The sequence below is a fragment of the Medicago truncatula genome, chromosome 5 (genome assembly GCF_003473485.1).
Source record: "Medicago truncatula cultivar Jemalong A17 chromosome 5, MtrunA17r5.0-ANR, whole genome shotgun sequence".
Lineage (NCBI taxonomy): Eukaryota > Viridiplantae > Streptophyta > Magnoliopsida > Fabales > Fabaceae > Medicago > Medicago truncatula.
Window position 1 is genome coordinate 33,653,855 of NC_053046.1, and position 114,804 is coordinate 33,768,658.

General features: G+C 32.2%; 10 protein-coding genes, 2 long non-coding RNA genes and 2 other non-coding genes across 27 annotated transcripts; 5 read left to right on the forward strand and 9 right to left on the reverse strand.

Moving 5' to 3' along the window:
- Nucleotides 1-1,739: 1,739 nt before the first annotated feature.
- TRNAF-GAA (transfer RNA phenylalanine (anticodon GAA)) lies at nt 1,740-1,812 on the reverse strand. The gene has a single exon. It is a non-coding gene; the product is annotated as a tRNA-Phe (tRNA).
- Nucleotides 1,813-8,938: 7,126 nt separating this feature from the next.
- LOC11436413 (pentatricopeptide repeat-containing protein At2g30780) lies at nt 8,939-14,663 on the reverse strand. 5 transcript variants are annotated; one of them, XM_024784599.2, is made up of 6 exons: nt 14,495-14,663; nt 13,631-13,897; nt 13,010-13,540; nt 11,463-12,274; nt 10,377-11,385; nt 8,939-9,510 (listed from the first exon to the last, which is right to left on the reverse strand). In XM_024784599.2, the coding sequence occupies exons 2-5, from the start codon at nt 13,886-13,888 to the stop codon at nt 11,352-11,354; spliced, it is 1,635 nt and encodes a 544-aa protein (XP_024640367.1). In that variant the 5' UTR covers nt 13,889-13,897; nt 14,495-14,663; the 3' UTR covers nt 8,939-9,510; nt 10,377-11,351. The 5 variants fall into 5 exon arrangements, with proteins under 5 accessions (XP_024640367.1, XP_039690355.1, XP_024640365.1 ...); XM_039834421.1 differs by having other exon boundaries at nt 8,939-9,338; nt 10,442-12,274; XM_024784597.2 differs by having other exon boundaries at nt 10,442-12,274.
- Nucleotides 14,664-18,971: 4,308 nt separating this feature from the next.
- TRNAF-GAA (transfer RNA phenylalanine (anticodon GAA)) lies at nt 18,972-19,044 on the reverse strand. The gene has a single exon. It is a non-coding gene; the product is annotated as a tRNA-Phe (tRNA).
- Nucleotides 19,045-32,329: 13,285 nt separating this feature from the next.
- LOC11435331 (uncharacterized) lies at nt 32,330-32,878 on the forward strand. The gene is made up of 2 exons (XR_003011940.2): nt 32,330-32,558; nt 32,672-32,878. It is a non-coding gene; the product is annotated as an uncharacterized lncRNA (long non-coding RNA).
- Nucleotides 32,879-34,417: 1,539 nt separating this feature from the next.
- On the reverse strand, nt 34,418-37,761 carry LOC11432079 (calcium uniporter protein 5, mitochondrial). The gene is made up of 2 exons (XM_003616045.4): nt 36,884-37,761; nt 34,418-35,123 (listed from the first exon to the last, which is right to left on the reverse strand). Exons 1-2 carry the CDS (start codon nt 37,397-37,399, stop codon nt 34,638-34,640), a joined length of 1,002 nt encoding a protein of 333 aa, XP_003616093.1. The 5' UTR covers nt 37,400-37,761; the 3' UTR covers nt 34,418-34,637.
- Nucleotides 37,762-42,316: 4,555 nt separating this feature from the next.
- On the forward strand, nt 42,317-44,598 carry LOC11431608 (protein FAR1-RELATED SEQUENCE 5). Its single transcript, XM_039834617.1, has 3 exons — nt 42,317-42,465; nt 42,958-43,046; nt 43,139-44,598. Exon 3 carries the CDS (start codon nt 43,355-43,357, stop codon nt 44,006-44,008), a length of 654 nt encoding a protein of 217 aa, XP_039690551.1. The 5' UTR covers nt 42,317-42,465; nt 42,958-43,046; nt 43,139-43,354; the 3' UTR covers nt 44,009-44,598.
- A 3,383-nt stretch (nt 44,599-47,981) lies between these two features.
- On the reverse strand, nt 47,982-51,324 carry LOC11423443 (CBS domain-containing protein CBSX3, mitochondrial). 4 transcript variants are annotated; one of them, XM_024784400.2, is made up of 6 exons: nt 51,172-51,324; nt 49,663-49,929; nt 49,491-49,572; nt 49,091-49,164; nt 48,760-48,820; nt 47,982-48,392 (listed from the first exon to the last, which is right to left on the reverse strand). In XM_024784400.2, the coding sequence occupies exons 2-6, from the start codon at nt 49,918-49,920 to the stop codon at nt 48,250-48,252; spliced, it is 618 nt and encodes a 205-aa protein (XP_024640168.1). In that variant the 5' UTR covers nt 49,921-49,929; nt 51,172-51,324; the 3' UTR covers nt 47,982-48,249. The 4 variants fall into 4 exon arrangements, with proteins under 4 accessions (XP_024640168.1, XP_039690335.1, XP_024640170.1 ...); XM_039834401.1 differs by having other exon boundaries at nt 49,663-49,930; nt 51,183-51,255; XM_024784402.2 differs by lacking the exon at nt 51,172-51,324 and adding an exon at nt 51,006-51,142.
- A 7,338-nt stretch (nt 51,325-58,662) lies between these two features.
- On the reverse strand, nt 58,663-59,269 carry LOC112422227 (uncharacterized). The gene is made up of 2 exons (XR_003012565.2): nt 58,981-59,269; nt 58,663-58,881 (listed from the first exon to the last, which is right to left on the reverse strand). It is a non-coding gene; the product is annotated as an uncharacterized lncRNA (long non-coding RNA).
- A 5,963-nt stretch (nt 59,270-65,232) lies between these two features.
- On the forward strand, nt 65,233-68,242 carry LOC11430060 (uncharacterized protein At1g65710). Its single transcript, XM_003616054.4, has 2 exons — nt 65,233-66,645; nt 67,287-68,242. Exons 1-2 carry the CDS (start codon nt 65,413-65,415, stop codon nt 68,007-68,009), a joined length of 1,956 nt encoding a protein of 651 aa, XP_003616102.1. The 5' UTR covers nt 65,233-65,412; the 3' UTR covers nt 68,010-68,242.
- An 8,393-nt stretch (nt 68,243-76,635) lies between these two features.
- On the forward strand, nt 76,636-77,743 carry LOC11426665 (NDR1/HIN1-like protein 6). Its single transcript, XM_003616057.4, has one exon. The coding sequence runs from the start codon at nt 76,740-76,742 to the stop codon at nt 77,529-77,531; it is 792 nt and encodes a 263-aa protein (XP_003616105.1). The 5' UTR covers nt 76,636-76,739; the 3' UTR covers nt 77,532-77,743.
- A 918-nt stretch (nt 77,744-78,661) lies between these two features.
- On the reverse strand, nt 78,662-88,776 carry LOC11436414 (nijmegen breakage syndrome 1 protein). Of its 7 annotated transcripts, none has more exons than XR_003012526.2 (15): nt 87,760-87,921; nt 87,614-87,667; nt 86,273-86,537; nt 86,047-86,129; nt 85,235-85,365; nt 84,255-84,301; nt 84,026-84,137; nt 83,714-83,800; nt 83,183-83,357; nt 81,430-81,941; nt 81,153-81,214; nt 80,930-81,032; nt 80,768-80,820; nt 79,076-79,162; nt 78,662-78,947 (listed from the first exon to the last, which is right to left on the reverse strand). XR_003012526.2 is itself a non-coding variant. In XM_039834489.1 (15 exons), exons 2-14 carry the CDS (start codon nt 87,794-87,796, stop codon nt 80,770-80,772), a joined length of 1,719 nt encoding a protein of 572 aa, XP_039690423.1. In that variant the 5' UTR covers nt 87,797-87,824; nt 88,049-88,776; the 3' UTR covers nt 78,662-79,162; nt 80,768-80,769. The 7 variants fall into 7 exon arrangements, 4 of the variants coding, with proteins under 4 accessions (XP_039690423.1, XP_003616106.1, XP_024640888.1 ...); XR_003012522.2 differs by adding an exon at nt 79,302-79,464 and having other exon boundaries at nt 78,662-79,162; XR_003012523.2 differs by adding an exon at nt 79,302-79,467 and having other exon boundaries at nt 78,662-79,162.
- Nucleotides 88,777-95,536: 6,760 nt separating this feature from the next.
- On the reverse strand, nt 95,537-97,403 carry LOC11436415 (probable acyl-activating enzyme 6). Its single transcript, XM_003616060.3, has one exon. It carries the CDS (start codon nt 97,317-97,319, stop codon nt 95,628-95,630), a length of 1,692 nt encoding a protein of 563 aa, XP_003616108.1. The 5' UTR covers nt 97,320-97,403; the 3' UTR covers nt 95,537-95,627.
- Nucleotides 97,404-103,462: 6,059 nt separating this feature from the next.
- Nucleotides 103,463-105,655, forward strand: LOC11435332 (probable acyl-activating enzyme 6). The gene has a single exon (XM_003616062.3). The coding sequence runs from the start codon at nt 103,633-103,635 to the stop codon at nt 105,322-105,324; it is 1,692 nt and encodes a 563-aa protein (XP_003616110.1). The 5' UTR covers nt 103,463-103,632; the 3' UTR covers nt 105,325-105,655.
- A 5,547-nt stretch (nt 105,656-111,202) lies between these two features.
- On the reverse strand, nt 111,203-113,167 carry LOC11431609 (probable acyl-activating enzyme 5, peroxisomal). Its single transcript, XM_003616063.4, has one exon. It carries the CDS (start codon nt 113,049-113,051, stop codon nt 111,363-111,365), a length of 1,689 nt encoding a protein of 562 aa, XP_003616111.1. The 5' UTR covers nt 113,052-113,167; the 3' UTR covers nt 111,203-111,362.
- Between the last annotated feature and the right edge of the window lie 1,637 nt (nt 113,168-114,804).

Below are 114,804 nucleotides of genomic sequence, written 5' to 3' on the forward strand. Positions count from 1 at the left end.
TTTAAACCAAATTATTTTGAAGTAAATTTTTATTTGACAGAAATTGATATATGATTATAAACATAGTTTTGTCACCTTCAACCGTTCTTCTTTTCTAATTCTTCGACACTCATCTTCTTGATCACCATGATTTTTTTTCTATCTAGGGTGGCCCATACAAAAGGTAATCAAGTTTTTAAGACTTGCCCAATTTTTGGTAAAACTTCTTCCTCCTCAAAAATTGATCTAAATCATCAATTATAACTTTCTTTAGATGACGTTCCAAAGCAAGTGAGTCAAACAATGCAGAGTGTGTTAAATCGGATTATTTCTATACCAACAATGTTGCAACGGTAGATTTTCAAAGAAAATTAAGTATTGACGCGAAAATCAAATCAATATAGAGATAAATAAAGTAAATACATAATATGAATATGAGAGAGAAAATTATGGCAAAAGTTATCATAGAATGGTTGTATAAATATCATTTGTCAATAATTATTGCATGTTTTGCAAGAAAGGCTATAACTATATTGTCATGCTTGGATAATTTCTTAACTTTGAGGATTTGTAAGTGTTGGATATTTCAGTAGAGATATACTCTTTGATTGAAGTTACAAGATAAACTGTGACATTGTTAAACATGCTTGGTTCTGGCGTACCAAAGTTACCAAAGCAATGTGCAGTAAATTTGGGAGCCTAGTTTTCACAAGATAACTATTTCAACATCCAACTATTCATGTCAACGTTATCAGTGGTATGTGTTGGGTTTAGCAATCTTAGCAATGTTTGATCTAAGATGATACCTTTTTGCACCCTTTTTTTTGAATGGCAAAATATATATATATATATATATATATATATATATATATATAAATGAACAATAGTACAAGATACACTAATGTAGCTCCAACAGCCACCACCCTAGTATGAATGATGTTTCGGGCTAGCCCTCCAAATTGACCTATTGTTTCAAAATAGCAATTATATACATGACTCTCGATAAAATCTCAAAGAAAAAAACTATTATGTACAAAACAAGTTAATAAGGAGATTGAATTGTCATACTTTGATAAATTGTCGCTAAATTACACCAGAAGTCCTTTAAATTTGAAGTTTGTAATAGATTGATCATTTAAGTTATTTTGGTCACACATAAGTTATTTAAGTTTGAAGTTTGTAACAAATTAGTCCCTTAAGTTATTTTGGTCATACATAAGTTATTTAAAGTTGAAAATGTTTTCAATTTAATCTAACAATATGATGTTGCATAATGACTAAATTGAAAACTATTTTTTATAACTATTTTTTTAAAGTGATAATCTGAAAGATAATGTAAAAATTGATGGGAATGAAAATGAGTAGTTTCTCTTTTTGATAACTATTTCTTTTCTTTTCTTTCAAAAAAGTGATTTTTGTTTTAATAAACAAACACAAAACACTTGAACAAAACAACTTCTTTTTCTTCCCTTAAATTATAATCATTTTTTATTCTATAACAAAAGGCCTTTTATATAATATATTGATTGTTTCTTATTCATCTTTGCCTTATAATTCACAAAAAATATTAAGTTATAAAATAAGAAATTTTATAACATTAATCAACTATTTTTGTAAGAGGAATCAACTATTAAAAACCAAACTTGTAGAGTGTGCTCATTTATTAGTACAATTTATGATGATAATTCTTGAATATCTCACATAAGGAGAAGCTTCGAATGAAAAATGAAAAATGAAAAATGAAAAGAAAAACCAAAAAATGCGGTGAGCGTGGATCGAACACGCGACCTTCAGATCTTCAGTCTGACGCTCTCCCAACTGAGCTATCCCCGCTATTTGATTAGTTTTGTATGCTAATAATTTAATTACTCTGCACAGACTAACCAAACTCAACCACGAGGCCTATATATAATGATGATTAAATCACATCCATGACATAATTACAGTGAATTCAATCCTTTAATAAGAGCTGCTATACTTTCGAAAATTAAAAATAAAAGTTACTCTAAATGTACTTTTTTTTTTTGTCATAGTCCTTACACTGTATAAAATCGTCAAATTAATATGTATCGATATAAATTTATGAGATATCACGGACGTGACATATTTCATATAACTTATGGACCAACTTGACGATTTTTTACCATTAAAAATTATGTATTATTTTTATATAGTTTAAGAATGATAATTTGTTCTTATGATTATAATGTTTAGGTGTGCTAATGGCTATTTTCATTTTTCAAAAATGGATGTTGAAGGAGAAAAATTAGTAGTGGTAAATAAATTATCGGATAAAATTAAATTAAATCATAAAATCTATTATTAATTTATTTTAGAAACTTGTATCAAACTTATGGGTCGATTAATGTCGGAAATCACTCACGCCGTACACCAATGAGTGTTTGATAGAAGTGAAAATCTATCCCAACTCAAAAATTGTTAGCATCAAGAGAATTCGAACCTCGGATATAGACCCATGCCTATGTCGTTAAACTCCAACTCAAAAGTTGTTAGCATCAAGAGGATTTGAACCTCATATCTAGACCATGCCTATATCGTTAAACTAACTCCGAATGAATCTATTATTAAATTAATGTAATTGCTGTTTAACCAGGAAAAAAAAGGTCAACTCAATTTCACTATTATATTATACAAGCTTAACTTCAACAATAGGTTGTTTCAATAGACCATCTACAATGGCTTATTGAATGTCATTTTCAACCTGTTGAAATCATTGGAGAGGGTTATTGAAAATGAGAGAAGAGGAGAGAGGTGGTGAAAGGTTTAAACATGTTGAAAGTCTGACCGCAGGGTCACGCGTCGCATTTTCATTTGTCAAGCTGGGCGCGTGTGAGACACGCGCCGACAACGCGCGTCGCTTGCAGGAAAACGAGAGAAAGAATGAGTTGTGGATAAAGCAGTGACACTTGTTGCTTCACGATTGGCTACTTGGATTTTTATCTTCTTAATAATTTGGACTCAATTATTTCATTGCAAATAATTTTTTTTTTTTTTTTTATCAAAATTCGTGATTTTTTTTCTCTACAAATAGAGACTTGGATCATTTGATTTGGACACAGAAAAAAAAAACCAAGTTTTTCACTCTCTTAATCTTATTAAAAGCATTTCTTTTGAAGTTTTAGTCTTTGTTTAGTGAAATGGATCCCAATAATAATCAATTCAACACCTAAAATTCTTCTGATTACCCATTTAGCTACCAAAATCCCAACAATTATCAACACCTAAATCAATTTACCGACCAACATCTTCAAAACCCAAATCAATTTTCCAACCAACATCCTCAAAATCCAAATCAATTTTAAGAATAAATTTTGTGGAGTGTATCCTCAAAATCCAAATCAATTATCAATTTTAAATAAATTTTGTTTTTACAAAAGAAAAAATGTTAAGTGTATCTTTATTTTAATTTAATTATAATTAATAATTGTAATTTTATATAATTATAAAAACAAAATTATAAAATTAAATAAGAATAAGAAATAAAAGGTGGTGGTGTAGAGTGTTGAACGAAAAAACTATTAGAGAGGTAAAAATTAAATGGGTGTTGAATTAAAAGAGAGAAAATAATGTGGAGTGTTGAAAATTAAAAAAGTGGGTGTTGAAGGTTATTAAAAATTTTCAACCATTGTAAATGGTCGAAAATACATTCCTTATAATGATATTCTCAGTAATAATATGTCAGGAATATCATTCCCATTAGTCCTACTTTCTTGTTGTTGAAGGCTACTTCCAAAACAACAAGAGATCACTGAAAAATAAGTGTTAAAGGCTACTTCCAAATTTCTAGCATCTCTCACAAGTCATGTGTTTATGTTGGAGTTTTAAACCAATGAGGATGTTAACACTCATTGATCGACTTAAATGATGGTTTCATCATAAAGGGTACACTTCCTCCAAATAAGCTTTGCGAGTTTTTGAAACATAAGTAATACTTTTTAAGGCTATTCATCTTAATTAATAGTTAGATTTAAAATATATGTAAGCCAACTATTAAAAGAAGTAATCTAGAACTTATACATTTGAAATCAATTTTCCTAGAATATATTTAAAATGATAAATGTTTTCAAGTTTATTGAAAAAACACCACCACATATATTCGTTTTAAAATCACTTTCCTCTAAACAATTTCAAAGAGGAGTATTCCTTGTAGAGTCACTTCTACTATAGGGTAAATAATCTTTAGATTTTACTACGTACGGTACCTTTTTATCAATCTAAACTTACATCATTACTAATTCTTCCCTTAAAAACAAAAAATTGGTAGAATCATAAGCTCGACTACATTATAAACAGTTCATGACTCAATCAATTGGTAGAATCATCAGTCCTACTACTAAAGTGATTGGTCCAACCAATTTTTATGTTGATTTTCGATCAACTAGGTTTGAACTATAACCAAGCTGAATCAACTTTTAAACGTCAATATTTTATATATCTCGCTTGACATTATACATGTAATGACCGTTAATGCGTAGCCACTTATTTAACTTTGGCGTGAAAATAAATTAATAAAACCCAACATATGTGAGGATCTATTCTTGAGAATTGGCACACACATTAATAAAGTACCATTATCTTTGGTCTCTTAAATGCGCAACCTTTACAAAAAAATAATCCAGACACAATTTTAATGAATAGAGTTGTGTGTGACTATTATCTATGAAAGACAATCATATGCTTAATGTGTTTTACTGTGTCTTTTTTAGATTCAAACTGCCGTTTATAGTAGTGATAGATAGAATGAGATCGGATAATCAGATATAGTAGATGAAATGAAAGCGGAAGATTTTTAATAGGAAGAACATTTGAAAAGAGGATTTTTTATAAAACAATAACAACATCAAAGTGAATTGTTTGACAAAAAAAAAAAAAAAAAAAGTGAATTGAGCAACTAAAATTTGTGAAATCACTCACAAAAGGATGAATTGATATAACAAATTCAAAAGTAGTTGATGAAGACATACATACCCATGTGAAGCAGGCAAGATCAGCAAGCTGGATAAACAAGTGAACAAGAAAATGTCAAAGTTCGAAGGAGATTTTGAGAGACCAAAGTTCGAAGTAGATTTTGTAGAGGAATTAAAAATAAAAGTTGATATATTTAGAGGGACCAAAAACACATTTAACCTTAACCTTAATATGAAGTAGGTTAAGTGTGTTTTTAGTCCCTCTAAATATATCAACTTTTATTTTTGCAAATTAATATTGTTCGTTTGATTTTATGGATAGCATTGTTTATTTTAAACACTTAGAGACTCCATATTTATAAGGATGGTCTTACGGTGCATATGTGAGATACATGTACGTACTCTCATGCACAAGTTTGTTTTTACTATTTTATCAATAAGTCGTTAAATTTTAACAAATAATATATATGATGAAACATATCAATTCAATGATAGAAGAAAGAAAAAAAAAACCTGTGCACGGTAGATCAATATTATTTTATTTGTGCATGTATATGTATCATTTATATTTCTCACCATTCTCATTAATATTGATTTGTAAAATACTTTCAACTGAATCTTCATCTCTTTGAATGATGTGTAGTTTGATGTGTATCTACTGTGCTGCAACGTTATGTATGCTAATGACAAAGACTCAAGACCTTAGCAAGTGGTATGACCAAATTAATATCAAGCCATATATTTTGAGAATTTTAGTTTTACTTATAAGCTTCAATTAAAATAATGTATACTATTTTGTACAACATAATTTCTAACAGGCTGAAGCTATACAAAGTGTTGCAATAAGGGTTTTTGAAGATATAAGTGTTGATGGCTTTCAACGTTTTCATTTGGAATCTTTACCCACAGATGCACCATTAGCAGCTTCAAGTACAATACCTCAAGTTGAACCATCAAACATCCTAGGCCATGCAAGGTTTCGTCGCATTCTTTCTCCAGGTAAATAATCAATGTCTTATATTTGCTAAATTCTAAAAAAATATTATAGATAAAAACCAAAATTCATGGAACATGAAACTTGTCTCTAATTCTTTCTCACAATTTGAAAACTCAAAATTGGAGATCAAATTCATTTGTTTTGTCTATAAATTTTATCGATAATTAAATATTTTCTAGTAATGATGATTGAAATGATAGAACATTATGACGTCATTTGATCCATGTGGCCAACCCCATGTAGTGGGATAAGGCTTGGTTGTTGTTGTTGATGATTGAAATGATTTTTTGTAAGTACTATTATTTTTTTCCATTATTCCTTAATACAGAAAACAGCAATGTCACTCCTAGCACAGAACTCGAAAGTGCAACAACAAACATCATTCGAGATGTTCCAAAATCGAGGATCACTCCTCAAGTACTTGGACGATCTCTAGCAGAAGCAGCCACAAAACTTGATAATGAACAATGTTTGATACTTTGTTTGGGCGATTCATCATCATACGCCTCTAACAATGTTTCCGACACTCAACCTAATGCACAAGCATCAGGAAGTTTTCTTCCTACACAAGAAAACTTGACTCATGTTACTTCACTTTTAAGCTACCAAGACAACAGAGAAAGTAACACAAACGGTAATATTCCAAATCCTAAGTCCTAACTTATATGAAACCATAAACACTTGGAGGGACAGTCCCTCCAAATGTGATATTGTTTCATCAAATGTTAAGTTGTCTTTTCTGCAATGGCCTTTTGAACCTGAAAAATGTGTCTTGCAATTAGGTGGTAGGAGACAACACAACACCTCGGCTTTGATACCGATATTTGTGGACAAAAATGTGGCTTCAAGTTCAAAGGATGTAGTTGGTGATGGTGCAGGTTCAAGTCAAATAGGAATTTTTCCATTACAAGATGCAAACTATGCAAGAAAGGCTAATCCAAACACCTCTTTCACCTCTCCAACAAATCAACATGGAATATTTCAAGGATTTACGAGTCCATCAATAGTTTCCTTCAATCAAACTAATGAGAAGGGAGTATTCCAAGCCCAGCAACACTTTAGCACTTTTCCTATAAATGGTTATAGTGACTTGCAAATGAAGCTTGGTCAAGTGAATCCTATGGGACCATTTCCTATGTTGAAACATTCCATGTCATCAGAATCTGGTCCTATTCCTCAAGAGTTTTTTCCTTCAAGCAGCAGTGTAATGAGAGGAAATATGAATCAATAAGAAGAGAAAGCGAAAGGGAAAGGAAAAGAGAAAGATGGAGGGAGTACAAGTAGACAATATGGTGACTTTGAAGAGCATGATTTAGAACTTAAGATCTAGGTAGGTTTGCTATGGTTTTATTGAATTATGAAAAACTTAAAAGTCTTTTGCACTTATTTACTTGAACTTTTGGTTTACATTTCTCTATTTTAGAGTCTCAAATTTGGCTGCTTGTGTTTAAGCCAAATTTGAGATTATTTTCGTTGGATCTGTTCTTGTTTGACCGGCTAAAAATCATGAAGTTTGTTATGTCTTCTTTTTTAATCGTACCTTTTAATTAGTAGGTTGTTTGTTGGATGGCCATTAAGATGTACTCTTTGGTGTTATTTTTATTTTTTTGTTAACCATGAGATTGATATGAAGTTTTCACCGCTGCTTAGCAGTGAGTAATCTTTGTAATCGAACTTCTGACCACATGTTTAAGTCCCTTATCATTAGGACCAATCCATTGTTGGAATGATGTTGCATAAAAAATGTAATTATAACTTTGACAAATGTTTGACTTGTGTTTCCAAGACATTTTTTTTCTTTTATGTATTTTTTAAATAATGCATAAGGTCATTCGTTAAAAATAAAAAAACTAGAGGCTCTCTTCAAAGGACATTCTCTCAAATTTTGTTGTCTCATGTTTTCTCAATTGAAGAGATTTCCACCCTTAAATCCGTTTATCCTCATTTTCAATTTCAATTTCTCTAACTTTTATATTCTCTCTCCTGCTGAATCAATGGCTGGAACTGCTCATGACTCTCATGAGATGATCTTTTTCCATTATAAGTACCAACTATTTGCATTTCTCAATAGCTTAGATTCATGTAAAACTATGGTAATTTAAAAAAAAAAATTAGTGACTGGATTATCGAGTTCAACCCGACCTAATACCTACTCAATCTTGTTATAAATACCGAGTTATGCGACTGAGTCATCCGAATTTATGCAGTTTAACTAGTGATCCTACGAATCAACCAATAAATCCTTGACCCCATAACCTTGTCGGGTCGATGATCGGTCCAATTTTTAAAACTAAGGTTATATATAGTAATATCAAAAGATAATCTTAAAAAACTAAGTTTTTCTTTTGTTGATAAAACAAAAAAATTAAAGTAAGATACTCGTAATAATTATATACACCACAAAATATAAAAATCGTAACAATTATATATGTTCCCAGAATAATATAATTGGAGTAACATCGTCATTTAATGTATATTTATTTTATTAAGTTATAAAGGATATAAATGGATTTTAGATTAAAAAAAAAAACAAGGGTAAATAAGGTATAAGCTCAAACACTTTGAAATAGTGTCTGAAAATAAGTTATAAGAAATAAGCTCGTTCTGAAAAGACTGTTACCAAACGTTTTTATTTTTTAGCTACACGAGCTTATAAGCTATAACCTCGTTTCTTGACCTTGCCAAATAGACCCTATAAGAGACTAGATTCATGAATGTGAATAACTTTTTGTCTCCTTTTCTGTATTTTTATATAATCTAATTTTTACATCAACATTCATAAGAATCAATTCTACTGAAATGTGTTTTTCATAAGAATCACTTCTTTATGAGTAAAGAGAACAATCCATCTTTTTCTGGAATAAGATAATTGAATTATACCGCTCTACAATAATGTAAAAAATCAGCTGCAAAATAAGCAGTATACCTGTTACTGGTCAGTCTAGCACTCCGTATACAAGGAAGCACTTCTTGTTCCTTAAAGAACATAGAAACAGTACAAATTAAAAAAAAAAAAAAAAAAAAAAAAAAGGAATGAATAATCTATGCTGTTTTTATTATTTGTCTAGATAATCACATAAAAATTTGACATCATTAAGTAATTAACATTCTCATCTTAAGCTGAGCTATTCCAGAACTGTATGTAATTAAGTTGTAAAATGGATTAGAACCCATGAAAAACTGAAGAGCTAAATAAAATATGCTGCAATTGAGAAACACTTGAAGAAAAAATGTAGTATAGCCATAAACATTCCTAAAGAAGAGTATTATCTTTGCCTGATACTTGAAGAAGAAAAAATGTAGTATGGCTGTAAATATGCTTTTCTCTTGAATTGTCTGAGCCTTCAAGTCCGAATCTTTGCCTCCTCTTTGAAAGGCAAATTTTGGTAGAACTCTAGCATACTGAGCAGCAGGATCGATTACATTGCCTAGTCCTGTTGATAAATCATTGTCATTTTTCTAGCCAGAGAAGGATTCATTTTTGAGTAACATCACAAGTTTTTCATTTGTCATCACATCCCATAAACAATCACCGGCTAGAATATGGCACCTTTCATTTACTGACTTTGGGTAGTGGAATTATCCATGGTTTCAAGTATCTATCTCCTGATGGTGGACAAGAAACCAAGTTACACTTCAACAAAGATTAACAAGAAACTTAATATGGATGATAAGCATTACGTAAACGCACTAAGCTTGGGTTAGTAAAGGAGGGAATAAGATAGGGGACATTGAAAAATTTATGGGATGCTCCACATTAATCCCGACTTATTTAACAAACAAATTTGGCTAAGATTTGTATCAAGTATAATTCATCCAAAATATCATTCTTAATAGGCATATAAGTAAATAAGAAAACTGTAACATCTTTATATATACATTAAAATATATAGACTAATTACTATGCACCGACAATATAAAAAAAATTGCAACAGAAATTTTTAACCTCTGCAATTTGCAGAGTTGAAGCGTATGGAAGATATAGTGTTTGAGACCAAGGGGCAGAACATGTTTAATTTAACGAAAGATGAGGATCTCTATCTGGGAGGTCTATGACGTTTTTGTTTTGGGTATTTTATCTAAACATTGTTCTGATAATTGTGTTGTTATTTAATGAGTTTACTTTTTCCAAAATACACACACACACAGACATTTGTATGGGTGTGTACTTTAGTAACATGTTTATGATTATCTGACCTTTATATTAATCTGAATTCAGCACAAAAACCAGGACAAACTATAACAGAAACATTATCAAAGGAAAAAAATTAACCAAACTGATTTGTCAACAAAAGATAACGTTAATGAAAACATTATATCAAGGAATAATGTTTATATCAAGACACAATTTATAGAGTCACTGCATCATTATAATGTATATATTAGATTTGATTTGATTAGAAAAATTTTATGCTTATCAAAATCTAAAGATTCAGAATGGATAATTCAAAAAAAAATCAATAAAGGCATACCTACGGACTTTGACATTAAAAACAATCTCAAGAGCATGAGTTTCTTCAGCACTCTTGACCATTACCTGCATGAACTCCTCCAATCTCATTTTCCAATTTTCAAAAGCAACTGGTACAGCCAGTTGTCTTTTCCACATTCTTTTCAGACAAACTTGATTCTGCAGCTTCCATCACCTCAATCAAAATTGAATGATGTCTCTAGCAGTGGCAGTCATTGACAACATATGAAGCCATCACACTCTAAGAAGATGGAATGAATAAATTTGTTGTACATGTTTGCTTCTCTGACATCTCATGAACTGCAGCTAACAAATGGTTTTGGATCAGGACTGTCTAATTTACCTCCATTTTCACAATCACATTCCATCACAACAGAGGCCATGTTCTCATTCAATCTTAATGGTATTTGGTGAGTGGTGCGTTCATTTCAGAAAAATTAGACCTCAAAACTGTAAATTCACCCTTACAAGGATTGCTTTTAGTACCAGCAGCAAATTGATGCATACCTACATATTATTTGAGATGGTAACCCCCCATTGAAGAAATCCATTTGGCAAGAAAAATATCTAATAGAAAGATCGTGTATAACCATGTTTACAGAAATTCCTTTGAATGCAATCCAATCCAATAATCAAATATATTCAACGAGTTGCATGCCATTTTTCCTAAAACTGTAGACAAATTCAGGAACATCTTCGTGTTTATCTACAGAACATGTTTATAGCTACGGTAACGACATATGCGATGCACCTCAGCAATATAAATTATGATGGAAATGCATCAATGGGAACTTCATGACCATGCTTGAACATTTGTCCCAATATTTTCAAAACCAAGGATCTCTGACCACAACTCCAGTAAGCTTTGTACATTATCCACAGTGTTTTCTTGGTGCGTTGCATGTTGACGCTATCCATTTCCTCAAGGACATTTTGCATTTCTCTAAGGTTCTTTTGTGAACCATACATGACCAGCTTAGAATGATATAAGGAGTAGCACATTCTCCACCCTGCAAGTACAGAACGTATGGTGAATTTTTCAAGGCTTTCTATCGCATTGTTCCGAAAATAAGCTGTAATTATGCACCTCATAATACCCATGGTCGTTACAACGGTTCTGCGCTTAAATGCCTCATTTATTGCATTATCCATTTCCTCCAAACAGTTTTCCTCGGCATAAAGCTTAATCAACAACACATTTAACCATGGCCTGTATTCTTTTTCAGGGATCAACTTTAACAACGCCTTTACTTTATTCATTTTATCTGCATCAGAACTTTTACAATAGGCACATATCATAACCCTGATAATTGGTATGTCGTTTACATTATCCTTTACCAGCGAATATATCTTTTCCATCTTCTCCAGATTACCCAAGTGTGCATAACCACGAATCATTAACAGGTAAGTTTTCACATTAGGCTCAACAGGGCCTGAATTTAACACTTGAAAAACTCTCTCCATATCACCCCACATCCAAGTGGAGATATATCCACCAATTAAATAATTATAAGTGGATATATTAGGTGCAAGGGGTAACTCGTTCATCTCCTTAAATGTTGCTTCCATGTGATCAGTGAGCATCAAGCGACCAAAAACAGATATAACAATATTGTACGTAGCAACAGAAGGATAGCAAGTTGGATCCTTTTTCATGTCGAGAAACAAAGAGTAGCATTTATCAGAAAGACCATTGAACATATAAGCACCCATTAGTGCATTGTAAGTGCTGGTTATCTTCAAACCCTTAAATTCTGCCTCCTTAAATAGCTCCACAGCAAGATCAATATTCCTAGATCTTCCTGCCGCTTTAATGCCCTTTGAATACTCATGTGCATGCATGGAATTCCTGCAAGCATCAGAAAAAGATAGCTTTCGCTTCCTTCTCCAATTAATCACCTGAAAGTTGATTTTTTTTAACAACACAAAGCGTAAGTAACATTTATTTACTTTAATTCAATGTTGTTAAATAGAAGCTATAGGGCTATTTTACCAGAATTTAAACAAATCGCTATCGGTTCCTATTCAGGGCATGTTTGGATAAACAACTTATTTGCAGCTTATAGCACAAGCACTTATCATGATAAGCCCTTATGTATACACTTACATAAACTATTATTATAGCACCTGATAAAATAAAGTTGAATTGTTTTTGTATATGCTATAAGCTGTTTTCACAAGTTATCTTGGAGAACATATAAAAAATAAGCTGAAAAATGTAATTAGTTGTTTTAAAAAGTTCTTCCAAACAGTCTCACAAAACTTATGCCAGTAGATAAGGCCAAATAAGCCAATACATACAAGCCCTTAGTATTAAAACCCAGTTTGAATAAATGGCTTATTTGGCAGCTTATAGCATAAGCCCTTATCATGTTCAGCCCTTATGGTTTCAATAACAAAATATAAAACTAAATTATTTTGGTATAAGCAATAAACTGTTTTAATAACCTAACTTGGAGATCCAATGAAAATAAGCTGAAAACAGCTTATGAACATAATCAGACAATCCAAACGGTCTAAAATAAGTTAATCAAACAGGCCTAAGTATTGCAATGTATAATAATGGAATTAGAACAAACTACAATTGCATTGCTTTGAAACTAAGAATCTAATAAATTGGAATGACGATGATACCTCAAGTAAAAGGGAAGGTTTTGAATTCAATTGATTCAAAAGTTGAATATAAACAGGGTGAGATCCAATCAAATATTCAGAATTCTGATCCAAAATAGATGAAACCCTAACAGAATCAGAAGCTACACAAATCAAATCTTTCGTCAAAATTGCGACTTTGTCCTCTTGATTTGGAGGTTTGAACAATGAAACAAGGTCTAAGACGTGGTTTGGTATTTGTTCGGTGGATTCTGGATTTGGAATGGATGTTGAAGGTTTGAGAAATGAAACTAGGTCTAAGACCTTGTTTGGATTTTGCGGCGTATTCGAATTCGAATATTGTTTGATGAATGTGGGATTTGAAAGGGTATGCAATTCGTTGAATTTGGAAGATTTTGATGCTTTCAAAGTGAATCTCCAAAAATGTTTCATTGTTGATGGTGAAGGATAACTGTGTGAACATTTGGTACCTCTTTCTGTAATAATTCCAGCAATTGATTTCTCCTCCCCTGGTTTCACGACCACCAAAGCTCCAGCATTGTTTTGTGTCATCTGCAACAATGTCATTTTTAGTGAGCTACATCAATTTCACGTAAACACTTATAAATTAATTGCAAAAACAGTTCCAACAAAATGCATTACCGATTTCACAGCATCATAAACAGTGTCATCTGTGGTGCACCAAAGCCGGGAACCATCAGCGCCTTTACCTTTTCCTTGCAAGATGTCTGAAATTGTGGTGCTCTCGAAACCATGCTCCTCAATACGAGCAGGTGTAGCAGACTCAAACCGTGAAAAGGCAACTGGCTGCAACAGGGGATTCACCATGCAGACTCGTTGCAAAACAGCATTTTTAATGACATTCCTGTCTGACAAAAATGATCGCAATCCTCCTTGCATTTTGGCTGTCTAATAATCAAATAGTGGCTCTTAGAATTTCAATGTAGTAATTTATAATGCACATATTCATGTAAGAAAAGGTGACGAGTTTTGAGGATAACCAATACATACATATAAGCCAATCCTCTAGAATATGAAATTTATAAGTGATTCTGGAATCACGGAATCTATTACTAAAATTCGAGACAGATACAGTAAATTCACCCTTCATGCCAACAATATTGTCAAACAGACATCGAATATACATATTTTTGTATCAAGTTTGTCAAATTTACCAAACATGACTAACAACACATTGTAACTTTGCGACAAATGCACGAGGTAAGGATGCCATCTTGAAGTCATTCCCTTACCCAATTCATATGAAATAACACTAGAGTAGATTTATCAAATAATCACTTACAAGAACATTTATCAAACAGTTTGTGTTCATCCAGCAACAAATTAAAGAAATGAATGTAAACCAGAGTCTATAATGTGAATTTATTGATATTCTCTTTCTGAAGCCATGAATTGCATGTTGCAAAATTCTCGAAATCCACAACACAGGTTACAGAACGCAAAATCACGAAATCAAATAAGAAGAGGAAGAGGAAATTTACTCACTAATGGGAATGAGAATAGAAAAACCAGAGAAGGTTGAAGCAGGAAGGTTGTAGATGGTGGTCGCGGCAAGGCTCGACGTGGCGGTGGCGGTGGCGGTGGCGGCGACGGCTGAGAAGGGCGTTATGACTTATGAGATGGAAGATAGAGTTTAGTGTGTGTTTTTTTTTTTGGACAAATTAGTGCATTTTGTTTAAATAGTTTTTAATTTATTAAAAACAATTTTTAAGTTAGGTGGAGTGGTGGACCAATTTAAAAAATTTCTTTTTTTTTTTGAAGAAAAAAATAATTCTTTGTTAAATTAAGTGGAATTTTCGTTTTGAGACTAAAAATGATTTTTTTTTTAAATCTGAAACAAACAGTACAAAAATAAAAAATATATTTTTTTTTGGAAAAAAATCCCAAACAAACGAACCCTATTTATTAGGGATGGGCAAAATTTGGTTTATAACCAAAACTGTGTTCACCAAAAAAAAAAAAAAAAACCAAAAATGTGTGTTTATCAAACTGAACCATTTTTTCAGTTTATTTGAACGAAACTGAATTAGTTATTCGAACCAATTCTTTAACCAATAACTAATCTGAACTTTTTTCAATATGTTATTCACATCTCACCATCTGTATGGATCTTCTTCCTTTTCTTCTCTTCTCTGTAAATCCAAATATCATTCATTCAATTTTTTATTTCACTTTTCATTCTTCAATCTTCTTCTTCTATTTCGAAAATTCAGAACACTTTCTAAATTAGGGTTCTTACTCTTATTTCTTTTTCCCCCAATTTCTAACCTAGTAAACTGATTTTTTATTTTGAATTTTGTATTTTCAATTGCCTTCAACACCTTCGTTCTTTTTCCCCCAATTTCTAACCTGGTAAATTGAATTTGATTTTCAATTGCCTTCAACACCTTCTTCATTCACAATTCGGCGTTGTTGGTGGTGGTAAACGTTTTTTTTTTAATCAATTGATCCTTTAGAAGCGATTTCGCGTTCTACTTATAATTCTAGCCACACGTTTTCCATAAGCAATTTTAGCTCTCCCTGGAAGGGATAAACATGTTCCCTATTAAATTTCAGTTCAATTTTTTTTTAAATTATTCGGTTAATAACCAATCCTTTTCATATGGTTCAGTTCTGAACTCTTACAAATTGGTTTGGTTCAATAACAGTTTGGTTCCGTGCGGTTCAGTAGTTCGGTTCAATGTTTTGGTTTTTTTAAACACCCTTACTATTTATCATCGTTGATATATTAATCGACGTTGTTTGTGTAACTTTCTCCTTGAAGGAAGGTCGATTGTGGATAACGCTCTTATTGCTACGGAAATTATTAATGTTATGAAAAGGAAGACGAAGGGTTGGAGGGGTGAGCTCGCTCTAAAGATTAATATCAGTAAAGCATGTGATCGTGTTGATTGGGGCTTCATTAAAGGTGTTCTGATATAGATGGGATTTGATGATAAATGGATTCGTTGGATGATGATGTGTGTGAGTTCGGCGACCTATTCTATATTGATGAATTTTAACAGGGTTGGACCTATTATTACTGGTCGGGGTCTTCGGCAAGGAGATCCTTTATCATCGTATTTGTTTAGTATGGTAGCGGAAGGTTTATGTGCTCTCATACATTAGGCGGTTGGGAGACGAGACCTTCATGATATCTGTGTTTGTCGTGGAGCTCCAGTGGTTTCTCATCTTCTCTTTGCATATGACAGTTTCTTGTTCTGTAGAGAAAATGTGACCGAGGTTAATAATTTGATTCATATTTTGCACACGTACATAGAGGCGTCAAGTCAATAAATTAATTTAACTAAATTTGAGGTGTATTTCACCCGAAATATGAGTCATGTGGCCCAAGAGGATCTGGCGCGCATCTTGGGGGTTCGGTTAGTGTTGGGAACTGGCAAATATTTGGGGTTGACGTCGATGATTGGGAGGAGTAAAACAACTACCTTTGCGTATATTAAAGATCGAATTTGGCAGAAAATCAACTCTTGGAGAGGGCGCGCATTGTCGAAAGCCGGTAAGGAAGTAATGATTAAATTTGTGTTACAATCCATCCCCTCATACATTATGAGTATTTATGTGCTTCCAAGAACGGTTATTAATGACATTGAGATGATGTTGAATTCTTTCTGGTGGGGTGGCGGTGGTGGTAATGGTGGTATCAAATGGATGGCATGAGAGAGGTTAGCATGTCCTAAAGCTCTTGGTGGTATGGATTTTTGCAATTTTCAAGCTTTTAATTTGGCAATGGTCACATAGCAAGGATGGAATTTCTTAACGAACCCGCCATCATTGATCTCTCAAATATTCAAAGCAAGGTATTTCCCTATAACATCTTTTCTTGATGCTAAGTTTGGTTTTAATCCAAGTTATGCTTGGCGAATTATATGGATGTCGCGACAAATTCTTTCACGTGGATGTAGGTGGAGTATAGGTGATGGATCACACATCCGAGTTATGGGAGATCCTTGGTTGTGTAGTGGCTCCCAGCTCCTCAAAACCAAGGAGTGTATGATTTATTTTTGTCAGATTTACTGATTGAGGGAGTGGATGATTGGGATGTTGATAAGGTTACTGAATTGTTTTCTTCTGAAGGGGCACATGTTGTTATTCAGACATCGTTGTTTCCATCAGTGCAAGAGGACAAAGTTGTGTGGCAAGAGGAGAGTAATGGGTTGTATTCAGTAAGATCTGGGTATCACATTGTTGTTCGGGAAGTTGTGCCGTCGACACATTACCGTGTACATGAAGAGTGGAATGCCCTTTGGAAACTCCATGCCCTCACAAAGTGTGAAACCTGTTGTGGCAGATTTGCAGGGTTGTATCCCAACTCGTGTCAATCTGAACCAACGTCATGTGTCATGCACCAATATCTGTCTGTGGTGTGACTACGAGGAGGAAACATATTGGCATGCTTTTGTTGAATGTGAAGTAGCTAGGGAGAGTTGGTTTTCTACCGGTCTTTCGGTTGTGCTGCTACCGAGGGTTAATTTATTTCAGTCCCTGTCGGAGCTTATTTTTTATATTTGTTGTACGGAGAGTGCTGATGCGGGTGGTTGCATTGCGGTTATGCTATGGCAGTTATGGGCAGCACATAATAATGTTGTGTGGAACTCTAGTCGTGACACACCATTGAAAATTGGGAGGTTAGCTTTGAGCAATTGGCAGCAACGAAAACTTGCCCAAGAGGTGAGCAGTTCAGGTCGGCATGTAAATACCCCCTTGCCCGTGCAGGTTCGTTGGGAAAAGCTTACTCACAGATGGATGAAGTGCAATGTTGGTGTTGCATTCCATAGCTCCATATGAATTTCGACGACAGGTTGTTGATTTAGTAATGCAGAAAGCGTGTTTGTTGCTGGTCATTCGACAAAGATGTCTGCACATATCTCAGTCCTTGAAGGGGAAGCTCTGGTATTGCAAGAAGCAATTCAAGTCGCTATTGCAAAAGGTTGGGATAAGGTCGTTTTTGAGACGGATTCTCGTACTCTTGTGGATCGCGTTTCTTCCCAAAGTAGTGGTGCTTCAGAGTTTAATGTTATAATATCTACCATTAAGTCTATGTTAGCTTTATTTTTCAACTTTGAGGTGAAGTTTGTTAGAATCAAGCGAACATGGCTGCTCATACGATTGCTATGACGGCATGTTCTTGGCCTAGTCGCCATGTTTTTGAGATTTTTCCTCCCTGTATTGACACTATTTTAATTACTGATATCAGTTAAGTTTGCTTTGGTAAAAAAAAAAAAAAAAACTTTCAAACAAACATACAAAGGCCCTCGTGAGCTAAACTCAATTGGTATGGACAATGCATTGTATATGTGCAAGGTTCGGGGTTCAAATCCCAGCCACTACCAAAACAAACATACAAGGGATATGTTGTCACTAGGGTTCAAACCCCGACCGCTACCAAAACAAACATACAAAGGGTACGTTTCAAGATAAAAGAGTTAAATCTTACAATCTTTAACATATATCATATTCAATATCACATGACATGCATTCAAAAGTCATATTTAATTTGTGAAGAATGAACAAGATGTGTATTTTTTACATTATATATTTGTGGTTTGAGTATGTAGTTGGTGGTGTTGATTCTGATTAAAATGAATGACTTCGACGGTCATGTTAATTTCTTAGAATGAAAGAAAATCAATTGAGTGTGATTTAAGTAAAATTTTAAAAATAAGATTTTAAGTAAGATTTTATTTATGGTTTACATTATACTATTTTTAACTAAGATTTTATTTAAATCAGTTTTAAAAATACAAAGTAAAGATAATTTTTTTTATTTATAACAGATGGAATCATTATCTTATAAAAAACACTTTTCATTTTTTATTTTGAATAAAAAAAACACTTTTCATTTAAAAACCAAACTTGTAGAGTGTGCTCATTTATTAGTACAATTTATGATGATAATTCTTGAATATCATAAGGAGAAGCTTCGACTGAAAAATGAAAAGAAAAACCAAAAAATAAAAAATGCGGTGAGCGTGGATCGAACACGCGACCTTCAGATCTTCAGTCTGACGCTCTCCCAACTGAGCTATCCCCGCTATTTGAAAGTTTTGTATGCTAATAAATTAATTACTCGAAACAGACTACCAAATTCAACCACGAGGCCTATAAAATGATTAAATCACATCCATGACAGAATTACAGTGAATTCAATCCTTTAATAAGGGCTGCTATACTTTCGAAAATTAAAAATAAAAGTTATTCTAAATATCACTTTTTTTTGTCATAACCTTACCAGTGACGGAGCTAGAAAAAATATCGAGGGTGGGCTAACAAATTATTTATAATATATAAACTTTATCAATATAACATAACTAAAGTAAACAAAATCTTAATTCAGAGCTATACATATTTGGGAAACAAGTTTACATAGAACTGTAACATGCACTCTCATTCCAAAGAGGGAGAAGAAGTTGTGTCTAACGTGTAAAAAGGTTGGAAATGCTTAGTGGTCCATTTTAGAAAAATAAATCAAGCTGGGGTATTTTTGTAGTTTCCCTATAGAGAATTTTATTTTTTTAATTTTTTTTTTGGGTGGGTCGTGGCCCACCTCAGCCCATATAAGCCTCCGCCACTGGTCCTTACAATGTATAAAATCCGTCAAATTAATATGTATCGATATAAATTTATGAGATATTACCGAAGTGACATATTTCATATAACCTATGCATTAACTTGACGATTTTTTCACGGCTAAGAATTATGTATTATGTTTATATAGTTTAAGAAAGAGCAATGATATTTGTACATCTATTTCATGACAACTTTGTTTTTTTCTCTTTTTATTGTATCGGTTAAAAACAATGGAGAGAGAAAAAGGAAGAGAGAGGATAACAACATCATGTGAGTATGAGAGAGAAAGTTGTTCAAAAGTTGTCATAAACTAGTTGTACAAATACCATTTCTCTTTAAGAAAATAGGAGAAAGAGTGACACTTAAAGAATGATAATTTGTTCTTATGATTAGGTGTGCTAATGGCTATTTTAATTTTTCAAAAATGGATGTTGAAGGAGAAAAATTACTAATAAATGAAATTTTTGATAAAATAAAAATAAATCATATAAATTTATTTTGGAGACTCGGTATCAAATTTAAGGGCTGATTATTGTCGGAAATCAATCCCACCTTACATTGGTGGGGGTTCAATTGAAGTAAAAACAAAATCTTGTATATAGACCATTTTAACTAAAAAATTGTTAGTGTTTGAGGATTCGAACCTCAGATCTAGACCAAGCTTATATTACTAAACTAATTCCGAAGAACTCTATTATTAAATTAACATAATTATTGTTTAATCAAGAAAAAACAGATCAACTTTGTTTCATTATTTAAGAAAAATGTTAACCAGTGCTTCCGGGACGCTGGTTAAGGGTCAAATATAGTAGTATTTTGTATTGAAAATTATGTTGTCATTACATTAAAAGCTAAAAAAGTGTTCTTTTTGACTTAAAATTTCCACTTTTAGCTTCCTTAAGTGCATGACCCTTATATTATACAAGCTTAATTTCAATAATGGGTTGTTTCAAATTAAAAAATTACATTCTTTGGAATGATTTTTTCGGTAATAATATGTCAGGAATAACATTCTCATTGGTTCTATCCCCGTAAGTTTAGTTCAGTTGATAAGGATATCACATTTTATATGCAGGAGCTGGGGTTCGAATCCCGGACACTCCACTTCTCCGCAATTAAATTATGTGAACTCTAGCCACTAGACTATTTGCCAAAAAAGAAAAACATTCTCATTGGTCCTACTTTCTTGCCGTTGAAGGCTACTTCCAAAACAATAAGAGATCACTAGAAAATATGTGTTGAAGGCTACTTCAAAATTTCTAGCATCTCTCACAACTCATGAGTTTGTTTATGTCGGAGTTTTAAACTAACGAGGATGTTAACATTAACACTCATTGATCGACTTAGGTTCTGTTTGGTAAAAATAGCGGATAGCTGATAGCTTTTAGCTGATAAGCTAGCTGATAGCTTTTAGCTGATAAGCTAACTGAAGTGTTTGGTAAAAATAGCGGTTCAACTAGCTGATAAATGTAAAATGACATAAAGGGTATTATTAATTCATAATAAAAATTATATCATTAATTTAAGTATTTGTAATTTTGTAAACTAATTTTTCTTTAAAAAAATACTTTAAATTTATTAATTTAATATATCCTATGTATTATAAATTAAATTAACTTTTATTAACTAAAATTTTATCTTATATTTATTATCATTTAAGTGTTTCCACTTTATAAAAAAAATAACATTTACCTCAAAAATAAAAAAAAAGGTAGCACTAATAGAGTAATACTAATAACAGAGAATAAAGAAAATAACACTTACCTCAAAAAAAAAAAAAGTAACACTAATAGAATAATATTATTTTGTTTCGTAAAAAAAAAACGAAGGTATATATTTTTTCAAAAAAAAAAAAAAAAACCAGCTGATATATATACAAAAATTGGAATAAAGGGATAGTAGTCTTTATTACGTAGCTTATTATAAAAATTATAATGGATAAAAATACAATTTAAATGAAATAATAAGGGTAAAATTGGAAGAAAAAGTGAGAAGCTATAAGCTATAAGCTCAAACGCTACTTGGAATAGCTTCTGAAAAATAGCTTATAAGCTCGTGAAATAAGCTATAAGCTCATGGTGAAAAAGTGTTACCAAACATAGTTTTTTTTGTCAAACAAGCTTATAAGCTATAAGCTAAAAGCTAAAAGCTCTTTTTTGGGGTCAACCAAACATACCCTTAAATGATGGTGTCATCATGAAGGGTACACTTCCTTCTAGTAAGCTTTGCTAGTTATTAAAACATAGGTAATGTTCTCTATGTTTCATATTAAGTGATATGGTTGACTCTGTCATACATATCAATGTATGTTTTTTTATTTTTAATATCTTTAATTCTCAATTAGAAAAACTTATGAAAATTTAATATTTTTAAAATATTCATCGAGACGAATACAACAATATCTTATATTATATTATTCATCTTTGTATATTAGTAAAAAAAATATGATCAAAATAGGTTAGATCAACAATCCACATTATCAAACAAGTTATCTATTATAGAACGGAGGGAATACTATTTAAGATTGTTCATCTTAATTAAAAGTTAGATTTAAAACATATGTAAGCCAACTATTAAAATAAGTGAACTAAAACTTTATACATTAGAAATAAATTTTCCTATAATATATTTAAAATGATAAATGTTTTCAAGTTTATTGAAAAAACACCACCACATATACGCATAGTTTTAAAATCCGGCTCGGACCGGCTGGTTGAACCGGTCCGATCGGAAATCGGATGGTGTTTCGGTTCGATTCAAATATCAAATCGGCTGTGTAATTAAATCGGTACAAACCGGTAAAATTCGCTAAAAACCGATGATTCGGCCGGTTTAATTAATAATTTATGTTTAATGTCATTTAATAAATCCATTTAACACATTCTTTTCACAGAAATTCCATTTAACACGTATTAATGTATCATTACTCTGGTTTAATGTTGGTTAGTACTAATTTTCTATGCTTTAGCTACTTTGACTTTTGGTTTAATATTAATTAATACTAATTCTATATGCCAATTTGTAGAAAAAATCCGAATTGGAAAAATTTGAAGGTGGTGGGAACTGAACCATGAACGTGAGAGTGAATCACAGTAGCTTAACCACTGCAGCAACTATTTGTTTGTGTTAAGAAATATAATACTATATGGGTCTGTTTGGTTAACCCCAAAAAAGAGCTTTTAGCTTTTAGCTTATAGCTTATAAGCTCGTTTGATAAAAAAAGTTCTGTTTGGTAACACTTTTTCACCATGAGCTTATAGCTTATTTCACGAGCTTATAAGCTATTTTTCAGAAGCTATTCCAAGTAGCGTTTGAGCTTATAGCTTATAGCTTCTCACTTTTTCTTCCAATTTTACCCTTATTATTTCATTTAAATTGTATTTTTATCCATTATAATTTTTATAATAAGCTACGTAATAAAGACTACTATCCCATTATTCCAATTTTTGTATATATATCAGTTGACCTTTTTTTTTTTTTTGAAAAAATATATACCTTCGTTTTTTTTTTTACGAAACAAAATACTATTATTCTATTAGTGTTACTTTTTTTTTTTTTTAGGTAAGTGTTTTTTTTTTATTCTCTGTTATTAGTATTACTCTATTAGTGCTACCTTTTTTTTTTGTTTTTGAGGTAAATGTTATTTTTTTTATAAAGTGGAAACACTTAAATGATAATAAATATAAGATAAAATTTTAGTGAATAAAATTTAATTTAATTTATAATACATAGGATATATTAAATTAATAAATTTAAAGTATTTTTTTAAAGAAAAATTAGTTTACAAAATTACAAATGATATAATTTTTATTATGAATTAAGAATACCCTTTATGTCATTTTACATTTATCAGCTAGTTGAACCGCTATTTTTACCAAACACTTCAGTTAGCTTATCAGCTAAAAGCTATCAACTAGTTTATCAGCTAAAAACTATCAGCTAACTTATCAGCTATCCGCTATTTTTACCAAACAGAGCCTATATATGTAACTATATTACATATTCATTTTTTCCAAAAAGAACACATAAAATAAATAATACACAACATATGTTTTTTTAGAAGATCTACATATATATAAATATTAATATACACATTACATGTCAGTTTTTTAGTTTTTAAATGACCGAGTCATCGGTTCAATCTGATTTAATCTGATTAAATACCTATAAAAATTTAATCTTGAGACCGGGTCATCTTACCGAGTTATTCGGTTTAATCCAATTCAGTCATGCGGTTCAACCAATGACACAGTGGTTCAATCATTAACCTAGTGACCCAGTATCCCTATCGAGTCGATGACCGAGCCGAGTTTTAAAACTATGCATATACGTTTGAAAATCATTTCCCTTTAAACAATTTCAAAGAGGAGTATTTTACTTAGAATCTAGCACTAGTGTGGTTTTCCTTGTAGTCACTTCTACCGTAGGGTAAAAGAATCTTTAGATTTTAGGAGAAACTCTTGAGTGGACACAAGGATTTGGACCTTCTATTTGGTCACAGTCACACACACAAAAAGGAAAAAGATAAAAGAAATAATAATTAAATATCATTAATTTTCAAATGATTATATCATGTTCACTTTTGTGTGTATGTAACCAAATAGAGGGTCCAAATCTTTTATGTCCACTCAAGAATTATTCTTTACTACGTACCTTTCTATCAATATTAAAGGGACAAACACAAAACAACATATACTTAAGATACATTTGATAACTATTTTAATTTTATGAAAGGTTTTTATGCACTGTAAAGAGATAAAATTATTTTCATTTTTTTATATGCCAAGAGGTAAATCATGACCGAAATTTCTAAGCTTGTTTATATTTCAGTTAAGGTATTTTAAGAATTAATTTTTTTGAATTGTTTGTACGAAAGTGCAAAGGGAAATTCAGTTTGTCATATATTTGACGTGAATGAGAATGTAGAGAAAAAAAAATCATGCAATTACAAAATTAAATACACATTCATTTTTATCGAACAATTTCATTATAAAAATAAATAGTGAAAATTACAATAGGTTCTACTTGTGCATAGATAAATTTACCATGGTCCAGAAATATGATCTTTCCCTTTACTAGCATGAGAGGTTAAAAAGTGATGAAAAGTTAGTAAAAACATAATGAATTCTTATGATTAGACCGTTGGTAATGTTGCTTCTAAGTGTGCTAATGTGACAAACACAACACACGAATATAAACTTAAGATATAATTTTGTGAAGGGTTTTTACAACTTCATAAATGCTAAAAACTATTTAACTATTTATAGGAGAGTGTGGACTTTATTCATTATAAAGATATCAAATCATATTAAGTTTTTCTGCATGCAAAGAGGAAAAAAAATATGGCTGAAATTATCAAATTTATTTGTTTAACGATTTTATTTCTTTCCTTATTCCTTGTCGCAGCAGAAGAAGACATTGGAGGTAAGCCATCTTTTTATCCTTCTCAAATTTTCTTCTTTACTTCATAGTTCGTACGCACTCCTTTATCGTGTTTTCAGTAACATTATTTTACTCTCTTTTTTCATTATAGGACATCTTGAATGTGTAGAAGACGAAGATTGTATGGAAGAATCTTGTCCGATTTTTTCTGTTCACAAGTGCAAAAATTCCGGATGTGAATGTGATGAAATGTTTCGTTGATTCTATGTGTACGACTCGAGAGAGTACAAAATGATCAGTAGAGAAGAACGAGTTATTGTGCTAGCAAAAGTACTGATCAATATACCTTAAGTTGAAATATTCCAAGAGATGTCATTTAGTTATTGTGCTAGCATCCAAAAATTGTATTTTTTTTCTTCCTAATATCATATTCCTTGCAATTATAGTTTCTTACTCGAAAACGATGATGATGAAATGAAATAGTTCAACAAAGAGTATCGTTTATATTATCTTCTTCTCTCTGCACTTTAGAGGTATCACCATGGCCTCAAATTCAAGCATATGACACATTCTTTCTAATCCCATCACCATAAGAATAACTTTAATAGTTAAGTTGGAAAATAATTTTTATCTTGCTTGTAAGTCTATAATTTTATTCAAATTCTCGTATTATAGAGAATCTTGATTTGTAAATGTTACTGATATGTTGAAAAAATTGTAAATTAAATCGAGATTAAATTTATGTTCATTTTTAAAAACGCAAATTTGTAAAAAAAAAAATATTATGATGAAAAATTTGTCTGAAGAGGCACAACTGAACCTCGAGTCTGCTAAGGAGTATTTTAAGATTTCTTATATTTTTTAATATACTATAGATCAAACAATTAGTTCTTCTCTTTTGATTGCATGGAGTAGATTTTTAACAACCTTAATAAAAAAGGGATTGGAGATAATCCTGCTACTTGGCAGACTACTTTCATGACAACATGTTGGTATTTGTGGAATTGGCGAAACAAATCTATTTTTGAAATAGGATTTCAAAGACCAAGCAATCCAACACTGGTAATTCAAAAGTTTACTAGAGAGATAGAAGACAATACGAAGTTGGTGCATAAAAGTCCGCATCAAAAGGAAACTATATACATCGGTTGGATGCGACCTCCGATTGGTTGGGTTAAGCTTAATTGTGATGGTGCTTGGATGGGATCTGGTACTCTTGCAGGGTGTGGAGGGCTTCTTCGAGACTCTGATGGAAGATGGATCAAAGGCTACTTCAAGAAGATTGGAATGTGTGATGCTTTTCATGCTGAAATGTGGGGCATGTACCTAGGTTTGGACATGGCATGGAGGGAGAATAACACTCATCTTATACTGGAGAGTGACTCAAAGATCTTGGTCGACATGATTACTGAAAATTGCAATTTTAGTGGAACGACTCCTACTTTGGTCAGGCGTATTCGACAACTTTTGAGTTTGAGTTGGACTGTCAAAATTACCCATACTTGGCGTGAAGGCAACATAAGTGCTGATTGACTTGCTAATTTCAGCATTTCGATGGATTTTCTAGATTTTCATATTCTGGAGACTCCCCCTAGTGAGCTTCAGAGTCTTTTGTTTGATGATATTTCCGGGACTTGTATGCCTAGAAACGCCCGTTTAATTTCTTAATTTTTTTTTTCTTTGGACTTTGCCCTCTTTTGTAACCAAAAAAATCAAACAATTAGTTCACTTATTAGAAAATTTAGGCGGTGTAACACATAAAATTCATTTTGGATTTTTAGTTAGCATTGAAAAGCTTAGATCGATGATAGGAACTCGAAAGCATGTGGTAAATATTTTGAAACTTGTCTAAAACGTGATAATTCTCTTGATCTCGATGGTGAAATTTTATTGGAAAAATTAAAAAAAATTATAGATGTTTTAACTATCATGTTATATGATATTTAGTATTTAAAAGACTTTTAATTGTTTTCCTAATGCATGCATAATAATACTAAATATTTTCATATGTTGAAAGAAAGATTTCTAAATTGAAATTGTTAAAATCTTATTTGAGATCTACGATGTTACAATATAAATTATATATTGTAAATAATTTTTTAAAGAATCTCGATTATGAACGAATTATTAATGATTTTAAAAAAAATTCAAAGAGACTGATATTTAAACAATTTTAAAAGCTGTCACTTTTTTTAAGGGTATCATTCTCTTAATTCACCCAAGACATCTAAATTCAAACTACAACCCTTATCACATTCAAGCATAGGCAGTATTGCTAACCATGGAAAAAACTGTTCTAAGATCTCCAACATAGACTCTATAACCAAGAAAATCTTAGAGATCAAGCCTATACATAACAACATGGAAAACCAATCAAAACACCAAACAATATAACCTGAAATTTTTTGTGGATTATATTTCTCAAACACCGGTTATCATTGATACTTTAAGTAAACCCCAAAGTATATACACTCTTATCAAATTCAATTCCGAGACGTATATATATACAATGCACTCAATCTGTTAACAAGAGGTATGTTGATTTGTTTATCGTCTTTGTGCGGCGTTGTTTGCCTTTCTTGTTTTATTCAGGTATTTGTTCGATTCAATTGTCAGACCAGCTTCGATCTAGTGCAGATCCAATCAATGATTTTGACATCGTTCACGTTGCAGATCCGGAGACATAGGTGTTCCAGATACTTGAATATAGTCATATGTGTAGGCTTTTGTACCTTGTCGTTTTATGTTATTAATATGGATGTTGTGAGTTTGTTCGCAAATTTATCTTTTTTGTTGTTAACGAATTTGCAGTGTATCGATGTACTCTATTAATTTGAATGAATGAATATTATTTATTTTTGTAAAAAAAAAACTACTATACTTTCTCTTTCAGAAAAAAAGAGAGCTACTATACTTTCGAAATTAAAAATAAAAGTTACTCTAAATATTACTTTTTTTGTCATAGTCCTTACACCGTATAAAATCCGTCAAATTAATATGTAACGATATAAATTTATTACGGAAGCGATATATTTCATATAACTTATGGAGGAGAAAGAGTGACCCTTAAAGACTAAAAGACAATTTGCTCTTATGATTATAATGTTTAAGCGGCTATTTTCCTTTTCAAAAATGGATGTTGAAGGAGAAAAATCAGTAGTAATAAATAAATTATCTGATAAAATAAAATTAAATCATACAATCTATTATTAAATTATTTTGAAAACTCGGTATCAAACTTAATTGTCCCGATTAATGTCGGAAACCAATCCCACCGTATACCGTTGGGGTTCAATAAAGTGAAAACAAAATCTTGCATGGACTATCTCAACTAAAAAATTGTTAACATTAAGAGGATTTGAACCTCAGATCTAGACCACGCCTATTAATATGTCTAGGAATATCATTCATATTAGTCCTACTTAATATGTCTAGGAATATCATTCCCATTAGTCCTACTTTCTTGTTGTTGAAGGCTACTTCCAAAACAACAAGAGATCGCTGAAAAATAAAGTGTTAAAGGTTACTTCCAAATTTCTAGCATCTCTCACAAGTCATATGTTTATGTTGGAGTTTTAAACTAATGAGGATGTTGACACTCATTGATCGACTTAAATGATGGTGTCATCATGTTGGGTACACTTTCTCCAAGTAAGCTATGCGAGTTTTTAAAATATAGGTAATACTTCATCCATTTCATATTAAATGACACCGTTAACTCTGTCATACAATGGTTATAGACTTTCTATAACCTATGGGTCACACAGTCATGTAAAAAATATCACTTCTAATGCACAATGTAATGTAGTTAACTTACACTTTCTCAATTGACCTATAGAAATGTCAACAACAATTTAGGATTAATTACAAAACTATAATGTTTAGCGGCTAAGTATTACTCATCCGTTCCTTTTTAATTGTCATTTTTGAAGATTTTTTTTTCTTTCTTATTTAACTGTCACTTTCAAAGTTCAATGCAACATTAAATGTTGTTTTACCAATATTACCCTTAGATATTTATTGCGGAGAAAGAAACATATGAAATGAAATATTAAATTAATAAGGCCATTATAGTAAAAGTAAAAATAATTGTATCAAAAGTAGTAACACTTATTGATTGTCTTGGTTTATGTAAAATGTTAAAAAGTGACAATTAAATTAAAAAGAAATGGAGATAGTATTTTGTATAAACCAATAAAAAGTATGAAATGAGAATTAGCTAAGATTATAATATATACTAATCGAAAAGCAACATGATTTTTTTTAGGGGACATTAAAAAAAATCGTGAGAGTATTTTAAGAAATAAAAATTTCTAGTTTTTCGTATGGATGTGCCATGGTAAATTTAGATTTTTCACTGGACCACTCCTTTTTTTTTAAGGAACTAGACCCACTTCTTTTATGCACGAGTGTTGTGAAGTATCTACATTTAATGTATTTTTATTACTCTTGGTGGTGATTGTAAATATATATAGGAAAAGGTCGTGTCATTCTTATGATTAGCAAATTTTTCAAGTTAATTTTTATTTTTGTCAAGTAGTTTAGTGACTAAAGTTCACACAATTAAATGAGGAGAAGTGGGGTGTCTGGAATTTGAACTCCGACTCCTACATATAATATGCAATATCTCTACCAACTGAGCTAAACTTATGGGAATATTTTTCAAGTTACTTAATAAGTGTGTCAAAGGGACAAACACAACAACAATATACTTTTGTCATAAAAACAACGATAGATACATTTGATAACTATTTTGATTTTATGAAAGGTTTTTACAACTCTATAAGTGCTAAAAACTACTAAATTATTTTTAGGAGGACAAGGAATTTATGCACTATAAAGAGATACAATTATTTTCAATTTTTTATATGCCAAGAGGTAAAACATGACCGAAATTTCTAAGTTTGTTTATATTTCAGTTAAAGTGTGTTTGGATGAGGGAATGTTTTGAAGGAATGTAATATTTTGAGGGAATTCAACTACTCTAAGGTGAATTCTATTATTTGAATTCACCTCAAAGTAGTTGAATTCCCTCAAAACATTACATTCCCTCAAAAAATTCTCTAATCCAAACACACTCTTAGAGTATTTTAAAAAGAATTTTTTCTTTTGAATTGTTTGTACGAATGTGCAAAGGGAAATTCAGTTTGTCACTAGACCATTCATATATGGTGTTTTCAAGTGCTGGCATTTGATGTATTTTTTATTACGCCTAACGACACTTAAAAATAAACGTCGTCTGATTTTTTTAATCAAAGTAACATTTTTTTTGACAAAAATAAATTATATTCATTCATTTATATTGATATAGTAGATCGATAGTCGATATAATGCAAATTCACTAAAAATAAAAAGGATGAATCTGCGAACAAACTCACAGTATCCATGTTAATAGCATAAAACGACAAAGTACAAAAACCTACACATATAGTTGTATTCAAGTCTCCAGAACTGCAATGTGGACGACGACAAAATCATTAATTAGATCTACACTAGATTGAAGCTAATCTGATAATTTGAACCGAACAAATACCCGAATGAAACAAGAAAGACAAACAACGCCGCACAAAGACAACAAACGAACCAACGTCGCACTAATATGACGAAATCACAAAATAAAAAACGAAATAGATGTGAAAATCACTTATTTCAATAAAAAGGAAAGAGAAAAACGAGTTAGATATACACCCAAAACCACCTCTCTTTGATGGATGAAGGAGAAGAAACAACCACAAATTGAGGGTGAGGGCAATAGGGTCAGCTGACCCCTCTTGCCTATCATGTTTTTTAACCAACATTTTGATATTTATGCAATTTGGCCCCACTTATATATTATTATTGTCTTCATATAATTCATTTATAACATTATAACAAATTACAAGACTAATAAAGATGATAATGAGTGTTGTAAGGGTATTAATTTAGTAAACAAAAAGTTATTTTACATAAAAAAAAAGTGTTGTAATTATTAAACTGATTAAAATAATTTGTATTTTTTAGATAAAATTTTCTTTTATGAAATCCTTATTCAATGTTCTTACGACATTTGTTAGCAAGACCCTAAAACTACTATTATACTATAAACTACTCTTTATATTTGTTGAAAAATGACTTATGATTGACGACGTTCATTGGTTGGAAAAATAATTAATCAATGTTATATTTTTTAATAAGTTAGAAATGAAAAAAGATCAACATTTAAGAGCAATTATAAATATAACTTATATAAATATTTATCATTTACATATTTATATATTTTTATATAAATTTTAATGATATGACATTGATCCCACCTACTCAAATTTCCGAATCCATCTTTGAGAATAAACTAAGGTTTTGGTGACGGCTCACAAAAGAGAAAGAGATAGAATGTCTCTAATCATCAAGTTAAAAGGTTCTATTTTTTAATCAAAGTAACATGTGTAGTTTTTTTTTTTTTTTTTTGTAAATTCAATTGAAAATTAACTCTTCTTAAAACATGGTTTGATAGTGTATATTAATCATTTCAAGAAGAGAATTTTAGTTTACATTCAATATAACATTATTTTGTAAATAAATATGAATCGTATATTTGATGCAAATGAGAATGTAGGTAAAAAAAATCATGCAATTACAAAAGTAAATGCACATTCTTTTTCTATAGAACAATTTCATCATAAAAATAAATAAGCTTAATAGCAGTTTTCGCCCCTTAACTTTCACGAAGTTGTGATTTTGGCCCCTTAAGAAAAAAACTACAAAATCACCCCCTAAGTTTTGCAACTGTAGCAGTTTTGGCCCCCCAAGGCCAATTTTTGGTAGAAAAAAATAACATGTGGCACCTCACTTAGGGTGCCACGTCAGCGTAGACCGAGTCAAAATTGGTCTTGGATGTCAAAACTGTCACACATGCAAAACTTAAGGGGCGGTTTTGTAGTTTTTTTTCTTAGGGGGCTAAAATCGCAACTTTGAAAAAGTTAGGGAGTTAAAACAGCTATTAAGCCAAATAAATAAAGTGAAAATTACAAAAGGTTCTTTTTTGGATCAAGTAGTCTGGTGACTAGAGCTCCCATATTTTAAATATGAAGAAGTAGGGTGTCCGAAGTTCAAACTCTGATCCCTACGTATAATATGCAATATCCCTACCAACTAAGCTAAGTTCACGAGAATATTTATGCATAAGTAGGTTCCTTAAACATCGGTGCATTATCCCTATAAATAAATTTACCATGGTCCAACATTATAATCTTTCTCTTGACTAACATGAGAGGTCAAAAAAGTGCTGAAAAGTTAGTTAAAAAAAGAATATTTATGATGGGACAGTTGGTTATGTTCCATACTAAGTGTGCTAATGCGACAAACACAATACGCAAATATAGTTAAGATACATTTAATAGTTATTATAATTTTATGAAGGGTTCTTACAACTTCGTAAATGCTAAAAACTACTTAATTATTTATAGAAGAGTGTGGACTTTATACATTATAAAGAGATCAAATCATATCCTGTTTGTCTGCATGTAAAGAGGAAAAAAAGATATGGCAGAAATTATCAAATTTGTTTATGTTATGATTTTATTTCTTTTCTTATTTCTTGTTGCAGCAGAAGACATCGGAGGTAAGCAATCTTTTTATCCTTCTCAAATTATCTTCTTTACTTCATAGTTCGTACACACTCTTTTATCATATTTTTAGTAACATTATTTTGTTCTTTTTTTTTTTTCATTATAGGAAATTGTGAATGTATAAGAGATGAAGATTGTTTCAAACAAAAAAGAGATGAAGATTGTCACAAAGAATATTGTATGATTTTTTATGTTCATAAGTGCGAAAATTACAAATGTGTATGTGCTGGAATGTTTAATTGATTATATGCGTACTAAGCCAAAGTACCGTTCAATATGTCTTAAATTGAAATATTTCAAGAGATGTTGCTTAGTTATTGTGTTAGCGTCCAAAAGTTGTATTTTTTTTGTCCTAATATCATATTCCTTGCAATTATAGTTTCTTACTCTAAGATGATGGTGAAGAAATGAAATAAGTCAACTAAACGTATGTTTGGTTGTGCGGTGACGAAAATTAATTTTGACCCAAACATATAAAATAATACTAAATATTCTAAATTGAAATTGTTAAAATCTTATTTGAGATCTACAATATTACAATATAAATTATATAGTCTTGCTTTGATTTCAATTGAAAATAATTTTTTAAAGAACCTCGATTATGAACGAGTTATTAATGATTTTAGAACAAAAAATTCAAAGAGATATTTAAACAATTTTAAAAGCTGTCACTTTTTTTAAGGGCACCATTCTCTAGATTCACCTAAGATATCGAAATTCAAATGAGGACTCTGATCACATTCAAAACATAAGATGTGTACAAATGGGAGAATAAAATGTACAATTACAAGTTAGCACAAGCATTGTTGCTAACCAAGGAAAAAAAAATGCTCTGAGATCTCCAACACAAGACTCTATAAAACCAAGAAAATCTTAGAGATCAAGCCTACACATAACAACATGAAAAGTCTATCAAAGCACCAAACAATACAATTTATTGTGGGATTATATTTGTCAAACACCAGTTATCATTGATACTTTAATCAAACCAGTTCAACCAAAACACTTGACTAGCATTATGATATGATGATGATTTTACCGTGATTCATATCATAATTGATTTTACTTTCTATCAAACATGATTTTACATGCACTTACAGATCGCCTATTAAAGAGGTTCTCATGTTGGTAGCGAGAGTTTACATATATAACAATTAAGTTGTTGTACACAACAAAGTTTATTTTACATTCACTTAAGCCACACATAAATTTTACCTTCTGCCATTTGTGTTGAAAAATTTACATGCTTTTTTACCTCACTTAAGCCACACAAAATTAAAAATAGTAATTGATATGGCTAGACATAAATCATGTGTATATCCATAAAATAACTACTAACATTATGGCAATAAAAAAATAATTCATAATTTATGATAAAATATTATATGTTTGTTCTATGTAACCCGACCTATCTAATAAGATAAGGGTTGCTTCTTGTAGTTATCCCTCATCTCAAACCTGATGTCAGAATATAAAAAAAATATCCTTAACTTCAAAGTTCAAACTCAATTAACAAAAAACAGTAAAACACAAACTAAAAAGGAAAAGAGGTGCAACAAAAAACTAAAAATCTCTGAGGCTCCCATCAACCAATCGTACCATCTTATAATTTGGGTTGGACAAACGCCTACATAACCGACTCGTAAGTTTTTTTTTTTTGAACAAAACCAACTTGTAAGTTAATGATTGTTTACGGTACAAACACATGTCCGAACTATATTTCACCTAATGCAGGATTCTAAACATATAAACATAGCCTAAAAGTAACCAAATTAATCATGGACCAAATCTTACAAGGTCTGATACACCATTGGTTATGTGACATGTAAAATAACAATGTGCTATCAACAAATGGAAGAATATGTAATCATCTTTTGTATTTAATTTAATAAGTACATACAACAGTTAAAGAAGGAAAAAAAAAAATGGTGGCTCACAAATTACAAGCCAGAACAGAAGTTAGAATAAGCTTCTCCCCACCAATGGGAAAATAGAGGGAGATCAAAATTAACTCAATAAGAAAAAAAGAGAGTGATTTTTTTAATAAACATTATAAAACCACCTGAAAATTGTTAATCCTTGTGTAAAGCATCATCGAGATCGCAATCAACTCCTATTCGATTTTTCAAAATGGTTTTGGCATCTAAAGGTGTTTTACACATGTATTGAAGCTCCTTGCATCTCACAACATCAAAGTTATACCTCTTGTAAAGCTTCCTTTGCCTTGAAAGAAAGAGTCTCTTCATGAAATCTTGGTAAGTAGGGTCTCTTGATGTGTATAAAAAGTAGGCATAACCTATTACTAAGCCAGTTGCTGTTGTGAAAAAAGTAATCGGCTCCATTACATCCCATGAGAATTCCCAAAATGTTAGCCTGAAGAAGAGACTAACAGTAACTACACCGAAACCTAGTCCGGACCATAGGATGCGGCGCATCTGCCTATGCGCCAACACGTCAATTTCTTCTTTCTTATCGAGCAGCTTCTTTAACTCTTCCCTCAGTGGATCATTGTCTGCAGTCAGTGCTAATGGAACTGCTCTTCTAACCAGATCAACCACCTGTAAACATGTGACGTGTTGACCAAGCAACAAAAGAGGAATCAGCATGTTTGATCCAACATGCATTCATGTTATAAACTGAATTTAATGTAACGAATATCGAGGCGTAACTCATCCATACAAAACCGGCTTGTACAGTGAGGAGTGCCTCCTCTTTATAAACTCTTCTCAAGATTCCTATCTATCCGATGTGGGACTAAATCCCACCCGAGAGTTGGCCGCTAACATTTAATGTTACTTATTCAAACTCTAAAATGCATAACTTTTTCTAAGGATCTTGGAACAAACAAGGAATGAAAAGAATTCACTGAAAAGTGCAAACATTTGATGCATTGTTATGTTACAAAGAGAGAAATAGAAAATATATACAAAAAGCACATAAAAGATTAAATTACCCTTAGTACAACTCTATAATAATATTTAGTAACTCTTATAACAACATCAAACAAGTCTATAACATTATATAACAAAAGTTCTGAAAGTTGAAGCACGGCTGACAATTTTCAGTTCCCATACAACAAAGCATAACTGTGGCTTTAGCCTTTCTTTTTTGAGACAATGTGGCCAGTTCAATAAATATAAAGCATGCTCTTGAGAGATAGAAATGAATAACATCAAAGAATTAACAAAGACAGTTACGAAATTTCTAGTATCTATTATTAGTTTATGTTGGAGCTTTAAACCAGTAATGATGTTAACACTGAACACTCGTTATCATACATTATGGTGTTAACATGCACAAACCAAAATACTGATGGAGGGTACACTTCCTCTTCTTTTTATCTGACCTTAAACATGAATGTATTTGATTGTTGTTTGCTTAATACTTACATCATGGTATTAAGAATTTTGATTTTGGCAGCAGAGTTCCAAAGAAGCATTCAGATATTGAAACAATTAAACACTTGATTCTAACTTGACAATGGGATAACCCTCTTCACCACCACAAAGGGTCTAAGCTCTTAACTTTTAATAGCTTCCACACAAATCTAACCAAATGCCGGGGGACCATGAAAAGTGGATATAGGTAATAGACCTTGACTTTATCATGCCTTAGGCGAGCCCCGCAAAATCAATTTCAGCATATAAGCCAATCAAACAGAAACAAAGAGGGGAAAATAGGGGTGTGCTTGGTTTTACAAATTGATTTTACTTTCTACAAATATAATTTTACATGTATTTGATTGTTGTATGGCAAAATTTGTTTTGCCTCCAAGCCTTACTTTAATATGATAGAAAATTTCAGGATTAGCAATTTATATGGCCACCTTCAAGCCTAAGTTTGATTAGAAATGGTACAACTGCCTTGAAAAATTTACTTGCTTTTTTACCCCACCTATTAATTATTGGCAAAACTATTAAAACATATAAGATCAATGGTTTGGCTATAGACATTATTATGTGTATATTTGGTTTCACTTTCGCACGAGGCAAATTTTTCGGAGGTGTATAATTGATTCTACCTCGTGAATTGATTCTAACTCAAGAAGCTAAAATTTATAACTTTTGCTTCTATAAATGATTTTCACCCTCGAATTCATTGTTCAATTCATTTTTACATGAATCTATCCTAATATAAACCACTACAAAATCAAATTTTGTCCCGACAAACTCAATTCACCAGCTTCATCAAGATATATACTAACTTATTGAAGTTATGTATCCAGATATATTATACCTAACTTCAAAACTCAATTCACCAAACAATAAAACACAAACCAAAAAGGGAAAAGAGATGCAACAAAAAGTTAAATGCAAACCTTATCAGGATGAAGATAGACCTTATCCCTGAAGAGAAGAATAACACCAGCTTCATCAAGAACCTTAGCATATGCAGCAGCCTCTTCAGAATTCCTAGCAACACCCATACTCTCACAAGCTTCAATAAGTTCATTATAAGAAATAACTTCTTTTCCATCCATACCAAGTTTCATCTTTAGAGATTCCACATTCACCAATCTCATAAGCTTCTTAGCTTCAGAGAAAGATATAGTCTCATCTTTCCCTTTACCATTGCTTTGCACACCCCCATTCTCTGATGAATCATTGTTGCTACTATCAGAAGATGAAGAACACATACCCCTTTTCATTTGGTTCATCACAACAACTGAAAAATATCCAACCCCTTTTCTCTTTTCACCATATTCCAATCTAAAATCCCTCATATTCATCAAAAATGGATCAAAAGATTGAATTTTTCCACCATAACTATGATTTCCATTGAAAATTGAATACGCCCTTTTTCTCAACAACCCATTGCTCCATCTACTCCACATTTTTAAAACCAAGAAATAAAAATCAAAATTTTATATTCAAAACACACAAATCGAAGAAAATAAACACAACCCAGTATTTTTATGAGCATGAAAAACTAATGTAACAACAACCCAGTTTTTTTTCATTTGAAAAAATGAAACTTGTTTAAGAAATGAAAAGAAAAGAGGAAAGTGACTAATTTGGGAAAGAAAAACGTGTGCAATGGCTTAAGGTAAGGAACATGTTTGACAAAGTTTGATATAGTTTACAACCACAAGTCATACATTGCGTTGAAATAGCTAACATTCTTTGTCGTTGGTAGTTAACGGTTTTTGACGGAGGATGGAACATTTGTGTTTGCGTAGGAACTAGGAAGACTTGACACGACATGGACTTGGTTTTGGATATAGTTGTCGGGTAGGATCCGAGTCATGTCAGTTCTTTTAAGGAAAATGTAGTATTTTTCTAAAGAGATTTAAGGAATGGAAAATGTTTGTGTACACTTTGTATCATTATTATAAACAAAAATTAATATTTTAGATTCATTTATTGAAAGATGTATGTGGTTTATAATAAAGATTATATGTATCATTTTTTAAAAAAAAAAAAATTATATACATCATTAATTGAATGAATTTAAAATATAGATTTTTGTTTATAATAGTGATCGAAGAGGGTGCATACATTTGTTTTTCTCTTTAAATAGTCTTTAAATAGAGTGATAAATATTACACGAAACTGTGTCCCGCAAGTGTAACTCGGTTTGTAGTTATCAGGGATATTATGTGCAGGAGTCGGGGTTCGAACAACGTATTCCCCACTTCTCCACACATAATGTATGTGAATCTAGTCGCTATACTACCTGACAAAATTTTTTTTACACAAAACTCATACCTTTAAATAGGAGATATCGAGTTTGAATTCAAAACATAGTTAATATTTAACATAACAATTTCGACATTTATTAGCTTAATTAAAACTTGCAAAGTGTACATATTTTGAAAGATATCAAGAGTAATACGATAAAAGTGATGCGACTTAAAGAGAGATAGAGATAAACTCAAACATTGGATTTTTTTTTTTTAGAAGACTAAATAAAACAGCAAAAGGAAAAAGAAAAGCGTAAGGAAGACAAACACAAACTACTCTTTAGAAAATAAAGTTTCTGTTGCGTCCATCTTCAGAATATACAAGAGATCATATGAAGGTGTGACATGATAAATAAGATCATTATCCGAGGAGGTTTCAAGTTTGATTAAAAATATCCGCATTGATTTTTCTTTTTGTGATTGTGAAGAATGTAATGTTACCTTGCCCTATCAAATCCTTCACGTTTTGAATTAAAATACCATAAACATGAAACTCAATCGTTGGATTGATGTTGAGAAATATGAAGCATTCAAATACCGTTGTTGTTTTATTAATGAATGAACTTTGAGACAATTATACACTTCAAAAATTTTACATATTAGGATAGTTTTTTTTTTTTTGGTTACAAGGATAGTTTTTTTTTAAAAAAATACTAACAGTTAGTTGATAAATTAATATTTACTCCTTTTAAATCCACGATCTCCAACTTTTTATATCCTAACTTAAACCATTTGAACTATTTAACTTCCCTTGTATCTTAAGATGGTAAAATGTATAGTGAAGTACTTAAAAATAATAATTAGAAGAACGGTGTAGACCAAGAAAAAATGTATAATGAAAATTAATAATTTTATTTTAATAAGTTTACGATTTATTATGATCTACTATAATATTTGTTGAGAAAATATACTTATAAATACTTAAAGTTTGATTTGCTTTTTCAGCCATAAAGCACTTTGATTTTCCGGTTTTCGATAGATCTCTTTGGTTGAAAGATTATTCTTCAAACCTGTTGTGGCGGCACTCAATTCGAATCTTGACACAAAGAGTAAAACACTTTGATTTGTTTTATGTAAATAAATTTATATTATTTTTTTAGATAATTAAAAATATAATTTTATTTTAGAAACTGTCATAAATGAGGAGTATCATAAGACAATCACAATTTGTATCCAACTCCTAAATCTAAAATATCATTTACTTTTTCTTAAAGCTACAGCAACACTTTTTTTCATCACGAGAAGATGTAATGTTTACTGAATAAATTTGTTGACAGTAAATTTGTTAAAAGAATTAGTTAATGTGTAAGGATGATTCTCATTGTAAGTAAAAACGGGCGTAAAGATCATCTTTACAGAAGAATCTCATTAAAGAACGATTCTTTTAAGAATCCTATTCTATTCTATATACGGTTCACTTTAAAAAAAAATATTAATACCATAAATATTAGTTTTACAATAACTATATAAAAATGACTTTTATAGTACTGGAAATTTTGAGTCTGTTTGTTATAATTTTGTTGTAACAAACTTAGATGATTTGAGCATGTAAAAAAAAAAACCTACAAAATATATAATAAAAAGAATAAATTAGATGAATGATAGTTACATCACTAAAAAGGGAATCCTTAAAAAACTATATGACAAACTAATAGAAAAGATACATAAATTATTAAGCTAGATCAAAGTATGGTTAATGATACAAACATTGTGACATACTTTGGTCTTCTTGTTTTAACTTCCCAAAACAATCAAAATTTTAGCTATCATGATCTTCACAATATATTTTTACCTTTGCAAATAGTTCTTACAGCATTTTTCCCAATACATAAAAATTCTTCAAAAATCAAAACAATATTGCAACTTGTTAAAAAGCTGAATTTCAACTACTTGATGATTACCAGTACTTCTATATAACTTGCAGCATAAAATAGACCCATTGCAAAGATTTTTCATTTTTTTCTAAAAAGTTATGGAAATTAATTTTTGAAAATTACAAAAAATAAATTCAAAATTAAATTTTTGAAAATTAAAATTTTGGAAATATTAGTTTGACTGTGTTTTTTAACTAATATATAAATACAAATATTAGCATGTAAGATGTTGTTTAATTTGTCTCAATAAATATTTTTTTATTTTTATTTTGGGTTAAATATGTTTTTGGTCCCTATAAATAAACCAACTTTTCGTTTTAGTCCCTCTAAAATTTTCCTTCAACTTTTAGTCCCTATAAAATTTTCAACCTTTACTTTTGGTCCCTCGTTTAAAGTAAACTCATATGTAGAATTCATATTTTTAAATAAAATTTTGCAGAAAAATGTATAATATTACAAGGATCTCTCCCAAAAAAAATTAGAATTTTTTACCAAAACATGAATTAAATATGAATTTTTATATTTTTGACGGTAAAAAATTCATATTTAATTCATGTTTTGTTAAAAAAATCTATTTTTTTTTTAGTGATATTTACAATATTTCATACATTTCTGCACAATTTCATTAAAAAATACAAAAATTTACTTAAAAATAGGGACCAAAAGTAGCGATTGAAAATTTTATAGGGACTAAAAGTTGAAGGAAAATTTTAGAGGGACTAAAACGAAAAGTTGGTATATTTATAGGGACCAAAAACATATTTAACTCTTTAATTTTTTACTTTAGATAATTGAATATATTATTGATCAAAGTTATGCATTGACATGTATGAAGTGGTTGATTGCGACATATATTTTAAAACGGATGGAGTATAATTGAGCTTTTGATTATTTGACACAAGAGGAATGCAAATAACACTCTATTTTCAACACTCTCTCAAACACTTACTCTCTTATTGAGTGAAATTAATGTATATTCCACCACTTTATGTGGGTTCCATTTTAAAAACGTAGGATCCACATTAATTTAAGTCAACTAAAGAGTGAGTATTAGAGAGAGTGTTCAAAAGAAGGTGTTGCTAGCACTACTATTTCATACATACTCCCTACGTCCCTATATCAAACCCCCATTTGACTTTATTTTTGTCCCTAAATGCAAACTCTTTTCAAATTACTAGAAACATTTATTATTATTTTCCTAAGCACACTCCTAATTAATACTACCAACTTGTCTTAAAATATGAAAAATCAAATTTAATACACATACAAACAAAAGACATTTTGGTAATTATTTTTTTGACGTTAAAAACAGTTTCATTAACGAAAGTCTGGCAATAAATCAAATGCCAAGACTGCAGAAATACAAGGCGGAGTTTCTTCGATCCATATGCAATCTAAATTCTTAAGAGCATATTTAGCTAAATAATGAGCAGCTTGGTTGGCTTCATGCCTAACATGCAAAAAATTTAAACTACGAAAACTACCCTTAAAATTAATACAATCTCGAATAATAGAGCCAACATAGTTGGGAGATTGTTGGTGAGCATTCAACGCTACAACAACATTAAAAGCATCTCATTCAACTATAAGATAAAGACATGTCTTTTGCAAATTCCAAACCCTTTCGCATAGTTAAGGCTTCTACAACCTCTGAATCTGGTAATGAAAAGACTTGCCAAGAACTAACACTAAGGACAACACCTTCATTATCTCTCACCACAACACCAATACCCCACTTATCACCCTCAATCGGACCTGCTGCGTCAACATTAAGCTTATAGAAACTACTAAAAGGAGGTGCCAATGAACATCATATATTGACGAAATTGGACCTTCATTTAACGTCTCCACCAACACCTTACTGACACTCTTAAAATTCACAATTTGGTAATATCAACACGCAACACAGACACATTAATTAAACTGACAACTTTTTTTTAGAAATGTCAAAAATACAAAAGGGAACTTACATAGAGGGGTGCCATTTAGAGTGGGTAGGAGGAAGACTTTCCCACCATGGGAAAGTCCACTTGTAGTGTACAGGTGGCAGTTTAGCAGATCATTACTAAGAAAATAATAAAATCAATTAGCTTATTTTAATACATTGCTTTTACACCTCCCATTTGCTTTTTGTTCCTGTTATGCACCCGCATTTACTTGGACATTCAATTGACCCTTATACCCTTTTTTTGTCTCGTTTTTCTTTTTAAGTTATCGACTGTGTGTATTTCTTTTGTGGATGTATATGCTTGACAAACTTATTTTCTGTTCTTCGATCTTAACAAATTTTGTCGATTTCTTCTTCAAAATCGCCAATTTACAAACGAGGCCATAAACTGAAAGGTTTGTATCTCCTCCCCATTTATCTTTTGTTCTTCCAACCTTTACAAATTCTGGATTTCTTCAAAATCTCTGCTTAGTAGGATGAGATATGTTTAGATGTACTTGATATTAAGTTGTAATTAATTTTTTTTCTTTTGGCTTTCTGGTTCCGATTCTGGCATATTGGGTTTTTTTTTTTAGTTCAGACAGAAAAGAAAGTAGTGATTAATTTTATTTTTCGAAACAAGTAGTGACTACATATAAAATTGATTTTATGATGTTTATGAGTTTGATTTGTTAGTTCTTCATCTGTGTTTTTATTGGTAGTTTTGCCCAATTTGACATGAGGCTCTCGAAACTAGGCTAAGTACTTTGGTGTATATATTACTACTTTGGTGTCTATATACTTGTATGTCTAATCTTTTTCTTTGGCATATCTTATGCCGTTATTAAATTGGGTTAAACATGAATGAATTATTGTTACTGATGGTATATTGATGTATACAAATGTAGGTGTTACCCATTGGAACATGGATATACAAGAAATTATCAATATATTTAATGCAAAAAATGTATCCCAAGTCAATGAGGATTGTTCTGAGGTATGTTGAATTTTGTATGTTAATTTTGGGATAAGTTTGGAATGAGTTTGTATAATTAATCAGTGATTATGTTTTGTATAAATGATATATAGGGTTTGGGAGGTAATAATCAGTCGGAGAGCGATGATTGTTCATCCGATGAAAACGAAGGTAACACTGAAGCAGAAACTAACAATGAAGGGTATGGATGCAACTTTGATTCTGAAAATGGTATAGAATGTGCTGCTGACATAGAGAAAATTAATTTTAAGGAGACATGTTTGGAAGAAATAATGAGTTAACATTTTCCGAATCGTGAAGTTGCATTCATGTTTTATAACTGGTATGGTTGTTCACATGGATTTGCCGGTAGAAAGAGCCGGGTTGTTAGGAATGTTAAAGGTGAAATTGTGCAACAAACATTTCTTTGCCATAGAGAGGGTAATAGGAGTGAGAGGAATAGAAATCCTGATGTTCAGAAAAGAGAGCTTAAACCTATTAGTCGGTGTGGTTGCGAAGCAAAAATTCAAGTACATATTGATTTCGATAGCGGGCGTTGGTACATAAAATTTTTCGATGATGTTCACAATCATAGTTTTTTGGCTGACAAGTATGAGTGGATGCTGCCTGCACACATGAAGATGACCAAATATGAAAAATATCAAATGAATACAATGAGGAAATATGGCATTCCAACGTCATGGATTTATGGTTATTTTGCTACACAGGCTGGTGGTTTTGAAAATGTAGGCTATACAAGGAGAGACATGTACAATGAGCAATTGAAGGGGACAGGAAGCAATAGTTCTAATGCTGATTGTGCAATTGAATTCTTGAAGGCAATGTGTGCTAGGGATGATATGATGTACTGGAGGCACACTGTCAATCAGGATGGAACCCTTCGACACTTGTTTTGGTGTGATGGAATTAGTCGTATGGACTACTCGGTGTTTGGTGATATTTTGGCCTTTCAAACAAAATAAACATATATCCTCCACTTGTGAATTCTCACTCTGACCATGGCTTCATCAGGTGCTAGTGGATCCAACAACAACCGTGGTCGACCTTGTAGTATATGATACAATAAGGTGCGTTGTTTCTGTAGAAGGATTGCAGAACTGAAAATTTCAGAAACTACCCAGAATCCAAACAAGCTTTATTATCAATGTCGAGAAGGTGACTGTAGTTTGTGGACTTGGGCACATCCTATGAACTATTGTGTTCTTCATCAACCATATGGAAATTGTACATTGAGAGTCACACCCAACGAAAATGGAATGTTTGAACAATCACAAATCCTATCCATTCTACATGAACTGAGAGAAACCAAACAGGAAGTTCATGACATGAAGATCACACTAAGATTTTTCAAGGCAATGACATTTTTTATGGCTCTGTTAATTTCATTAACTCTTTTTGTAGTTATAATGAAGTAACCAATATGGTATTAGTGTTAGCATAATTTCGTTTGGGTTTGTATTAATCATTTAAGAATGAGATTTAATGTATCATGTTGTTGCTCTTGCTGTTATTTGAGACAATTTGTCACAACTCCATGTTGTTGTCCAATCCATTTAGTTTCTCCATCTTAATGTTGTTGCTTAATCGATTATTATTTTTTGTTGAATCTTATTTTTTTTTCGTTGTTTTTTCTGGATTCGTAATATCCAGGCTTTCATGGTGTTCATCAAGTTCATCCATGTTGTTCATCTTCTTCTAATTTACTTTTTAATTTTTTATACAAACATTAAAATATATATTTTAATAATTATAGAAAAAATTATTAAAGACTTTTCAGACAATTGTTCCATCAATAGCAGAACAACAGTAATAGAACAAGCTAAAAAGTACTGCACTTTATTTTTTCAAAGACTTTTCAGAACTTTTGACTGTCAAATATCAAACCACTACCACGTTTCGAAAGCACACTAGTAGAAGAAGACAAGTGGATCATAGAAAACAAACTAGTTCTACTCTGGTTCGAAACCAAACTAGTGCCAATTTTCAAGCAGTGCAGCATTTTAAACTAGTGTCAAATTTCAAATAATTGAGTGAGATACTTGATTAAAATGATTAATTGTTTCCTCTTTGCATTTTAAAATGAGTATCCCTTTAATAAAAGAATTATTTAAAAAATAATGTCATTTTCAGTTTTCAATATAAGTTTTTTTCCCTAAATGTATCTTTCAATTAATACTACACTCACTGTTTCTAAAGTATACCTTTTTATTAGTGAAGTAGCAATTCTCTTTCTTTTACTAATTGCATTTCTTAATATATATACATAAATATCTTAAATGACATTCATTTTAAACAAACCAATGAGTATTATATACTAATATTAAAAAATGATAAATAATTGATGTGCATGCGTGGAAATCAATTAAATACCAAAAAATAGATGTCTCTATTGTGAATGTTCTTGCTAAACAAAAATAATATTTTTTTTCAATTTTATCAATCATTATTAGTTTAAAAAATGTAATTAACGATGTTTTCAATTATACCAAAAAATAATTGATGTTTGCATTCACAACCTTAACTTTGAAAAAATGGATCTCAACTATTAACACTGCTTAACAATGTTTGCATTTTAAGACTATAAAGAGCTTAACCATTTTAAATGAGCCTTTTAATTAACGAAATAAATTTGATTAAGGTTGGTTGGTTGAAAATTATTTATGTAGCCCATTATTAGCAAAAAAATATTTATGGCCCAAAATCAAACACATAAAGCCCATGTTAAGCCCAATTGAATTATAATAAAAAAGTATTATTTGTGGGGTCTTTATTTTTGTTAAAGGTACCGTTCCAAAAAGTTGTCAACAAGTTGTAGGTAATAATATTGAGTGGATCTGAACCATTCATTTAAAATAATAATATATCAACGGTAGAAAATAGAACTTTGTCATGGTCGGAAAGTCTTCCTCTTACCCACCTAAATGCCACTAGAGGGTGTCTTAACAAGTCAATGGTAAGAAGCGCGGGTGAATTGATGGGGTTTTTCTTCTTCTCCCATTTTTCTCTGAACCTCGTTATTCTCTTGACACTCTTCGCTTTTTCACTCGCTGACAATGAATAATTCCCTCTCATAATTTTATACCGCTAATTCATTTTTCCTAGGGTTTCTAACAAATTTTGTAATCTGTGTAATGTAGTAACATGATCACATTGCATATGGTTGATTCCATTCGATTATTCAATTTGTTAATGTCATGTCTGAGTTTAGTGCAGTGTAAACCTGGTACAGTTGTTACTGGTCCTGTTCTCTTGCATAAATTATAGTTGTGTTTACTGGGGCTACCTTTGTTTTGCTGGTGTTCATTTTTTAATATTGCTGATATAACTAGTCCTTTCATATGTGTGACAGGTATTGTTAGGTCACTTGGATCATAATCTAATAAACTGTAGATCACAAGTATTTTGAAAATGTAAATTAGTAAAAATAGTTATCTTTTTTAAAGAACCATATATTGTTAATTGTAACTATTCTGAAAGTTGCATAGCTTGGTAATAATTTTGATGAAGTTGCACAGTGTGGTCCAAATCATTTTGTTTATTTATTTGATTGTATTATGAAGTTGCCCCTATTTATCTGACTTTTTTGCTTTTCTATCAGAGCACTCTTGATACACCTCTTGCAATTGGAGCTTTGGTCTCTTGTGGAGCTGTTTGCAAACTTATTTCTTTGATAAAATTGCTTCATGGATGGTAAATATGACTTATCTTTAAGCTTTATTAATACTTCAATTTAAGCAGTGGAATTTGCTTAGTTATTTGTCCAAGGGCAAAATCTTCAGAAGTCACTAATCGTTGAGCACACAGATTGGATAAAACTGCTTCCAAACGAGAGTTTGGACGAGACAATGGGGAAATGGATTTCAGCTTTTTAGTTGAGAGAGTTGAGTATGAATAAAAATGTACTCACCAGAAGAAATTGATTTTTTCTTTCTTCATAGGGTTACAGAACAGTAACAATAGTGTAATTTAGGTGGAATTTACGTTCTCTTATTCTAACCAACATGTAGATGGTTTTATTACGTTGCCTGAATTTTCCAAACTGCAAGCCTCAATAATCATGTCAAATTCATTGTTCATTGGATCATTTTTTGTCCTTTTTGTGTACTACTTTGTCAATTTGTAGTAGTTTTTAATTCTTCATGCACTAGTATGATGTTTTTCAATTTATATATATACACACACACACCAAACTAACGATAATCCTATGATGTGGATTTAAAGCCCTTAGGTTAACTTGCACACACCAAAAGTAACACTTCCAATTTATATACTCTAATTTTTTTTCATAGTACCGCTCAGGTTAATGGAAAAAATTCCTTAACAAAAAAGTTAACGGAAAGATTTATCGGACAGCTGTAAGATAGATATTGTATAAAATAAAATGTTGACCAAGAATTAAATGAACGCAATTGAGATGAAGATGTTGTGTTAGATGTCTGGTGGGGATGTAGTAAGACTAGATGAGATATAATTTGAAATGACAATATTAGAGAGTTATGGTAGCACCTAAAGTAAAATAGTGGAAAATAGACTTACATGGTTTGAAAATGTAAAGAGAAAACCTACAAAATATGTAGTAAGAAGAGTAAATCGGTTGGAGGATAGTTACATCACTAGAAGTAGAGGAATCCTTGAAAAACTATACGACAAACTAGTAGAAAAAATATAGAAATTATTAAGCTAGACCGAGATATGGTTAATGATAGAACATTCTGACTTAGTTTGGCCTTCTTGTTGTAACTTTCAAAAACAATCAAAATTTTATCTGTCATGATCTTCACAATATATTTTTACCTTCGGCAAATAGTTCTTACAGCATTTTTCCCAATACATAAAATTTCTTCAAAAATCAAAACAATATTGCAACTTTTTTAAAAGCTAAATTTTCAACTACTTATTGATTACTAGTACTACTGTATAACTTGCAGCATAAAATAGACCAACTGCAAACAGCAGAAGTTAAAGATGAATACATCTTTACTAGTTAAGCAACAGAAACAAGATGCATCCAGTAGTTATTATTAACATGCTACTCCATGGATTAATGTTAATCCATGGAACTGAAATCCGAAATTACAGGGAAAAAAACAGACAAGATGGCTCTCTGACCAAAACATATTTACAAACTCTCAAGCTTATTACATGATTCAAGTTAGCTTGAGTGCCCTCATGGGATTTTCATCATCATCTAATAGACTAAAGATTAATATCCCCCTTGTATGTAAGCATTCAAGCGGTCAAGCTCTTGACGATGCTCTCCCACGACAGCACGGACAACATCTCCAATGGACACCATGCCGAGCATTCCCTTGTCATTTATGACAGGGATGTGTCTGATCCTGTTGTCTGGAAGAAAAAGGAATGGAAAAGAGACTAGAATAAGAACCTGTTTTGATTGGTTTGTTTAAGTCTATTTACTACCATAAGCACTTGCAATACTGATTGGAAGAGCTTATGACATGTCCGTAAGTTGGTTTCTGCTTATTTCCATAAGCTCTTCAGGATAGCTTATGAAAATAGTTTATAGCTTATATGAAAATAATTTGTCTAATGCTACAAGTGTTAAATTAAGTTATTCATCCAAACAGGGCCTATAGTGAAACAGGCTACAAGCTTATTTAAGATATCGAGTTGTATGATATATGATTTAATGAAAATTTATACAATAATGTTTAATATTTCTATCCAAATGACTGAAAAAAGATATCAATACCAGTCATCAGCTGCATTGCTCGTAGAACTTTGGTATCAGGGGTGACTGTGATAAGTTTGTTCTGCAGCAAGCGCGTAACAATGTTAGATATCATGAATGGCGGAAATAACAATTTGAAAATGTGTGCAAGAATCCTATGTTGCACTCATTACTGGTACCCTTCTCAATAGGCAATATCAACCACTGCTGACTTTTGCAAATAAGTTTTTCAACACACAAATAATACTGCCAATTATGCAAGGGTACCACAAACTAGAGCAATAGTTTAATTCTCTAAAATCAGTATAGCACAAAATGTAGGTATCACACAAATAAGTACAATGGTTTGTACCTCTTCAGTCATAATATCTCCAACCTTGGTGGACTTGGATGATCTTCCCTGAACAATGATCTTCCTCAGGTAATCTGGATAACAGAATAACAAAAAAGCACATAAATGCCAACATAATTTGAAGTGACATAAATAATTTCATTCAACCGCATCCAAGAATATATTGACAAAAGCGTGCAATTTTCCTCCACCACATTATGCCATATCAGTTAATGGATCTCAGGTTATTTAGCCGGTGTTTCTTCTCCAATATAAATCATATTGTTCTTTACATTTACAGCACATGACACATTCAAATTTAGCCAGTTTGATGTAGGCCAATACTTTGTTAAGATAACCAAGTTATCCATTACACAACAGATAACATGCCCAAAAAAATAACTGCATGAACATTTGGTACCTCTTTCTGTTATAATTCCAGCAATTGATTTCTCCTCCCCTGGTTTCACGACCACCAAAGCTCCAACATTGTTTTGTGTCATCTGCAACGATGTCATTTTTAGTGAGCTACATCAATTTCACGTAAACACTTAAAAATTAATTGCAAAACCAGTTCCAACAAAATGCATTACCGATTTGACAGCATCATAAACAGTGTCATCTGTGGTGCACCAAAGCCAGGAACCATCAGCACCTTTACCTTTTCCTTTCAAGATGTCTGAAATTGTGGTGCTCTCGAAACCATGCTCCTCAATACGAGCAGGTGTGGCAGACTCAAACCGTGAAAAGGCAACTGGCTGCAACAGGGGATTCACCATGCGGACTCGTTGCAAAACAGCATTTTTAATGACATTCCCGTTTGACAAAAATGATCGCAATCCTCCTTGCATTTTGGCTGTCTAATAATCAAATAGTGCCTCTTAAAAATTTAGCGTAGTAATCTATAATGCACATATTCATGGAAGAAAAGGTGACGAGTTTTAAGCTCTACAAAGAAACTCATGCAGTGCACGATAACAAAGTACATGCATATAAGCCAGTCCTCTAGAAAATGAAAATTAGAAGTGATTTTGGAGTCATAGAATCCATTACAATTTTTTTTACAGATACAGTAAATTCACCCTTCATGCCAAAAATATTGTACTAATGAAAACATCAAACAGACATCGATAGCTCCAAACTTTTCAATCAAAACTCAGACTCCACCAAATCCAATACAGAAATAGATTTTACCAAATGTTCTTCGCCACAACCAGTTATCTAATATACATATTTTTGCATCAAGTTCTGTTTAACCGTGGATATAAACAAGAAAAGATAAAATGAAACAAAAAAAGTAAGTAAAAGCATCCACAAGATCATACAGAACTACCAATGATAAATCAATCCATGGAATATGAGAAATGACTCAAAAATACCATAACATCATAAAGAATCTCATTGAAAACATTTCCAAGTGCAAAAAGAAATCAAAATAATTCTGAACATAGATTTAGCTCAAATATAAGAAATCATTTTATTTACTTCATTTAGAATGGAAAAAAAAATAATATCACATGCAACAAACATCAATCAGAAGCTGAAAAATGTCCAGAAGTAGAAAAATAAATTAAAACAGAAAAAACAAAAACAAATTCAGATGCAGAAACTCCAGAATCCAATCCCCAAATCATTAGGGAAAAAAAATTATATCACAAATTCAACAGCCCTTTTTATTCAAAGCATTTTCCTTTGATTTCAGCTCAAATTAACAACATGGTCCCAGAAAACCAAATCCATCAAATTAGTCCTTCACCACACATCACAAACCCCACATGTCAGATACATCATTATCAAATCAACACCAATAAACTCAATCAAATCCATGAAAAAAAAAACCTTCATTTAATTTCAAAGCCCTGATTTTTACATCTAAAAATTTATTAAATTCAAACAAGTATGAAATAGACCCATATACTTAATTATTATTATCAACCTGATTTAGCACTCAAATTTTTCTGGGTCAGAGCTCAAAAACAATAAAGATCTATACTTTATCAAAAAGGGTGTGCAAAGATCATGAAAAAACAAAAAATGGTTGATGCAAAAGCAAGAAAAATAGTTATGGAAAATGAAGAAATAGATAGGGAGAGAAATGATACCAGATAGAGAGAGAGAGAGTGAGAGAGAGTGGCTTTCGGGTCGAATGGAATGGTTGAGGTGGTGAGTGAGGCTGACAAGAACACTTGACTTGTTCCTCAAATCTTACAAAAAATGTGAAGTGGGCCTTGTCTATAGTTCATTTTGGATCATGACATTATCCAAACTATTATTTATTATTATTTTTAGATTATTATTATTGCAACTTGTAAGTAGGTAAGTGATTGATAATGACAACCTCATTATCTTATTTATTTGTTGGTACTATCATAATATGACTGTATATGTATGTTCAATTTTTATTTTAAGGTAGGGAATCTTCATCTTTCTTTAAGCCTTATCTTGTGTCTTATATGATCTTAGTATGACTATCATTTTTATTGGATTATTTTTTTGGAAAAATTGATATAGAGAAGAAAATAATAAGAAGGGAAAATATTAAAAAAATAAGTTTAAGTAACTTTTTTTTTTTGAAGGAGCTTTTTTATTTATTTTAAAAAAATGTATTTTATTTTCTAAATTTAAACCGTTAAAAAGGGAGATTATATATGACACCAATGTGGATTGAGTTTGGTGGTTTGATAAAGTTTTTATTAAGATTACATCAACAGAAGAGAACATCTAAGAGAAAAAGAAAAGAAGAAAAAAAGCAATACATTAGGGCAAATGGGAAAAGGAAGACGAAAGAAATAAAAACAAGGCTTAATACATGTTTTGGTCCCTTAACTTATTTTTGGATTTCAATTTGGTCCCTTAACTTTAAATTGTCTCAAATTGGTCCCTTAAGTATCTCTCCGTTTACGAAACTGGTCCCGTCCATTAGTTTTTTTCAAAAAACGTTAAGTTTGTCATTGTTGGCATCACACGTGGGCCTATCATTTGATGAGATGGAAAACCCTGTCAGCAGTATAAAAGGGTAAAGAAAAGAGAAAATTAGGGTTTTGTTTTTCCTTCCTCACTCAATCTTCTCTTCCATCGTGACATCCTTCCTTCATCCTTCTCCCACCATTCTTTTTCTTCTTCTTTGTCCAGATTCCAGCTAAAAATGTCGAACCACACTACAAAAACTCAATGGGTTCATGATTCATCATATGGATCTGGTTCGGTTGGGTCTAGTTTGAGAAGAAGGTCAGTACCAAATTGTAGGTGTGGAGAAAATGTTGTGGTGAGAACTGTAACTGATGCATTGAATCCAAATTGTGGGAAGAAATTTTGGGGTTGTAGAAACTATAAAAATTCAAGTGACAAAGGATGTAGTTACTTTAGGTTAGTTGATGAAGATGATGTTGTGGATGAAAGGGATTTGAAGATTGAAAAACAGAAGTTGAAGATTGAAAAGCAGAAGAAAAAGAAAAACAAGTTAAAGAGTGATTTAGCAAGAACAAGGAAATGGTTGATAATGGCTTTAATTTTTGGATTTGTATGCTTTGGGATTGTGTTGGTCTTAGGAACAGTGTTAGTTTGCAAAACCACATCCATGATGAGTGGAATTTATTTGAAATAGGGACACAAATGTATTTTAGTTTTGTTATGAATGAATGTTTAGGTTGATTATGAATGTAATGTTATGATGAATGAATGTAATGTGTAGTGTTTGATGAATGAATGAATGCAATATTTTGGATGAATTGTGTTTTATTGATGTTCTGTTTAAGCAAGCACATAATGTTGATAAGAACCTTTTAAGATGATATAATACTGTAACAGAAATTGGTATAAAATGCTACAATTATAGGCTACTATAATGGCTATAACAAAAACTATATTATAGGCTGCTATAAGGCATTAAAAAGTGCTTAATAGCACATCATTCCATATATTAATAAGTGCATTACAACAATGTTACAACACTAAGTGCTTAACAGTTACAAAGTGCATAGACATTGCTAACCAAAAATAAAGTCAGATGTGCTTAAATATCAGTCAATAGCACATATTACATCAATTACTACTTAATAGGCACCACTTAATACCAGTTAACCAAAAAGACATTCAAAAGTGCTTAATAGCACAAATTACATTCCAAAAAGACATTCACAGTGCTTAATCTAAGGCTGAGATGCAGACCCTACCCCTGTCTTCTTTGACAACCTCTTTCCTTTCTTTTGTACATGTGTTGGTTGAGTTGCAGCAACTTGGTCCACATTCTTTCTCTTTCTAGGTGATCTGATTTTCTTTTGGGTTGGTGCCTGAGATGGTTGTGTCTGTGACTGAGCAGCTTGTGTCTCACCTGGTTGGGCTTGATTCACATTCTTTCTCTTCCTAGGTGATCTCATTTTCTTCTGAATTCGTGGTTGAGATGATTGTGCTTGTTGATGAGAATGTTGTGTTGCTGGTGCTGGTTGTGCCTGAGCAGATGATGCACAGGCTGGTTGTGCCTGAGCAGATGATGCATGTGCTGGTGGTGGAGGTAGTGTGCATGTTGATTTGTTGTGTTCAGTTTGCTTGCACCTGCTACACTTAATTCCATAACTGGCTCTCTTCATCTGTTTGTCATCTCTCATCAGCTCACTTGCATCCAATCTTCTCTTCTTTTTAGGTCTACCTGGTTGCCTTTTCACAGGTGGTGGTTGAAGATCAGTGCATTCTGTGGTCTCCCAAAGATCTTGACCATTTATTGGGAAAATGATGCTGGAGTAACATTCTGCATATTGCTCTTTCTTGAATATTGATGGCACATAGTCAGCTATGTTGTAATTTTTGTACTTCATGCAAGCAATGTCATGACAGCATGACAGTCCTGTCAACAACCATTTCCTGCAATCACAAACTTTGTTCATCAAGTTTACAGCAAACTTCTCAGTTTCATTCACATCACAGTTGGGACCATTTACACCACTATCAGCATTTTCAGCATTTTTAACTTCAGTAGTGGGACCTACACTAGCGGGTATCTCCTCAGTTTTATCATTAACATTTGTTGGGACATGTGGGGCCATACAAGGATATTCTAACAATGGGTCAAGGGCTACAATATCAGGTTGTGACATAAGGTGGACAGCATACAAATGAACCCTATCATATTCATAGGCAATACTCTGCATCCTTCTACACCCAACATCACTATTAAGAGGAATCATCCCATCTTCCAAACTAGGATCAAAGTACCACAGAGAATTAAGACTAACATAACCTAATCTTTTTAAGGTTGCTAACAAAGCAAAGTATGAGAAAACATCTAGGTCACAGTCTAGTGTTTCTACTGGTCCTACATAGGTAGGGTCCATGAAGCAACTAAATTCCCCAGCATGATGTACAACACACTCAAAAATTTGGTCCATCTGTTGTTACCATTAAAATAAGAAAGGGAAATAAAATATAATCAGTTTTATGCACAAAATACAAAAAGGCAGGACCACTATATACACAACAGTACAAAACCCTAATTTAACATATACAAATTCAACACAACAGACAAAAATCGACTTTTGAGAAGGAATAAACAATACATAAACCAAATCCATGCATATCCATGCGTACAGGACCTTAAAAGGGAACAAATTCATTGAAATTTTTGAAAACCCTAAACAAATTTTCGCAACCCAAATCAGGCAAATAAACATGTTTTAACCTGAGAATCGCAAGGAAGAATAGGAAATTAGCCTTAATCAGAACAAAATTCACTGAAATTTCAAAACCCTAGAGAGTTTCGAAACCCTATTCAGATTTTTTTTTCTTCCTAAACCCATGAGATTCGCGAACAAGATGATGAAACTAACCTCGAATGTCAATTTGGTTCCTGAATCTTCTTCGTTTCCAGCTTTTTCTTCTTCGTTTTGCAGATTTTCTTCACCCAATCGATCTGGCTTTTCGTTCTCCTTCTCTCTCTAAGTTTTCTTCATTCTCTCTCTAACTTCTCAGAAAGGTAACATTATGATTACGTGGAAGCTTACCTGGACAAACTTAACGTTTCTTGAAAAAAACTAACGGACGGGACCAGTTTCGTAAACGGAGAGATACTTAAGGGACCAATTTGAGACAATTTAAAGTTAAGGGACCAAATTAAAATCCAAAAATAAGTTAAGGGACCAAAGTATGTATTAAGCCTAAAAACTATAAAGTTATTCAAACACTGATTTGGGATACAAAAATTCGATAATTTTTTTAAGCAAATGTTAATACGTGATTTTAAAGAAACTTCAACGGATGTATTTTAGCCTGCGTACGCCAGTGTGCAACATGAAAATGTAAGTATTTTGCAAACATTGTCTTTGGAGTCCGGCAACGTGTAATTGTCGTACCCTTGAATGTCTTTTTAGAATTATTTCAAATTTACAATAAGGTACATTCATGCGATGACTGAAGGGAGAAAATGTCGTGACCAGCTTTACTAACTTTAGGAGATACTTTCATGTATTTTGGACAAGAGTGTGGTTGAGAGTGTGAACTATCTTCTCTAAGTTTGTCCCACTTGCATGAAAGTAGTAAGTTAGTCAAGTCTGTAAATGAGACGATGCGATGATATGAGCAACCTCTTCGAAAAGGTATGTTTTTCCTAGAAAATATGCAAAGTTTAAAATTTATTCTCTTTCGTTACTTGAGAACAAACAACGGTTTAAGTTTAGGGTTGTGATGACATGTCATCTTACATTATTCTTAGCATATTTTTCAGTAATTTTTATTCAGCTTTTATCCAAGTTACAGGAGTTTTAGAACAATTTCCTATGGTTTTTGGGACATTTTGTAATGTTTTCATTTCAAGTCATGTAATTCTAGTTTTCTCAAAACGAAACAATTTTAGGGTGTTTTTGATGTAATTCAAGGCAAAATCATGCAAATCGGCAAAACAAAACATTTTGTGAAGATTTGGGAAGACAATGAATTAAGATTCAAGAGGTCTCTTAAGACATTACAAAGATAATTTCTATTTCAAGCTCCAATACAAGATACATGTAAAATAACACTCAAAGGACGAAGAAACATGTGATTATGCGGAAAAAAGGCACTTGTGTGCCCTTGGGTGTGAACCATGCGCCCCTGTGTGCACAAAAAAGCACTTGTGCGCCCCCGAGGTGTGACCTATGCGCGCCCGCGTGTTGTTTTTCGGGAAATAATTGATTTTTGCTACTTTTTTTTTGTAGAAAAAACCCAATTTTAAGGCCCAAACCCAAGTGGAAACTTAGCCTAAAAATACAACTTCTCTCATTCATAATTTTTTATTCATAACAAAGCGGTTCAAGAGGAAGACAAATATTAGGAGTTTCAAGGGATGGGTCTCTCTTCACTCTGAGTTTGTAAGGTATGTTTTTTCTCTTTTGTAATTTGTCTTTAGTTACTATGAGTAGCTAAACCCTATTAGGTATGGTTCTAAAATGAACCTCTATTTTATTTATTTGATCTATTTAATTTAAGTCTTTTTATTTAGTTATTTTATGAATCATGTTTAATTATATTTTATTTTGCAAATTCTTAATGATTTCACCTGAAGTGAGGCAACTCTGAGATAACGGTAATTAGGGAAGTGACATAGCTAATGTTCGGTGAAAACCTACCCAAATTAGGAAGTAACTATGATATCGAAGTTAACCACCCGAATTAGGAAAAGTGTAATAACAACAGTAAATGTACTTAGGAACTAGCATAATATACTCTTCTTACATCATTGGTAAGGTAGACAAGATATAGTTGTTCGTTTGTAGAATTATCGAGAGGGAGAATATGTTGATATACTTCTAAGATTCATAGATGAGGAGTTTAGGACCATTGAGAATTTAGGAACTCTAATTTAAATATATGCTTCAATTACCTCTGATGGGTAAGAACCCCACGTGTAAATGCAGGAAGGTGCACCCCCTATAAGATTGACAACCCTAAGCATTGACGCTCGTAGAAACTTTTGTGTAATGGTTGCAACTCGACAACTGAAGGGGAATAAAACCCCACGAACTCATCACTTAAATGAAAAACATTTAACTAATCCCTAAATAACTTGACTGTTACTTAATTCCAACAAGTAAATAGAGGGGATTCGAAGAATCCTAACCACCACTAACATTCTGAAATAAAAAATAGGTTACTTCTAAACTCACGCTCTAGGCAAAAAGATAAAACTGCACAAACTCCCCCATTCACTTTTATTTTATTTGTTTTATGTTTTAAATAAGTAACAGAAATTGCCTAGGTGAAACGTAAATCCATGTCGATATAATACTCTACTTACACTTTATTACTTGATAAACGATTTGGTACACTTACCTAAATTCGACCATCAAAAGGTATCAACTCAGAGAGGCACCAAAGTAAGCTAAATTATTGGTCTTATTAGTTTTGATTGATTTCAGATTATATAATTTGAAATTTAATTAGAACGCATTCGATTATACGATATAAACATGGGAAATGGGGAAAATGAACGGAGTGTGAGAGGCTTGGAGGGTGGGTAAAGAGATTCTCAAAATTTATAGGTGACTAAATGGGTCTATGTTTATGTAAAGTTATATGGGCCTACTCTTTATTTTTCAATTGATAAAGATAATTTCTTTTTAGACCGCTTATTGCTAAGAGGCCCTCCAAAATACAGAAAATATCTTATTTTTAACAACAAAAATGTTCAACGTTGCCAGAAGCTATCTTATGATACTATATTTAATAGGTTTCACGTGTATTAATATTCCTCATGTTTTATACTCATTTAAAGTTAATTTCTAATCATTATTTATCCTTTTTAAAGCCATCGAAAGATACATTCTAATATCACCAGGGGGTACTTTCAAATGCAAACCTGCATCAATTTTGAATTTTTTTCAACCAACCATAACATAAAATTACATGAAACATATTTTTTCACTCAAATAGAAGAAATATTAAACTCAATAATGCCGCTAGCTATTCCTCTAATGTATCGTCTTAAGAGGTTTCTCGATTATATACTTGTATTGTTTCAACTATACATTCACTTGTAACTCATCATATGTTTTTGTGTCTGGTAAACGATGCAAAATCCATTATATCTATTAACTTTTGATGCCTCAGTCAATTAACTAATACAATGTGTTCTGGACCGGTGAGAAGACCAATCGCACGTTGACACGTGACATAACTTACACCGCCTTAAGGCTTTGTGTATGAGGAAACACGTCAACTTGAGTGCATCGCGTCATACAGGAAGGCGCCCCCGCGCGAGGATCACCCTACACGTGTCCCCTAACCATCCCTAATCACACGCCGCATAACCCGGAGACAGTTAAGCTTAACGCACGTCTATACAAGGGTGAACTTGCTTCATCCTCAAGGTATGATTCACTCTTCACAACACTCTCTACACACTCTTTCTCTGTTCCATCAGTGACTTGAGCGTCAGAGTGTTGACGTGCCTGCAGGCTCCTTTCGTTCCATTATAAGGATTCCTCGCCACCGTACTGAAAGCCTTTACCATCACACCGTAGCATTTTCCGCCACCGTTGCCATTCATCCATCCTCACCGGACATATCAGTAAACATATGTGAAACAACATGAATAATATAATTTATATGCTTTAAAGACCCTCAAAATATTTGGAATATCAAAACAATATAAATTGAAATGTGAATGTATCATAAGTTTTACACTGTCATAATGTTTAAGTTGAGATTATAGGCTTATATGTAACTGGAATTACAAGCTTAATGTAATCATCTTTTGCAATAACATGTTTTATAAACACAATAACCTTTGAGAGGAATGGGACAATCTTTATCACACTGTTCATCATAATGACAATAATATGTTCGTCCTGTGATGTAAAACATAATGATTGGAGTGTCAACGAAATAAGATAAACAAAAGGTGTAACAAAGAAAATTATTTGAAAAGGATGAGAGAAGGGTCTTACTGGAGGTAATGCAATTTAAACAACAAAACATGGAAATAAAGAAGATCACAACATAAACAACCTTGAGAATTCCAGACATATTGTTTCTCATTTTCATTTGACAAACATTAAATTTTTGTATCAATTTATAAAAAAAAAAATTATAGCACTTAAAGAGATGCAAGATCTCCTTTATAAAATTAACGTCTTTATAAAAGGTCTTTTACATATAACCATGTGTTGTGTTTGTCCCTCGAGATCACTAAATGAAAGATCTGACATGAATAATATTTACCAACCTTTTATTATACTTTATTTCTTTCATAACCTTTCTTGATATGTAGGGGAAACCCCAACACAAAAAATAATATTGTCAAATTATAAAGTTTATTTTTATAATAAAAATGGAATGATAACAAAGTACGGTAATGAACCAATGAGATGATAATACATTAATTTATGCCTAAATCAAAAACATTGTAAAATCAAAGTTAACGCGAACCAAATTGTTTTTTTAAACATTTAATGTATATCAAATATGACAATTGAAGGTACAAGACATATGTCTTCAAATTGTTGTCATATTTCCAATTTTAAAATCTTTGCAACCCTTTACTCAAAGATGTAAGAAAAACATGAAAAGTGCAGGGGGTTTGAATTGTGTTTTGTCAAACTTTACAATTTGGAAGTTTTTGTGAGCAATAAATAGGCTGGGAGACACAAAATCACACAACTTAATTTAGATTAGTTCAAAAACTCAAACTAGTTGCTACCTTTAGTTCTCTCTTAAAGAGAGATTTCTCTTCGTTCACTCAAACGACTTAATTTATTATTTTACAATAGCAATGAGTATTGTTCTTTGACCTCAAGTTGCAATCATTAGAAGTACAAAGTCTAGTCTTCTAAATAATCTGACTAAGTACTCTCCATGCCTCTTCAAGAAATTCAATAGAAGTAGAGTATATAGTGTTCTAAAAAATTTGGCTTAGTACAATTGAACACTTTGATGAACAAGTAATCTTTATCCCCCTCTAGAAAGTTTACCATTGAATCTCGACCTAAGAGTTTAAAATAACAATTGGTAGATATTAGCAAGTGTACTAAATATGTTATTTTACATTAAGATTCAACAATGTATGTGACTGTAAACCTATCCCTACATCTAGAAACTAGAATCTACGTATGAATTTATTCCAAATCTTTCAGATAGAAAGTTTATGTCTAACACTTTTTAAATAAAATAATAAATTTTAGATTGCACGCCAGAAAAACATTAAGCATGGGAATAAACCATCAATATAGTGAAACAAAGACTATACATATAACGAGTCAGATTAAGTGTTTACATCAGTATCATAGAGAAATCAACTTAATCCCAAAACAGAAATCAACTCATGGTAACTAATATAGAGGAGTATATATATGACATAGTAACATAAACCACTTAATAACAAGTTTCAATGCGCACCAATAGTGAAAAACACCTTAAGAACTTTTCTTTCTAAGTCTCTCTCTCTCTCTCTCTCTCTCTCTCTCTCTCTCTCCCTCCCTCCCTCCCTCCCTCCCCCTCTCTCTAAGAACAAGAATGTTTTAAAAAATGAAATATGAGACCCTAGTTATAGAGTTGAGAAAAGTGGAATTTCGCTAAGTGAATGCATACTCGCTTAGTGAATTGAGGTTTCTTCAAGTAGAGGGAAATGTAAACTCATAATTTTTTTGTCACCAAACCACCATAAGTTTCTATGCAAAATGAGACTCGTTTAACGAATCATACTCTTTCATTTTCCTTGATCTTTCATTTTCCATTCGCTTTGATATCACTACTACTCTCCTAGTGAATTGGTTTTCTCTGAATCTTCCAACCTTTTGACTTGGCTCACTTTGGTCTCGCTTTCAGATCGCTTAGCAAATTGGTTTGTTTTACTTACTCATATTATATTGGATTTTTTTTTTTAATTTTTGCAGTGGCGGGCAAATTTAAAATGTGTAAACAATGGGAAGAAGATAGCCGCGATACATGATGATCAAAACAAGGCTATCATGACAGCACAGTGGTGGCGTGATGGACTGAGAGCCACCAGTCTTCAGTGGCTGCAAGATATCAACTACAACCATATTGACCACGTGTTGTGTTCTGCCTTTACGGAGAGGTGGCACGAGGAGACATCGAGCTTCCATCTTCCTTCATGGAGGACGAGTTTACTGCCGTAGGCGTGATGTTGAGGGTGGCAGGGGTGGTAGGGGCATGGATTGATTTTGTATGTTATGTTGTTGTAATATCTAGATAATTTCTATTTTGAATTTTATGTTTGAACAATTGGTTTGTAACCTTTGGATACTTTTTATTTTTAATCTAATGTTTGAAATTTAAGTTATGTTGTTAATTTCTGTTTTCTATTGAATTTTATGTTTGATCATCTTCTCAAATCGCTTAGAACCAATTTAAAGCGCCAAATGCATGTGTTAGCCAAAACAGACCTTGTTTGTCTGTGTGCTGATACACTTCAGATTGTATAATCCGAAATGATTTTTACACATTTCAGATTATATAATTCGAAACACCACATTTTCCCTCAAATTGTTGACTTTCCATCGAGTGTTTGACTCGTTTTAGATTATATAATCCAAACTGGCTTACAAGTTTTCAGATTATATAATCCGAACATATCTTATGCAGTTCAGCTTCAAGGTGCTCCAAGTTACAAAAGGGTCGTAAATTTTTGGATTATATAATCCAAACCTAGTTCAGATTATATAATTCGAACAAAGGGTATTTTGGAAGAAATAAAATAGGGCGCGCAAGAATATCATAAGGTGAAAAAAGTAATAGTCAAATTTAAATGTGAGTTGAATGAAAAGTGATTTATGTTTGGATGTATTTATGTAAAAGTGAATTTATCAATGAATTTAAGGCTAAAATCAATTGTAGAAGCCAAATGCTACAAATTGTAGCTTCAAGGAGAATCAATTCTACAAGTAAAATTAATTTTACTTTAAATCATCCAAACAAACATAAATCAATTCTACAACATCTACAACATCTAGAATCACTTTTGGCCCTCTAGAATTGAAACCAAACACATGAAAGTCCAGACCTTTGTTACCATCTAATTGAGCCTCAAATCATTGATCATGACCTAGCTCTTTGTTCTCTTTATTTTCTTGTTTTTTTATTGCTCTTAACCATGCTCACAACAACGGGTGATTGTAAACAGTATCTTTAGGTTCAACATATTGAAATCATGCGTAAAAAAACGTTGAAAATAATAATTGATTTTAATTGTTAAGGCCCCTTAGTGATTTTAATTGAGTGATCATCATAACATCATTAAATAATTAATTAGGTGAAACAATACAAATATGAAAAAAAATCATTTTCTACAATTACCACAACTTTCAAAAGCATGATCATGTTCAACTGCCCACATTGACGGATTACTAGAGTTATTGCTTTATGCCCTAATTATTTTTAAATACTATATCTCCTTGTAGAGGTATTTACAAATTGAATTGAATTTTAAGAAGAAACATCACTAGAACTTGATAAGATCTCTTTGATTTTGTTATATGATCATTCAATCAGTTTGATTTTAAAATCAAATATGATTCAACCAAATCCAATTAATTTTAGATGAGATTTGAATGGTTTTCCATTTTGATTATTGTATATTTTTGGTAATCATGCTATTAGTATATTATATTGTCTTGTTGATGACTAATTTTTATCGAAAAACCTATGACCATAAAAACGATACATTATGAATATGTAACTTGGTTAATAATAAATACTAAACCTCAAATTAACAAAGTTTAATAACAAATCATTCAGTACGACAATTATACCTACTTGACGTGTTTACATGCACAACAAACACAAGTGTTAATGCTATCCATCAACATAAATAAAATTTAAGTGCCAATGATGACTTATGATGCACGGTTGTGCATTAATGTCTTTCTGGCTTATGGGCCTCTACTAAACGAGGATCTCTCAATCAAGAGCATTTTGATGAAGCGATTGAAGTCTTTGCATAACCACATGTTTTTAGGTTTGAATTCAACATTGGGAATACAACAATGTTACATATCTTAAAGTGGAGTTTTTCTATCTATTATGATGTTATCTAAGTTGATGAATTAGTCTTTACAATTGTACATAGAGGATTTTCGATTTACACAAAAAAAATTATGATCTCTTTTAAAATAGTACGACACAAGTGGTAAATATTTGAAACACTTAACTATTTTGTTTAGAGTTTGATCCCTGATCAGAATATGGAAAAGCATTTGTTAACACATGTTAACCTCCTAAATTTATTCTTAGTTACCTCGAATGATTAATCTCTACCATTAGGCGCATATGATATCTTAGTTTAACAAACAAATCAACGAGGATCTCTATATATAATTCTTTTAGATTGGTTTTAGAGTGCGAACAACTTTTTCTGAGTCTTTTCTTTAAACAAACTTTTTTGAGTGTTAATTTAATTGGTGATAAATACTCATTTTGTCATCCCCGTGAGCTTAACTCAGTTGTTAGGGATATTGTATATTATATGCAGGGGCTGGGGTTCAAACCCCAGACACTCCACTTCTCCACAATTTAATTGTGTGAGTTCTAGCCACTAGACTACTTGACCAAAAAAAAAAATACTCATTTTGTCACCATCATAGGATTTTTTTCTTCCAAGTTTGATAACTATTACCAATAAAACCGACTACTTTCTTGACCCAAAAAAAAAAAAACCGACTACTTTAAACTATTTAACGTTATTTTTATTGTTTTACAAGATGTTTTTTTTTAAAGATACAAGATGTTATTATTCCTAAATATTATTTATTTAATTTTTTTTAAAAAAAAAACTAAATCAGCCAACCTAAATTAAAATCGAAGAGAATCGTACATAAAATTTTGACGATGTGTTCACTCACAAATTCCAAATCAAAACCACCAAACTAATCCAAACGAGTTTAATTTAAAATATTTAACGTGGACGGTGAATGTGTTTTTTTTATTAAATATATGCAAAATACAATTTAATAAATTTGACTTATAACAAGTTAGTCCCGCCGTGGTCCTTTTAAGTTATGCATTTATATCTACACTAGCACTTGTTTTGTCCGTTAAATATGATTACTTACAGATATTTTCTTCTTGTTTTCAATTGAAGACTAATTTTACATATAAATATTTCCTCAACAATATTATAAATTAAATAATGGATCAATTTTGTTTCAAACTAAAATCGAATAACACACTTATGAACCCTAATTTTGAGAGTGTTGAATTAGACGTTCCAAATTAACATTAAATGTTCAAATAAAGACTTGTAAATAGAATTTGATGAAAAAAAGATAATGAGACATATATTTTATTATTTAAAGAATCAATTTGTGATAAAAAAAACTTAAAGACCGCATATAATATTTGACAAAAACTAATTGCATTTTTCTTAATCGTGAAAATGGTTTTTCTTAACCATAAACCTCATTGATTTATGTAGCTGGGTGTCTATTCCTTGGAGGGCATGGTCATATAAGGTGTTGAAGATGATCTAGGGATATAGTTGGTCTGCTAGATCTTAGAATCTAGACTTTCAGAAGGACATGCCTAACCAAAAATCAATGTAACACAAATGTAAATTCTTGTTCAAATGCTAAATTCTCTTGGAAAACAAACAAGAACCCAAACTTCTAAACGCATATAGCCGTTGCTCATCTTTTTTAACCTCAAAAAATGCTGTTAACTTTTCTACTCACTTTTTTGTTAACCCAATCAATCCAATTTAGCCGTTGTACAATTTGAATCTAGCCACAATTATCAAAACGACAAACACAAAATGTTACTAAGATCCAAATTGTATTCCACATACAATACAATAATAACATTAATAATTACATGAGAAATGATATTTGTATACCCATTTTCTAATAATTTTTTAACAACTTTCTCTTTCATACTCACATTATCTTCTTATTTTTTCTCTTTCTTTTTTTTCTCTCTATTATTTTTGACCAATCAAAAGATAGAAAATTAAAGTTGTCATGAAAGTTGTACCAAATAGTTGTACATATGTCACTACTAATTATATTTTGTCAATAAAAAAACATTAATAATTATATTATATAGTACTATTTTCTTTTGACAGATATTATAGTAAATAAACTTTATGGAATAAAAGGTAGGTAGTGACATAGTGGGGTCCACTTGGTCAGACACACATGACATGATCTTGAACTACCTCCAACTCCAACGGATCTCAAACTCAAAAATTGAATCTTTTCTCAAAATTTGAATTTCTTAACTCTCTTTCTCTCTCTCTTCCTCAATTAATAAATCTGAAAGTTACAATTTTTATGCATTGAACACAGTTCCCACTACCTCATATGAAATTCAAATTTCCTTAAACCCCATTTCACCATTTCGATTGTTAGGTCACAAACACAAACTAAATGGGTGCATGTTTGAGCAAGAAGAAAGCTTCATCTTCTACTTCCTCCTCACACCCCCTTTCTTCCACCAAATCACTTTCCACACCCCCAACTCAACAAAAACATTCTGATAACAACAATGTTACAGAAACAGAAACTACCCTTAAGAACAACAACGTAGTACAAGAGAAACAACAAGACCCAGAAGTTGTAGAAGAACCAAAAAAAGAGATTTTTATCATCAAACATAGAAAAAGCCATGATGAAAAAAGAGAGAAAAACTCCATCAAAATCACACCTTTCACTGTTCAACACAATGTTCCATCACAACAAAATGATGGGTTGGTTTCATCTAGTGAAACAGAATCATTGAACAGCAACAATAAGGTTGGTAGTGTTGTTGGTGTGAGAACTTCAAGCTGTACTAAAGAAGAAGTTGATGCAATTCTAATTCAATGTGGAAGATTAAGCAGAAGCTCTTCTGGAAAAGCTGCTACTTCTTCTTCAGCTAGAAAATATTCTGGTTCAAAAAGAAGTTTTGATTTTGATCATTGTGATAACAATGATTCAATTTCAGCTGAAGATGAACAAAAGAGAGTTCATGCTCATGGGAGTGATAACAGTGAGGAATATGATGGTGTTGCTCGGCATAACCACCGTCCGCGTCACCGGAATTCACCAAAGAAAGCTTCTTCTTCTTCTAATGGAAGGAGAAGGACACCAAGTAGAGAAAGAGATCAACGTTCGAGTAGTAGAGAGCGAAGAGTGAGTAGATCTCCTGGAAGAAGATCATCTGAAAATGGAAGCAACAACAACAACAATAACAATAACAGTAATGGTTCTGGTTCAGGTTGTACTAGGCCAGGGAAAATGGTGACTGTTCCTGCTACTGTTACATCATTGGTTATGGATAAAAGTAACAATGGTGGAGGAGAAGGTGTTAAGAGGGTTAATGTGAAGAGAAATGTTGCATCACCACGTTCAATGTCACCTGCTAGAGGAAATGTGAATGGTTTGAATCAGCAACGTTCAATGTCACCTGCAAGAGGAAATGGGAATGTAGTGAATCAGAATCAGCAACCTTCTCTTAGCAGGAATAACTCTGCAAGGAAAACTGAAGTTTCACCTTATAGAAGAAACCCTCTTAGTGAAGTTGATCCTAATTCACTTGCTTATCCACAATCAAATGCTAATAATGGTGGAAGCAAAGTTCAGAACAAAGGCAAAAAGGAGATTGAAGTGGAGACAATTCAGGTAAATCACTTGTATGATGTTGATTTTTCTGTGTTATTGAATGTTGATGTGATAAGATGATGAGAGTATAGATAATGATGTGGTCCAAGCTGTGATGCACGGACACTCCTCGGATAAGGCGTATCCCCGTGTTAGACACCGACACAAATAATTACAATGAATTATGTGATTTTCTAAAAAATTTAGCCGTGTCGGTGCGTCCGGTGTCCGTGTCCGTATCCATGCTTCATAGGGTCCAAGTGAGTTTTGTTTCATAATGAATCAATTTGTAGTAATAATTGATAGTAGTATATTAGAAGATAACCAATGATTGTTTTATAATGTCATAGAAATGGTGTTAGTGAGAGAAATATGATCAGTTTATGAGATGATAACTTAAAATTTTTAAGCAAGTGTTTGAACTCCAATGGTTAATGAGCTTTGATGAAGGTTGAATAGTTTCGGAGAATTTGAGTTCAAATCCTTAGCTCGAACAATTTTTAGCTAGACTTTACTCATATTGTAAGGAAGGGTGTATAAATGTCTCCAATAATTTCATTTCATAACAAAGTTAATGGTTATTAGAACTTTTTGGACTAAAACCTATGAGCACCATCATTTTATGTACATTCTTAGATGACATTTTGCCATATCCACTGCAGAAACCAACTGTTGAAATGAGGGACAACACAAGAAACAGGACAAACAACAGAGTTGGTATGGAAAAGGGTGTGAATTGCCACACAAAGGAACAGCAACAGGAAGAGATCAAGGTAATGTCTGATAATACTATTGTGAAGAATGTGGTGATGCCATCAGGGATTACAAGAAGCAGATCATCTAGAAGATCAAGAGACTTCGACACAGCCAATCCCGAACCTCTAACCAATCCACCACAAACCTCCTACACTTCATTACTCCTTGAAGACATTCAAAACTTCCATCAAAAGAACACAACACAACCTTCTGTTTCTCTTCCAGCTTGTCTCAACAAAGCTTGTTCTATCCTTGAAGCTGTTGCTGATCTTAACTCCACAACAAGTTCAACTTTCTCTAGAAATGAGTACAACAATGTTGCTGTTCCTGAATCATCATTTGTAGAATCTGAGCTTGTTGTGAGTGATGATGTGATGGAACCAAGTTTACACAAGTATGTTACTGTTAAAAGAGGTGGTTCACTCTGTGAGGATCAAGAGAGTTCAGGAAGTAATAGCTTCACTGTGAGTAGTGGTCAACAACAATGGAACATTTGTTCTTCTGGTGATTCATCGGATTGTTGGAGTTCGAGATTGAATTCAAAAGAGGAGAGTTTGAAAAGAAGAGAGTGTGATCATCAGCATAGTGGTGGTATTGGACGTGGAAGACTTGCTACTGCATCAACATAGTTGTGATGAAGATTAAGACATTTGGATTCTCATTTTCATGTTGTAATAACTTGAATGATTGTTATTGAGTTTGATATTTCTTCTGTTTGGTGGAGTTGCATGCTTGCAACAACCTCTATTATGTGTTTTTCATTATGGCAAAATTGAAGATTATATTTCATCTTTGCAAATTTCACTGTTCTGCTTATCAACAATTGTTGTTTTTCTTATTGCAACTATGTTGCATTATGTTATGTTATTCCTGTCTTCAAACTAAATTTGGTTAAGCTGGGTTCAGTGGAAACACATATCTCTTCACTTCAATAATGAGAGAAAAAGAATGCATAGTCAAAAGATGTATCATTCAAATCTTAGACTATTTTTCTCACAATTCATCTCATGTGTTTTTCCCAAGTGCTCACATATCCTATTCTGATTTCCAAATATGATGTTACTAACATTTTAGCAGGCAACTCTGTAGATAGTCCAAGTTGTGAACTTAACACCCCTTGATGTGATTATTCAAACAACATATATATTTTGTTTCATGTTACAGAACCACTTGGAACAACAAATAGTCGATTCCAATTCCATCATTTATATATTTATCAAAAGAAGTTGCTAGCACATATTGACAGAATCAAAAGTTCAATTTCAGTATCTCACAAACACAACAACTGCCATGCTACACTGGATATGTAGCCACAACAACAGAAGATATATAACCAAGCATATGAAGGTTGAAATGTCAGGGGGCATGTACACTCCTCAGATTAGCCGTGTCTACGTGTTCGACACATGTCGTGTCAGACACCGACACGACAACGACCCATTTAACTACATTTTTTTTTGAATGTCCATTTAACTACATTGAATTATGTCACTTTCTCAAATTATTATCAGTGTCACCATGTCAGTGTCCGTGTCATGTTTGGTATCAGTATCTGTGCTTTATAGGTCAGGGGAATGAAGAAAACTAACGATAGAGTTTTTATCTACATGAATTTGAATATCATAACTCTTAATGGCAACATATTCTAGCAACAATCACAATAAAACAACTCAGACAACAAATAGGATTTCAAACAATTCTCACATTCAATTCAATTGATAAAAAAAAAAACAAAACCGTTATTGAGCCACAATTGGTAGTCCACCCTAGATTTCCTCCATGCTAAAGACCAACAAACTATCAAATTCAATGGTTGCATATAATAAACTAGTAAAAAACAATGATATCTAGTTACTAAATAAATTAAAACGAAAGTTTACATCCCGGAGACATCCTTGGACAAGAGGACAACTCTTCTATAACTTGATAATTTTGGATAAAAAAGTTGATCTCCATCACTTCTAAAAGCTTCGCATTCTGCAAAATATATGTTGCGAATTGAAGATCGTCATTAGATCCTTCAAAGTGGAAAATAGTACATGACCTGAGGTGACGAAACGCATTCAAGAGTTGAAATTGGGCAGTTCCATTCCTTGGATAAGCTGGTATTCCACTGCCAAAGAGATACAAAAATAACATTTAATAAAATATATATGAAGAAAATAGCAAGCAACCAAAAAAAAAAAAAAAGTAACTACTTCACAAACCTTTCTTATGAAAAAAATTTGAAGCTTGGGACAATGTCGGAGCAATTCTACTATGCCATCCCAACCACGAAAAACACTAAAAAACCATAGTTCAATACAAATTAAGTTTTGAAACACCGGAATGTCTTTGAAAGAAGCCTCTTCAATTTTGATCTCGAAAGAATGCTCTTCAATATTCATCCCGTAAGAACGTTCTTCTTCGTCCTGGATTATGCATAAATACTCGACATTATTAATAGCATCAAACGGAACATCCATGGAATGAATATAGGCTCTGACCAGTTTCGACAAGAACAAGGATTTAAATTCTTGTACTTCATTATTGTCTTTACGTTTCATAATCCTAAGCCTAGGATAATAGGTATGCAAATCTTCTAGAATAGGACAAGCATTAAGAAGTTTCACGAAGTCATTCTTCTGATTTTTAAAATATTCACGTTCCAAAACTAGGGTTTTGAGCGATGGAAGATCAAAACACAAATTATCAGCTACAATTTTTAAGTTCTGAAGTTTGAGAATAACAAGGGTTCTGGAGGTGAAAATGATGGGCGTCAAGATGTGGCCATACATGCCGAGATGAAATTCCTGACACGACGCAGTAGAGCTGCTTCGACCCATGCATTGACGATGGGTTGATCAGAATCAACTACTACATTACGAAAATTGAGGCTAAACGTTTTGATGGGTTGGTTTAGCGAACGAAGAGAGAGCATGAGTGTGTCCACAAAAAGACAAAAGCTATGGAAGGCCTCGTCCAGTTCTGGCACGACATCAAAGCGGACAACGGATGGTGTATAGGAGAGTGGGGTCCACCTCTTCGAGAGAAGCATGGTAGTGAAGGCAAGTTTGGTCGGAAGAAAAGAGAGAATGTGACGCAATAACTCATTAGGTAAGCCGCTGATTCTATCGAAAGCTGCTACTGCTAGGCCTTTCGACATTTTTTATATAGAAAATATTGGAAACTTGTTATTGAAGAAACCACTTGTCAAAAAAAATAAAAAATAGAATCCAAGAATATAAAGAAGAGGAAGAATATTATATTATATTATATTATTCTCTTGAGTTCAGTGTATCAAACCAAATAAAATAAAATCTTTTTTTTTTGAAGGAAAATAAAATAAAATCTCTTGAAGTGTTATAAAAAAAATCTCTTAAAATGTATATTTATGTCACAACTCACAAATAAGCTATATTTATAGAGAAATACTATTCATATGATGATATGTGTTTGACCCAATAACCCAACAATTAAATCGAGATTCACTTATAATATTCATACCAATTTTCAATTTGTCTTTCAATTTAAATTTGCTTAGGGTGGTCGCTTTGTGATTTGAACCATTTTTTAGGTAAAAATTCATCTGATTTAAAGATAAAATTACACGTGGTTCAATTCTACTTTGGATGGTTCATCTAATCGGGTCAATTTAATGCAATTTAATTTGGATCAATTATTTTAGATATCAAAATTACAATCGTAATTCTTTTATAAATGCTAATATTGATATTATGAAGACAAATAAATGCTAATATTGATATTATGAAGACAAGGTAAAATAATAATTTTGACGTAAAATATAGCACGTAATATATTTAAAATTAATATCATAGAATGACAATGATCGACTATACTTGAAACATGTCAAATAGAAAATAAAATAGATTTAATTAATCTAATAAGTTGTATTAAAAAATTAAAATCAACTAATAATAGAATTATATATCACACAAATAATAAAAACTAACTGTCTTGATAAAAATAAAATAAAATAAAAAAGTAGCTGTAAAAAAAATCAGTCCAAAATATAACCGTGATAAAAGTATTAAAAAGACATCAATCCAAAATATGAGCTAATTCAAGCGGTTTATATAAAAAGACATCCACCCACATCTAAGAATCTCAATTTTGTACAATTATTTTATTTTTTTAAATCGATCAACGTTTTTAACTAATTTTGATCGATTTTGAACACCCGTAATTTTTTTTGTATAATATGAGAGTTTGGATATGATATAGTTTCCATTTAGTCCATTTATACTGTTTGCTACACCGATGAGCGACAAGTGGCCACACAAAATTTCAACGGTCAGGATTAAAAATTTAATAAATTAATTTTTTTTTATAAGCAAATGAAATTTTTTATTAAAAAAGAAACAAAAGAAAAAATATGAAGGAGTATGTCCATAATATTGTAAAAAAATTATTATACAAAAGCCTACACATATGTAGGATCTAGGGGTTTGGCTTAGAAGCATAATAAATTGCTGATCTGATCGTAGTTGCACTTGTAATCGTGATTTTAAATTGCGATTGCAGTTGCACTTGTGGTCACACTGTGAACCTATACATTGTGGAAAAATGTGGCCGATGGCGACAACAAGTTAAAACTATATATATGACTCCTAGACTAATTGTTGTTTCATGCTGGATGAATTCATTTTTGTGTTTGTAGGATGGTTTGGCAGAAGATTATGAAGAAGCTGTTAGTGTAGAGTGGATTGAAAAGTGTTTAAGCCTTATTTTTAGGTGTCCATGTGGCAAGGGGTATGAGGTTCTAATATGTGCAAACAATTGTTACTACAAGTTGGTGTAGAAGAATCAGTATAGTGTAATTCATTCCATTTCATTTTGTCTATAATCAATGAAAATTATTTTTACATCTTTATATAAAACTTATTTCAAGGATAACATAAGAAACTATGTTATAAACTACTTATGTTTTAGTTTTTTTAATATAAGTGTGAAATTATTATTCTTTTTGGCTTATAATTTGTATGGGAGAGATGCAGTTTGTATTTGGAATTACTTTTGTGGATAAACTCCAATTTACTCTGAAATTTAAGGTTCCTATATATTTTTATCCAATTTAATATGTAATTTTTAGTTGAAGGATCTAATTACGTAAATTGTTGACAAAATTTAATACTTTTTTTTTGTCTAAAAAACTATAGTTCAGAGACTTCAAAAGTAATTAAATACTTTATATTTAAGGTTGAGTTAGGAAACTCTTTTACCATTGTTAATTTATTTATTTATTCATTTATTTAACTCTTGTTTTATAGGTCCACCTCTTGTTTATTTTTATCTAAATACGTTAAGAAGGGGAAAAGTGCAAAAGCAATCAAGGGTAGAATCATAAAATGTGTACACATTATTTACGTAAAGTTCATTAATTCTATCAAATGAAGCTCATTCAAAAAAAAAAATCATATGAAAATGCAATTTAATCTAATGATGTTTAATTATTTTATTATTATTTCTAACATTCCTACTACAATTTTCAAAGAAAACAAAGACAAAAAGTGCCAAGTGCACAAAAGATGATAGCACCCATGAGATCACTAGACATCCTTTTTAGTTTCAAAAAAGTCTTCGACTTTAGGATTTGGTAAGTCAAAACACTATTAATTAAATTACAAACCTGTCCTTTAATTTATTTATGTTTTTGGTAGATCGTGTCCTTTACTTTAAAATGGATTTCATTAGAACTTTGAAGGCAGTAGTCCTACACGGTCTAGACAAATAAGGATTTAATATGATGATATTGAGGGCTTTGGATTGGTCAAGGGACACGTCTTATGGCGTAAAGAAAAAGTATAAAAGACGCAAGGAAACTTCTAAACTATAACATGCTTGTGCATGTGTGTGAATGGAGAGATGGTGATGTATATTGTGTTTGTGACTTGAAACTTCAAAAGGGAGCTTCAGATTTTCGTTGAAAATTAAGGGAAATGTATCGATTGTTAGGATAAAATGTTGCTCTAAACTCAATAGTATAATATTATTTGAACAATTATATTGTATATAAAAAAAGTTTTATCACATTGGAATACGAACCTACTACTCGTGGGAAAACCTACTCCCTCCGTCACAAAATATAAGCAAAAAAACTCATATTCTTTGTCTCAAAATATAAGCAAAAAAGACAAATTTTTATACTATTATTATGATAGGAGAAATTCTTAGGTGAACTCTAACCCAACACATCATTCTTACACCTATCTAATTAACATATGACACATGTTATTAACCTTAAAAAAATGATTTAATTTAAGATTTTTTTTTTTTGTAGAAACGCACTTAACACTTGTCATTTACAAACAACGAATAAGAGTGTAACACGTAATTAAAACAGGCACATCATTAAAAATTGAAAAAGTAATTGTTTAGTAAAAAATGAAAAACCGTTCCTTCTCTCTCCCATCATCCATTTTTTCAGGCATATATGGTTCCCCAACAATATTGCTATTTAAGGAACAATGGTGAAAGAGATGTATTTTTGGGTTGGATTTAAGGATAGTCTTAATAGGAAGAAGATGAAGATTTTTTCTTAGTCTCTTCATTGATAGCAGCAATGATCTTGAGCCGAAAACAATGGTTGAAGAGAGAGAAACAGCAGTGGAAGAAAGAGAAAAGAGGACTCTAATTTTTAGTAAATTTATTTTACAATTTTTTAAAGTTAATTATGTGTCACACTCTAATTCGTTATTTGTAAATGACAAGTGTTAGATACGTTTTTACACAATTTCATCATGTTTATAAATTCCAGAAAAATGGAAAATTTATCAGGAAAAATTGGAACGGTGGTGCTGTTCGGTTTAAGAAAGTGGAGAGAGATGATCAAAACTAATGAGAAAATATCTGATTTTTAAGTTTTTATTACTATTTTAATGACGTGTTGTGTTTTAATTGAATGAGTGTAAGAATGATGTGTTAGGTTAGAGCTCATCTAAAAATTATAATAATAATAATAATAATAATATAATAATAACTATACTAGTGTTAGTCTTCGAACTTTTTTTTAAACTTGATGAGCCTCGAAACCCTCAATTTTTTATTTATAGAAAAATGCATGCGCAATTGCACATCCAATGTAATTAATTTTACAAATGCATTCAATCAAATTATGTGAAGTATATTTTAGTGTTATCTAGAAAAAAACTTGTGACATCATGTATTATTTAATTGAATGACGAGTTTACAGAATATAAATTAAATCCTTTTTACACATAGACACAACCACAAATAAAATATATTTGGACACACATGCATAAAAAATAGTTATCTTTTAATTATTTGAAATAGTATATTATTTAAGTGTTTTCCTCTTACCTTTTTTTCAATTTATGTGTGTGTCCAACTGAAACTATTTGTGTTTGTGACCACCCAAGTGTTACTCTTTTGCTTTCTCTTGTAATGTTCATATTCAAATGAGTTTGCTAACCTAACACAATGATACTGATAGCTAACTTTTATGGGTATATTTTAACATGGAGATGAAGGAGAGTTCTTTGTAAATCATGACATGCTCCCCCACCTTCTTTTTAAACAATTGATGATCAAATGTATTTTAAAATCAAGAATAATGGACAAAATAATATTTTATTTTTTACAATATTCAATATTTTGAGAAAATATGCAGGATAAAACTATAAAAAAAATGTAACAATGAAGTTATTACACATAGACTTGTCAACAAAACAAAATGTATTTAGATGACATTGTAATAGATATTAATAGAAAAGTAAGAACTAAGAAATCATATTGTCAAAATTTCAATTGATTGTTTGAAAATTTATTTATTCTTGACAAGATCGTTTGAGAATGTCTTAATTCTCAGATAAACGAGTGATCCCTATAGTATAATATAATAAACTTGTGCATTTATTAAAACAATAATTATTATTATCACTAAAATTATTATTAAAAGGGTTTGAGTTCACCACAATAGATTGATATAAGTGGTAAGAAATTTGAATCCTTTAAGCAAGCTCTTAGGGTTTGATCTTTGACTTCTAACTCTTGTATATGGAGAAAATTATATTGAAAAGATAAAACCATCTTGCAAGTTGTACCAGAAAAAATGATTTGAGTTCAATTTATTCTTAAAATGATTTTTTACAAGATAATAATAAATTTTTGAAAGTTATCATTCACACTCATTTCATGTATACCTCTCCTATACCATTGCTTAGAAATCTCCTTCTCTCTGTATCCTTTTTTTTAAGAAAGAAGTGTGTACGAAAGAAACACAGATAGATGCATTATTTCATGAATATACAATTGCTTGTTTATCTCCCACACCAGAAAGTAGATTAACCACATTTCTTATTGTTTTTAAAAGAATAAAGTATATTCTATTTCATTAAAATTGAGATAACAAACAATATCAATATCTTATTCATGCGGTTGAGTAATTAATTGAACAAAGAAAAAAAGAACATAACTATACGTCATGTAATGTTCACAGAAGAAGACCATACACGGAATGGAATGAATGGAAAAGCAAGAAATTAAAGAAAGAAGCTTCGGCGGCTTTTAATCACATATTTCAATCTAAGACACAAACTTTGAATTGAATATTTCATAGTTTATGATTATAGGTATACTTGGTACCTGCATCATAAGACATGTGATTCTTCATAACAAAACTTATTAAATTACCCTTATTAGCCGTTAACCAAAGTCAAAAATGTATCTTATCAACAAAAAAAAAGTCAAAAATGTATAGTAAAGTATAATTTATCTTTTCAATTTACTCAAAGTTTAATTTATCTTAAAAAGAATAGTTTACGTAGTATTACCTCATATATTATGTCACATTTGCATAAATAATTCTAAAAAGTATTTTCAATTTTTAATGTATTTTTACTGATTCTTTTAGTATTTAAATAACACTACTCGCATCACTCCCAAATTATTGTTTGAATATGTTAAATAAAACACTTATTGTAGAACACAGTGAGTATTAATTTAACAGTGAAATGATAATAAAATTAATAATTAATATTTTTTACGAGTAGATATCGATAGAGTGTACACCAACCATTTGCGCTAAACTCTGATGATTATAATACTATTACATTAAAAATGTAAAGCTATACTAATTTTAATTTATTTTTCTTTTCCTAATGAAAAACTCAATATAAAATAGAAGAAATAGTTTAAGCTTTACTTTAGCTTTCCATTCACAAGTCAACAATAGGAAGCTTCAAAACTTCAACATTTCAACAACTTTTTCCATATATAAACACAACAACAAACCATAAGAAAGAAAAACAAACCAAACAGTTCATACAACATCTCTCATTTCATTTGCAGCAACAAATATCATTACCATTTCTTCACGTACCAAAAGAAGAAGAAGAAACATGGCAGATAATCAGAGAATTCATCCACTTCATGATGTTCCACTTCATGATGTTGAAGCACCTCAACAACAACCTTCAGCACCTTTAGTACCAAGAAACATGTCAAAATCTGATGATCCTGAACAACAACACCCTCCTCCACCTTTTCCTAGTACACAACAAACTTTGCCTATTCCTATTAATCAATCAAAACCACCAAAGAAAAGAAGAAGCTGTTGCTGCAAATTCTTCTGTTGGATTTTCAGCATATTAATAATATTGATCATAGCACTTGGCATAACAATTGGAATACTCTTCCTTGTTTTTAGACCAAAGATTCCAAAATACTCGGTCGATGAACTACGAGTCACGCAATTCGATCTTTCAAACAACAACAGTTTGGCAGTCACATTCAACTTAACAATCACTGCAAGAAATCCAAACAAGAAAATTGGAATTGACTATAGAGGTGGAAGTCGCATAAGTGCTTGGTATATAGACACAAAATTATGTGAAGGGTCATTACCTAAATTCTATCAAGGTCACAAAAATGTTACTGTTCTTAGTATACCTTTGACAGGACAAACACAGAATGCAACAGGTTTGAGCTCTTCATTGCAGCAACAATTTCAATCAGAGGGTAGTGTTCCTCTTAAATTGAACGTGAAACAACCTGTGAGGATCAAGCTTGGGAAATTGAAGCTTCCCAAAATTAATTTCAGGGTCAGGTGTACAATTGTGGTGGATAGTCTTAGTGCTAATAATTCTATTAGAATTAGGAGCAGTAGTTGTAAATTTAGGTTTAGGCTTTGAATTCTTTAGTGCATATATATATATAGTAGAATATGCATATTGATATTTATTTATTTTTCTTTTGCTATTGTTTCATTTCTTTTATGGTTTTTTATATTGAGATATCTCAATGTGATGGATTTTGCTTTCCATCAGCATTTGGAGATTGAGTTACAATTCTTGTAATTTTGATTATTTACATATTCATATATAGCATACATATGTTTATTCTATATATTTATTTAATAAAATAAATATTGTTGAGATTTTCACTTTATCTTCACTCTCAAATGTGATTTCTAACAGTTTCTTGTATAATTTTTTGTTTGATGATATGAAAATATTGCAATGATGATTTGTTGTGTAATAAACTAGAATCAACTTTTGGGGAAGAGTAATATAGTTTTTTTTTTTTTTTAACAAGGAGCAGTAAGTATAGATGATTTTACTATACACGTAACTTTTTTTAACTCATGTTCCTAGAGGAAATAAACTTATCAATCCGGAGTTCAATTGATAACTATATAAAGTGTGATTAAGAATTATTTCACCCAATAATCAAATTTAGCTTTTCCCATACGATTTATCTTCAAGTGAAGTTTTTGACGGTTGATTTTTTTGGCGTTTTTTTGGGTTTGGTTTCCCGTCTATATGCAGGACCTTTGTTTGTAATTTTGTTGTTTTTACAGCGGTGGTTGCTTCTTGCATTTCTTCCGACGAGAATAATATTAGCCATTTCAAAAAAAAAAGGAAAAAAAGTGAAGTTTATCAACACATGTTCAATCACTTGGCCTAGATGAAGTTTACGTTGAAGAAAAATGTTTTATGTTTGCACGAAAAGAGGACAATGGTTGGATACTTGGACTAGCCAAAAGAATTTGGCAGCTACCACCTCCTCCCTATGATTCTTAAAAAACACTTCAGGCACCACTTATCTTAAGAAATCATTCAGGATGTATGTAAGAGTAGCTCTCAAGGAAAATTGATTGGGTTGAATAAAAGACTAGTAACTTTATGGTATGTCCTAGTACAAGAAAATGTCAATGCCATTTATGGTTTGAAAAAGATAAAATTATCATTAATTTTGGGGTCCCATGTGATGTTGGTAATCTTGACCATAAGGTGTCACGAGGATTCAGATAGCAATGCAATAGAAAAATGTTGCAGTTGCTTCCAATTCGAGGGACCCGAATGGGCTGTTGAATAAACACGCAGTTTGGCATCTCGACCTTTAATTAGATAGAGATTGAACGGTGTAGATTACACATTAAAAAAAAAGTCAAATATACACGATAACGACCATCAATTTTAGATCAGATGGCTAACTCGTGTAACAAATTTAATTTGTACAAATGCATTTATATAACACTCCAGTGCCAAAAACCTTCACATGTCAGCCAACCTGAAACATGAGTTCTATTTGTTTACTCCGTACGCCTACAATGGAAACAAGAGGATCCTTCAAGCTCCCACTCAAAGAAACAGGAGTGTGTCACCACAGAGGGCCAACGACTTCTTTCTGTTCTCGTTCTCGATCAAAACACAAACAGGGGGACTCGACTAACCTGCAGTGGGGACACACATGTGTGTAGCATGTTCAAAGTTAGTGTCCAAGCAGAAAGCCCTCTGCTACAGTATGCCAACATGTCCACCTTTTCACAGGAAAAAAAAACTGCAAAATATTAAATACTATGGCATAAAGTATTTATCATTAAACCATTATTACATCAAACATTTGGAAAAGTTTGAAAGACCAAATGAAATATGAAAGAAGAAATAAAGTTGACATACTTCCACACATGATCAATAATTTCTTGTTTTGTACACATTTTTGGAGTGTATGTGTGACCATATTCACATTCTATATCTTGTATAGGGCCTCAACAATGTTGTCAAATTGTTGCCACGGCATATGCATGGAGGATTCTGTCCCAGTCACCATAGGTCACACTACCTACTAATATTATAGCCACTATGTTTACCATAGGTCACAGAATAGAAGCAACACAGTATATTAAACCAAGATAAACAAATGGCATAACTAGAATTGCGACAAAACTTACTAACTTGGCAATGAAAAAGATCTCATTTTCCTCGGCATAATGACAATAGATTATACTCTTCGGCATAATGATTAATGACAATAGGTTATACTCCTTCCATCTCAAAATAATTCTCTTTAACATTTTTTCAGTCTCAAAATAATTGTCATTTATTCATTTTAGAATACCAATACAACATTTATTGTTTTTTTTCCACTATTATATCCCTATTTATTGAATTTCATCCAACTTAACTACTAACTCCGTTCCTTTTCACTTTTTGACATTTTACACAAACCAAGACACTCAATAAATGTTACTTTTTCTTATACAATAATTAGTACTTTTATTATAATAGCCTTAGTCATTTAATATCTTATTTCATGTATTTCTCTCTCTGCAATAAATAACTAAAGGTAATGTTGGTAAAACAACATTTATTGTTGCATTGAACTTTGAAAGTGACAGTTAAATAGGAACAAAAATTTTCTCCTAAAGTGACACTTAAAAAGGAACAGAGGGAGTACTTTACTAAGTACAATTAATAAGGGTATTTTAGTAAATGATATTAATTTTATCATTGAAATTAACACAATTAATCATTTCTTTAAAAATCATGCACAAACCTTTAACGACTATTATTTTGAGACGGAGGGAGTACTTTCTAGCTGTCAGATATAAACCAATAACGTTTTTTCACACTTAAGCTTTCTGGCATAGATGGTTCATGACACGGTATTGGTGTTTATGTGAGTCTATGAACCAATGGTCTACAGTTTAATGATTTGATCCTTATTGCTCTCATTTTTCTATATATGGCTAAATCTCAGTATAAGGTTGGGTGGACCTGTCTATTGTTCATGCCTCAAGCCCATATTGCAAGCTTTAGTGGGTATATTATAATAGGTGACATCCTTAGTTTGTTAGGTTCACATATTTTGATAACTTTAGAAGCACGTTTTATCCATATTTTAAAGTATTAAAAATACAAAATATTTGAAAGAGATTTACCTTAATAAACATAAAATACAAATGCTTCTTTTAAGACAATATCTTATCATACTTTCTGAGTCTTACATTTATAGTTTCAGATATTTGTAATGTTTCTCATTAAAACATTATTTAGGTAACTTGGAAACACAAAAATTTGCACTAATTTAATGTTAAAAGATATTTTAAAGCTATAATAAATAACACAGTTTGAAAGAGGTTTACTTTCATCTAGTAAGAATGCCGTGAATAGAACCAGCAGTGCCTCGTTTTTTTGCCTGCAGTGAAACAGGTAAAAAGTTACGGTATATACTCAACAAGCCAAGTTTAACGTGAACTTCCTCTTCACATACTCAGCTGTCTCAACATAATAGGTAGAGGACTCACCTTCTGATTATTAAATAGATCATCAGCCACAGCTTCTCTTTGCTTTCGCCTTTTCTCCTCCTTCACATACTCAGCTGTCTCATCCTTTCCATAGTCAGAATCCCTATTGTTGAAAATAAATGAAACATAGCATGACTTATTACCAGAAGAAACAGAGTGAAATGAAGGTAACCAGATTTCTTTTAAAATTACATTCAGAAGTAATAATTAATATTATTCTTACTTGTATGGATATTTTGCAAATGGAACGAGGTTGCTGAAACTATTTCCAGATTGAGTTTCTGGCTGCAATTCCATTTCAAAGAAAATTGAACTAATTAGACATAGATGTTTATATTTAATGATTAATCTAGCAAGAAGAGATAACGCTTCATGGAATATAGAAATCAGACTAGTCAAGAAAAAAATTCAACTAATTAACCAAACAAAGTTTGGTTCCAGTTTCAATTACAGTACACGATAAGCCGCTTATAAGAATAGAAGTGCTACCAAAACCACACCTTTCTAAAGCGTTTGAAATTTGGAACGCTGCTGTTTGGTGCAGAACTTCTATTGGTAAGTTTGTTTATATCTCGAACAATTAAATTTTGGCTGTAAATAACATCTGAATTTCCATTTGCATAATCGTCGACTTTGTCTTTCTTCACTTTGATATCGCCAGTGCCATCCTTGAAGATGGTAGTATGTGTATCAGACCGGACAGAAGCATCCAGGGATATGTCTGCTTTTGCACGTTTTATTTCATTCAAATTGGTAGAAATGTCATCAATGGATGCCTCCATTCTCTCACTTTTTCTCTTATGCAAACTGGCAGAAACATCATCTAAGGAAGCCTCCACTCTTTCATTTTTCCTCTTGTCTGAAATGCCAGAATCATCATTTAATTCTTCTGTTTTTACATCATTGCCACCACATAATGCCTCGCTTGCATAGGGTGATGTGGCTGTTTCAACTTCAGTATCTGAATCTGCTACAATTGTCTCGTCGGTAGAGCATGATGATGAAATAAGCACTGCAACAGTACATACAGCTTGTTATTATTGTAACAAATTAAGAGTACAGAGTTTATCACTAAGTTTGAAGTTTAAATTGTTTATTTACAACAACAACAATAACCAAGCTTATCCCACTAAGTGGAGTCGGCTACATGGATCAAATTACGCCATAATGTTCTATCCAAAACCATATTTGGATCCAACTCATTAAATTGTTTATTTTCATGCATTATTGAAGCAATGTATTGCATAAAATATCCCAATCTTTCAACTTTCGCCTTCTGTCAGTCCCTGTTCAGTACATAACAAAATATGTGTGGCTACTGAAATAACATTTTGATTTCCTTGAGATAATATGCTGACTTACTTCACTACAAATTGGGGGTTTTGTAGCTTGAATCTCTAAATACCGTAATTAGTTGATTATTTTCTGATTTTGTTTGTTTAAGATGTGGGTATATATTAGTTCCGAGATAGTTTTCCTTGAGAAGTTCAGAAATCTATAAATATGCCAAAATTATACCTATAAATATGTTATGGGTTTTACTTCACTTCAGTTAAAGAAAACCTTGGTTAAGCAGAAACAAATTGGAGAAGTTCAGAGAAGATGCAAATAAAAACTTATGACAATAATGACATCAGCCGATGGTTAAAGCTGCCAAGTTCCTAGGTTACAGGCAATTTCTTGAAAAGTTGTAAACGCCAAAATGCTGTTGTTTTTGTGATGGTGTTCAACTCACTTTTCATGAAATCGTGAAAAAGTAAGTCAGCATTTAAACATAACCATATTATTCTAGCACTGATTTGATAACAACAGAAATTTCACATGTGACAAAAATATAATAAAAGAACGGAAGTTACATCCAATCAAATAATTGAAGCTTTTTTTTTTTTATGAATAACACAATATAGTAGAAATTATTATTAATTCAGGCGATCAAGAAATAATATTGTAAGACTTTGGTTGGACAACAATTTCACTCTTTTCCTTAATTTTATCTCCATTACGTGCAACAAGAATCTCAGCAAATAATGGCATAAACATCTGTAGACAAACAGTCATAATTTTGAAGTATTTGTTGTCAGTTGGTCAATCAAATGGAATGATTTTTGTTTCTCTTCTTTTATGAAAGAGGCTGAAGCGAAAATATTTGCACATACATATACATGAACAAAGGTTTAAATTCTTCAGTTATGGGAGAGAAAATAAAAAGGTTTGGACTGTTCAAGTAAATTACTAGAAATATAGAGTATTTACCGCATGGTGATTTTAAAATTGACCGATCTAGCTCTCCACTGAGAGCAGCATTTATTATATCTATCTCATTGACTTTTAGCAAGGAACTTAATAATTTATTGAAATCGGGTTTGCATGCCGCTCCTCCTCCTGGGATGACACAAACCATACGATTATCATCTCCATATTCTGAACCCTACATGAAATAAATGAGAAATCAGATTTTTCATGCCAGAACTGAAGTGTCTTGTTATTCAATGTTGACTATGTTCCTGACTTGGATTTATGCCAGAAAGGGAAAGAGGGCAGAAAAACAAGAGATGGTATTGGATCAGTAATCTTAAAAACTACAAAGGGTACTCACAGGTTATAGCTGAATAATTTATTTCAGCATGCTAATAGTACACAGAATAGCATGTATACACATTTAATATGTTATAACTTATAAGCATATAAAATAGCCAACTAACTTATGTCATTTCCAGAAGTCCAGTATCTACCTTGAAATCTACAAAGTTCATAAAAATAGAAAGAAAGAAATGAAATACATACTTGGCTATGGGAAGAGAATTCTTGAAACAAAATAGTTTTAGCACCAGCAACTTCCAGTAAAGAATTTAGCTGATCCCCAAATTTATACTGTCACAGGGTAAAAGAATAAGATAATTAAATTGTGTCAAGATAAGCTATGCTCCAGCCTACAAAAAAATTAAGATGTTTTTGTTTTATATTTTCAGAAAGCCCTAGATCTCTGTCCTGCATATTTACATTTCAATATGCAGAGTAACAATAAAACCAGCAGCTAGAAATTATAAAACATAAGTTCGGTTTCAGAGTGAGTACAGAAGACTTGAAGACAATTACCAGATGCACAGATTCCAACACAAAAGTGTATCCTTTCAAACAGTTTTCACGAGATTTGGGGTCAGCAACTCTAATAGATACTCCTTCCACCGACACTGTTGGGATATGTCTGCTTGAGAAGAAGAAAGGGGTAAAAAAGAAAAAGAAAACTTCTTTAGTTGGTCCAGCTGATGCCAGTTCAAGATATAAAGCCAGCTCAATCAAATTCCAAAGTTAAGGAAGTACTTACGAATGACAGCTGGGAATTTCATTGCTAATGTTCTTTTCTGCAAAGAACTACAGTGGGAACAAACAGTTACAACTGAAATCTTCACCATAAGTGGACAAAAATTCTAGACAAAACACTGCAATAAACCCTCATATATGTAGACTAAAACTTAGAAAATATGTTTATGCTTGATGAGTTGTTATGCTATGATAAATGAATTTTATAAATTTTGACTAATAGAAACACTTAGCATTATCTTCAGTCGGGACTCGGAGTACAAATTTTGTCGTAGGATCCAGGTCTGCAATGCTATTGGTCACACAACTGGTGAATATGTAATAAATCCTGGACTCGGTGGATGACTCGGTGGATGACTCTACTCTTTGACATAGATGCTATGAAGCACAGACATCAGACACAACACACAGACACTGACACGTCAACACCATTAACAATTTGAGAAGATGACATAATTCAATGTAATCAAATGTGTCGGTGTCGTGTCAATGTCGGACAAAGACGGGGTGTCAGACACAGGGACATGTCTAATCCGAAGAGTGTCAGTGCTTCATAGCATAGATGTGATCATGTGATTTGTAAGTTGTACAGGATATACAAGCTACATGAAAAATTATATGATACTTGTAACTTGGAAATTCTGAAAGGATGCTTGGAAAACTATTCCCACAATCCGGGAATGCAACAATGAGCTAAATATATCATAGTTGTCTATAAATAACAAAAGGCATATTTAGCTGTATCCATATATATATCAACTCTCCTTTCACGTAACCCATTCTATGTCAGAACACATTTTATGCATAAAGTAATTAAAAAACCAACCACAAAACATGAAGATGTCAAGTATGCAAGCAACTAACTGCCATGTCATCAAACTATGAATACAAATATTAATCATCACTTCACTGTAACAAAATGATAGCATAAAGAAAAGTTGAAAACCCAAAATATCTAATACATAATACAGAATGCTTCTATACCTCAAGCCAAGTTTTGAGAACACATGATTTTTTTGCCACAGCTGCATCAACAAGATCTTTCTTTAAGGGCATGAGTTGATCTACCAGCACATGTGTGCATTCTTCATTCAGGGTATGAGAAATACTAGCACCTATATTGAAAGTATACGTTAGTCGCTATTCACATGAAGACAATTTGATTAAATGAAGACGAGTCTAATACTTCAACTAAAATCATGTTTCTTGTTTAAAGAAGAAAGTTAAATAAAGGTATACAAATATGTTACAATTTGAGTGGCCTAGGATGTTCGTAAATAAACTGAATCTAATACAGCTGGTGCATGTAGCAAGATAAGCCAAGTGGCCTGGGACTTTTCTGAACATGCCATAATTTCAATTTACACAACAAAAACTAAATATGAAGTTATCATCAAAAGATATGCAAACTCTACTTCCTTAAAAATATATTAGTATTAGCCTCTTGGTATGATTCTTCATATTTGCTGGAAATACCAAAATTTAAGCATTCAATAATCAACACTACACCACTAGAAAACTAACATGCAATATCATGTGTAAGTAAGTGATGTGTAGCAAGTGCCCACATTGCTTAGAGAAGAGGAGGTGGTGCACTTTACAAGTGAGAGGACCCATAAACCCAACGCCTTAAGGTTTTGGGTTAAAGTGTGGTGTCTCTCTCACTTGTTAGGTTGCTCTCAACCCAATGTGAGTGATCCCCCGGGCTCCCCTTATGACCCAACAGTAAGTGTTAAGACAGCACGTGCTCATCATTTATTAAAATGAATAAATTTTACAAGTTTTTCTCTACTGACCAATTGACGAAATTTTCTCCTCAAGAGATCGATCGACTTGATTTGAGGAACAGATGAAAAGAATGAGGGGGACGTGGCAAAACCTGTCAAATTTTAATTCAAAGTGTTTAAGACTGCTCACATTTACTACAAATAAAGAGTGGAACCGCAGAAACATGTACTAAAAATTAAGTGTGGCATAAAAAAGGAATAGAACATCAAACTGAAAGAAAAATAGTTAACATACTTGTAGGTTGCACTACCAGTGCCAAAAGAAACAAGGTCACCATCCTGTAATGCTGTTTCTTTGTTTGGTAGCTCATGAACTTTTTTTTTGGACCCAATATTCTTGCTCACAAATGTTCCATACTTGGAGCAATCTCTTATCTGTACACTGGAAGACAAATGACGACGTACATTTTGTAGAGGATTTAACATGTTCATTGTATTAACAACTATTTCTGCATGAACCCGAGAAACCCCTTTATCTTTTGTGACAATCACATCGCAACCTGTAAGCATATAGTAACAATATCTTATAAAATATCATCATGATATACAACAAAACAATGATTTAATCAATAAAATAAATTAGACAGAAAAAATCAATAAATCTTATAACAGGAAAATACTTCAAAAGCTTAATAAAAAAAGCAGAATATTATGATAACCGTCCATTCTGAAAATCCGCCAGAATAACAGTTAGCTTTGTTGGGACAAACTGCATCCATGTCAGATGGCTATGTCTATTAATGTTGCCTGGAAGATTAGAACAAAAATGTTCAAAATTTAAATCTAACTCCTGCATTTTTTTTCTAGCTACCCGTACTTAAACAACAGACATTCGTGAGAAACTTCAATTTCAGTTAATTGACTTGAACTGCATAATTGTTTCATTAATGATTCTGTTATTATCCGCGCATCTGACAAAGGTCAGACATGGCTGTAATTTATGGTACAAATGTGCTTCAGATAAATTATAAACAGGATTCTCAGACTTCCACATAACAACATCTAAACTTTCGACCTCACGAGTTGGTTTTGACATTGTAAAACAGTCTCTTTGATCAAATTTTCAAGTGTTCCACCTTTATGAGTAAACAAATTGTAAATTGATCACAAGGTCTTGTTTGAGTGTCTCCAGGATTATACAAACATCAAGCCCTAAAACAATGTTCCAAAAACCAAACTTGACATCGAACCAGCTAGACCTCCAGATCATAGTTCATCTACATCCGAACCACTCAAATAACCTAACCGTAGACATCACCAGTTCACATTTTGGTTTTTAAAACATTACCCTAAAGCCATTTGCCCGAGCGAGCATACTAAGCGGTAAAAACCATTCGGCATAACGTAACAACAATAGAAACTCTGCGAAAACACTCTCACGTATAAATGCATTCATATCAAATTCTTACATTTTCACTCTATCAAAGGTAAAACTTAAGCCAATACCAAAACAATAAAAAAAAATCTCTTTTTTATAGAAAATGAAAATGGGTATGAAGTGTTAGCAACAAAAAACGAATAAAGAAATTCAAAAAATTTATTTAATCACCAAAGAGCATAAACATTATAGTAATACCTTTTCTGCCAACTTTGTAAGTTCCAGGTTTGAAAATGTAGTAATTATCTTCACCTGCCGTAATCAAATGAAATTATTGGTACAAATCAATACCTATAAAAAAAAAAATTGAAAGGTAACAAAACTACGAAGGTTTGAATGGGTACCGGAAAGAGGATCGACGGGGAATAGACCCCAAACCATGATGATGATGACGATGATTCTTGAAACACTGAAGCGGAAAGCGGCAAAATAGTGATGAGAAGAGGGAAAGACCAAAAGTTTAAGGGCTTAGGTCAATGTATAATTTCAATTCAAAAATGTTTTCATTTAAAATTCTCTCGTACGAGTAAATAAATAAGTATATTTGTGATTTTTTTTTTTCTCGAGGGAAAGTATATTTGTGATATATCCTTAAAAAAATATATTTGTGATATGCAACGGAACAAAGTTTACCTTTTTGATTGCAGAATGTTAACGATGGTTAAAATTTTTTGAGTCTCCTCTATTTATTTGTTGGAATTACTTAACAGTCAAGTCTTATTCAACTTTTAGCATTTTTGATCCGGTGATGAGTTCATGGGGTTTTACTACCTATCAACTGTCGAGTTGCACCTGTTGATCACATGGGTAGGTACATGCGAGGTCTTACTCTCTTAGAGATATGAGTTCTTTGCCCTCCAACTAATAGTTGCAACCATTACATCAGAGTTCCCACGAGTTTAAGTTTTCAGGGTTGTTGGTCCTATAGAGAGATACACTTACGCTCGGAGGTTTACGTGTAGGTTCTTATTTTCTTAGAGGTATTTGAAACAATGACGAATAATAGGGTTCATAAATTCAAAGTATCCCACAGGTTCCCTCACCTATTGAAACTTAGAAACACATAACACATTATCCATCTCGATAGTTTTACAAACGAGTAACCCTATCAGCATCTACCTTACCAAGGTGCGAAGAGAATGAAGTTATTGAACTGGTTTATGTCATGAAGTCACTTATATTCTTAATTACTAACTAGTTACTTCCATTTGAGCAGGTATGAACCAATATTAGCTATGTCACCTACTGTTATCTCAGGGTTTATTGTTTTCATAATTACTATTTAGTTGCTTCATGATTACCAATATTAGATATGTCACCTTATAAGTGCCTATATAGTAGGTGTTATCGCGATTTTCGGGTGTCAAGTCATAAATTAGGCTTGAACCTTTCAATCTTTGATATTCTCTATTTTTTCTTGGGAAGGGCAAAATTGAGAAAAACCCTTAGATTCGAAGTTCGGGGGTCGCTTTCGCTACGGGAAGGTGTTAGGCACCCGGAACGATTATGGTATTCCATAAGAACCGTTCTCCTAAGTTTATTTCTACGCTTTATTTTTATTGCCTACTTAAAAAAGAAGTTTTATTTGAGTGAAGAATGGAGGGGAGAAAGTGTTTGAGGTTTTTATTTTAGTGGACTTGGAGAGGTTTTGACCTCATGCCTACATACCCATTTAAGGGATCAAACTCCATGTAGTTCTCTCTCAAAAAAATGTTTTTTTGTGTGTTTGGTTGATTTTAGTTTTTGTTGGAAAATGGTTTTGAAGAAGAGAAAGAGGCCTTAAAGGCATAAGAGAGAAAAATGGTGAATGGTTGGTTCAATTGTTATTAAAAAAGTCTAAGTAGAAATTAGGATTCATTTGGATTTGTTTAAGAAAATAAAAGAAGAAATTCAATGGAGTTTTGACTCCAAGATCTGTTTGAAAAAAATTTGAGTGATGGAATTGGTTTATTATTTTTTTTGAAAATTGACATTTGTCTAAAAGTCGCGTTTCCTAAGCATACATCTAAACGGTAATCATGCAACGTGTGTGCGTGTCGGTGCTTGTGTCGGTGTACATCACTTATAGTGTCCATAGTCCTTTACATTGAGTCCTAGATACATGCTATGGTCTTGCAAGGAATTAAAAAGGGAACTAATCTACCTAAAATTATTACAAACCCATTTGATATAGAAATGAATAAAAACAAAAAAATGATGCTAAAACTATGGGATGAATGAAATATGAGATGAAATGGTTAGTATCATAAGGCATAAAAATAGTAGAAAGGTAAATAAAATTGAATAGAATAGCAAGAGAGAAAAAAAAGTAATGAAATGAAATAAAGTGGCAAAATATACCTAAAATTGGTTATGATACTTAGACATGCATATGACCTATAATTCCCTCATTATATCCATTTTTTGAAAGATTTGAATTTAAGCTACAATGTGAGGATCATAAGAGTACACACAAGCAAAGCATTATATCATATTCCTAGAGATATTTTCACACATTATTTCACATGCCAAAATATCATAATATGTAAAAAATGCATCAAGAACATATATGGAATTTAATGAGCAAGAATTAAAAGAACAAAGTAAAGAAAATAAATGCAAAAATAAGCAAATAAATTCTAACACTTGGAGGAAAAATTAAAATGATAGGGAAATATTTTTAGAAAATTTTTTAGGAGCATAAAATGCCAAGAAAGTGTAAAAAAGTATTTAAAACACAATTAAAAAGCAATTAAAAAAAGGCTCAGCAGGATTTAATCTGGTCCGCTGGATGAATCCAGAGGTCCAGATCTAACTCCCAAGATCACATCACAGCCACTGGATCAAAGATCCAAGGGTCCAAAAAAGAGCACAAAAGATAGTGTAAAATGCAGGAAGCACAGTGACCGTTAGATCAAAGATCTAACGGTTCAAACAGAAGATATATCATATTCCACACAAAAAATCACACACAGGATTCAAAATCAAACACACAGCAGCCATCAGATCTTGGAACAATCCAGATTTGATGTTTCACAGAGCGAGGGAACACCACAGAAGCATGCACGCGCGCGCGTGGGAACGGAGGGAGTATATGAAGGAATTTTCACACAAAAAACACATAAACCTCTTCTCCTTCTCTCTCTAAGTCACACTTAGAGAGAGAAGCTCTCCCCTCTCTCTAAAACAGCTCGTCGGAGAAGAAGGTGGAGGAGGTGGCCGGAGCTGCTCCGGCGGCGGCGCCACCGCGTCGGAGCTTTTTTCTTTTTTTTCTTTTTCAAAATTTTTATACCAAAAGCTTCGTCTCCTCCTCCTCTACACAAATCCGGCACTAGTTTTAGAAAGGGCTGAGAGATTTGGGCTAGATCTACGTTTTTACTTTGAAATTTTTTTCACACTTTTCGCAAAAAAAACTACGGATCTAGATATCCTTTTCTCTATAAAGTCCAAATCCGGCCTCAAAATTTCCAAAATCCGAACACAAAAGCCTAGATCTACAAATCTTTATCCGTAACAAACTTTTTCACACTTTTTTACACTATAGGCGCGCGCAAAAAATGAAGGAAAAGAGAAGAGAAATGCGATACCTCTGTCGTAGAACGGAGAAAAATCTTCGGAAAACTTCGAATCTCCCTTTTTCCCCTCTCCGTGCGCGCGCGTTTTCTCTGTTTGTGGTTGTTTTTGCTCAAAAATCCGGTACGTTTTGGTGTTGATGTGATGATTCGCGGTGGTTTTGAGTGAATCCGGTTCGGATTTGTTGATTTTGTGGTGATTGGAGTTGATTCTGAGCAGATCCGGTTTAGATCTGTTGATTTTGGTGATGATGTGTTCTTGGTGTTCTTCCTCTTTTTTTCTGAGATTTTTCTGTTTTGATTCTGTTATGGATGAGAGAGAGAAAACGATTCTGTTTGAGACTGATTGTGATTGATTCTGATTTTTTCTGACTGATTGTGATGGATCTGACACATTTACTATTTATAGCCTGCCATGTGTATTGGAGACCCAATGGAAAATTGACACCTGGACTGTTTTGGACTTAAGGACTAATCTGCAAAAAAGTTAATATGAGGACTAATCTGCAATAAAAAAAGACTAAAAAAATGCAATTAAAAAAAAGTATTGGACAAAAATGCAATTTTGGAACCCTTTTGGGGGACCGAAATGTAAATAAAAAATAAAATGAATTAAAATTGGTAATTGGTAAAAAGGTAAAGTGAAACGAAAAATAAAATCAACAAACGGACTAAAACGAAGAAATTACCGATATGAGGTATTTTAAAATACCTCCCTGTCGGAATTTTGACAGGAAAAGACCAAAATGCCCCCTAGGGACTAAACTGACCCAAACTGACTCAAATGCAATTTTGAAATGATTTTTAAACAAAGACTCAACAATGATTTGTACAGACAAATTGAAAAGGCTCAGAGGCAAACACAGGGACTAAAATGGGTTCCACTGCAGGAAATGACCAAAATACCCTTTTGTATGATTTTTTGAAATAAAAATGTGAGAAAAGTAATGCGACGTTTCAGAGAGTTCTTAAATGACTTATAATGCAAGAAAAGACACTTTGAATAGTTTTATGCAAGAAAATCGAGCTTGAACGTACTTTGAGACAGAGACAGTAAAATATGCAGATGAAAAGAGAGTAAAGATTCAGAGTAAAACAACAGCGAATTGACAAATATCAGTGTTAAAAAAAAGAAATTTGAATGAGTATTTTTAGGTCCAAAATCAGGGTATAACAGTAGGGTATGTGTTAGAGGAAACATTTGACTTTTTGATTCATTGCATAAATATTGTATTTGGTCTATATTCTAGACAAGCTACATTAATTACGCAATGAATATAAAAAGTCAATTTTCTGCAAGTACATAGTTATAAATAAGACCGGATGGAGTACAAATTAACTTGCAAAACTCTAGACTCCTATCTTTTATTTATTTTATTGTTCTCAAATAAGTAACGCGAGTTGCCTAATTGGAACGACAATCCATGTGGATACTCTACTCTTGTGTGATTATAATGAAATCCCTTGAAAGTGTAAGGGGACTGGACTACTTCTGGATTGTAGAATGAACCATTATAAATTTATTTGTGTTTGCTTTCTCTCCCTCTCTATCTAAGTCAGACTCTGACCAATCCATAAACACTTTTTTTTTTTATAGAAAAAAGCCAACACAATTCAACTATCTTTTTATGTTTTTCTCACCTACTCATAATCACTAACCGCACATCCTTCACTCCTAAACCTCCTTTTGATTTCGGATGACAAACTTTTCTCAAATTCTCCCAACTTATCCTCCCACACCCTCCTATCACGCGTCCCCAAAGAAAATCCCTTTCTCCAATTCTCTAATTTCCGATTAGCGACGCCCCTAAAGATAATCCCTTTTTCTAATTTCCAATTATTATTATTATTATTATTATTATTATTATTATTATTATTAGTTGGTATACCTTCTACCACTAACCGCCTTGCTTGGATTGATTTCATTGTAACATGTGTTACTAGGGATGTTCAAATCAAAACAGATCCAAAAAAAATCGACAACCGCACAAAACTGAATAATATTGAATGTGTTTGGATGACATTTTATGAAAATCGCTCGGATTAGATCGTATTTTGGATTGATTTTCAAAACCAAACCAAACCGAACCGATACATATATTTTAATATATATTTCCGTTTTTATAAATATAATATATTATATTAAGCTATTATTATTTTTCTTTTTAATTCTTTTAAAATTACATTTGAGTTTAATTTAATAATTTTGTTTCTATTTCATATGTTCCAAAGATAATCAGTCATTTTTATTTCGCACTCTTAATTTTTTTATAAATCATATGTTATATTTTGTATCAAATCTATTATTTTATCATATTTTTTTAAGATTATTATTAATAAAAAAGTTATAATTTGTATTATAAGACTGTTATTAATAAAAAAGTTATAATTTGAATATCCAAAAACCAATCTAAATTAAACCGCATTAAATTGAATCGAATCAGATCGATTTTTTAAAATTAATCATCCAAAACCGTACATAATCACATATAATTTTAACTTTGGTTCAGATAAATTTTTGCCTCAAAAGTAAACTGATCCAAATCGGACCGCGAACACCCTTACGTGTTACAAAGGTCATTGAGACTCAATGAATCCCGTGACCTCAATGTTATCCCTATAAAATCCCACCAAGATGTTGTTTTAAAATTTTAGGAGGGACTCATGAGATCCCATTTGCTTGAATGCTTCTCTAAATATGATGTTTTTGTCGTGCTTTCTTTATCCCGTTTCTTCGGTCTTTCCCCTAAAAAAAGATTGTAAGATAGTTTATTTTTCTTGATAAATCTAATTTCTTATCGGAACAAAAATCTTTACTTATTGCAAACAAAGTGATTACACATTTGCATCACTCTATGCGTCTGTTTGGTAGAGCGTTTTTCGCTCCCAAACCACGTTTCCGCCTCAAAACGCGGTTTTCATCTTTTCTGTCATGTTTGGGAAAGATTAAAACTGGATCTGAAAAGTACGTTTTCTTTTCCAAACGCGGGTTGAACTGAAGCTGCAATTTCAAGCTTCTGGCTTTTTAGAATCAATTCTGCATAAGCCCCAAATTCTTTTCCAATTTTACCCCTGTTTTTCTGATGCGTTTTCCCTGCTTGGTTCTTGCTACAGTGCCGTTTCTAGAGGTTAGGGAAGAAAGATGAATGGGCTTCTCATTGCTTCAGAAAACAGAATCCAAATAAGGCCCTTTTTTTTTTTTTTTTTTTTTTTTATAAACCCATTTGAATATCTTACAAACGTTTGTTTTCTTTTGACACCCATTATTCTTATATTATATTAAAAATAATACAATTTATAAAACAAATTTAAAAAAACTCTTATAAACAAATATCTATTTATAATGAATTCATGAATCAACAAAAATGAATTTATGATATTAGATAAGTTAAAATAATTATCAAAAATGAAAATGATATTAGTTTTAATTACAATTACAAGGATAATTTGGTCATTTTACATTCAAAATTAATTTTGATTCAAACTATCCAAACAACATCAACTCATAAGAATCACTTTTAAACAAGTGTATCCAAACATAATCAATTCACCTCAAACTCACTTTTAACCAAAATCAATTCTCTCAAACTCAATTCTAATCAAAATCAATTCTCGCCACCGCCATACCAAACACACACTATATACATTTCCTCATCAGAGTCTTTACCTATTGAATACAACTCATTCATTCACTACAAAAGTATAAACTATGCAGGCTCCTGTTGCATTTGCTTAGAGAAATTTTTTAATTTAAAACTTGTAACATTTTATTTGCGATCTACACAGTAACAAAATATATTAAATTATTTTGCTTTTGCTTTGATTTATATAAAAAATGATATTTAAGTTCAAAACCTTAAAACATGAAAGTTGTTACTTTGGATCCAAAAAATGGAAAGAAAATATTATTCAAAATCTAAAAAATGCAAGAGAATATTACTGATAAAAATCTCAAAATATCAAAAACCTTTAAATGATATTTTAAAGACCTAGACCTCGAAAAAGACCTAGACACTGTGGATGACCTTGACCATAAGTAAGAAAACATTAATTGAAAAAAGTCCATTAACTCCATAATTAAATACTCCCTCCGGTCCTTGTTATAAGAAAATTGACTTTTTTGATTCATTGTGGAAGTGATGTATCTAGTCTATATTTACAATAAGATACATTAATTATTCTATGAACTTAAAATGTTAACTTTTTCTTATAATAAGGACTGGAGGGAGTACAGTTTTAGAAAAGGCAAATTTTACCGCACACCCAACATATTTGAGTGTACCGGTACATCAAACTCTTAAGTTTATAGTTAAATGAGTTATTTTTTGAAGAAAAATATTATTTTTTATCATTTATAATTATAATGATTAAATTATCTTATTCACCAAAAGCATCAACAAATTAAAATTGAAATTTTATCGCTCATAATAGAGAACTTTGATTATTTTATACGATAATATGTAAAAAAAACTCATTATGATTCAAATAAACAATGAATAATATGTTTTTCTTATGAAATGATATTTTCTGAGATATAAATGCCGACAAATAACTATTTATTTCATAAAATTGATTATTAATGTATAAATTTAGGAAGCGAGTACCGATACACCTTAATTTATGAGTGTACCATAGAAGTTCCCTTCAAAAAAACTCCATAATTAAATGCGACTAATAAGACGCGGCGGCGGTGGTAAGGACAACGATCCCATCTTCTTAGCAACCTTTCTAAGCACATGTTTTTGAACCTTTCCGGTTGATGTCTTTGGCAATTCCTTCATAAACACAATTGTTTTAGGCATCATAAAATGCGGCAACTTCTCTTTACAAAACTCCTTAATCTCATTATCAGTCGGAATATCATTCTTCTTCAATTCATCTTTCAAACTCACAAACCCACACGGCGTCTCCCCCCAAAAATCATCTGGTCTCGCCACCACCGCCGCCTCCTTAACCGCCGAATGCATATACAAAACCCCCTCAACCTCCACACTACTCATATTCTCTCCGCCACTTATTATCAAATCTTTTGACCTATCTTTAATCTCCAAATACCCATCCTCATGCATAACCGCAACATCACCCGTATAAAACCAACCATTCTTTTTGATACACTGCGATGTGGCAATCTCATCTTTAAAATAACCTAACATAACACATGCACCTTTTACAACGATCTCACCAACGGTTACACCATCATTCTTCACACTTTCACCAGTGGGTCCCACCACATCAACCTCCGCCACCCCCACCTTCCTCACACCTTGCCTCGCCTTCATCCTCGCCTTCTCCGTTGCCGGAAACCTATCCCATTCTCTCTTCCAAGCACACGACACAATCACCCCAATCACCTCCGTCATTCCAAATCCATGACTAACCTCAAACCCTAACCTCTCCGCACGTGTGAGAATCGCCGTTGGAGGTGACGATCCTCCCGTTAAAACATGAACCGGTTTTTTTAACGGTTCAGTTTTGTTGAAGTTTGACAGCATGTTAAGAACAACCGGTGCAGCACACATGTGTGTTACACCATGAGATTCAATCAAAGTATAGATCGTCGGCGCGTCTGTCCTACGCGTGCAGATATTAATTCCTCCAACTGCAGCCATTGCCCACGGGTAGCTCCATCCATTAGAATGAAACATCGGTAATGTCCACAAGAAAACCGGTTGAACCGGAACTGACCAGTCAATGAGAGAATCAAGAGAAACAATGAACGTTGCTCTGTGACAATGCACTACACCTTTCGGAGACGACGTCGTTCCGGAGGTGTAGTTTAACGTAATTGGATCCCACTCTGAGTCAGGTCGGATCCATTTGAAATATGGATCACCCTTTGCTACAAGACCCTCATAGGTGTTGATAATGTTTACGTTTTTTGGAAGTGGAGGAATCTGGTGCGGTGCTAGGGTTTCATCCATTATGAGGACGAGCTTAGGTTGTTGGATGTTTGTTGGGAATAAAGAGAGAGCATTGAGGGTAAGAGAAAGAGAGAGAATGTCAACAAAAATGAGTTTTGATTCACTGTGGATGAGAAGAACGGAGAGGGTTTTGTGGTCAAGTCGGAAGTTGAGGTTATTGAGAATGGCGCCGGACATTGGAACGGAGAAATGAAGCTCGTACATGGCCGGAGTGTTGGGGGAAAGGACGGAGACGACATCGCCTTTTTGGATGCCGAGGGAAGAAAGTGATGAAGCAAGTTGAAGACATCTTTTGTGGGTTTGAGACCAAGTGAATGAGGTATTGTTGTATATGATTGAAATGGAGTTGCCATAGACAGTGGCTGCTCTTTCTAAGAAGGTGAGTGGGGTTAGAGCCGTTGAATTTGCTTGGTTTCTGGTTAACTGGTTCATTGTATATTAAGAGTTTTTCTTGTTCTACTAGTTAGAGATTAGTATAGTACTGCATATTGTAGTGAGTCATTAGTGTGTTTAAATAATAACACAAGGACTCAAAAGAAGTGTTTACCCTTACATTAGTTAATCTTAAGCTGTTTTCAAAAACTAACAAATCATCAAATTTAATATTATTATTCTATTTTAAGTTGATATCTTTTTTGAGTCAATTCCTTAAAAAAAAAAATCTTTTTTGACTAGATTGAATTAAATTCTTAATGTGTTGACAAATAATCTTTTTTTTTTTTTTTTTTTACAAAACCAGCAACTTATTAGTAAACAGCTAAGTCTAGCAGCTAAATCAGCGGAAAAATAAACTAAATAGCTAACCTGGGCCATTAAAAAAAGAAAAATAAGCTAAGTTCATAAAAAAAAAAAAAAAAATTGGAAAGAAAGCTAAGTTGGTAAATGCATATTTTCTTTCATGAAATGATACCAATTAAATAAAAGTTATTCGTTCTTCGGTGAAATGGTTAGGGTCGTATCTAAGGCAGAAGAGGACGATTATATTAGGTATTAAAAAGTACGTCTAAAATTTGGGCCCCAAAAAAGTAGTCAGATTGTTGAAATCATTGGTAAAATTACACATAAAATTGTGTAAGGGTTACCTAAAATTATAACATAAAGGATGAAAATGTTACCTAAAATTAAGTTAAGGGACTAATTGTGTAATTTTGCCTTAATTTTATATTTTTGAGTACAAAATTCACATTTAAATAACCATATTTAATCGACTTTAGTAGTTTTTCACATATTTTAATTTTATTTTGGGTTGTTTCACATTTTATAATAGGGTTTCAAACTATATGTTAATGAAATTGTGAAAAAAAATAGAGAAAAATATGTATTCAAAATTTGATTATATTAAAATGAATCCGCAATGCTATTTTTCTTTGAAGTGTGCTAGATTATTTTTTTCCTAGATTATTAGAAATATATAAAAAAATTATTGAGGGACTAAAGCGTTGGTTTTAACTTAAGAGGGGAGGGAAATATAATTCAAGCTTCTCTCAAGGGAGGGGAGTGAAATATTTTCTAATATGTTTTGAATAAGAGGGGAGAGGAGTGTATATTTTAATATAAAAGGGGAGGAGAGTGTAATTCAAGCATCTTTGACAGAAGGGGGGGTGTAATTTAAGCATCTTTGAGGGGAGGGGAGTGTAATTTACTCTTCTCTTAATTATGTCGATGAATATTGAATTTGAAAAATAAAATTCGAAGTTAAACTTATTGAGAAACTATTTGAGATCGTCAATTTCATAATGTTGGGAAATATAATAGAACACATTGATGTAGACAAAATTATTAACGACTTTACATTTAAAATTACTCTGAATTATTTTGCATGAGAAATATAATAGAACACAATGTTTTTCTACTAAGTTTTGTGTTTTTATAAGATTAATTTTTAACATGATAAATACTATCTTCTTCAAACTGATTATTTTCACATTTTGGGAATTCAATATTTTCATATACGTTATGACCCAAATTGCAGATTCGTCTTAGGCCACAAAAATTTTCAAAAAATAGGTCTGGAAATGGTAAGAGACTTTTTTTAACTTAATCAGATGTCGTCGATTCAAATCTAATTATAGAAGTGCAACTGATTTGAAGAATTAGTCTTTGTAGTTGCGCCCAAAAATACCCAATTCGCATAAAGAATAATATAAATATAATTAAGTATCCTCTAAGTTAATCACATTTAATATTACTATTCTAAGAAATCCATTTCAATTCAATTTTTTTGACTAAATCTAAATTATTAATTCTTTTTTTAGATTCATTAAATTATTGATGTATGTAGTCTATATTATAAATCAGATATATTAATTATTAAAAAAGTTATGCTTATATAAGTTTGGAAGGAGTATCTTTCTTCGAATTAAATATATTTAATTAATATTTTTAATTTCATTAATCTCTTAATGAATTATTATAGTTAGTTTTTTTTTTTTGGGTCAAATAGCAGTTTTGGTCCTTTTAGTTTGACAAAATTCACAAGTTAGTCATTTAAGTTTCAAAAGTTTTAAATAGGTCATTTTAGTTGATAAACTATTTCACTGTTACCCATATTCGTTTAATTAATGTTGATATGGCCGTTAAGTTGCTGCCTTAGATCAAAACGCTACATTTTAAAGGCTCCAGTGTGTCAAAACTCTGCATTTAATGGTCACAAATAATAATTTATATGGCTAAAAAGACAGTTCTTGTTGTCAATAGTTGCCTTTTTAGCCCTATAAATGATCTTTTGTGACCATTAAACGTAGCGTTTTGACTACTTGGAGCATTAGAAACACATCGTTTCGATCCAAGTTAGTAATTTAACGGCCACATCAATATCAGTTAAACGGAGACTGACAACAATGGTAACAGTGAAATAGTTTATCGACTAAAAGGACCTATTTGAAATTTTTAAAACTTAAAAGACTAATTTGAGAATTCGGTCAAACGAAAAGGACTAAAAGTGGTATTTAATTTGACCTTTATTTTTTTACAAATAGTTAATGGTATGTTAGTAAATGCATTTCCTATTTACATAAAATCAAGTGTCTCTGTAAACTTAACTCAGTTGATAAAGACAATACATAATATATACAAGGTCCGTCAGATTTCAATCCAGAGAGAAGAGAAGAGACATCATTCATAGAAAGAAACGAGACAAAGCACTTGTAGAGAGAGTACAAAGGGTTTGTGTGGGATTTCGGTAAATATTTATCATAAGCAAGATTAGTTATATAATTTCACCTATATAAGAAAATATTTTATTTTTTTGAGCGGGCACCTTTGTCCATTCTACTAAATGCTTCTCAACCGTGTGATGTTAACATGCTATGAAATTTAAAAAAAAAAATAAAAAAAATAAAAAAAATAAAAAAATATATATATATTAGGAGAATAGAGATGAAGGAGAGAAAGAGAAGAAAAGGAGAGAGGGAGAGAGGGGGAGAGAGAGGGAGAGAGAGTATTGCATGTTGGAACATGTGTTGAAATTGAGTTAAAAAGACTAATCACAAATTCCCATGTTGGGTAGAACTAGTGTTGTGTGAATTGAAAAAAGTGGAAGTACCACATCGGATGGAACACACACATTAGTAGTGTTTATATAGTGGGGGTGTACCTCTAAGAGGTACATAGTTATGTGAATGAAGTAAGTACTAGAGAAAAAATATATATTGATATATATTTTATTATTTGGAAATGATAAATTAAATAATTAATTTAATCATTATTAGATAGTAAGTGTTTTCTTAGTCCCCAAATTTTCCTAAAATATTTTGGAGCGCAATCTAGAATATTTTGGAACACAATCTGAAATATTTGGGTAGGCAATCTAATATATTTTAATACATGAAATATATTTTGATACTCAATAATTTATTTCTGTATTGAATAATATATTTTTGTTCTCAATATGATATATTTTGAGACTCAATTTGAGATATTTTTGTACTAGATCTAATATGAGAATTACTTGCTCCTAAAGTTTCTCACTTATTAGTTGTGAACTTTATCTATAAATAGAGAGCTCACACAATGCATTCCATACACCGAAATTCACAGTTGATGCTTCCTGTGTTTTTCCTCTCTTCTCCCTCCTTCGACTTGTGTTGACAAGTCCTTCTCCTTTTTCTACTCCTTTCTGTCCCTTCGGAATTAAGAGTATTCTTAAGACCATATAGTCCCTTGTCGGTTTATTGATCCTTCGGAATCAATAATGGTCTTAAGAGCATAGTCCCTTCGATAATTCATTCTCTTCGGAACAAATAATGTTTTAAAGATCATAGTCCCTTTTCAGTATAATAAGAATGATCTTAAACATATATATTCTTCTTCAATTCTTGAATAAGTTAGATGTTAGAATGGTCGTAACACCATATTTTAGCGGTTGAAATACCATATTGATATTTGGAGAAGTTAAAAAATTAGAATGGTGGTAACACCATATTTGAGTGGTCTCAACACCATAATAGAGTGGTCATAGTACCATATTGGTTTCAGCATTAAAAGAGTGGTCTTAGTACCATATTGAAGGTGTAATTCTCGAACGGTTTTCTACAGTGCAGTAGTTAACCGCACAGTTGCAGCTGAACTTGTTTTATCCTGGAGGCGGCGTGGTTGATAGTCTGTCTTGCACAATTTTGGGCAGTGCCACAAAACGTCTTAAAGAGAGCGACCTGGTCGTGACTCAACACTTCGGTAGATAATAGAATTTAGAAATCCAAATACAATTTGGAAATCCAAAAACCAACATTACATTATACACTTCAAAAGCAACATTCACAATGATGTATGCATAAATCCTATTTATAGAGCATTATTCTTGTACGCTCCAACCATACCAATACTCTAACATAACATACAACTAACTTTAAGAGCGCTAATTTTGGTGGAAGAAGTCTCATAAAAGTTATTAGCGACACATATGAAATACGATAAAATTTATTTGGATCTAATTTTATCTCTATCTCGTGATAAGAGACGGATTTTTAGCATTTTAAAGACTGATTTAACCCGTTTATAATTTAAATTTTTTTAATAGCGATCTAAATATCATAACAAAATAATTGTTAGATGGATGGATTAGATCCAACCCATTAACAATTTTTCTATGTATTAGATGAATTTATAATTGAATGTGAGTGATGGGCAACGGGACTCAATTGTCATCCTAAGATCATTAGGTTTGAATCATAAATATCATATATTCATGTTAACAAGTTATATATGATTATAAATGTTATGGTCCAACATTAGACAATGGTTATAGTTTCTGTCTCTCATATAGTAATAAATTTTCCCATTTAAAAACGGCGGCATTCAAAATTTAATTTCGTACCAAAAATACATTGTATCAACATAATTTATAATCAGCACCGCACCAGTAACATTTAGCATATGAGTATGAAATAACATAGACATATACAGTTGGTAGTAGCTTTTAATTGTAATAAACACTGATAATAGCTTTTCATACATGTTCTTGTTATCATAGCTGTTCTGAGTTTAGACTAAATTTGGCTCAGGGGAAACCCTACTCTTACATCTTACCAGAGTCAGTAGTACAGCATTATTGATTGAAACAAACTGAACTACTCATGCCGAACTCTATTAATGTCCATGGTCCAATTTTCTGACATCACCATTTATTACTTCCCAACAAACACCATATTCCCTCCTATACAACTGCTTATACGGCACCACCCCCACACTTCTAGTCTATACTATCCCACCATTCTATAACTTGATTCAAAATACTAACATATATTGTAATCAATAAAGTTTATTCACATGTCTATAAATGTCACATAAATAATGTTGCAAAAAGCAAATGATGTTACTTATACTATGTCTTGAATTTTTGTGTTCACTCAAAATTTTGAAACATATCTAAAATGATTAACTAACCAAAGTTTTGAAATGAATAGAAAAATACTAGACCAATGGTCCAATACGTGTAGTTTGGTTTCAATTTTGGAAGGACCAAAATTGATTATAGATGTATCTTCTCCCCTGTTGTGCTTTGGGATGGACACTACATTGTCAGTCAAACTAAACAAACACTATTGTTTCTACGGTGGCACTGCACCTTTACCAGACTCTACATTTTTCAGCTTTGAAAATATAGCGGTGGACACGAGAAAATAAAAGCAAATGTTTGACCTAACGTTGCCAAAGCCGTTACAAAAATGGATTTTGAGTGAAACTAATTTGACTAAAATTAAGTTGAAAATAAATTATTTATATTTGGATACATTCAAATATAAAAAAGCACGTGTCACGATTAAGTGTTCCAAGTGTTGGACAATATTGAAGCATGGACACTTCTTCAATTAGGTATGTCCCAGTATTGGACAGATATGACATTGACACTTCTTTAATTAGGCGTGTCTTGGTATCGAAACGACACCATCCTGACAATTATAATTTCATTAAAATATATGATTTCTCAAATTATTAATCGGATCGAAATGTCGGTGTTAGTGTTGTATCGTATCAGTGTCCGTATCTGTATCTATGCTTCGTGAAACAACAAATTAAAAGTACGTCACGAGCTTGCACTAGCAAGTAACACACTCAAAATCTATTAGACCTTTACAATCATCTTTTCCTCTTTCAAAGTAGAACCACATAACAAAAACACTAATCAATTAATAGGAGTATCTACCACTAATGTTACTTCAGGTTGGTTACACTCATTACTATTTAAATGTGACGACTCAATGCAGTGCAGAGTGTACTAACCAGAACAAAAAACCATTCATATACAATGGACCAGTTAACCAGAAACCAAGCAAATTCAACAGCTCTAACCCCACTCACCTTCTTAGAAAGAGCAGCCACTGTCTATGGCAACTCCATTTCAATCATATACAACAATACCTCATTCACTTGGTCTCAAACCCACAAAAGATGTCTTCAACTTGCTTCATCACTTTCTTCCCTCGGCATCCAAAAAGGCGACGTCGTCTCCGTCCTTTCCCCCAACACTCCGGCCATGTATGAGCTTCATTTCTCCGTTCCAATGTCCGGCGCCATTCTCAATAACCTCAACTTCCGACTCGACCACAAAAGCCTCTCTGTTCTCCTCATCCATAGTGAATCGAAACTCATCTTTGTTGACATTCTCTCTCTTTCTCTTACACTCAACGCTCTCTCATTATTCCCAACAAACATCCAACAACCTAAGCTCGTCCTCATCATGGATGAAACCCTAGCACCAAACCAGATTCCTCCACTTCCAAAAAACGTAAACATTATCAACACCTATGAGGGTCTTGTAACAAAAGGTGATCCAAATTTCAAATGGATTCAACCTAACTCAGAGTGGGATCCTATTACGTTAAACTACACCTCCGGAACGACTTCATCTCCGAAAGGTGTAGTGCATTGTCATAGAGCAACGTTCATTGTTTCCCTTGATTCACTCGTTGATTGGTCAGTTCCGGTTCAACCGGTTTTCTTGTGGACATTGCCTATGTTTCATTCTAATGGATGGAGCTACCCGTGGGCAATGGCTGCAGTTGGAGGAATAAATATCTGCGCGCGTAGGATTGACGCGCCGACGATCTACCGTTTGATTGAGTCTCATGGTGTAACACACATGTGTGCTGCACCGGTTGTGCTTAACATGCTGTCAAGTTTCAACAAAACTGAACCGTTAAAAAAACCGGTTCATGTTTTGACAGGAGGGTCTTCGCCACCGGCGACTATTCTCTGTCGTGCTGAGTTATTAGGGTTTGAGGTTAGTCATGGATATGGAATGACGGAGACATGTGGAGTGATAGTGTCGTGTGCTTGGAAGAGAGAATGGGATAGGTTTCCGGCGACGGAGAGGGCGAGGATGAAGGCAAGGCAAGGTGTGAGGAGGGTGGGGGTGGCGGAGGTTGATGTGGTCGGACCCACTGGTGAAAGTGTAAAGAATGATGGTGTAACGGTTGGTGAAATCGTTGTAAAAGGTGCTTGTGTTATGCTTGGTTATTTAAAAGATGAATATGCCACGTGGCAGTGTATGAGAAAGGATGGTTGGTTTTACACGGGTGATGTTGGGGTTATACATAAGAATGGGTATATGGAGATTAAGGATAGGACAAAAGATGTGATAATAAGTGGTGGAGAGAATATGAGTAGTGTGGAGGTTGAGGCTGTTTTGTATATGCATCCGGCGGTTAAGGAGGCGGCGGTGGTGGCGAGGCCGGATGAGTTTTGGGGCGAGACGCCGTGTGCATTTGTGAGTTTGAATGACGAGTTGAAGGAAGAGGAGATACCGACGGAGAAGGAGGTTAAGGAGTTTTGTAGAGAGAAGTTGCCACATTTTATGGTGCCTAAGACGGTTGTGTTTAAGGAGGAGTTGCCAAAGACTTCAACTGGAAAGATTCAAAAACATGTGCTTAGAAGGGTTGCTAGGGCTATGGGGTCCTTGCCAATACTACCACCACTACTACTTCCAAGTCGCATTTAATCATGCAACATGCTTCCCAATTCCCATTAATGATTTATGCATTTTTGAGATGAAGAGGGAGAGAATGAGAGAGTATAATGTGGTATGCTGCTGGTTAAGATGGTCTAAAATGGCTCATCAAATTTGATTTATTTCTATATTATTTCAAAGCTAATACGTAGGTTTTTTTTTCTTCTTGTATGTATCTTCATGATTCAAGCATTTATATTTTATACCAACTATAGTTTGTGTTTACTTCTTGTATGGGTCTATTATTTTAAGGTTGGTGAGATGCAAATTAGACAGATAGTTGCAAGTCTTGGTCCATATGTCTATTTATATGCTTGTGGTATTTATTGACTGATGTGATAACACATTTTTGTAATGGAATGTTACAATACATCATGGTACATCCTTAAAAAAACCACATCATAATACATGTGTAAAACATCTTTATGGAAATATGATATGGTAAGCACACATTAAATTATTATAAACTTTTTTGACAACCAAATAAAAAGAATCATGTTACATAGATTAAATTATTATAAATTTTTGCCTCCTAAGTTTTAAAATGTTGCAATTTTGGTAAAGATAAGGGGTCAAAAAACTTAATTATCTTATATTAGGGGTCAAAAGAGCATATTTTCCTAAACATGAGAATCATTTTTGCCACTTTTTTAATAGGGGATCAAAATCGCAACATTTTGAAACTTAGGGGACGAAAAGTACAGTTTAACTTAAAAAAAATTTGTTAACCAATAAAATATATGTGCTAATTTTGAAAAAATAAAATATGTGGTATAAGTATCACGTTTATTTATTGCTTCAAAAAAAGTATCACCTTTTTTTTTTTGGTAAGAAAAAGTATCACCTTTATCATTAAGGGTTTAATTAGAATACACCACCATTATTCCAAAAAATAATACACCCTTACTGTACAATTATTTTATGCATGTATTAAATCATGTGTTGTCAAGTCAGTTCATAATTTAATTTTTTAAAAGGGGAGTAATTTAACTCATACCAATAATTAAATCATGTGTTCTCTCCACCAAACCATTAAGTAGAAACCACTTTGTCATGTACCGTAAACTACTAAACTCTACAACATGTATGTTTCGGGAAAATCCACAACAAATAATTCGCTAGAAATAACACTATTGTTTTATATCCAGAAGTCCTAGTTCAACTGATAAAATGTCGAAATTATTAGGCCGGATGCTATGACCGGAGTTCGAACCCCGATACCTCCACTTATGTGTGTGTGAATTTATAATGGCTTTGTCATTTCATCTATCTACAAAAAAAACACTATTGTTTTATAAATACTTAGGCAGCACTGTCTAAGTATAAAATAAGCGATAAAGTTGGTTTGAGAGTGTTCCTCCATAGTATTATCTTCTTTAGTTTCTTTAAATTGGAATCAAGAGCAATTTTTTTCTTTCTAAAAGTTCCAATTATATCATCTAATCTATAACTCACATAATAGAATTAAAATAATTGGTTTGTTAATATTGATGAAAACTAAGATCCACAAGTAGAGTTAAGGAATTCATGACAAGGTCAAGATTAAAGAAGAATAAGGAGACTTCGAATAAAGAAGTCCATCATCATTTCTAACCCAAGACTATTCTATAAGAATCAGATAAATTATATGGTACACTCAATCATTTAAGTGTATTGGTACATCAAATCATTAAATTAATAGTTCAATGAATTATTTTTTGTAGGAAAAAATTATTTTCTATCACCTATAATTATAATAACTAAATCTTATTTACCAAAAACGTCAACGCAATAAAATTTGATTTTTGTGAATTCTTATTACTCATGATAGAGAATTTTGATTATTTTTTACAATAAAATGTAAAAAAAATTAGTATGATTTTTATAAAAAATGAAATGATATTTTTTCTTATAAAATGATATTTTCTGAAATATATATGTCAACAAACACCTATTTTCTTCATAAAAAATGATAGTTAATTTATAAAAATTGCAAGCGAGAGTACCGGTACACCGTAATTTGCGGGTGTACCGTAGAAGTTCCCAATTAGAAATTTTTCCACTTGACTTCACAATGGTATAAGTAAGCCAAGTGGGAAAATTTCTAATTACCTTCCTTCCTACTTGAGCGCCCTTCAAATTTTCAATTTTATCCATTTTTAAATTGTGAAATATGAATCGTATTTTGGATTTTTTGGATCATTAAATCTCATAAAATTTTATCCTGTGTTTAAATTTTGTATATTGTTGTTGCCACTACAAGAAAGTTTACTCATGTGTCTACAAGAAAGTTTAAATTTTGCAAGACAAGGTGATTCACTAGGCGAACAGAAGCAAGCTCGGAGCAAATGACTCTAGACAGTTGTAGGGATGATGAAAGATCAAATTCGCTAGTACCATACGACCCCAGGACCACTCATTAACTATGTTGAGGGTCCGTTGAGGCTCTGGAAATATCAGCCCTATATGTTTGTTTCTCTAGTCACTGAATAATATGCATTCGATCTAATATAGTAAGAAAGTATGTATGCAACACCTCTGGTGGTAAACTCTGTCATTCTCCCTCCCAACTACATTTTCCAATTGGATTCCTTATTGAGATGATCCTCAAATATTTTCTTCAACCAAGCAAATCCAATGTGAGCACCCTTCATGTTCTTATGCAGTAGCAACATCAACTTCATCAACACCAAGAAACTCAATCATAAGCATAGCACATTTCTCATGGGACAATTAAGCCATATGATTAACCAACTTGTCAAGTGTTAGGATGTGTATAAGACATGACACATCACTTAGCGTGATGGTCATCTCACTAATTGGTAGGTGGAAGCTTCGAGTCTCCTCATGCCACCACTCATCCAGCATTGTACATAGGCTTGAATTCACACTCATGAAAGGTGTCACAAGAAGTGAAGCAAGACTGGAAGCATGCACAATATTCCAAAATCCAATCTAGAAGCATCTTAGACGTGGCAACTCCAAAACACTTATCTTCTTGTCATGTCTAATGCATTGGAGTACACGTTCACGACTCTAAAATACAAAAAATAGTTAAATAAATGTAAATTAAAATAATCACATGAATTTGAAAATCATTTGAATTTGACTAAGATAATTATACTATTCGTCATCCTGAACCTTGTACTGCTGCTCAGGCATGTAGGGTCAACCACTTGTGATAGGCCCGTATGCAAGGCGGTGCTCGTCTGTGAGGTTTGTATCACATTGTAGCGCCTATCCCTACATTGACCCCTTTTAGAAAGAGGATTTGTCGCAGTATTCTCTTTGGGTACGCTGCTAGTTTGGGTTGGCTTGCCTAGCCTTAGCTTATCTAGGTTGTCAGCCATATCTACGTAACATGCAACTAGAAAGAAAAAAAACAATGGAATTTTTTTTGAGACATTTCATCAAACACTTGGAACACAAAATATATATACTTTGTTCCTTGTGTTATTTCAATTTTCAAACCACCATGTTGCACTTAAACTTGGTTTAAACTACATTCACAAGAAAAACCCTATTAGTTTTCCATGCTTCCTACATAATTCAAATTATATAATTTGAAAAACGTAAAACTTGTTAAAAAAAACTCCATTTTTTTAGATTTTATAATCCAAAATAGGGTGGCTGACAAGGTTGGAGGGTGGAAAAAGTAAACTCAATATCACAGGCATATAACTAGACATATGGACCAAGACAAGGAAGTGTAAAATATGTATCTTATACCACCCATAAAATAACAAGACCATTTACATGCAAGTCTTTTCAAGTAAGTTCAATTAGGCTGTTTCTTTTCCCACCATCCTCTCTTCTTGCTCACCCTCCAGTATTCTAAAATGTCCTTGAGATTTTCAGATTATATAATCTAAAATGAAGGTTTCCCTTTTTTTTTTTTTTTAATGGAAAAATGCTTCTTTTTTTTGACCGATTCAGATTATAAAATCTGAAAGTTCTTGTTTTTTCAGATTATAAAATTTGAAGGTCCCTATACACCCTCTTGAGTAAATAAATCACATGAAAAACTTATTTGGATTATATATAATTCGAACCGTATCACTGATCCAGTGTGTTCATTGTATTTCAAGTCATTGTCCGTTGTGTTCCAGTCGAAAAATTGGTTTTCCGGCTACATAATCGGATTGCATTATGTCTTGGTTCGCTTTTGGCTCTCTTTATCTTGCTTATCTAATATGTTTGCCTTGAAATTCTGACACTTTATTTGTTATTAAGCTCAAAGTCATACACACTTGAAAGAAAATAGATGAAAATATCATAGTTGGTTTTATCTCGATTATCTATTACCTCTTTTCTATAGCTTAGACGATGATTTTAAATAGTGTATCCAAAAAACGGGAAAATTATCGTCTTAGATATAGGAAACTCTTGCTTACAAGACGATTGGAAACTGATCCCTAAACCCTTGGGAAAAATTTTCAAGGTTTAGTGGATGTTTATTTCCTGGATGCAAAGGGTACTCCCCATAATAACTTTCCCAGGAAAGCATAATGAGAATTTTACTCATAAGAATTTTTTAAGAAAAGTGTTTGGTTGCCTATTTTTATTCCTAGGATTTTTTTCAAAGAAGTGGACGGTTACATTGATAAACCTTACGTCTCATTACTCAAAAAAATGGGTACGGTTATGTTAATTTTTACAACGTGGGAACATGTACAATGTTAAAATGTGGATATGTATGAGTTTTGATTAAGAACGTGGGCTCTCTTTTCCTGGAAATGTAATTTTCCCATCCCTTTTTCATGGAAATAAAAATGACTATAATGATACTACCAAAAAAAAAAAAAGACTAGAATGTGAGTTAAGTAGATCCGTGGGTATTAATTATTCCTAGGTATATTATTTTTGTTCCTTTCTACCAAACACATGAATTCTTTTTTCCCAATCTCTATTGAAATGTGTTTTTTTATCTCCGAAACAAACGTCCCCTAAAGTACATTTCACAACAACGGTTGAAAAGAAAAATTGTTGTTGTATAAAAATAAAAATAAAAATTGATCAGGTTTTATGTCACGTGTTTGATTTTAATTTTAGAGGGTTAAAAGTAATTTTAAAAGTTGTAAAATAAATTTTATCATATTTAAAGGAGAATGGATTTTGTTTGTGGAATAGATTATACACTTGTGAAGCTATAATTTGTAGATTTGTTGTTTTTGGCTTATGCAATTGATTTTAATTTTAAATTTACTTTTAAATTCATTTTTACATAAATACATCCCAAACATAAATCGTTTATCTTTAATTTTCTCTAAATCAATTCAATCAAAATTAAATTATAATAATTAATTTTTCTTTCACATGTTACATCCGGTTTTTGATGGAAGATGGTGATGTGTTGTGGTCAATATTATTTACAACATTCGTATCACCAGAATGTTTAATTTTTTTGACTGAAAGAAAAGAATTCTAATCCCCAACAAAAACAAGAAAAAACTAGAAATTATTAGTAAAAAAGCCTAAGAGTGTATTTGGATGGAGAAATGTTTTGAGGGAATGTAATGTTTTGAAGGAATTCAACTATTTTAAGGTAAATTCTATTATTTGAATTCAACTCAAAGTAGTTGAATTCCCTCAAAACATTACATTCCCTCAAGATTTCCACATCCAAACACACTCTAAGGAAAAACACAAACAACTTTAAATTCTGGAGTCATAGAGATAAAACACTTATTGTCGTCATCACATAAAGTGTACTACTTCCGTTTTTAAATATAAACAAAATTTATTTTTTAAATTTATTCATTTAATAATGTATATAGTTCATATTATTAATCACATAAATCATTAAACGAATTAGTCTAAAAAATTAATTTTACGAGTACAAAATGACAAACCCACACTGACTGTCACATAATGACATAAACATGATGAATAGGAAGAATCGTGCAATACTCGACAACACATTTTTTATTTATTGTTCATTGTATTCATTTGTTCAACATCTTATGAATTTAAGGCATAGATTCATTTCATAGTACAATCACTATGTACTTTGGACCCACCTTGGCTTGGCAATACAAAATTCCCTACATTCACATGCGACTTTTTGTTGGTGGTCCAACATCCTTCCTGAGTGGTCCCATATCCTTAGCAATCTGTCTAAGTACAAATTTCTGAATTTTCCCGGTAGAAGTCTTTGGAAGCTCATCTTTAAACACCACCGTTTTTGGAACCATATAATGCGGCAAATTCTTCCTACAGTACTCAACTATCTCTTTCTCCGTTGGTATATCCCTTTCCTTCAACCCTTCTTTCAAACTCACAAAAGCACACGGTGTCTCCCCCCAAAACTCATCCTCCCTCGCCACCACCGCCGCCTCATTCACCGCCGGATGTCCATACAAAACCGACTCAACCTCCACACTACTCAAATTCTCACCACCACTAATAATCACATCTTTTGACCTATCTTTTATCTCTAAATACCCATCTTCATGCATCACACCTACATCACCAGTGTAAAACCAACCCTTCTTAAAACAATTTTTTGTTCCTTCACTATCTTTCAAATACCCTAACATAACACAACCACCTCTCATAACAACTTCACCAAGCGTTGCACCATCACGTTTTACACTTTCACCACTTGGACCCACTACATCAACCTTTGTCATCCCTAGGGTTCTCACTCCTTGCCGTGACTTCAACCTTGCTCTCTCCGTCGCCGGTAACAAATTCCATTTCTTCTTCCATGTACAACAAACCACCAATCCACCGGTCTCCGTTAGCCCGTAACCATGACTCACTGTAAACCCTAAAGCTTCTGTACGGTGGAGTACTGCCGCAGGTGGCGGTGCTCCAGCTGTTAAAATATGGACAGTTTTTTGCAACGGTTTATTATCAGGTGAGTTAGTTAACATATTAAGAACCACCGGAGCACCGCACATGTGTGTCACGTGGTGTTTTCTGATGAGAGAAAAAACAATTTCAGCGTCGAATTTTCTTACACAAATGTTTGTTCCACCAACAGCTGCAATCCCCCACGGGAAGCTCCACCCGTTAGCATGGAACATAGGTAGCGTCCATAGATAAATCGGTTGTTTTGGTACCGTCCATTCGATTAAAGTATCGACGGTTACGATGAAAGCTCCACGGTGGGAATGAACTACACCTTTTGGTGATGACGTTGTTCCGGAAGTGTAGTTGAGTAACATTGGGTCCCACTCTGAGTTTGGATATACCCAGTTAAAATTTGGATCACCGGAAGCCATTAGATCTTCGTAAGTTGAAATGAAATCAACTGTGGAAGATGAAGAAACATTTTCGTATGTTTCAAATGTTTGGTCTTTGATGAGAATAAGGAGAGGTTTATGTTGTTTTGAAGGGAATAAGGATAAAGCTTGGAGAACAAGATCACGTGCGGCGATATCCACGAAAACGAGTTTGGATTCGCAGTGGAGGAGGATGTTGGAGATGATACGCGCGTCAAGGCGCGTGTTGATGTTGTTAAGGATAGCTCCGGTGAAGGGGACGGCGAAGTGGAGTTCATACATGGCGGGGATGTTGGGAGCGATGACGGAGACGACGTTGCCGCGGCGGATACCTAAGGAGGTGATGGCGGAGGCAAGTTGGAGGCATCGTTTGTGGGTTTGAGACCATGTGAAAACGGTGTCGTTGTAGATGATGGAAGGTGTGTTGGGGTAGATTGTTGAAGTTCTTTCTAAGAAGGTGAGAGGGGTGAGTGGAGAGTTGTTTGCTTGGGTTGGTTTTAGTTGGTCCATTGACTTTATTTTCTTGATAATTTGATGATGATGGTGGAAGATAAAGTGTGGTGAGTTAATGAATAATGATGGTGGTCCAATAAAATAGATTATCTAAGTGTTGGAGATAAGATAGATGACAAAGTGAAGGTGGGTGAATGGAGAAGACAAAATGATATAAGTGGTGATACATGTACACCTCCATGTGGCAATACACCTCTTACACCCACACAAAATTCTGACATGTGGCAAAGAAAAGGGAGAGGAGATGAAAGAGAAAGTATGGTTGTGAGATGAAATTACCAAAATATCCCTAATGCATGTGGTGTACAATAAGGTGTATGATTAAAGGGTGTTCATGTAACATTTTCCAAATGATATACTAGTAGTAGTGATGTCCGTGATGATGTGTATATTGGTTGGAGAGATATTATTAGACACGTCATTCACCAATTTTACATCTCCAAGATAAATGACATTTGTATAAATTATTTTTGGACAATTTTTAAGTTAACTTCTTTGTATTGATGTTATTTTTTTTTTTTAGACGGATATCATTCGCCTTCAATTACGAAGATTAATTATTTAAACATTGTGAGATTTAAATGGACGATAAATTCTCTTTAAAGAATTTTAACTTTGGATCATGTTTAAGGCTCGGTTCGAACACATAATCTTTTTTATATTGGCGATATATTTTTACTATTCACTCCGTCCCATAATACTTGACACAATTGTTTTTATTACGCATGTTAATGCATAATTTTGAGCGTAAATATCTTGAATAATATATTAAAAAAATTATGAAAATTTGATATTTTGAAAATACTCATCGAGACAAATTTAACGATATCTTATATGATATTATTTATCTTTGTATATTAGTAGAAAAATATGGTCAAAATAAGTTATGTTAAAATTACACATTTTCAAATGGGTCATCTATTTTTGGACGGGGGGAGTATTTTACACCCTCAATTCCTTTTTGTGTGTATTTTTAGTGTGTTTTTTCGTTCCTATTTAACTGTCTTTTTTGTATTTTAAGGGTACGATTTGCCAATTATACCCTTTATCAATTACTCATTTTTTTTCAATAAAACTAATTAATGCTATCTATTTGGAAAATTAAAGTTTGTTTTTTTAAACAAAGTTTTTTTCTTTTAAGACAAAGTTTGTTTCTTGTTATCTTCAAATTTAAATAAAATTTTGTTACAAACAATGGTTCTAAAAAGAGTTAAAATTCTAAAAATAAGATGAATAACAATTGTTAAAAGTTTCAAGTGCAAAGTAAAACAACAAATTTGAGAGAAGAAAAATCAAAGACTCCATGAATGTTCAAAAGGAAGAAAAAGTGAAAGACTCGTTAGAACTGTGGATGAGAGATGAAGAGGGAGAAATATGAATTTGTTGGAGAAAAAGATAATAAGTGACAATTGTTTGTTTTGGGAGAGAAAGTGCGTACAAAAATAGAAATTTGTTGAAGAAAAAGATAATAACTGACAATTGTTTATTACGATAAAAGATAACATATTAAATTTATTGGAAAGATAAAGTGTTTGCGAAAAAATATGAATTTATTGTTGGATTAAAATGAGGGTATAATAGAAAGAAAATGTGCAAAAATACAAATCGCTATTTTGATGGTAATTTTCTTAAAAGATACTTAAAATGAAACAAAGGGCGTTTTTTTTTTATTATTTTTACCTAAAAAAAATATATGTAAAAAGAGTTGTCCTCAAAATGTCTCGTGAATGCGTGTATGAATAATTCCTTT

Coding starts and splice junctions, on each gene's coding strand:
- LOC11436413 (XM_039834421.1), bottom strand. CDS start 13,888: ATGCAAGGAGGATTGCGATCATTTTTGTCAGACAGGAATGTCATTAAA. Junction 13,541..13,630: donor TTTATGATGCTGTGAAATCG/GTAATGCATTTT, acceptor ACATTGTTGCAG/ATGACACAAAACAATGCTGG. Junction 12,275..13,009: donor AACCTTCCCTTTTACTTGAG/GTATCATCGTCA, acceptor ATCAACTTTCAG/GTGATTAATTGGAGAAGGAA.
- LOC11432079 (XM_003616045.4), bottom strand. CDS start 37,399: ATGTGGAGTAGATGGAGCAATGGGTTGTTGAGAAAAAGGGCGTATTCA. Junction 35,124..36,883: donor TCTATCTTCATCCTGATAAG/GTTTGCATTTAA, acceptor ACATGTTTACAG/GTGGTTGATCTGGTTAGAAG.
- LOC11431608 (XM_039834617.1), top strand. CDS start 43,355: ATGTTTTATAACTGGTATGGTTGTTCACATGGATTTGCCGGTAGAAAG.
- LOC11423443 (XM_024784400.2), bottom strand. CDS start 49,920: ATGCAAGGAGGATTGCGATCATTTTTGTCAAACGGGAATGTCATTAAA. Junction 49,165..49,490: donor TGGAATTATAACAGAAAGAG/GTACCAAATGTT, acceptor TCTGTTATCCAG/ATTACCTGAGGAAGATCATT. Junction 48,393..48,759: donor AGCAATGCAGCTGATGACTG/GTATTGATATCT, acceptor TTTTTCTTCCAG/ACAACAGGATCAGACACATC.
- LOC11430060 (XM_003616054.4), top strand. CDS start 65,413: ATGGGTGCATGTTTGAGCAAGAAGAAAGCTTCATCTTCTACTTCCTCC. Junction 66,646..67,286: donor TTGAAGTGGAGACAATTCAG/GTAAATCACTTG, acceptor TATCCACTGCAG/AAACCAACTGTTGAAATGAG.
- LOC11426665 (XM_003616057.4), top strand. CDS start 76,740: ATGGCAGATAATCAGAGAATTCATCCACTTCATGATGTTCCACTTCAT.
- LOC11436414 (XM_039834489.1), bottom strand. CDS start 87,796: ATGGTTTGGGGTCTATTCCCCGTCGATCCTCTTTCCG. Junction 84,302..85,234: donor TTCTCAAAACTTGGCTTGAG/GTATAGAAGCAT, acceptor TTCCCACTGTAG/TTCTTTGCAGAAAAGAACAT. Junction 81,942..83,182: donor AATTTTAAAATCACCATGCG/GTAAATACTCTA, acceptor GTACTGTTGCAG/TGCTTATTTCATCATCATGC.
- LOC11436415 (XM_003616060.3), bottom strand. CDS start 97,319: ATGAACCAGTTAACCAGAAACCAAGCAAATTCAACGGCTCTAACCCCA.
- LOC11435332 (XM_003616062.3), top strand. CDS start 103,633: ATGGACCAGTTAACCAGAAACCAAGCAAATTCAACAGCTCTAACCCCA.
- LOC11431609 (XM_003616063.4), bottom strand. CDS start 113,051: ATGGACCAACTAAAACCAACCCAAGCAAACAACTCTCCACTCACCCCT.